General features: G+C 48.3%; 1 protein-coding gene and 1 long non-coding RNA gene across 5 annotated transcripts; one reads left to right on the top strand and one right to left on the bottom strand.

The window, feature by feature from the left end:
• The first annotated feature begins 17,829 nt into the window (after window positions 1-17,829).
• LOC119461676 (sal-like protein 3) lies at window positions 17,830-135,843 on the top strand. 4 transcript variants are annotated; one of them, XM_037723046.2, is made up of 10 exons: window positions 17,830-18,329; window positions 106,825-107,159; window positions 108,005-109,907; window positions 115,701-115,850; window positions 116,368-116,415; window positions 118,901-119,404; window positions 123,039-123,226; window positions 123,887-125,042; window positions 126,844-127,212; window positions 128,320-135,843. In XM_037723046.2, exons 2-10 carry the CDS (start codon window positions 106,900-106,902, stop codon window positions 128,491-128,493), a joined length of 4,752 nt encoding a protein of 1,583 aa, XP_037578974.1. In that variant the 5' UTR covers window positions 17,830-18,329; window positions 106,825-106,899; the 3' UTR covers window positions 128,494-135,843. The 4 variants fall into 4 exon arrangements, with proteins under 4 accessions (XP_037578974.1, XP_049527831.1, XP_037578973.1 ...); XM_049671874.1 differs by lacking the exon at window positions 17,830-18,329 and adding an exon at window positions 92,138-92,734 and having other exon boundaries at window positions 123,039-123,220; XM_037723045.2 differs by lacking the exon at window positions 17,830-18,329 and adding an exon at window positions 92,139-92,734.
• Window positions 100,993-101,809, bottom strand: LOC125947355 (uncharacterized). The gene is made up of 2 exons (XR_007468223.1): window positions 101,694-101,809; window positions 100,993-101,657 (listed from the first exon to the last, which is right to left on the bottom strand). It is a non-coding gene; the product is annotated as an uncharacterized LOC125947355 (long non-coding RNA).
• Window positions 135,844-138,168: the final 2,325 nt, after the last annotated feature.

Below are 138,168 nucleotides of genomic sequence, written 5' to 3'. Positions count from 1 at the left end.
CCCAATCATGTGCGGCTCACGGTTCAAATTGACCAATCGTGTGCGGCTCGATGGAACGGAACGCCTCCGTTCCATTTTGGAACGCGTACAAGATCGCGCCCCTGGTTTCCTGCGTCTTCCGTTCGTTACACGCCTGATCAAGCTTCCATGCTTTATCTTTCCCATCTTCACACTTGGGACGACAACCGAAGCAGGCGATCAAGCGCGATCTGACTTGTGATATCGCTGAGCGAGTGGCAAGGGTGAGTGGAGGCAAGCTAGACGGACCCATGATGGCGACCACCTTCCAGCGCTTCGCCCGATTTAAAGTTCACAAAAAGAAAAATAACTTGGGATGTCCGGCAACCGCTATAGGAGCGCGCATGTTCCTTGAAACCGAAACTAGCTTTACTTTCCGGGGCCTGCATTGGCACCTATTCTGTAACTCTAATGTTCCACCGGTTATCAAATCTAGCGGGGACGAAATAAGACGCAGCACAGAAGCAACTTCGCCTGCCAGAGGTCTAGGCTCAGTGTCCTTACATTGCGATAGCATTTATGTGCACACTTCAAGGGCATTTTTGCCGTCGCCGTGGTCGGGGACGTCGCTGTGAGGTTCCGCATAAAGTCCAAACACGGTAACATCGTCGCCGCGCGCCCTGCGCAGTATGAGCGAGGGCAAGCTTGCGAGGGTCAGCCGACGATTGCGGCTCAAACTCGCGCTGCGCAAGGGCGGGAAGCGGGAAGGAAGCGCGCTTCTTCTGTCGCCCGCGAGGCACGAGGGGAGGCGACAGAGGCGGGGTGTGGGGGGGGGGGGGGGGGGGCGTTATTTTGGCGGCGGCCGCACGGGTGCCGTATCTTGAAAGCGATCTGCGACGGGGAAAAAGTGCAACTAGTGCCGGGAGCTTCGTATGCGCTGTGCTTTCGACGTTTAGTTCGCGTCGAAGCCCGAGACGGCACGAAGGTCACTTCGCTGGCTGCATCTGCCACGCCTCCTCACTCTAACGTTTTGACAGCGAGTTTCCGCGGTCATCGAACGAGAGGTGTTCATGTTTACCTGTGCACGCGTTACACCGTGCATGTTAATGTAGTTAGTAAGCGAATGTTTACAAGTTTATATGGCTGATAAAACTACTATCCTTCGTTCGTATAGTTGTTTACTAATTTGCTATCGCAATCGTTGCTTCGCATTTCGTGCGAAACTGCGACATTTCTTGTGTATGTGTGCGCGTGCGTGCGTGTGTTACTGATTCCCCCGCCCTGACCGTCCCCTTCTCCCCACCGCATCAGCCCTCCCCTCGCCGTCAGTCGCTCACTGCTTCTTCCACTGTGTTGCACATTCAGGAGTGCATATCAAATTTGTTCCCGCCGTTCAGCGAAAATGCCAACAAAAAAAGAACAAAAAGGCACAGTCACAGCGTAAGCTGGAGGAGCGGCTCATGAGTAGCTCCAATTTCGGCACCACGCCCAACAGGGTCTTCAAGGCAAAATCTCTTCGCCTCGTTTTCACGAGAACCATCTGAGCTGTCCGTCCGGCGTCGACGGCGAGCTGTGGCTTGTACTGCTCTCTGCACAGCAGAGCCCAATGATGCCTGGCTGCAGCCGCGCACGTATAGCTCTACGATTCACTTCTTCAGCAGTGGTTCGTACCTTGCGAGGAGGGGCCATAACGCGTACCGAAGAGGTATCCAGAATACGTGGCGCACATCTCACATCACTTGACCTATGGCACGGTACGCTGTTGTTGTTGGTTTTGTTGATGATGATGGTTTATTGGCATCTTCAAAACGGGGTGGTGACAAATAGTAACATAGCTTTAGTTAACCATGTCTAGTTACATGTAGCATGCAACTGCTATATGCAACTGTTACATGTCGGGACACGTGGTGGAATATTACCTAACAGCAAAACAAACTTTGTACTTATCCAAGCTACGCGGCACGCATGTTACATGGCGTGTCAAATGACACGATACAATAGTAATGATGATGATTATGATATAATGGCATTTCCATTGAAACGGGACGGTGACAAACAGTCACCTAGTCCGCTTGAATTAATCAGGTATGCCATGCATGTTTTTCATTACATCAATATTTATACATCACCATAATCTTCTTTTTCTTCTACAAGACTTATCCATCTACCTTATAACGCTACCTATGCAACTGCTACATGGCGTGCCACTAGGTGCAATAATTTTGCCCCTGCAATGCAAATGGTGCACGTATAGACGCTACGTGGCGCGCATCTCACATCGCAAGACAAGTGGTAGCATACGATGCTAATGATGATGATCATGATGATTTATAGAGAACTACCCTGCTTGATTTATTCAGGTACACAATATATATATATATTTTCTAGCATTCATGTATACAACTCCTTGAAATTCTTTTTCTTCCTCAAACCTACTGCCTTGATGTTAGCTGTGCATCTGCTACATGGCTTTCTACTTGGTGTAACAATATGCAACCATCTATGTATAGTGTTTTTTCGAAGTTGTTGCCATATGTATAATATGTGTTGTACTTCTGCCTTGTAAGCAGCGAGCTAGCACCTGATGTTTGCCGTGACCCACCCACAAGCGAATTGCGCTTATGCGAGCACGAAATGTGTAATAAGTTGTGAGCTGCTGAAATAAAGGTGTATGTATGTATGTGTATGTATGTACGTAACCGCAATGCAAGATGTGCACGTATCGACGCTACGCGGCGCTCATGTCACATCTCGTGTATTGGTGAAAAAAAAGCAGGGAAAACATCGATACGACCGGATCTCTTACAGTCATAGGTAGCGGCACAATGCAGACGTTGTAGGAAGAAAAAAAAAGATTAAGGAGATGGTATACAGAAATGCTAGATAAAAACATGTATAGCATACCAGATTAAATCAAGCAGGCAAGGTGACAATTTGTAAAAGGCCCGTTTCACAGGGGATGCAATTAAATCATTATCGTCATCACCGTGTCTCCTCGCGCGCTAGGACGCCTTTATATGGCATTTTTCCGCTGCCTGATAGCAAGCGCTTGCGTGGCTCAGTGGTAGAATATCACACTTCCGGGCAGCGGGCGCGGGTTCAATCCCGGTGGGAACTCTCATTTCCGGCGATAGCGGTTACGGACACCGGACACCGGCGGCGGACACCATCGCGAACCGAAACGGCTATGGCAATGAGCCCATAACAGCTTCCACTGTAAAACATGTGTCACTTTGGTATTTAGACCTTACACGAAAACTGCGTGTAGAGGCGACACGTGCGGAAGTGGTGAGTGGCCGACATTACAAACAAAAGCAATTCGCTTGTACTAACGTACCTCACTCATGCCAAACAATACCATACATAATATATGACGAAAACATCTGATTTCCGAGCGTTTCCCCAATCCCGGGCCTTATTTACTGCACTTTATGAGCACAAATACACGTTTTCGACACAACTTGGCCTCAACCCACGCGATAGTATACACCACGTACACATATGTGGCCACAACACAGGTTACCAGCCAGACCATGCTAGACGCTCGCAGAATGCCTGTACTCCAACTAAGCACAAAAATGTGCGTAGTGTTTTAGTATTTCAGAAAACGGAATTTTCGAGTTACAAGTTCCCGGTTTTAGAGCTCCTCGGCGTTATCTCTTGCGGATTCTGCCAGCACAAGCAACACACCCTCGTGTTATCACTCTTGGCAATCGCTCGTCGTGTTTTCGACAAGCGTGTGTAACTAAAGAAGGTATATGTTGTTGGGGGGCCATAAAAAGCGTCACAAACTTGGTCCCGTAAGATTCAGTCAGCGCGAAACTAACTGCGTCACAATGTTGGGTGCGGCCAGCGTGCCTTAAAAGCAAGGAGGAAGGAAAAAGGAGGGAACATCACGGAACGGGATTGAAGCCAAACGTGTCGGCCCAACACGTGATAGTCACGTCTAACGCGCGGTAAATTTTAGGGCTCCCGCTCTGCATGCAGCGAAGAGGCAGGGCCCCCGAACATGTGCGCATTGATTAAAAACCACCCTGCACAAGACATACCGGCAAATCTCAATTCTTGCGCCGTTATCTCGACCGAATAGGTCACGTGTTCGGCCGACACTGTGCATAAAGCTAGCTTTACGGAGCGTTCGCTTCGCTAGGTTCACTACGTGACGTAATGCTCTCTCCTAACGTTTTTTAACGCGATATCGTTTAGGTCCCCGTGTCGCAGAAAATCCGGCGTCGGCAACCGGCGTGTGATCTCGGGTGGCGGAGAAAATCCTCCAACCACATCGACCGCGCAGGTCCTCCACGTGGCGCAAGGTTTTGGTGAACAAAAAATTGAATTTCTCACAGTGAAATCCGTCAGAAAAATGTTAAAGTATAACTTTACCATTCGGCGTCGGATTCGCCGTCGGATTGTTTACCAATCGGCGTCGGATTGTAATTTGAATGTACGAGAACGCCTAATTCTGCTACGAGGGAACTCAAACATTTCTACCAGACCTGCGCGCTTCGGGGCAATAAATTAGCAAAAAATTTATAAAATAATAAAAAAGGTGGTAGGGCCTTCACATTTGAATATAAGACCACTTATAGGCTCCCTTCAATGGTCAGGCAGCGCAGCGATCGGCTCAGCCGTCAGCGCCGCCGTGTCAGTTCCGCGAAACACCGAGGCGGCCACTTCTACGAAGGCATGCTTCTGCGGCGCTCATTTGACACAAGTCGGACGTTCTAAACTGTGCTTTTTAAGGCAATTGAAAACATTGAGGCCCATTTTCGACCACCGACACTCGAGAAAGGACGTCAACTTTACGACAACAACCATGTATTTCGTGTCAAAAGAGTAAACAGGACGGACATCGCAGCAAAGTTCTTGTCACGACAAATAAAGCACGTTTACGACGTTGCACTCAAAGTAAGTGAACAAATAAATAATTTATTCCGCTTAAGGGGGCAAATACGGCCGTAGACGTTTTTCAACTTTCATTTGTATCCTCAGTATACTTCGAGCGTGCTTTGCTTATCACATTTGTCGAGGTTTTGGCGAGTTGGAAGGTAACTTGAATGATTCTTTATGGCGCTTTTTTCTCCGTTGACAAAGTGCCTCGAGCATATTCTGGTGTTGTCATTCGGGCTCCAGTGTGAGGTCATCATCGCTGAAACATAACATAGAGCAATCAGCTCACACTAAGCAACACCTGAACAAATGTGTGCTAGCGTGCGCGAGAGAAGTGCTATTTTGCGAATACTCGGTGTGCGGCGGTGCACTCCAGCCTTAGTTCTGTTGTTCTAAACGCGAGAAAACGTCGGCATGAATGAGCCCGGTTTCAGCAGTCGCGTCTTGATCGACGCGCAGAAAGGAGCTGCACGTTGGCTTATTAATGCACAAGAACTACACTGCGTACAAAGGTCCAACGCGGAGCGCTTACGAAGATAGATTTGACACATAACAACCACTGCGCATTTGTTTTGGAGCGAGAATAGCTCAACAATTATCCAAACCAATTTACAACAGCGGGAATCAGATCACGCGTGTTTATTCAGTTGTCGCTTTATTGTGCGTTTTCATGGATGCTGCCTTGTGTTTTTTTTTTAATTTTGCGTTTGCGTCATAGGTCAGCAGAAATTCGCAAGAGCGACTCTTACTTGACGGCCCGAATCACGACGATCCACCTTCAGCCACCGGGTTTCTCCCCACAGCCTTGAAGGGAAGCGGCACAATTTGATGCCGACATCCCCTTCGCGGTTGTGAAAATTCCTAAAGCAGCAGCATATGCGCATGTTATTTTTGTTCACACTTCTCACGGAGGAGCTGCCGAGTGGTCGCGGTGAATCCATTGAAAAATCTGAAAAGGAAGCTTTCAGGTGCGCCTGAGCGCAGTACGTACCAAGGTGAAAGGGCGGTGAGGGCCTACTCGCGGGTGCTCACCGCCGCTGCTAGGTGGCGCGACATGTACAGCCAAACTGCATTGCAGGGTGCCTATATTGCCCCTGGAAAACCGTATTTCCAGGAATGCATTTCAGTTTGAACGTGAAACCGACTTTAAGGGGATCGGTGTAAGCTTGGTTTTTGTAAGCTGGCTTTCCCACGTTCAGTGTTGCAGTGAATGAAGCCTACTTGCCGCATGCGAACGATGCGATGCGAACGGGTCGCGATAATACTATCGGCGGGGGGGGGAGGCCATGTAATGCGTAGGGTAGATAACCGGTGGACCATTAGAGTTACAGAATTGGTGCCAAGAGAAGGGAAGTGCAGTCGAGGACGATAGAAAACTACGTGGGCTGATGAAGTTAGGAAATTTGCAGTCGCAAGTTCGAATCAGCTAGCGCAAGAAAGGGGTAATTGGAGATCGCAGGGGAGGCTTTCGTCCTGCAGTGGACACAAATATAGACTGATGATGATGAATCCTCCTTATACACCCTAATCCTCCTTAATACACCTTAATCCACCTTCATCGACCTTAATCACCCCCGTCGTTGCTTAGTGGCTATGGTGTTGGGCTGCTAAGCACGGGGTCGCGGGATCGAATCCCGGCCACGGCGGCCGCCCGTGTACATTCAGGTGCACGTAAAGAAACCAGGTAGTCCAAATTATTCCGGAGCCCCCTACTACGGTAGGCCTCATAATCAGATCGTGGTTTTAGCACGTAAAACCTTATAATTTAATTTTTAATCGACCTTAATCCACGCTAATCTATTTTAATCTTCCTGCATCTAGCTTAATCGACCTCTATCCACCTTAATCAACCCTAATCGACCTCAATCCACACTACCCTACCTTCATCCCCTCAATCCACCATAATACACCCTAATCTACCTTAATACACCTTAATCGACCTTAACCCACCTTAATTCATTTCAATCCACTCTAACCCAATCACTAATTAATCATTAAATAACTTTTCTAATCGTCACCTGATATTTTCTGTACCTCACAATGCTACCTTGAAACCATGGAGGAAAGAAAGTGTACGAGAGGCCCCGGCCAGCACAGACGTGTTGGAGAAAGTGTGGCGGAAGTGACGTGCTGTTTTTCGCAAAGGAGCAATGGGACCCCAAACGTCAACGTTGCCATAGCAATCGCGCTTATGAAGCTCTCGCTGCGGCCAGGCGCGTAGCCAGGGGGGGGGGGGGGGCTGATGGGGCTTCAGCCCCCCCCCGAAATTTTTTCGTGCGGGCATGCACCACCAACTAAAACTACCACCGACGCCGGCAATCATTTTGGATTTTGTCTACAATGTCTTTTTCACGCTCGAAAAGACATTTCGGCACGAACATTGCGAACTCGGGCTGGATTTCGTGACAACGCCCTTGCACCTGGAGTCACGTAACGCAAGGAGCCCCATCCGAGCACAAACTTTCATCGGCTTTTCGATAGCGAGCGGGCGCGTTGCGGCATCTCGCAGCGGCCGCGGAATATACGGAGCGCATGGATTTCAATTACGAAACTTTATGGGTATAAAGTTCTCATAAACTTTTGACGCGAAAGGTGCGCTGACATTTCCAAAGGCATGCTTTAAAAGATTTTCAATTCTAGAACTTTATGGGGTTAATGTTCTTATAAACTTGGGCCAACATGCGCGCACCAAAACGCTCGTGTCCAAGCCGTTTCATAAATGCAAGCGCGCGCTCGCAATCTCCCACACACACGAAAATACTAAATATCACCGTGACTGTCAGCTAGCAGCTGATAATTTTCTCCAAACATTTTCAGGAAGCGTGCCCAATGGCATTGATCAGCTGGACTAGGGCAGGCAAAGTAAAATATGAGAAAACAGAAGAAAGTAAACGGATTATTGAGATTTTTTTTTTTTTTTTTTGCGGGCGACAAGGTCTGGCTCTCCGTGGCCACAGGGACAGGGGCCCTATGGATATAAGCAATGCCCCTGCTGAAAATACAGGCATTTTCAGAGTGCTTCTTCGCATGCGAGCTGATTGTGGAGATACATATCTGAAGAACCATTTGGAAAGTTGGCCCAGTAATGCCTCGTATTTAGGCCCAGACGCACAAAACCAAATTATAGAAATTTGTGGTGACATTATCAAAGAAAGCCTATATTCAAAAGCAGGCTGCTTCTCCACACTTCCTGAAGAAACGACGGACATCGCTGGAATCGAACAGCCTACTTTTTCTGCAAGGTACCTAAACAAGTATGCCAACGACATCAAGGGATTGTTTTAGGTTTTAGCACCGGAATAGATGCCCATCTTTCATTGCGACAGCAGGTTCTATGTAAATGTGTAAATACTGCTGCAGCTTCTAGTCACCCTTCCAGTGACCACTGCCAGCGCAGAGGGAATATTTTTTTAACAAGAGTTTACTAAAAAACTACTTGCGCTCTACAATGTCTGTGGAACGCATGGTTAGGCTGGCGCTTCTATACAGCCACAGAGACGTCGGCATCAACGTGTCCGAAGTCATTGACCGCTTCGCTCAACTTTCCCGCCGAGAGAAGTTTGTCCTTTAGATAGCGACGCAGCAAATATCAATGCAAGTAAAAAGCACTGTTGCTTCAGGTCCATAAGTTCTTAATTATTAAAACGTATGACCGTTCATTAGCTTTTAAAACTGCAGAAATTTTCGCCGTTTATTCTAGCAGTTAGCATCATGATCACAATTATCACGCGAATACAAAAATTACGAGTATACCAATAACCAATTTTGACCGACCTGGCTTGTTGAAAGCCCGGCCCACGCGGCGTTCGCCAAAAATACACTCGGATATTGGGTAGTTCAACTTGCCGCATCATCTGTGGCCTTCGCTTGTCCTTTTATTTCATTTTCAGCTACCTGCTTTTATTTCTTTTTTGAAACGAAGGAATACCCTCCTTTAATTTTGGGTGCAGAGTAATTGTTGGCGTTGTGCAGGCAGTTAAATTAAACATTTTCGTACTGATTTATGCATTATTCCTCTATTATTCTACCCACATGGCGCTGTCGCGACCGCTGCATGGCCCAAGTACATTTCACGATTTCTGCGATCATAGTTATGTTCTTGCCTAGATCATCTGCCTTTCTGTGCGCAAAGTTTACTATCTGTGACTGAGCAACATGTTTATTTGTCTTATTTGACGCATTATATACACTGACGTTTGCTTAAATACGTAGATTTATTGGCGACTCATACGTATTTTTAAATATCTTTCTGCGAGGTTTTGTGTATACAAGCAGTGAACTTTGTTTCCAGCGACTCTTTTTTTGCCCTTTAGCGAGTTGCATCTTCGCATTTGTATATTCTATTCTAGCTTCGCAATTTCGAATATATAATTTGCAGAACTCCCACTTCTTATTTGTACTCACTGCTGCGAGTATTATCTCGGTGTAATTACAATACACGACGAGTTACAGCTGCTCCTGCGCAATCGATTGCAACGAGGGATAGCGTCATTGAGGTTTCCTCCTGGCCGTTGCATATGTAGAAAAATGTAAACAAGGTTATTGAATGACAAAGATTCATCAAAATGTTTGTCCTCAACTTAATCATTTCATGGCCTTTACGTTTTTCATATAAGCTGCATGCACTGCTTTGCTGGTTTCGAACTGATATTAGAGACTTTTAGTATTGCGGAAAATGGTTGCGTTAGCGTTAGCGTGTTACGCACGCTAAATCTTTGCGGAACGCTGTTCGATAGAGTTTTAGTATAGCGTAAGGCAACGATGCGCCGCTAAGCGCAAAACCATCTAGCTGCGAGTAGCTCGACTCCAAACTGAGCAGCTCGACAACCAAACTAGCCGTGTGGATCCAAGCCAAGCCTTGAAACGAGCCTGCATGTCAAGCACTCGGGCCGAGGGTGCCACCATGTTTGCAACGCTAGAAACTTAGCGAGCGTTTAGCGTCTCCGCTATATTTGAAAAATAGCGGACGCACGCTACCCGCAAAACTGAAATAGCGTTCTGAGCATGCGCAGTCTGACCTCGCTATTTTATTGCGTTTAGCGTGGTGCGATTTCCGCAATACTAAAACTCTAAAGTTCATGTGATGTTTTCCTTACTTATTAATTAGACAAAAAACGCGGAAGCATTGATATAAGTTATTTCTGCCACAATTTTTGGGGCATATGAATTTATTCTTTTATGACAACATACATATTTTAATGGACAGTGCATAGCGTTCAATAATTCGTTTGCAGCATCTAATATACATTGGAATTGGCAATGCAGTTATTATTCATGCATTCGATCCCTCTACAAATTTTATAAGGAGGAAGCCGCGCTGCAACCTGAGCCCCCCCCCCGAACAAAATTTCTGGCTACGCCACTGGCTGCGGCCTATGAAATGTGAGATAAGATTTTTCCGCCTGTGTCTTTTCGCAGCACATTTTGTTCGCTAGACAAGCTGACAAGCCGACATTGTAGTGTGGTGTGAAACTTTAAAGTTTTGTTTTGGATCTGTGTGTATGAGTATCAGCCAGCAACAGAAACAGTCAAGCAATGACAGCGCGGGTCCTTGTCTTCTCAACGTACCACGGAAAAACAGAGGAGCGCATCTGCTTCACTAAAACCGTCACAGACGTTTTGTAGGCTTTGTTCTGACGCACATCAGCAGCGCACACTTCCGACGGCTCGTGGCAATGCAAGTTCAAAGCTCGGCCTATCTGCTCCGGCGAGCTTATTGGAGGCGCAAAGTGAGATGGCACACCAACATAGCTGCACTGCCGGCTTCAAAAACGTGACGTCAGGGCCTCTCCTATTTTGGTTATTTCCTCCATGCTTGAAGCAAAGTTCTAAGGCTTTCACCTTAAAACTTATTTTACTCGTTGATGACCAGCGGTTGATGACCAGCGAAACTGTGCATGTGGTGATTGACCGTTGCTCCGGTGAAACGTTCCAAGTTTGCGGGATCGGGATCCCATGGACGGTTCGCATTTCTTTTCGCCTCGCGGTCCTCGCGGGCAGCAGGAGACACACTATACGATTCGGCGTCCGATCCGATGTGCGGCGCCGCATGCTCCGGCATGCGGCATACGACGGTTCGGGGCACGCGGCACGAGAATCCGAACGAGGGAGCGGCGCCTAAGCTCCGCCCAGATCTTGCGCCCCAGCTTGTACGCTCGGAAGACTTCGTATCCTCATCGAGAAATACAAAATAAACAACTTTGCGCAATGTGGCTTCGCTTTACGCGAACACTGTGACTAAAATTACGTCTTTGCGAGCGACAAAACACTTCGCAGCGGTGTGTTCTCCACTGACGGCTCCGCCGACATACGGTGGCCACCGTAGCCGACAGCTAGCGATAGTGCCGGTAGGCCTAGCTCGGCGGACGCCACGGCCGGTGGCTCTTGCGATCCAGTCCGAGCTCGTTGAAGTGCGCTTATTTTTGCCAACGCGATTAACACTGTACACGTAGGTTACCCGTAATTAAATACACTTGGATTACTCGACGCCGTCGATGCGAAAGGCAAGCGTGCAAGCTGAGCGAGTAGCCTAGCTCAGACAGTCGATGTGTGCTGTTTACGTGCGAAATGCTGTCGCATCGCGGCTCCCGGCCGATCTCGCAAGTAGCTGAGTGCAAGTACTAGGCGCTGCTTTGCAGAACAGGCACAGGTTCGAGATAATTTTACCGAACTGCTAACTGTTTCGTGTCAGAAACGAATTGTAGCAATGCTGTTGCAGCCGGTATGGAAAAAAAAAAAAAAAAAAAAGAGGCGACGAGAAACCGGCCCGCCGGTACCGCCTCTCTGGAGGGAGCGCCAGTGAACGTCATATGCCAGGCACGCTGTCATTGGCTGCGGCCAAACGACGGTGCGGTTGTCGGACGCGTCGGACGGTGAAAATCTGTCCAGTTTGTCGCACGCCGGGCATCCGATCCGGCGCTTCGGCACGGCAAAACGCCTCTGTTCCGGCTGCCGTTCCTGCGCGTCAGACGCCGGATCGGACCGTGTCCGATTCGGTCCGATTCGGTGTCCGATTGTTCTTGGTGGCCGCCGTCGCGTTCACGCCGTCGTTCTTGGTAGGCACGCTGTTCTTTTTCAGACCGTACAGCACGCGGCCTACCCATTTCACAGTCAGAACAAAACTGAGGAAAGGAGCCTACGTAGAGCATGACGTCAGGAGACAGAAGACACTCAGATCGGTAGGCACTAGTTTGAATACGCGGGATGGCGTACACGTGTATTGTGCGAACGTAGACATGGCCGACGCGGGTCAAAGTGTAGTATCTGTTCTCATCGGCTTAATATCTGATACAGGCCCAGTGAACAATTAACGTACCATGGATGTCCATAGAACATCATGTTTGAGACATTGCAGGCATCCTATTGATATCTATATTTCTCCAAACAACATTACAAATACGTACCATGGATAATCTAAGTCCCATACAGATCACGTTGCTGTAACGTTGAAAGGATGTCGCAGCTGGACATAAGTAACCTCTAATAGATGTTCTTTTTGGGGATGCAGGAGGTCCATAGAACATCTGATGGATCTTTCCTGCTGACGCTATAATATAATGAGCTGTATACCTGCAAGTGCCACAGTAGATGTTAAGTTATGGGGTTTTACGTGCCAAAACCAGTTCTGATTATGAGGCACGCCGTAGTGGGGGACTCCGGAAATTTGGACCACCTGGGGTTCTTTAACGTGCACCTAAATCTAAGTACACGGGTGTTTTCGCATTTCGTCCCCATCGAAATGCGGCCGCCGTGGCCGGGATTCGATCCCGCAACCTCGTGCTCAGCAGCCCAACACCATAGCCACTGAGCAACCACGGCGGGTGCCACAGTAGATGTACTATTGAATACAAATGAAATGCGAACAGCAGAGTGTGTGGCCAAAACGTAACTAAAAGCACAGTGTGTGGCGTCTGCCAGCAATGATTGTACACATGCTTGTGGTTTCGATGCGGAATGCGGGGCTGCTTGTCCTAGTGCGTATTACGTCACCTGTATTTTGTTTGAAGCTTGTATTCTCCCCCCGCCATTGCAGTGCCATTCCTATCTGTGATTACTTTTAAGGTGGCTAGCACTGTTGTTGCGCATCCAATGCAATACATTTTTCGGGTTATTCAAATTACGATTAGACACTGGAGCAGACACTGGTAACAAAAGCAAAGCAACGCACGTTACCAAGCTGGGTGCATGCCAGCTATATCACACTACAGATGTAGCGATGATGCTAGCCACCATAACAGTGTACTGCCAGGTGGGTATGGCACTGCCGCGGAGAGATGAGAAAACAACTTTCGGACAAAATACGGGTGACGTTTATCGCAATAGGCCGAGCAGCGCTACACTCTTCCTCAAGAACTACATCCCCACGCACGTGCACAAAGACTGGCCGACGACATGCACTGTATACCTTTAGTCGGCCACACGCTCCACTGTTCGCATTTAATTTATCCTCGATGGTAGATCTGTTGAGGCACACTAATGGCACAGTTACCCTCATTGTCGGCATGTAGCTGGTGGCTTTGCTTGAAATGTTTTGTTAACGTGTAAACGTGGGAATGTAAAAATATAAATTGCAACACTTGTGAAATCCTTAGATGGCTCAATGGTCGAAAAATCCGATTTGCAGCGTTACAGCACCAAAATTTAGTGGCACCAAAATTGGGGATTGAACCCTCGACCTTTGGTGGTAGTCGGACCCACGAAATTTGGTGTTAAGGCAAAGTTAATTAGGTTACAATTAATTAAGGCACTCAAACCCTCGACCTTTGGTGGCAGTAGAGCCCGCAACCATTTGTGTTAATTATGACGAAGTTAATTAAGGCACAGGTAATTAAGGCACTCGAGCCCACAACTTTGATAGGAGAAAACAATAGGAAGTAACAACGCATTCGAATGAGAATGACAAATAATTTAATTAATGCTTCGTGAGTGCGCAGGCTTCTGCCTTCATCCCTTTCAGTGTTCGCTGAAGTGACTGTCAACTTTTATATATAGTTCTAGCGCTCATCAAAATGCGAAAACTGTGCTAACAAAATCGTACATCTGCATTTTGATCATTATGCATCATTACAAATCCTGCAATGGAGAAATGAAAAATAGTGAGTTGAGTAAGCACTAGGTAAAGCACACCAGTGAAACTCACAATGTCATACCAATGTTACTTTTTATTTATACAACTCATAAAGTTTTATTACAAAAATGATCAGCCCCCCGCCAGGCACACACGTATGAAAATATTCATTACAAGTTCTAGCTGTATACAAACAAGTTAAACGTGGATCTAAAAAATAAAATAAAAACAGATTCTTGAAAATAAACTTCACTAAAACAAAAGTAACGAGAAAAGGGTGTGAACACTCAGAAAATGACTAGTAGGCACAGTGCCACAATTATAATTAAAAAGAATAAAACTGATTCGTAGGAGGTAATATCACATATTAATTAATGACCAAAAGTGGATGGCCTGCTTGCCAGCACCTGCTTCTGGGGCCACCGGATTCACGATAGAAAGCCAGTACTTTCTAGCTATATTTAAAAATACCTGGTAAAAAAAAATTCCACGCAAGCAGATTTCCGAGATGGAATGTTCATCTTGATAGGCAACTTGGGGACGTATTCTGAAACGTTCCACTTCGGCGATATTTCGCTTTTTCGCCTTCAGGCGCGCGCTGATTGGCTGTTTTAGCAAAATTGGATGAGCTGATTGGCTGGTTGAGCTCGACGTCATTCAGTTTTGCTCAACCAGCCAATTAGCGCGCATCTGAAGGTGAAAAGCGAAATATCGCCGAAGTGAAATGTTTCAGAATACGTCCCTTGCTCAGACAGCTTCTCACACCACGAAAGTGCCAATAACATAATGCTGCCAGAGACTTAAATATAGGCATTGCAAATGAGAAATATATCTCACGGTTGAAGAGGAGCACCGGAAACCAAGTGATACAAACATGTGCGAAAATGAACCATCAAAATGTTGCCCTCGGAACATTTCTATAAGCGCTCCACCAGGCGAACAAACGTACCACAAATAGCAGTCAGAAGCACAGCTCTAAATTTAAGTACGCAACTGTATACAGTTCTGCCTAGTATATACGTACTTGGGCCATGGTCAACCATACAAAAGTCCAAAAGACACACTAATAAAGCACATGCTGCTCGCGCGCGGTAGATTGCCGCCATGGAGGAAGAAAAAAAAAAAAAGCGCACTTGGGGGCGTCGAGGCGCGTGACCTGAAGGCGCGTGTTGCTGAATTGATATCAGTGGCGATGCGAAGTCAAAGCTATTGCAAGTTCAAGCTTCGTTTTTTCTTTATAAACTGTCATAATACATCAGCAAGTTAAATGCTACGTATTTTCAACAGTGTACTAATAGATATAACTGAAAAATAAAGCATCTTTGTATGAGAAAAAAAAATGACGTAAGCGAGACCGGAAGCACAGAGAAAAAATGCCGAAAGTATTGTCTTTCGCGCGTGGTATCCAGCAGCAACATTACTAGACCTCCAGCAGTGCGTGCAGAGGTCGTGCTAAATTGCAAAATAAATGCGCTCATAACTGAAATTGTGGGCTTTAATACTACAGTTGAATCTTTTGAGAATAAACAGATGAATATTTCGCAATTCAGGTACACATTTTCCCTCTCGTAGGATCTCGAACATACACAGTGATGATGATGTCAAAAAACAAAGTAAATGCCCCGCTGCAGGGCTGTAACAGGCAGCAGCGCTATTTTTGCTCTCCTAGCTTCCCATTGTTAGGCATTAGAGGCAACTTGCTTGTATTTCTGCGCGTAGCGCGTGCATCTACTCGCAACGCACAATGTACGCTCAATATGCGAAAGCTTTGAGTGTGCAAGAGATGTCCAAATCACAAATACATTCGATGTCTTTTGGATGACGCTTGACTGCCACGTACTAGTCGAACATACTATATAGATGTAAACTAGACGTCGTTAAATGTCTTGGATATTTGGTCTTTTGTGGTAGGTCCAAAGGATATTTGTGGTTTGCTGGCGGTTATATTTGGACCCAAGATATTAAACTTATATTTGCAAGTTGGAGGAGTGCTTGAAGCCTGCTTCACCTCCGCCGCGTCTTGGAATTCTTGGTCTACGAACGCTGGAAACTAGTCATATACAGCTTCGTTGTAAAAAATTATGCAGAAACTCCACTGGAGTTGTCTAGGTATGCGTAATGAAGATGACGTAATGTGTGTGCCGTTTTTCTGGGCATGACGGCGGGGTCGTACAATTAATGCTCTCGCATTAAAAATCCCCCGAAGACTCGACTGTCCACTTTCGATGATGAACGTGCGCCCTCCATACGCTCACCCGTTCCTCTCGAGCGCTCGCTTAGGCTCGTTCCGGTAGACGATCACAAGGCCGTGATCTCGCAACTGGCTTGCGTGCTCCATCTTGCGGGGTTTATTGAGACACACAGTACGCACACAGAAGCGACAAGTGACGCGCGCGCTCAGGTGGCCCTGTTACGGACGCAGAACAATTACTTGTGACGTCAGGACCCATACGTAGACGTTATGCACGCTTCCCCAACTGACAGACGGAATCGCAGCTGCCGCGACGAGCACAAGCGGAATAGACACAGCTGTTCGTCTAAGACGCAAGATAGAACCGAGGGAGAGAGTAGTATAGAGGTTGAGGAAAAGAGAAAAGATGCATGTTTCTGCAGCCCGTCTCAGCATCGAGGGAGAAAGCGTCTACCGGTTCAGTTAGCAAGAGAAAGCATTAAGAGAGGGGAAAACAAAACGCGAAGGCGTGATACGCAGTCACGCGCGTCTCTCAACGGCGGGGCGAGGTTCTTCAGAGAAATGCACTTCCTCCTTACAGCTGCCCTTCTAACGCTGCGTGCGCCGCTCGGAGTAGTGTTATGCATATATTTTGCAACTGGCACACACAAGCGATTGCTTTTCTTGACCGCCACGAGACTTTTGACGCGCGTCCGCGTCCCGTGACGCCCGCTGTTACGTCAGCTCTCGAGTCTCGGGCTTTCCTCGAGTTCAGCGAAGCGCGGCGACGTTTATTTGTTTGTATTTTCGAGGGACGGCGCCCTCCATTCTTCCTCGCTCACACCCGGAAATAAAAAAGAAAAATCCCGGCGGCCACGAGCATCACAAACACCCAAATGACGGGGCCCCCGCCCGCGCGCGTATTACAGGTCGGTTGTTTGCGAGCGCGTTCGATCGACGACCCACTCGGTCTCGCACGCCGGCGCAGCTCGGCGCGGCCAGCAATGCCGGAACGTCGTCCCCCGGCCTTTGCACGGCGGCCAGCCAAGCGCTGCTGCGCCACCGCAACCCCGATTCTTCCGGGAGCCGCTACGCGGCTGCTGCGCGCGCCCACGGCGGCGCCGCCGAGTCAACCCCGCTCTCCTTTTGCGCGTGTTTTTATTTTTCCTCTTCGGCTCGTGCCAGCCACGCAATGCACCCCTGGCTGCTCGGTGCAGACAAGGACAAGCGCATACAAGCGCTCGACTACACTCTAGCTCAACGAAAGCGAGAGAGAAGCGGCGGCGCGGATCACCTGACGTCACCTGTCGGGGAAGAGGGAAGCACGGTTTCTGACCACCAGGTCCTCAACATGGTTCAACCGGTTCGATGAGGCTTCCGAGCCGTGCACGTCGTTGACGCGCTGTTTACAACGACTATTTAGGCCCCGCTTCGCGGCGGCGTCGGGCAGCATCGCGGTACCTTTGACGCGTAATAAAAACGGGAGAAATGATGCCAGTTTCTAGGTGCAGGTGTCGCGAGAATCGCGCATTATATTCAAATTGGCCGTAACGGGCACACGAAGGCAGGAGGAGAGTTTCTCAACCGGCGGGATTACGAAACTGCGGTAACGCGCTCACCTGACTGCCGATGCCAGGCCTACCTGGCGGTGCACCTGCGAGGCCGTTTCAAGGTGAGCGCGCGCCAATGGGCCCGAAGGCGTCGGCGCGTCTACGCAACGGGAGACCAGATGGCGCCACGGCCGTGCGCCGTTCGCTGCTCGTTGGCCTCGCCGGACGGCGCAGACGAGTTCCTGGCGAACCGTTCGCGACTGTAAACATGGACATGGCGCCGGGCGGGCGTCGTCGTCGTATTATTTCCAGCGGCCCCCCTTCCCTCGTACGCCGTCGCTGACGGGCTTTCCTATGACGTCAGCGCTCAAGGTTGTTTGTAAATCTGTGGCATTCTGTGCTGCTGCTGCGACGAAACGACGCGGTGGCTGTGGTAGTGCGTGCGTGGTGTGTTTGTGCGCTACGACCAAGAGGGCTATCCCTGGCGCGAGTTCGTGAATGGTGTCGGTGGCCGTGCGTGAGGCGACGATGAGTGCGAGCGCGGCGAGGCCGCCGCCGAAGCCCGGATACGACGCCGCGTCCGGCACGACCACAGCAGCGCGACGACGACGAGCCTGGGCTGCGTGCGCGCCGCGGGCCCGACAGCCGTGCCACGTCGAGGAGCAAGCCTTCTTCCCACGACTCGCAGCAGCAGGCAAGTCGAAGGTTCAGCTACACGCGAAAGCGCGCCCGCCTGGCTCGTGATCGCGCTCGGCCTTGCGATCCAGAACTCGCGATCGCTGCCCGATGTGGGAGAACGGCGGGTTTCTCCCCGAATTCGGCCGCACAGCGAAGGAACGGGGTGCTGGTGGGCCGGGCGAGGCGTGAGTCACGGGGCTCCGCCGTTGGGAAATACCTTATTTACCATGCATGCCATTGGAGGGGTGGGCGAGAAGGTGGTTGTGTGTGTGTGTGCTTGCGAGAGTGAGAGCGGTTTGATGTGGGAAAGGAGAGGGAGAGCGTGCCCGGGGACGCCGCCGTCTTCTCGTCTGCCGAGGGGGCAGCTGGCCAAGCTTGCACGGCCTCGCCTGTGTGCCCCGAAGCGGTTTGCGGCAGCGTGCCTAGCTCTGCCGACGGGCTCTCTGGCACCGGCGAGTGTAGGGTTGCTTTTCGCTTCTGGTTTTGTTTCGTCCTCTCCCTCCGCCGGGCCGCAGCCTTCGAGCACCCACTAGCCAGTCAGTGGCGGGGAGGCAACCCTATCGCTTCGCCTATCGCGCACAAAACATCCCGGCGACGTCGGTTGAGGCGGCGGCCGACGCCGAGCGATGTCGCGTCGCGGGCGTTTTTGTTATTTCTTTTCCTTCCCTCCCTCGTTCCATCGTTCCTGCGTGTCACCTCGTTCGTCCTGCCTCCGTACTATTACGCACGGGCGAGCGAGGGAGGGTGCGTTTCGGTTTGCGTGTCCGGCCGGCGGCGGCGGTAGACTCGGGGAAACTCCGGCGCGCCAGCCAGCCAGCGGCGGCTGCGTCGCTTCGCCTCCGACGTCAGCGCTGGTCGTTGCCCGAGGCGACGGCGCAGCCTTCGTTCGACCTAGGGTCAGTGTGCCTCCGGCCGAGATCTGACGGAATGGGCGCGCGAGAGGCCGACGGGTCTCGTTAAATCAGGCCGTAAAACTGCTGCACCGGCGTATCCGCCGGATTCCAATTGCAGCTGTCGCGCTAGCCGTGTTTGCAGCATGCATGGCGTCGACGAGTGTCGTATTCGTTGCTCTCCCGGCGGTGGCAGTTGAGAAGTGGTTATGGTGCTCGGGCCTAAACTGACCCGTTTAGGCCCGAGCTTGTTTGGAATCGAGGTCTCGTTCAGCCTGTTTCTAGTGTCGCAAGAACCTCTCGAATGTATACAGCACGCGTTAGCTAGGCCGAAGTTGGCAGCAGTAAAGTGATTGCTGATTGGTGTATTGAACAAAAAAAAAAAAAAATAGGAAAGAGATAACTGGAGCAACGTTTTGGCAACTATTGGTGTCGTTAGTGTTTTCGTGTAGCATGAAGTTCCGCGTAATGAGCAGGCAGGTTCGTTCTGCTAACCGACACACTTGATTACGTCTGCGCGCAATGAAATAAGTATATTCGACATCGATCATTGCTCAGCACGGTCCTAGATTGTGTCTCTGCTTGTACACATTGACATGTGCTGTGTCGAGTGATTGAGATGTCTACTTGCACACTTGTAGCGCTTAGAAATGCCAGGGAGGCATGCTCTACACGACGAAACTCGCGCAGAAGCTATACGACGACGAACCGAACGAACGAACGTTTTCCACGCCGAGTTGCGACCGTTGACTACCAACCAACCCACGAAAACGGGCGAAAGAGGCGAAGAAATCTGTTTGTTCACTTTCAAAGATGCCGACAGTCGGCAAACCGAAATCGGCTGACTGTCGTCGTACTGCAAACGCGCCTTTGCATAGCCGCTATATAGATGGTGATGTGTGCGCGACCAAACGAGAGATTCGAACCCTTGGTAATACGGCGGCCATACAAGCTCCTGCGGAAAGCCGGAGTGTCTCTCGATAAACATGCGTGGTGGGGCGCAACTAAGACGTCGCGTGTCAAGCAGTTTTCTGGGTTTTTTTTTTTTTTTCTTTTTTTTTTTTAACGAAAACACGACCCTCGAGCCAGGACGGGACTCCTCCGCTGGGCTTCTGCGTTCGGACAAGGTCTTGTGCGCTTGGCGCGTGCTCTAATTATAGGCGCGCTAACGCAATGGCCGTCGCCGCGTTTTGCTATCTGACACCACTCGGAGTGAAGCACCGTCGTTGAAGGACCGCGATGAGGCCCGCGGCAAGAGGAACCTTCATTAGCTCGGGCCCCAACTCCGATGTCGCCTATTCAAATGCATGCAAAACGCAGAAACGTTTTTCTGAGATAACCACTGGGCCGATTTTAATGAAATTTTTTGCATTTGAGAGAGAAAGTTAAACTCTGGTGACTTTTGGAAGCGGAATTTCGATTTAGGACCTACAGTTTCTTTTAATGGAATTTTCAATAATTGGTACGTTTGAAAAAAAAAATAGAAGCACGAAGTTTACAAATTCGTAGCTCTGCACCTATATAAAAGATATCGCAGTTCTGTAAACTGCATCCATTAGGGCATCCAAAGCGGACAAATTTGGTATCTCACTTTACATCTTACGTGAATTCGTTACATTGTTTACAAGCGTTTTGCAAAGGTTCTACTCTAAAATTAGTGGTCTGCTTGAGGGCCATGTACAATATAACAATTTTGTCCGCTTTAGATGTACTATTAGATGCAGTTCACAGAATTGTGATATAATTTCTCATTGCCGATTTACAGAATTGTAAACTTCAGTTTCGTTTTCCGTAAATTTGCGATTTTTGTCAATTTTTATTGAAAAGTTGACAAATCTGAGTGTAACAGTGATATCACTTCTTGCGGGGGCCGTCTTCAAGAGCTGTCCGAGCAGCGTTATCGGCGTGCTCGTCACCCAGAATGCCGCAGTGACCTGGCAGCCATTGAAACGCGATGCGACGCCCTTTCTGGAGAAGTCAAGGTATGAATGAGCTCTCTGAGCTCGAAGACCAGTTGTTCGTGTGGCCCGTGCAGCAGGGCTGAGGATAAAAACGGCATCGCCGCTTTCGAATCGATGAATACAGACTATCTTCTAGGGTATTTTTCTTGGCTGACCAGGCGAAGTGCAGCATGAAGGGTTGCAATTCCTGCAGCCTTCGGGATCGTCGGGTGGCACGTACCAAATGTGGGGACCCTCGCTGGGAAAACGATGACTCCTGCAGTACCCTCGAGAGTGGCCGACACATCAGTGTATAAATGTGGACGTGATCGATGTATCTTTCATTGCCAAAGGAGCAGAGATAGCTGTTTTAAGGGGTACTGACGTGGTATTTTCCACTATTTATTTCTTGCGCTAAATGAAACTCCTGGCCCTCTAAAGCCTAGAAGAAATAGTGACAAGCCTCGAGCGCCGTTAATAATGTTAGAGCTTTTCTACGGCTAGTTTCGGTTTCGTTTCCAGGTGGATACTGTGTGTACTACGATACCATAGAGTTAGTTTATGATACAGTATGTGGGCCCTCGCAGCGAGTAGCAGCATACGAGGCTACCGAGCGAGCCGGAGCAAGTGTCACCAACGTCCTGCTCCCACATGACCGCATATTATGTCGTGACGTCACAATATGCCATCACGACATTTTGAGAATAGCCGACAACATCATGTCAGTAGCCCTTTAGGAGCAGGAGATTGCAGCTCGATTTTTTTTTCTTTTTTTTTCTGATTCCTGGTACGGTGAGGTTCACTCCGGGTCGAAACAAATGCCGATGAGCTGGAAGTCGATGGCTTACTTGCCGGAGTGAATCTTGTTGGAAGACTGGTGCCATGAGCAGAGATCGTAGCACATAACGACTTGTGCGGCCTTTCTGGTAGTTATGGAGGCGAGATGGTGGGAACAGACTCGGGCAAGGTGCCTAATGTGCACTCTCAGCACTTCCACCGCATTGTGTGCTTGTATTGGGTGGTCACGTCCGATTGCGATAGTTGCCACTGTTGAAGCGCATCTTGGCAAACCGAGACAGACCCTGAGAGCCCGAGCTTGATTAGTCCGTATAGTGCGCCAACATTTCTCCTGCAAGTGTCAGCCAGTACGGGTAAGCTGTACCTCAAAAAAGAAAAAAAGTGGCTCATTGGTTTGTCGTGGTATCGTAATAGGAACTACTATTTTATTTCTTGAAGCTAATGGTCCTGCATGTAGCGTTCAGGAGTCCGCGAGGCACATCTAAGTTCATAGCTGTAACTGGACCTTGAAACATTACCTAGCACTCACCACTGTTTCGTATGGTGCAACTATGGTGCAAACCCCTTGTATACGGATGTGGGCGCAATCCGGAAGAGGTCGGAACGTTTTACCCGTCATCGATATCATGTGTCGTGGCCGGTTGGCTAACGGATAGGTCGCATTTCGCTAGGAGCAACGCCGGAACGCCCCATGATCGTCTTTTCGTAGAAAGAACGTCGTTTGTCCAGAAAATGTGTGTAGGAGGAGGACTGGGGGGAAGGATAAATGGAGGTGATTACGCTCTCAGACGCCGCTCGCAGCTGATTGCGACACAGCGGGCTCCGGTTGTGGCTGCAGAGATAAGACCACGTGCGTGGCACTTGACACGTTTGCTCCGAGCGATGTGCTATCGGGGCGGCCTTTCTCTCTCATTTATAATTTATTCTCTTATCGCTGCTGCAGTCGAGTGGCGCAGTGCAAAGTGGGCGGACAGGCCGACCTGCAGGTCGCGGATTAGCTTTTTCATATGTTGCAACAACTTCTTACCTGCTGTATCTGTGAAGCAGAGTATACTTCTTTCTTCTTTCTGGGGTTTTACGAGCCAAAGCCAGTTCTGATTATGAGGAACGCCGTAGTGGAGGGCTCCGGATTAACTTTGACCACCTGGGGTTCTTTAACGTGCACTACAACGCAAGTACACGGGCGTTTTTGCATTTCGCCTCCATCGAAATGCGGCCGCCGCGGCCGGGATTCGATCCCGCGATCTGGTGCTCAGCAGCGCAACGCCTTAGCTGACTGAGCCACCGCGGCGTATAACTATAATCATATACGGGAGTTACAGCTTTGACCCCTCGTAAGCTATAATCCGCAAAACACGGCAAGAAGAGTGTATAGGCATCGTATAGTCGGATTATCATAGACCTCACAGAAGGCTGTAGACCATTATGGCTGGTGATTGCGCTCTCGTATTGAGTCGCTAATTGAAGTGTGAAATTTGTGCGCACTTTTTATCCAGCGGATTGACGGCACTAGGCAACACCATCTAGATAGCACAGGCCTACGCTCTCCGATCTATGAGGTCATGCTACCCGGCCCGAAATTTCAATTGCCAAGGCTGGCGCGACGAGAGCGGTGACGTCAAAATCACTGTTGCTTACATTTTCTATGGCAGTCGGCCCAAGTCACGTCATGATCGGAGTGCGTAGGCCTTGTGCAATCTAGGTGGTGTTGGAATAGGTATCCCACTTAAAAACAATGCAGATCAAAACTCGCTTTTTATAATCTACGTTAGGCGTTGAATTGACACGCTATGAAGAGAGACGGCATGCGAGCGATTTTATTTTCAACTCTACTCGCAACAGTACTGCTTACATTTTTCTTTTGTGTGCGTGTGTGTGTTTGTTTTCTCGTTTGGCTTCGCAGTTAACACTATAATGTAGCTTTTTGTGTTCTGCGCCGCGTTTTGCAGCGCATGCAAATACGGGCCTGCCTCACGAGACATTTGTTCTTGGCTTTGAGAGTACACTTCGGTCCTATGCGTGTTACAACTGCAAATGCGACTCTCCCACAATGCATGGGAGTCTGTGTATGCATGCTTAGCTTTATCCACGCTCTGTGTATGACAAAGCGCCCACGCTGCGGATTACACCATATATAACAATGCTAAACCATCGGTAAACTTACTGTCGGCAGAATTGATTGTATTGTCACGGGGTAGTGACGGTCAATGACACAGTAGCCAAACTGTGAATCCGTGAAACTAACGTTTTATTGGGCGAACTTGTTTTGCAATACTGTGTCATTGACCGTCAATACCACGTGGCATTTGGTGGAGGTGCTGGGTAGCGAACTGTGAATGACGAAACTAAGTTTTTTTTTTTTTTTATTTGGCGAACCTGGGCCCACAAAAGCAAGTTACAGTCGAAGCACGATGATAGCGGCGAACACAGTCGGCAATCGTCGAAATCTGATCTGCGGGAGAAGCGCGCGTCGGCTTTTATAGATGCGTCAAAGAAGGTTCCACAGTAATCCCTCGTGCCCGTGTGTCTTGCAGAAAGCACTACACAATTCGCGTCGCTCAGACAATCATATTGCATAAGCGTCGGTGACAACGGACAACGGATAGAAGCATCGATAACGTTCCGATACGTGCAGGCGCGTCCTTCGCCGAGCGATAACGTTTAACATTTGTTAGCCGGTGAAAAGCGGTCACCGGCGAAAGATAAACAAGTACACGTCTCAATATGTTTAAACTTTCGATGTTGTAAAAGAGACTTCCGATAGTATTACTATCGATAGCGCTATCGATCGTATTGCGATATTTCCCTATGAAATTATCGATCGTGTACAAAAAAAAAACGATGCTATTGCGACAGTTCGCTTTTGACAGTGCGACCGATAGTTTTGTCATTCTTAATCCTTGGCTAGTGATGTACCACGCACACTTAACGATAGCTGACTATCGATAACACTCAGTTTATGCGATTGGAAACAAGGAAAAAGTTGCTGATTTTATCTTGCAGTCTTTGCGTGCCGTATATAGGTAGGTCGCGTGATCTTACATCGCCGATAATGCGCTACCGATAGTTCGATAATAGCTAGACATATCGGTATGGCGATAGTACTATCGACACTTTTGCAACACTATAATATACCATCTGCGAGATCGGCCCAGTTTTTGACTACACCGTCTCCGCGATCTGCCGAGAGTCTACCATTACTTTGTCATCGGGATCCGGCTAGATTATTATACTTATGTCATACTACAGGCCCTATAGAAGTCCATGCAGGAAGAGCAACAAATATACGAATATATATATAAATGCTATGTTTACAAATGTCACCAAATACTATCATCAAATAACTAGCGAATAAAGCTTATATCCAAAATAATGTGAAAGAATGAATAAAAATAAAACATGGCACACGTCATTATATAGAACTTCAAGCCGCATTCAGAGGTTGGAAAACAGGCAATGCACATCATACCATGGGAACCATATACTTGATCTCGCGAGCAACAGCCATTTCACGAAGGCTGTAACAAAGGAAGTTTTGAAGACAAGCAAAACCGGTTAAAAATGTGTATAAAAGGTGAAAATGCGCTTTAAAAAAGATAGTCCGGACAAAAGAAAGGACACTCGGCGAGAAACCATCCGAGTATAGACATGCCAAAAACCCGCGTGAAGTAGTGAAAGAAAAGTTCGATTTAAAAGTGATTGCTAAAAAAAAAAAAAAAAAAAAAAAAAAAAAAAAGCTGAAGCGAAATGCCGCTCAGTGGCGCAAGCGTCATTCTCGGCACCCGAGAATTCACGTTGCAAAGAGAGAAAGGATGCCTGGATACGGAACGGTCAATGAGCAGCAGTGCAATATAATGCTGTTCACATTTTCACCTACAGCAGCAGTTTTAAAGTTAGGAAGTGGAGTTGCCGACCTTTCCTATATATATTACGCCGTTATTGAAGGGTCGTGTCCTCATCGTGAAGAAAAAAAAAAGAAAAAAAAAAACAGCTTGGAGGACGCTTAAGCTTCGCCTTTAAGAGTGAAACGCGATAGCATCCAAAGATCCTTGACTGCTTTTCGCGCTTCCCGGCAATTGCAGCTTACGTAACCGTAACGTTTAGCAGGAAACGCTAGCGGTGAACGCTATGCATGAAGGCGCGCTTCTGGTATGAACGCGGCCTCGTGCGTAGGCCGATCTTCTGTTATTGTTTTGCACTTTTAATATTTAATTCTGAGAAGATTTAACATAAAACGCATGCGCGGTTGGTGTTTTGTTTCATGACACTTGTTTGTGGGCTGTCATTCTCAAAATTCTCAGGAATAACTTTGTCAGAGAGAAAGAGCGAGAGAGGAAAGGCAGGGAGGTTAACCAGAAGAGCGTTTCCGGTTTGCTACCCTACACTTTTCTCTCTCTCTCTCTGTCTCTCTCTTTGCACTATTTCCAACCCCTATATAACTTTGTCAAGATTGTAAGACAAGCTATGAGCAACTTCAGTGATAAAATAGTGTGGTAATATATAACCCGCATATACCGCATGTCATATAGCATGGCACGGCATATATATATATATACGCGGATTTTCGCTCACGGGACGCCGACGCCGGATTTTCTGCGACACGGTGCCCTTAACGCTCTCGCGTTAAAACAAGAAAGCAAAAAAAAAAAAAAAAATTGGAGAACCCATGTGCATGTTGAGATCTATATGAATCGAAGCTCTAGTAAGATATTCCATTAAATGCTGCGCAATTCACGCTGATGCTTAACACGTTATATCCTAATGTGTCACGTGTTTGTGTGTAATGTGTGCTACTCTAGTGTGTTAATTAATACTGTAGTCCCTGTGAACGCCTCCGCGTCGCGTCATCCTCCAAGGTCGTGTGCACACCTATATAGCCAAACGACTGGTTTTCGTATGCGGGCATCTTTCGCGCATTTCTATTTCCCTTCGCTAAACCGATGCCCCAGTGCGTTCCCGCCCTCGGTAGATAATAGAGGAACCTCGGGATTTTTTGTTTGTGTGTTCACTTTTGCAGCCTTAGAAAACAGCAGGCGGCAAAAATGCCGTCGATCGTTGGACCGCAGCAGTGCGCCGAAATGAAAAAAAAGGGCAAAAAAAAGAAAAAAATATAAGAATAATAAAAAAAAAGGGGGGGGGGGGGAGGAAGAAAAAGCTAAAGAAAAGAAAAAAGAATGATGTAAATGTTACTCCCTCGGTTTCACGACAGCTGCGAATGCAGTGTTGATGAGTATATATATATACTGTGCGGCTTAACTTATATATATATATATATATATGCACTGTGCGCGGCTTCACTTTGCGAGCGCGTCTACTGGGAATCTTCGTGAAAAAAGGTCAGCGCTTTGCATCCATTTCTCCTGTTTAGCGCTTAGTCCCCGAAGAAATACCGCAAGCAGACTCGTGTACTGGGATCGAGGTGCAGGTTAAAGACCCCGTGTTGTAGAAATTCATCCGCATTCAATACACTGCCGAGTCCAGTTTTTTTTTTTTTTTTTTTTGACGTTAATCCCCGCCATATTAAAATTTGAAAGCGAAACAAAAACGTCGCTTTATGCATTGAGGTTGGAACGCCAATGCATTTCTCCGCAAAGTTGGGCAATTAATATCTAGAAACTGGTGTGATCCGGAGAATTCGTTCCGAGTGCATCTGCATTGCGATCGCCACGGCTTGAATTGTAAATTTCAATATGGGCCATAATTAAGGTAATTAGTAAAAACACTTTATTAGTGAAGTTTTGTTAATTAGTAGATTATGCATTTCACTTTTTTTGTGCAAGTAACGTCCGCCTCTTCGAGCAGACCAGCTCACGAACTAGAATTGTGCGTATCTTCCACAGGCAACCTTTAAAAATATTTGAAAGTGTTCGCTGAAACACCCGGCATAATACTTTATTGGGTCTGGGCCACTGATGCATAGTCCATCTGCTTAATGTCCCATTAATATGTATAGCGGTTCCGTTAATAGGCATCGAAGCGCATTTCGAAGAGCAAAGTTGATGCTCGTCGCTTCAGCGCCGTTGTGTATATAGAGAGAAATCAGCTGCGCGTTTCCTCTCGTACTGAACAGCTGGAATTTCACTGCTGGCGTCGCGGGGCGTCGTCTGCACTGCACGCAACTGCGCTGGTTTCACAACGACACACAGTGGCCGTCTGCTGCCGATCGAGTCTGAAGTGCGCAAGCGCGCGACGGACGCGTGGCTTTGCGCGCGCCTGTTGCATCAGCGGCACACACGACTCTCGCGGCGGCGCGACGCACTTTCTCTGACGTCATCGTTTCGCGCAGGCTTTTTTTTTTTTTTTTTTTATATCTGTCACTCGCCGGGCAGCCGAGGAGTCTCTCCCCCTATGGAGCGGTTGAAAAGAGCACGTATAAGAAGAGTGATTAAAAAAAAAAACAGATCCCACGCCCTGTGGGAATCGATGTTATGCGAAGCACTGTGCGGGGAGCCTACCAAGTTAACGAAACGACCATGAGAGCACCAAGACGTAGGTGGCTCTTTCATGACACGCATGTCATGACATTCAAGTCCTCAGGAGTCCCTTTAGCTACACCTAAGGGACCTTAAGGCGACAGCCTTAGTCCTGCTCATGACTATGACTTCGACCTTTAGCCTTTTCCTTCACTTAGTACCACATCCGAACCGATTCCATTGGTTTTTGAGTGTTTATCTTTTTTTCGCTGAGTCATTCTCATTTTTGCTGAGTCACGGTCATGACTAGGACTTCGACCACAATCCTTTAGTGTTTCCTTGACCTCGTACCCACATCAGAACCCATTTCAGTGGTTTTTGTGTTAATCTTTTTTCGCTGAGTCATTGTAGTCATGCTCATGACTATGCCTTCTACCATCATCCTTTAGTGTTTGCTTCCCTTAATACCCACGTCCGAACCCATTTCAGTGCTTTTGAGTGTTAAATAGTTTTTCGCTGGGTCACTGTCATTTTAGGCGGCTGTTTTATGACCTACGTGACACGCATGTCATGACATTCATGTCATGACCTATCATTTATGTTCGCTATACACCGTTGTTATACTATGCCAATTTTGGTACCTACCAAGTTAACGAAACGACCGTGAGAGCACCAAGACGTAGACAGCTGTTTCATGGCCTACATGACACACATGTCATGATATTCATGCCATGACCTGTCATTTATGTTCGTCATACACTCTTGTCATACTATGCCAATTTTGGTAAATACCAAGTTAACGAAACGACCGTGAGAGCTCCAACACGTAGTCGGCTAGATAGATAGATAGATAGATAGATAGATAGATAGATAGATAGATAGATAGATAGATAGATAGATAGATAGATAGATAGATAGATAGATAGATAGATAGATAGATAGATAGATACTATCAAAGTAGCAAACGATCGCTCATTTAAAAGAATGCTTTGACACTTTCGAATTGTCATTGTTTTGGGCTCTATAAAGGTCCGGACATTTTGAACTCCTGAAAAAAAAAAAAGAAAGAAATGCTGCAGGCAAGCGTCGGAGTGCTCTGAATAAATTATTGTAATAATATATACTTGCCTCTACGAACCAGTTTGCGTGCTCAGGAGGCGGTTGCGCCATGACGTCATGATTCATTAACATGCGCCGTTGCCGCGATCGCGGCCAATGACGCAGCCAGAAGTAGAGAGTAGACTCCCTAGCCAGAAGAAACGTGCGCGGCACTCTCGTTTACTTTTTTTTTTTAATTTCGATAACAATTATATGGACACTCGAGGCGCGTTCGCGCTACGGGCTCCACCGTGACCGCGTCCTGTTTCTGTCGGGAGCTCACGTGATCTGCCGTGGGTGCCAGGGCGCGAGTATGTGCACAGGCAAGCCGATGAGGCTGCATGGTGGCTTCACGCGCGCCCACTGCTGGGGATCACATGATCTGAGAGGCGGCACATGTTGAAACGGTGAAGCGAGCGATAGCACGGAACCTTCGATCGCTTTGGTACAAACACGCAGCTTTGTGACCGCGACATCTCTCTTCATGTGTGTCTTTCGAAGCCCGTGACATCACGTTTCTTTGGTTAGCAAGCGAATGTTTACTGCGATTCATATTACCTGTAAAACTACGAGCCTTACTTCCTGCAATAGTCCACCACTTAGCTATCGCTGCTCAGTCATCATCCGCCTTCCGGGCGGAGCTACTCGTCCTTTTTAAGCATGAAATGCCTTTAGCTCCCGTTGTCGGCGACACGAGATCATCCGGGCAACCATGCAGTCAAAAGTTGAGAAAATGCGGTCTCTGGCCCGCACCCCTTTGTACAGGACCGCATTACGTACGCTAGTTATTTCCCAAACAAGTTACAAAAAATATTGCTTCCGTTTTCTTCCTAATGTTTGTTCACAATGTCACTCACGCTGTAACTTCTAGTACGCTCAAGTTTTATTTTTCATTTCCAATAGCGACCTTCAAAAAAAAAAAAAAAAAACAGATTGAGGGCAGCATACCTCTTTTGGCGCTGAGACAGGGTTGCCTGTGCTCTTTTGAACGCCAGCTGGTCCGTGAGTCGTAAGGGGTCCGCGACAAGAACAATAATTAGCGACAGACGCTGAGTGCGCTGCACTGTTGGAAGTAGAAAAGCGGTTGAAGGCGGCGGCACCACAGGCAGCAAAAGGCGCCAAATGGTAGTCATTTCATGCTTACTTCTACATATAGTCTAATTACGGGAGAGCCAGCATTTCCTTTTATTGCGATAGCAATTAAATCGACACTCAAGGCGCATTTCTGCCGTCGCAGTTGCCGTGAGGTTCCGTATAAAGTCCGAGGGCGATGAAATCGTCGCCGCGCGCCGCATGCTGTCTGTATGTGCGAGTGAAAGCGTGCGAGGGTGAGCCGGCGATCGCGGCTCAGTCTTGCACCCGCCGGGGCCGCAGGGCTCCGCAAGGCTCCGGAGGGGGGGGGGGGGGGGGGGGTGTTATGGAGCTCGGCAGTTTGTGCGGGGTGTTGTATACGCCATGCAGACTCCGAGAACGGTGGCGTCCGTGCTTGTATTTCTGAGGCTATACAGCAGGCAGTACTAGCTGTATAGTGGCCCACGGCGACATTGTGCGCATGGGAAAGAACAAATCGTTCATGAGAAGATGGCGGCGGTGTCCACTGTAAGCCCGCGTGCTGCTATAAATGCGGTAAATGAGTTCAAAGCCGGACGGAACCGGTGAAGTCTGCCGACGATTGCTCTGTACATCACTCGCGATATTTCGGCCGTGTTCCAATACTCGCCCTAGATTGCTAAGCGTAGACAGCGGCAATCGTAACTCTCGTTCCGATTCTGACCAAGCCAGCCAAAAGACAGGTTGGCAAAGACAGCATCGAAGCCGAGAACCGCGGTTGTCGCGCAGACGATACAGTTCCTGAACAAACATGCGGAGTAATTCGCTTATGCGAAATTGTTATACCAGCCGTTCGGTAAGCATGTCTCGCTTTAGGCAGCCTACGCATTCGCTCTCTCTAGTTAGACGAGGTAATTTATTATTTGACCACTCTCACCATGTTTCGATTCCTTCAAAACGATGCGCGGTGCTGTGGCATTGCCCTTATAGCTCACTTTCAACGAGCACTCTATGTGCATCTCGGATGTGCTGTTCGATGTTTGTTTGTTTTATTGATGTCATTGTCAGCGTCCACCAGTATTAATTCATTCATTCATTCATTCATTCATTCATTCATTCATTCATTCATTCATTCATTCATTCATTCATATACTTCAAGGTTCCCAGAGCGATATTACATGAGGGGTGGGCGAAAAAAGGGCAACGGTTCTCAGTTAACGTGTTAAGTAATCACTCTCTATGGCAGTTTTAAACCGGGTGCAATCTGTTAACATGGGGATGTGGGCGGGAAGGTAATTCCAGTCTTGTGCGGTATGTAGAAAAAAAAAAAAAGACTTCTGGAAGGTCTTTGTACGGGTCCATGTAGAGGTAATTGTAGTTTCCTTTGTTTCTCACCTACAACTTTTTAAGTTCACTTGTTAACGGCGTTACATGTATGAAATAATGTAAAGAAGACTTTTGTTGCCGAACAGACCACACGGAAGTTATCATTTGACTTTTTCTTCTTCTTTTTTTTTCTAAATCCTCAATACTCGGTATTTGATTGGATATTCGGAGGTCGTTCTTTCTCGAACATTCGTAATTAGATTCGAAAACTGTTGCTATACTCGAACACCCCAACAGCAATAAGCGATCCTTGCCGTCTATACCGATGCGAACTGGCGAATATATGCATACATATATACAAGCACTGTGTGTATAGTGCATGTGACAGGCGGTGTGACAGATGGTGTGCGAGGTTGCGAAACATCTGTAGCATGCACGGTGCGCCTGCGGAATGTACGTCCTGTTATGAAAATCGCTCGTCGAAAATGCGGTCGCTAATTGGCGAAAACGACGCGACGCGCGTTTCGGTTGGCGTTGCGACATGCTGCTTTTTCAGTACGTCGAGTTGAGACTATTTGTACGGCGCAAAATGTCGCATCGACGGTCGTATCGGTATGTACGCGCCATTGCCGGAAAAGAATGCGAGCAAGAGTCGCTGCAGTTGTTACCAGGGGTGACCGTGGCTTTCGCCTGTGTTCGGCGTTTTCTGTACAGGTGCGGACGGCGACTGTCTCTATACGCATTGCGAGTCATTTGTAACTGCATGTTTGTGTGAGGGGGGGGGGGGGGGGATCGAAGCTTAAGTGGGAGTAACGCTTTCACTTGCGGCGATGAAGGTCGCCGTGCGACGGCGTGGTCGACATACCAAATGTATGTGCAACGCAACGTCTGTCACAGCCCAGAATTTGATTTGAAATCTAATGGTTAATGACATAAAAATAGAAGTTACCTTGCCTACATCTCATCCAAATATAAAACAGCTTTTTGTAGAAAATAATAAGTTCTTTTTAAGCAGACATTTATAATTTTTGTGTCGCATGTATACCGGCTGCGCGTCGGATCGAGTTCAGTATATATGGCTGCGGCGGGCAACGCTGACGCAGCTTTCACGAGCTTCGGAAAGTTTCGTCAGTGAGAACAGCCAGCCGCGTAACGCAGGAGCTGCTGCGTTCGAGCGCGGCCGTGAGCCTTCCAAACGGTGCGATGTCTTGGATGGATATCCACACTTGTGGGACTGGCATACACCTGTGAAGGATTTTTTTTTTTTTTGTCTTTGCTTATCTGAGAAACCATGAGCGAGGTTCCCCCAGTTTATAAAACGTGATGCCACGCATTCTGCGTCTTTTTTTTTTTTCAGATCACGCGCTAGACATTTTTGATAACGTCCGCCACCACATGCATGCCGTATTAACGCGATAGCGTTTAGGGCCCCCGTTTCGCTGAAAATCCGGCGTCGGCAACCGGTGTGCGATCGCGGGTGGCGGAGCAAATCATCCAACCATATCGACCGCGCGTGCCCTCCATGTGAACGTGTTGCAAGGTTTTGGGGAACAAAAATTGAATTTCTCACAGTGAATTCCGTCGGCAAAATGGAAAAGCGTCGTATTGTAATTTGAATGTACGAGAAAACATAATTCTGCTACGAGGATACTCAAACACAAACCCCTTTTCCAACATTTCTACCAGACCTGCGCGCGTCGGGGCAATAGCAAACAATTAATAAAGCAATAAAAAAGGTGCTAGGGCCTTCACATTTTAATGTAAGACCACTTATATTGCCCCTGAAAAAACGTCTTTCCAGCAAAGCATTTCAGTTTAAAAGTGAAGCCGACATCGGTGTAAGCTTGGTCTTTGGAAGCTGGCTTTCCCACGTGCAGTGTTGCAGTGAATGAAGCCTACTTGCCGTATGCAAACGATGCGATGTGAACGGGTCCTGATAACGCTATCGCGTTCTACTCTTAAAGGCGAAGCTTAAGCGTCACCAATTTTTGTTTAGTGGAGCGCCGTAGTACACTAAGCAATTCGTGCGTGCGTGTGTGTGTGTGTGTGTGTGTGTGTGTGTGTGTGTGTGTGTGTGTGTGTGTGTGTGTGTGTGTGTGTGTGTGTGTGTGTGTGTGTGTGTGTGTGTGTGTGTGTGTGTGTGTGTGTGTGTGTGTGTGTGAACCGTGCGTTATACGTAAACCTCATATGTTGAGACATCTTTTTTGCCCGCATTTTCATTTTTCGCTCGCCAGCTCTTGCGGCGTGTTTTTTGTCGCACGTAGTGTGAACGTACTACATCCTTTGGGCTCTCGGAATACGTCGTCGACCAGGTAATCCGCAGACGGTACAAGTTTGCGAACAAACTCACTCAATATGCAGAGCGGAGCGAACTGTGCACGGCCCAGGTAGCTCTCTAATGCACAAGAGAGAGACGTTTATTAAATAAATAAAAAAAAGTATATGTACATATATTACAGGCAATCCCAGTTGTTTTTCCTGCGAGGTGCCTAGGTTATGTGAATTGTTTCGCTCCTTATTAGGTAGAGCAGCAAGCTGTCATATATAGCTTTGCGTTGTGCAGGGGTCTCTCTTGGAAGGATCCAGTCGTTTAGTGTGACGACTGAGCTCTGTAGCCTGCTGGGCTACAGAGCTCTAATGCACAAGAAATAGACACATTTAGTAGAGTGTTATTCACTATCCGCTCCGCTCAGGCGCTCGTAACAGTCTGCACACAGCTGCTAATCGGGAGCGTTAATGCGCGTGCGCAGCCACGCTCGTGCTGGCAACGGAAAGCGAAACGCAGGCCTCGCTCCGCTGCCGAGTCAACGGAGCGGAGGAGCATTTACGCTCGGAGCGGCGGCTGCGTTTATTTGAGCGAATACTTTTCTTCTGCTTTCGCCCGTTTTAAAGTGATAGCGTTAAGGGCCCCGTGTCGCAGAAAATCTGGTGTCGGCGTCGTAGCCGGCGTTGGCGTCCCGTGTGCGAAAATTGCCGTATATGTTTTATACGGCACTAAATTCCTTCTTCTGTCACCAGAGTTGCTCGTATACCTTGTCTTACATTCTGTCTAAAATTGTTCCTCGGGATTCTCGAGAATGACAGCCCACAAACGAATGTCAGGAAAAAAAATACAGAAAAACAACGACAGCGCATGTCTTTTATGTTAAATCTTCTCAGCCTGAAATATTAATAGTGCGAAACTATATAACAGAAACTTGAAAATGCTGCAATGTTTTTGGCGCGGCTGTGTACGACCTCTGGGATCGGCCCACGCAAGAGGCGGCGTTTTTACCAGAAAGCTCGCCTTCATACATAGCGTTCGCCGCCAGCGTTTCCCGGCAAACATTACGGTTACATAAGCTGCAGGTGGCGGGAAGCGTGAGAAGTAATCGGGGATCATTGAATGCTGTCGCGTTCCACTCTTAAAGGCGAAGCTCAAGCGTCCTCCAAAGCTGTTTTTGTTCTTACAGCCAAGCGTACCGTGCGAAGCGCTTATCGAAAATGTGAAGTGAAGGCTGTTAATTCTCTGCAGCGCCTGAGAGCGTGAAATGCAAGCGGCGCGTACGACGTGTTTGCAACGGTCAGCTAAAGCTGTCTAATGTTTCATCGTACGCGCGTGAGCAAGCGCAAACGGGCCAGGGATTGCGTGATGGAGCCGATTTTCTCCTGTTCCTGTAAATCTAACTGGAAATTGAGGACTGCAGTCTAAACTTGGCATTGCGAACTCTCCAGTGTGCTCGTCAGTTTTACTTTATGCACGGTAATTACCAAGCAATTCAGTTCTTTCGGTGACGTACGCTGCGGTCCGTATGATTTTGCTCGCGGGCGTACGTCGTACTGAGTGCTAACGAGGTGCCTTCCTTAATTAAAGGGGCCCTGGCACACTTTTCCGAGTTGTCGCAGAATGGCCTGGCAGTTAAAGCACGCCGTTCCGCAAATCTCATGCCGCAAAAATGTTTCGAATCCATCCACTATATAAGTGGAGTTATCGCGCCGATACCCGGCTTTCTCTTTTCGTCTCCGGTGGCGCGTTGGAAGCTCCGCAGCGAAGAAGCCGAGAGGGCAAAGCCCCGGCCAAATGTCGCGGCGGTGAAAGCGCTCGTCGCGGTTCCCCACTGCGGCGGCGCATTTTTCGTTCCTTTAACTCAACATTAGCAATTATGTATTACCGAGAATGCTTTCGCGGTCGCGAAATCAGCCGGTAGCGTCGGTCGACCAGCTGCTTTCGATGACGACACTGCGGATGCGAGAGCAAGCGTCTGCTTTTGACACGGAGATTGTAAATGCCCTGTTTCATGTAGTGCAACAATATTTGGATCACGCGTTCACAGGAGCCTCGTTAACAGCTAAACAACGTTTTGTTTTTCGGTTTTTTTTTTTATTACTGCGTTCTAAACGCGTTTCAGGGCCCCATTTAACAGTGGAGGGCCCTGTGTTCTCGGGGCGAACAGCGCCAATGCGCGCTTGCCTGCATACGTTATAGTTCTTTGTCAGCCAACAATTGCTACTCGGCGATGCGCAAGTCGCGCCCAGTCCTGTCTCATCGTTTGCTCGGCAAGGCGACGGTTATTTCGCATCGAGTGTCGGTCGGATAAATATTCTGCTATATATGAGTGATTATCGACGCCTGGTGTCATTCATATAGAAGGGCATTCGAGACACGAAAGGTCATAAATCGAGGCGGCGTTTAAGAAATGTTGCTTGGACGTGTGCACAACCAGCGGTGTTCGTTAAGCGTTTGCAGCTAGCCGGGCCATGATGGGCCATATATATATATATGGCCCTTATGGTGTTTGTCCCTCATGGCCCTCATAGTGTATATATGGCCCTCATGGTGCCCTTGGTGTTATTGTTTGTTGGCTTCTTATGATATGCTTATATATATATATGAGAGAGACCTTGTTGACATTTCAGGAGTACCAAACAACTTACTGGCGGCTTTTTTTTTCTTTTTGATGCATACACATATTGATGAATCGTCACTGATCTGAATCTTGCGCTGAACATTCCGCAGTAGTATTTCTTTAGTTATTGAGCGTTGGCGAGTTATCGGCTGCCGAGAGACGGCCGTAGGCAACAGATCGAACCTGAATGACTAGTTTCCCTGTGGAGTTCGAGAAAAATATTTTGCAGTCGCTCCGTATTCTCCATCGCCTATGCGTATATAGTTAAGCAATCGAAGCGCTAAAGAAATCGTCGCCGATCGCTATATATATACACATAGAGTTTGACACTCTAAAACCTAGAGGGAAATGTGGCGCTGCTGCGCCGTGGTATGCAAGGGAATGCCGGTGTATTGTGGATTCGGATTGGCATCGTTCTTCGAGAGCCCGAACGCCTTGAAGACGCGCCTGGCTAGCACCGTTCTGTCTATCACAATGATTCATTTCCTGCTAAAACAGCACGTAAAAAACTGCTTTAGCTTTATTATTACACAAAAACATGTTTTGCTTAATTTCTAGAGACATACTATTGAATGCACAATTCTATGAAACGTAAAAAGTATCAGCTGGCCGCTAAAGTTGGAGGGCAGACAAGATTCTTGCTCGCTTTGGAACAACTGGTCGTCTGTTCTTGCTTTTCTTCGCTTGATGCTGCATTGTAGGTGAGTAAACTTTATTGAGAGATGTAATATGGGTGAATGAAAGCCTTTTATGTGGATTTTATTTTAAGAACGCGTTATTTGTGTTGCCATATCCACGTTTTAGACGAAGCCTCGTACAACACCAGCCAACACAAGCCTCGCAGACACATATCCCGTCATTCCCATGAGGGCACGGCAGCCCTTTAAGAAACTCGCGTAGACGGTGGCGCCAGTTTACCCTCTAGGTGTTATAGTGAGAAACTCTCTCTCTCTCTCTCTCTCTCTATATATATATATATATATATATATATATATACTACATTACATGTAGTCTCGATCCCGGAACTGCTGGCGACGCCGCAGCTTGCGCCGTTGCCAGAGCGTGTAAAAAAGGACGTCCTTGTCGTAAGGGGGGAGGGGCGACCGACGGCGTCGCTCTGCACGTCGCTCCAAGCAAGTGGCAAGCGCATCGTCTATGTGTGTGTGTGTGTGTACGCTATATGCTGACTGCGCATGTGTAACGGCGCACGCACTCCCGAGGAAGACGTCATGCGGCGAAGCTTGGCTTGACAGAGTCCGACCTCTCTCTCTTTTGTTCTTCGGCTTCTCTACGCTTTCTTTCCTTTCTTTCTTTTGTGCGGCTTCGGCGCAACAGGTGGGCGAAATGCAAAGCAGCGACGCTGCAGGAAGCGAAGACAGCTGCGACGTCACCGCCCGCGGTTCTGCACAATCGAGAACGCGCGCACATGCGCGCGACAGGGTCTTATACGCCTTGAAAGACTCGTCTCAGTTATGGCGCTTTTATTTCTTTTTTCCAGGGAGTTCGTAGGTCATTTTACTTTGTTCTTCCTTTGTCCTTCACGCTGACTGTTCCAGGAACTCACTTGCTCGCAGCTCGTCTATTGCCTTTTTGTTTTTGGTTTGCTTTTCTTCATCTTTAAAACGTGAAGCTATCGATATACGAAAGAGAGATAGAGATATATATATAAATAGAAAAAAAAAAAGGCGCGCATGTCACGCATGTTTTCGGATGCGCTGGCATTGTGCGTCGTTTCCTTAATTCCTAGTATCCGTGTTTGTGCCTCTCTTGCTGCGTTTAGTTCAGTGCACCTCTGACCGCTGTTCGACCTTGCGCTGCAGCCTACTCTGAATGTTTTCTGCACTCGAGGACAGCATTATGTGGCAACAAAGGGAAATATATACGCGGCGAACAAAGCGCGAACGTACGCGTGGCAGCGATCCTGAAGATATTCCCGCAGTCTCGTTCGTGTTTGTTCAAAGGAGCCCTGAAGCATGTAGGCTCCCTACCCTGAACCACTCTCTGTCGAAGTCGAGTAATGCATTTGATGCTAAAATAGACTATTTCAGAAATGTTTTGCGTAAAAAAAAAGTACTTCGATGCGCACAGCATAAGCGGAATTATTGACAATCAAACATCTCGTAAGCGGTGCTTCCGCTCCTTCTTCGATGACTTGCACTGCGAAGGCTACCGCGACACGGGGGGCGGGCTCACAACGATCTTCCTACTGAACGTCACCGTGGCGCGCAGTTCAAATTTTTTTATTAATTATGTGGACACTCCAAGCGGATTTTTGCCGTCGCCGTCGCCGTGAGGTTTCGTATGAAGTCCACCGGCGATGAAATCGTCGCCGCGCGCGGTATGCTGTATGTGCCCGTGAAAGCGCGCGAGGGACGCGCGCTTTCACGGGGAGTGAACGCACGATACATCGCACGCTGTAGTGTTGTAACATAGCGAGAGCTGCGCTAAATTTAGCAAGCTTTTGGTCACCTTTACGGCAACGTTGCCTTGTTAAAATCTTAGCGACTTCCTGTGTGATTTTATTTAGTGATTTCATTAGCTAGCAAATTGCCCTGGTGAAACACCTCAAGGGACTTGATCTGAGCTGAATGCCTCGCCCCCGTTTTATCCTAAGGAGGATGGATATGTGTGTACTTTTAGAGACGTACCTTAGAGGCTATTGGTAAACCTTTTGGGTGCATCAAATCAGCTTTTCTGTGTACTAAACACAGTGTTGAGATCTGATACCATATGTGATAAGCGGGCGTTGTTATCCCTCTTCACATTCTCACCGTTGGCAAGTCGCCACCGCTGGTGGTAGCGTAAAGCTATAGTTTAAGACGTGAATAAGGCGTCTAGGAACAATTAAACCGTAAGCAAGGAATATTTTCAAGTAATTCTCATCATGAAAGCAGGAAAATATGAAATTCTTAGTAAGGGATCGCCGTCATCGTTGCTTAGATACTTTCTGCTAAAGATGGACTGCTTTAGGCCGCTATCTGGCAACTTTGTCAACAAAACAGTTGCCAACGCTGGCACGCTGCTGCGTAACGGTGAGGGTGATGAACGGACAGAGGAAACCAAGTTTCGAGCTCATAACTGCTGTCGCGGTGGAAGAGGGAGGCGCGGGTAGGCGAGCCTAACGCGTGCCAATTATATTCTAGCCCGTATTCAATAGGGCACGATGTAATGATAACGTATTGCTCGGAGAAAGCAACCGGTATAGTCAGTCGGGATAATTAATAAGCGGGGGGGGAGCTCGGTCGGCGACGGGGAATTAGACACGCTCGGGCGAGATTCAGAAACGAGGAATTAGGTCTACAGCCTATACCTGGCTCAGTTGAATGCTAATTGGAGATCTGCGGGAGAGCCTTTCTCTAAGTGTACCTAATTAGGCTGCTGCTGATGATGTTGAGTGGCCCTTATCTTTTATTTTATTTATGATTTTTTTTTCTGAGGGGGGTATTTGTGTGTGCACGCGTTTATCATTTATCACTGGGCGCGCGTTGGCTAGCAGAACTTACTGCCGTGGCGGTGGGTGTGTAGCATCCATCAAAAGCGCAGGTGTTACCTAGTGCTTGAAATATAAGAACAGGCAACTGGCCAATAAACGGTCGTGTACATAAGGAGTTGAGACCCTCCTTGTGTACTCATTTACTGTTGTTACTCCACTTATGGGCACAGTGTATGACTTCGGGCGAGTTCATTCGTTGTTTTTTTACATTGATTTTGAAATCAATCGAACGATAAATGGCTGAAATCTGTCTGGCTATGTGACGAATACATCGGAGTTTATGTCGATGTGATGCCGTAGTCGCGATTGGCGACCGACGACCTCTTCAAGGCCACCGGGAAGGACGCGAATTTCAACGAAGGCATGCAGTAATGCTGCAGAGCCTGTAAGTGTGCCGCCCCTGCTTCCTACTTGTTCGGTATTAATAAAGCCGTCCGCTACAGAGGCCTCCTAGAGCATAAAGAGAGAGACGGACACAGATATTCCTTTCTTTGTGTGTGTGTGTGTGTGTGTGTGTGTGTGTGTGTGTGTGTGTGTGTGTGTGTGTGTGTGTGTGTGTGTGTGTGTGTGTGTGTGTGCTCTTTCTGATCTAAGTACCGTGCACCAATTGACTAGCCCGACAGCAAACTCTCCCGATAATCCCCGAGTCGGTAACAATAGCGAACCTGCGTTATAGTATCGCTTTCTACACAGTATCGCTGTACTGACGCGGCGTGCGTTTATGTAGCCACGTGCGTCGCGTGCCGAGTTACACTACCGCGTTTACATACGCTGGCGTCACAGAGTCAAGTGCGGCAGAAAAAAAAGTAAAGAAAATAAAAGCGATGCGGCGTAGCCTTTGTAGTGGCCGGAAAGCGGGGATCGAGTTTATATAAGCGGGCGAGCGAGCCTGTACGTCTGAGAGACGGGGTTCGCGAACCGTCGAGTGACCGCACTGGGCGGAAAGCGGCGGAGGACGAACGCCGCATGCGCGGTGGAGTGCGCCGTGACCTTGACCACTTTCTGGAATGACGGCGCTGTCGATCCTGCTTGTGCAAGGGGCAACATGGCGCGCACCGAAGGCACGGACATACTCAACGCGCGCGGTAACATTTAATTGCGTAAGTGCACGTTCTGGAATTTTGAGGGGACACGTAAGATCAAGGGAATATCAAGTTCAGTTCTCTCTCTCTCTCTCTCTCTCTCTCTCTCCTTTTTCCCTCGCGTTCCAACGACCTGAGGGTGTCAAAGCAAACAGTTGCCAAGCTTAAGGAGCTTTCACACACAGTACGTAATGACCGCTTTGGCAAATAATACGAATGTCCGAGGCAAGAAAGATGTAAAGACTATTCTAACATATTTACTAATACATGTTTATACCGAGAAAAAAAGATTATTGCAAGGAACATTGGTAATTTAATATTACGCACTATACCAACAACTGAACACATAAACTACGACACATATTTTCTACACAGAGACATCTAAAGGCTTAATAAATAGAAACACGTGAAGAAGTGAACTGTATATTTAAATTACCCTACTACTATACGCAAAAGAAGAAAAGTAAGAACGCCACTCTTACTGTGAAAGAAGGCGTTATAAGATAGAAAACACGCAAGGACGAAATACGGGTGGATATAAACGCCACCTTGAGGTTACCGCCCACCATGTCGCCCTGACGTCATCCATTTCGACGGCATATCTGCTCTGGGTCGTGGTTGATTCTTTATCGGCAAAGATGAAGTACACATATATTTCATTCTAAAGGAGCCAAAGGCTCGGCCTTGTAAAGTTTAAGGAATTTTCCCCGGCGCAGATAAGGTTCGAATACCAGAACATATTCCGCCGCCGCGGCCTCCATGCCCGAACTCCATACTGTTTTTTTTTTTTTTTTTCGTCATGACTGTGTCCGCCGTCGCGGCCTTGGGGTTTGCGGAGAAGTTTCTTCAGAAAGCGTGCGTTGCTTAGAATTCCTTGTCTGGCCCGGCATTCTCAGAGCATTTCTCAAGTGCGTAAAATTTTCTCACGAGGGTTTATTTATTTATTTATTTATTTATTTATTTATTTATTTATTTATTTATTTATTTATTTATTTATTCATACCGACCGCACCAAATATTGGTCGCACGTGCCACTTGTGGCATTAAAAACCCTGCATCGATCATTGATTTATACCCCAAGCGTCCCATCGAAGGACATCACGTGAGAGACGGGGACGTGGAAGGTCGCAATTGATGTCGACAACGTTACAAGGATGATTTACCACACTCGATGACACATCTGAAGCCCACCGGATCGCTGGTCAATGCCGTCTGTGTCGGGAGGTCATTTCAGTCTAGGGCGGTTCAGATAAATCAATGCACGAACGTAGGAGTGCAGCCTCGTGGCTGGTCGCGGTGTTCGGATGGCCTCTGCGATGTACACAGAGGGTGCTAGTTGAATCAACTGACTGTCACGTGATAGAAAAGAAAGGGGGGAAATGTAATAGAGAAATATAGTATCTCTGATATCTGTAAACTGTAATTTGATCTTTCAGCCCAAACAAGTGCAATTGTATCTCCTCTCGGAATTAGAAGGACCAGTGCCGCGTAACACTTGCAATTAAATTCCTTTCTACCGCATGTTGAATTAAGGCCAAAATCATAGCACGACGAATTAATGGCGCCGGCCAGTCCGTATATCCTCCTCAGACGCGAAAACAGCTTAGGGGCGTAAACGCTTTTCAAGTCGGTTATTCTTAGCTATTAGCATGTTACGAGCGTGAAAAAAAAAAAAAAAAAAAGATTGATTGTAGATGCATGCAAGCGTTATGTGCCGGAAGCATCTCTACGTGTAGTGCGTACAGAAAGTAACCGTCTGTTCATTTTACTTGTCGTAATCACCCAAACACAGATAATATGAAGGCATAACGTCACGTGGCAGGTTGGCATGTTGATAATGCATCCTGGATTTTCATGTCCTGAGTTGTCTCCGGATTTTTTTTTTTTTTTTCAATCCTTCGTATTCAATTTGTTGTCTCTGTTGCGGCCACTTCTTTTGGTGACTCCGGGTTGTGTACATGTACCCACAATCACGCTGTACTTCGATGCTATCTCTCTTTTCTCCACCCCGTGTCCTCGCTTTTGAGGCACAGGTGTTTGTCGTCGTAATGGGGAGGCCGCGTTTACGGAAGTATGAGCCATTCATTGTCTTACGTAACGGACAGAGTTAATTTTGAAGCAATTTAATTTCGAAGAATCGCAAGCGGAAATGGGGGGCGGGCGAATGCTACTAACCACGCCGCCGAGCAAACTCGAGGCATCGAACGCGAGCGATAAACGGCGCACTGCGGGCATACCGTCAGTGACGTCATTCTCTCCATCGCGGCCGAACGTGTGCGTAACCTCATAATAGAGAAACGCTTTAACGAATGAACCCCGCGGGATTAACCCAGTGATAAACACCGGGGCAGCACGTTTCAGCTTTGCCGGTTAACAACCTTCACGGAGTGGAAGGGCCGACGAGTTTTTTTCCCCCAGTACTTAAGGCGTTCGTCAAACGCCCGAGTAAAATGTGACGAAAAGTTCGTTTCTCGTTGTGTCCGTGTTTGCACTCCTGGCTTTCAGTAGCATTAAGAAAAGTGGGGATCGAGCGCCACCTCGCGGTGGTCGCGCTAGACACGTACACGCATACCCCGTGCCCTTTCGAGCGGCGGCGGCGTGGGGGCGCCGTTACGGTATGCGCGAGCCGTAACCGAGATCGGGCGAGCCAGACGGCCGAAGGCTGCATTGGGGCAGCGGCGGCGGCGACAACACGGCCGAGCGAAGGGCGACTTGTTTTTCGCGCCGGCGGGGCTCTCGCGCGAGGCCAGGGCTTCCCATCGTAGCCAAGGCGTTCCGTTTCCTCCTCGCCTCGCAAACAGCGCCCAGGGTCGCGCGCGCACCGCGGGGCGATGCTTATCGCTTAAGCGGCCACATCGAACGGCGACGAAGCCGTCGGCACAATGGCGGCCGCTTCCGCTCCCGCGCCTTCTCATATATTCCTGTGTATAACCTGCGAATATATAACCTTGGCGTTGCCATGTTTTGAGGCAACAACAACAACCTTGGCGTTTGGTGGAAGCTTTGCGTCCGAGCGGTTGTTGCCCGATGTGCTGCTTCTTAAAGGGACACTAAAGGCAAATACTGAGCCGACGTGGACTGTTAAAATGCCATTCCAGCAACCTCGCCGCGTTTGTTTGGTGCCAAGAAAGAAGGCTTAGCTTACGTTAAAATTGCGTCTGAAATTGCGTCCTTTAGCCTATGTAACGTTGCAGCATCGCAGAGATTGTGTGCCTGTCAAGTTTTTTAGAGTTTTTAGAATGTTTGCTAAAGCTAGGCTATATAAATATTCGCTTGGACGCTCATGAAGTCGGCGCTCGTCTGTGTTTCTTCGTGTTCCTCGTCTTTCGTCTCGCTTTTCTTCGCGCGTGTCAAAGTTTGCTTCAAGATCATGAACCAACTAACTCGCACAAAAGTCCTGCTGCGTCTGAAGAATACCTTTAGTGCAATTCAAATCGCCCGCCCCCGAACGGGGAGCGGTGACGCTGCATATGTCATCAGACTTATCACCGCTCTTTACTGACGTCGGCGAGTAAAATGGCGCCCGACAGGCGGCGCTCCAGTCTCTTTGCGCAAAACATAAACGCGCGGCCTATGGACCAAAACGAGCCAAGAGTTGGATTCACCGCTCCAGCTGCTTTCAGCGGTCACGTGGCGTGGACCGTTCGGGCATCCCGCGACAACACATGGACGTGCGATTCTCCGCTACTTGCAGATTGTGTAAGTTTCGCGAGCCAGCATAACCAGCGCAGCGATGACGAAACTACAGAAACGCGAAAGCGCGGACTGCGCTAAGACGAAACCTTTCGACCGCCCGCGTCGTTTTCTCAAGGGTAGCGTCATTCAGCTCACTTCCATAAAAAAATCAAATACAACTGGACAAGTAGTATTTTCTTCCGTCGTGTAATGCAATACAATTATCCTTTTATTGCCAGAGGTTGAGTACTAGTGACACAATTATAATGAGGAGCACCTACGTCATCAGGCTAGTAGTTGAATGTCCCGGATGGGTCGCAAGTCGTGTCCGGCATTTACCTGAATTTCTCGATAACTGAAACTTTTCTCGCAATAATATTGACATCTTAGACCTTCTCGAGCACTAATCTATCACTTCAGCTTGACTTAATTGCCAGAGGTTGAGTACTAGTGACACAATTATAATGAGGAGTGCCTACGTCATCAGGCTAGTAGTTGAATGTCCCGGATGAGTCGCAAGTCGTGTCCGGCATTTACCCGAATTTCATGGCCGGCTTCAAGTTAAGATGCATTTTTGAATAGGGGGAAGTGTTCCTGTATTTTTTTCACCTCATATGGAGAGTGTAATGTTGAGTATGAGACGGACTGACGGCGACGCGATAACGACGTCGTCGGCGTAACAGAAACGAAGGACAGACTCAGTAAACATAGTTTCGACCTTTTAGCTGTTGCTGCCAGGAAAATCCACATAGAAATAAAATTAAAAATCTGTGGAAGTCGATCGACGGCTTCATTCCTTGACGCATCCCTATCCCATTTGTACAGCTCGTACGTTAATAAAAACTGTTGAATTATTCCATTTTGACTCGTTCGCGCATCACTTCATACCGCTAGCTCGTACAGCATCGCAACCGGATGCGCTGATTGCGCCCCCAAGCGGTCTTGCAATGAACCCTTACCTGCAAGCAGGAGGCGAGATTATAAGGAGCATGGGCAATTCCTTTTGGGCGTTGTTCTGACCTTCGCTCTTTCGAATGGAAGTATTTGCGGGAAAACGAGTGCGAATGTCACAATGCGGCCAACACTGCGAAAGCACCGTATATCGAAATATGAAAAGCGGTACACGAGCAACGCCCTTCGTGGCTTCGTACGCGCTAACAGCAGCATTTGCGTATTTGATTTATTATTAATATTATCTTCTTTTTCCGCGCGAACTCGGACTCCCGCCTGTATGCACCACCCTCGATATTGCGAGCTTTAATGGGCGGAACTGATTAATTTGCGAGCGTGAGTCGAGCGCCTCGACCTCACTAGGGCAGATAGTAATCACGAAGGAACAGAACATGGGAGATAATGGAGCTTGCTTAATTGTCCATAAACATATTTCAGTTTACAAAATGCCGTCACACCGCAAAAACTAACGTGCACAGCTGCTCTGGTGGCGCCATCTGTGACGCTGACTTCAACTAGAGCACTCGGAACTATGATTGCGATGGCCATGTTCTACCCATCTGCTGGTAATCCAAACGTGGTGCTACGAAGATAATGTGGGTGATGCGTGATTTCAGTTTTATTGCGGTACGAATGATATGGGCGCTCCAAGCGCATTTCTGCCGTCGCCGTGATGTTCCGCATAAAGTACAAACACGATAACGTCGTCGCCGCGCGCCGTATGTTGCATGTGCGAGTGAAAGCTTGCGAGGGTCAGCCGGCGATGGGCTCAATCTCGCGCGCGCGAAGGAGAAAGGCGGGGCGGAAGCGCGCCGTCTTCTGTCGCGCGCGAGGCAAGGGGGGGAGGGGGAGGCGAGGGAGTGGGTTTCTACCCCGGCGGCTGCTGCTTACGGCGCGGCCGCGCGAGCGCCGTATCTTGAAATCGATATGCGACGTGGACAAAGTGCGCACCCGCACGGCCCTCATCTTCACAGCGATCTGCTATGTGGACAAAGTACGCCCAGTTCCGGTAGCTTCGTATGTGCTGTGGTTTCGACGTTTAGTTCGCGTTGAAGCGAGAGACAGCACGAAAGTCAGTTCGCTCGCTGCTGCTGCCGCGCATCCTGACTGCAGTGTTTTGACAGCGAGTTTCCGCGGTCGTCTAGCAATATCTGTTCAAGTTTACATGTGCGCACGTCACACCATGCTTGTTAATTTAGTTACTATAAGCGAATGTTTGCAAGTTTATACGGCCGATAAAATTAATATCCTTACTTCGTATATAGCTGTCTACTAATTTGCTATCGCAATCAATGCTTCGCCTTTCGGGCAAAACTGCGACTTTTCTTTTTAGCCTTCTGCGAAAAGAATTACGCAACACAGAAATGTTCCTAAGGCACTGTATTTGAAGATAACGCCAAAAGATGTTGCTATCAGTGGTTCATCTGTCGTCTACGTTCCCGGTTTTCCGGTATTCCGTAAGCTGTTTACGAACAGAGAAAATGTTAGTGGTAACATAGAATCCTGTCGGACACCAAGTGAGCTAAAAGCGATGGAGTATTCGTTCCAGAATCAATTTTCGATTGATTGGCAGGGAGATACAAACTTCCCCCGTTTTCAAAAGAAAGTTGTCGCGCAGGCCGCGGCGTCCATATGTCATGGTTAACGTCACAAATTTCAAAGTATTATCTCGTGTTCGGGCCGTCGTTACTGCCGCAGAACTGTTCTGTAAACTTGCCAAGTTGGGCGTCTCTTTTTCATTTTGCAATAACATGCTGTCCAGCTTCGTCACTAAACGATCAACCCGCGGCGAGCAGATGCTGTCAAAGCAATGACGTCACGAGGGCTCTGGTGCGGGCAGTCTGAGGAGGCGTCTCCGTTAGCCAGATGTTCTTGCGTCATCTCTGCCTAGCTATAGCCTCACGGTACAAAGTGACCTTTCTTTTTTTTTCTTTTTGTTTACTATTCCAGAAGCGTAAATTACCAATCAAAGGTTAACTGACAACTTCTCTTTAGGTCTCCTATATATTAGAAGGGACGTGATGACTACACTATACTTTTAATAAAAACGCTTATCTTACGCTGCGGTACGCATCTGCTAATTGTATGCTGACATAAAAGCTGGCAACCACTGCAGTGCCGAGGAACCAGTATGTCACACTCCGTCATGCTCAGCCATTTAGATGACCGGCGTCTGTCGATCGGAAGAAACAATTATTCACCATCGACGCGATCTACTTACGTACTTCAGAAGGCCGTGCAAGCGTTACTGAGCTTCTGAGCCTTTATTATCCTCAGCCTATATATAGGAACACCGTTCCTGATTAGTTTTTTTATCTATCTTTTTCTATACCCTCTTTCCGACACACATGTGCCCCACCTCAGTACCTGCAGGGTTAGCAGACCGGGAACTCTAATTTGGTTAACCTCCATGCCTTTCCCTTCTTTCTGTGCCCCGGGACAACTCGTATCGTTTGCTGTGGCCTATGCTCGGCTTGTTTGAAGTCCCTATCGACCAGTTTTGCGAGTTGTTTATAGGGCGTATTTGGTCATATATGAAGCAGGCTCGGTTGGAGTGCTTGACATTATAACAGCGAAGGCGAATTGAATGCCGCAGTTGCTTGGCCGCGGGCAGCATTTTACATGGTCGGTCAGCTGAAGAGTCTGGAATTCCTGTTGCTGGGTGAAAGTACGCAGTTTTCCTAACGTTTATCTTGTTACGGCTTCGGTGCACTTCAGCGGACGAAAGTCTAGCTGAACAAACAAAATACCTGGCAACGTTAAATTTGTCGCCCGGTCAATAGTTCCGTACCATTGCCGTGACAACTTCGTTGATTATGTATCTTTTTTTTTTTAATTTTGGGGTTTCACGGGCCAAACTTAGAATATGAATATGGTGCACGCCGTAGTGAGTGACCCCCGATTATTTTTGGCCACCTGAGGTTCTTTAACGTGCACCCAATGGATGGTACACGGGTGTTCTTGCACTTTGCTCCCATCGTATTGCGTGCGCCGTGGCCGGGATTCGATCCCGCGACCTCGGGCTTAGCAGTGCATCGCCGAAGCGACTATATACGCCACCACGGCGGGTCGATGATGATTAGCCAACACCACCTATACAAATGTTGGATTTGAAATGGTACGGAGAAACTGCAATGCATTTCCGCGTTTATTCTTCTGCTCTGTGACGTTGATTAATTTTATTTGTGGGGGCAAAATTGTTTCTTGTTATTCAGAGAGATAGCCGTACGATTACGCGTAATATTCTACGACCGTGTATACTTCCATATTATTGCTCGCTTGTCTAAATTTGGCAAGGTGCGCCGTTCGGAGCCCGTATTTGGGAGGTAGCGTTCCATTTATTTTATTAGTATCGCTTTTTTCCATCCTTATCGATCCGAGCCGGTGCATGATCTCGTCGATAGCGGCTGCGCGGCGGCGTCCGAGGTGCGGAAAAAGGGGGGAGCGAAATGGGTCGTCGCAAAACGCGGCCGCAGGTTTGTTTCCCTCTGGTCAACGGTGCATTCCGAAGCGCGTTGCGTGTACACAAACCGGCGACCGGAACGATCTGTCCCTTTTTTTTTTTTTTAAATCTTTTTTCGCTTGGGTTGGTACGCGCCGTAACTCCAGTATGAAATGAAATAGGTCGTATCTTTCGTTGCTACATATACATATACGCCTCGGAGAAACTTGCCTGTTGCAGAGATGCCGGTTGGAGAAACCGTTACCGAATTGCAGAAAGGTGTGCATTTGGTCTGGTTGGTTCACGATTACGAGCAGAAAACAGCGCTAAACGAGGAAGGCGATGAGAAGGACACGCTGTGGCCTTTGCCCTTCGCTTCGTCTTCCTCGTTCTCTTCGTCCCCGGTCGTAGCGCTTTTTTTCTGCTCGTTACCGAATGATTATCCCTATCTATCTATCTATCTATCTATCTATCTATCTATCTATCTATCTATCTATCTATCTATCTATCTATCTATCTATCTATCTATCTATCTATCTATCTATCTATCTATCTATCTATCTATCTCTAATCTTGTTGTTATTCCGTGGTTTGCCTACAGAAGTTTACAGCGCCATGTACGACACAATCCGCCTCGTCGCAAAAGAAAATTGGGCACCTCCGAGGTTGGCCTCGACGCCCCGCCCCTGTGCGAGGCGCTTATTTCGGCGCTAACGGTCTCGCATGGCTGCTCTGCTTCTGAGCAGTGGACTCTTCGCGCTTCTAGAAACTGCGCGGGACAGTGACCGACCCTTACAAACCCCCTCCTCCTCCGCGGCTTTCCCGTCACCGCCTTCTCGCCTTCCCAGGATTTTGAGTTGGGTGGTGGAGGACATGGACCTTTCTCAAATGTCGCGTTGCGGTTTGTGAAAATTAGTGTTATTCATTTTCTTCTTTCGTCCTTTCTTTCTGTCTTTTCCATTCCCGTTTTAACTTCGCCTGTTCTTCCATTGTTTTTTTTTTTCTTGGCGAAGGACGCCTTTACCTTTTTTTTTTTTTTTTTTTCTGCGTATGCGGTCACTCCCGTCTTCTTTTCTCGACTTTTTCTTGGCCCCTCGTTATTCGCCAGAGGACGCTCGTTCTGAGCCTCCTACCGCTTTCTCCATTGCTTTCTTTCTTTCTTTTTTTCTCTCTCTCTAAGTTTTCTGGCTGCGTAGACGTCTATATTTACCCCGTTTCTTTTGTGGCCCGGGCTGTCGCACCTTCGTACGTCTTGCAATGGAAGAGCGGCAAAATAATGAGCCGCTTGTCCACCGCGTTTTCAGTGGAAGGAGGAATAACAAGAAAAATGCTGCCGTTGTTTGTGTAGTTTTATGGGTGGTCAGGATGAATTTAAATATATATATATACTTTGCACGGACGACATATGCAGTAGTGTGGTCAGTTTCGGGCGGGATTTGCCTGTGCCCCTTGCCGTTGTCGCGTCATGGTGATGGCGGCCAGCCGTGGGCTCTGCGCAGCACATATGCAGCGTGACCTCTGAGATCTCAGAGCCACCGTGAGCCGATGATAATCTTGGAGGCCACGCATGTACCCGAAAGTTTCCACTGATGCCCCCAGAGCCATTGCGGTCGTTCAGCTATAACATGTGAAATGTTGCGTAGATTTGCCTAATGTTCGCTGATTGTGGCTTCAAATATTGTTGCGGTGCTACATACTACGCTTTCTTTATATAAATTTCCGAGTAACCGTGCTTTCTCTCTTTAATTTCTTAAATGAATGAAGGCTGCAAGTCGCCGCTTGTAAGTACTCATTTCGAATTCTTGCCTTCATGGCGCAGTATTTCGTTCAATATTGTCAGTTTGAAAAGCCGCAAAATAGTTTGAAACCAGATAGGCGCTGTTTTAGCAGATCAATAGGTCGTGTCCGAATCCACGCCCTGCAGCGACGGTTTCCTGCGAGTAAGAAGAACAGACCTCGAAGGCTGTGCCTCTTGCGAGCTGCACAAGCCGGAATGTTATTGCGGAGCCGGATACGCGTCATGGCTGCCATGTTTTAGACACCACCAATCGCGCTGTACCATTGTTCCCATTGCTGGCTGACACTTGTAGCTCCCGGTAAACACTATTGCGCCAGAGGTCATTCTATAATGATTTTCTGTAGGAAACTCTATGACATACGCCGTGTTTGTACAATACAGTTGTCGCACGGAAATTTGACAACCAGATCGACGGCGAATGCTTCAGCGTTCGTGACCCAAGTTGGGAGTTAAACAAACGGAGAGAGGGACATACAGCAAGCTGGGTGAATATCCGGAGCAGTGCTAATCACATTGAAACCCGTAATCATACGCTAACAATAGCAAACATGTATTTCACGTGTTTCTTTCTTGCGTCTCCTCTAGATTACGAAGGCTCCCCTGGAAGTATCAGTGACCGTCTTCTTGTTGCGCAAGCGTAATTTTATTTACTAACGAAGGTTAACCCGAAATTGCTCTTTGGTATCTTTTCAAAGCGAAACTCATCGCGGCTTTGTAACTTGACCTTATAGCGACCAGGAAACAAAGTGGATCGTGCAGTAAATGTTGCTCTGACATACATCGATTTCAAGAAACGCCCTGAGTCGCCCTTTTAATATATATATATATATATATATATATTTCATCCGGAAGGCGCTGACGTACGTTCCCGATGTGAAAGGCATGTAAGACGTTGACACTGTGACGCTGGCAATGCCCTGCGCTCCTTTCACTCAGGCTACTCTCGTTATATTATTATTATTTTAAAACGAATCATGTCCGTCAATGCGCATTGGTACGCAGCCAGAGTTCTTCGACATTAGTTGCTCTCGTGTTAAACACAACGCAGTGTCGCGTGGAAACGCTGGTGATGTGCTTGTTGTGTAGTTGTGCATTGAAGCGTTGCTCGTGCGCACCTAAGTGCAGTGAAGTCAGAACGAAAATGAGCGAGCGCGACGTTTAAAGCAAGAGTACACTGGCACCTACAAACACACTAGTAGGGGAATCTGTTAAAGCAGTATACATACTGCGGCTGGCGTTAAATGTGCACTCACTGCGGCGTGTGAAAGATAGTGGAATATTTCCGCATGTTGGGCTCTCCTCGCGCACGCACGCACGCACGCACACACAAAATTATCATTGTTAATGACGCCAGTATACCAGGTTAACAGAAGTTAACGATGTGGTATTTATTATATTCAAGCCTGTCTGTTTGATGTCATTGACACTTTCGTTTAAGGCAACGAGGCGACGTGAAATAAAGAACGCAAATAAAAAAAAAAACTAAAATTTCTGCAGCTGCAGTGTGTACGTCGCGGTCGTGTTTGTAAACACCGAAATGCGTCATTGTGTGCGCACGCCTTTTGCATTGTTTGTTTCACAATCTACTCGTCTTATACGGTATCGGCGAGCGAGAGTAAATCAATAAAAAGGAGAGCTGGAGATGGGGGGGAGAGAAGCGATGTCATTCCGTCTCCGTGCTTTGACGATCTCCTGCGTCAATACTCTGAGACAGTTTGCCGAGACTACGTAGAAAGCGGCAAGCAAACATACTATTGGTAGCATTGCCCGCGCGGTAACTTTAACGGGACCATAAAGAGAATTTGAGCCGTATTGGTAAGTTACCGTTCTTCAATACCAGGCGATGCCCGTCACGTGACCGATGCCTGTTACCGTGCGGAGGTGTATATGGTATATACGCCAGTGTTATATGGCAAGGGCGCGAACACGAAAGACGTGTGTGGCGCCTTGAAGTACGGCGCGGGCTCCGGCCTAGTTAATATAATTATCTTTCAAGGTGCACTGCATCGTTATTGTAAAGGAATCGAAGATAGAACTTGGCGAGTTTCAAGAACTTTCACTGCGGAACAACGACCTAAATGTGACAAAATACGTTGACCGACGTGCGGGCGCTGAAGTTTTTGCACGAAAAGAAGAAAAAAAAATATGACGAAACTTCGAGCTTTGTCGAAGGTCAAAACGGTATTTTGCATGACGCCTGAGATTATCATTGCTTTTCTTGGCTTTAGACAGTTTGGGCAAGTTTTTCCGCAAGAGAGAGAGAGAGAGAGGAAAAAAGGAGAACGCAAGTCGTAATTGTAATCTCAGAAGTATACTTCGTTTCGCTATACAACAACACTATTACGAAACCAGTGAAACTTGGGGAAAACTGAAGCGATGTCAGCGGAACTGCCCACTATTCAGTCCTTACAATTGTACAAGAAATAACGTTCGACACCGAAATAAGTGTGTTGCGATGCGTCGCTTTTGCTAGAATCTTTGTAACTCCTGTCTCTAGGAAGGGTTTTAATATACAGTCGAACCCGGATATACCGAACCCACATATAACGAATTATTGTCTATAACGAACAGCAGTTAAGATCCCCTTAAAATTTTCGTATAAGATTTTTATTTTATATATCGAATTACCTTTGATCTGTGTACGCAGACAGGTAGGTTGTCTCTGTATTACCGCGAATCCGGGAAACACCTGCTCCGCTGCGCGTCATGTTTGTAAACAAGGAAGCTTCGTGCCGACAGAGGTGGTGATTACCTCTGCCACAGCAATGCCGGGGGGAGGGGGGTTACGCAACGCGTCGCACCGCCGTAGAAAGTGGGCGCCGTTCCCCCCCCCCCCCCCCCCCCCCCGAGGGAGGGGACTCCCTCTCGCGCACTCCTCTCCCCCCACACCGCATGTAGCCTAGCGGATTCCACCACCTCCACCCCCGGTGCGCTGTCTATGTCGCCGTGTGCGCGCGCTGTTCACAAAAGAGGTCAGGCCCGCGCAGCGGCGGTGATGGCGGTACCTTCACCCTTTCGCTCTCTCTCCGAACCGTCGCGGCTCGCAGGAATGCGGTCGCCGGTCGGCTCGCTCGGCCGACAGGTTGCCGCGCCGACACCTTTCTTTTGCCAGTCGTACGACGTGCGGGAAATCGACAGGTTTATCCCGTTCAATCGCGGTGTCGCACACAGTGCGTTATATGTGCGACATACATTGTGCCAGTTTTGTTCGGCGAAAGAGTTAACAATTTGGGGCAAATGTTGTTACGGCGCAACCAAGAGTGGCGCCAGTCGGAAGAAGACGATTTGACGGGTGGAGGTGGAATCGCTCTCGACAGCCATCTTGTTGATGTATCGTTGTCTGTCTCGTAAATATTGGAAATACACCTTTATGTGTGACTCCCGCATCGTAACAATATTATTGTTCTTCTTCTTCTTTCTGGGGTTTTACGTGCCAAAACCAGCTCTGATTATGAGGCACGCTGTAGTGGAGGGCTCCGGATTAATTTTGACCACCTGGGGTTCTTTAACGTGCACTACAACGCAACAATAATAGAGAGCGTTAGATTAGGGGGCCCCAACGCTTGCGTCCCCCTAATCGAAAACTCTCTATTATTGCTGCGAGCAGCAACGGGGATTAGCGAAGCGGTACGAGGGAGTGTCGACATAGTTCTTTGCTCTTTTTTTCTACTTTAGCTGTTTCTTGATAAACACGAAGCTTTGTCTATACCCGACGTCGCGTGCCCACCCGCGCCCTCTATAATTAACCGAGATATAGTTTGTCAATTTTTTTAGCTTTGAAATAAAGAGACAGATAGTTCTGGTATGTTCTAGGCATCAAAGCAAAGATAGTGCGGCGGAAGCTTGAAGCCAAACGAACGTTCCGGCCATACCACACGGCACTGGTGGGTGCTGACGATCGCCAACACGTCGGCCTCCATCACCTCCTGCGCGGTATTGATCGAGACACCTGCACGTGGGAAAACTATAACAGGCTATATATAACTATAACTATATAAACAGGCTGTAAGCTAGGAACGCTGACGTAAATGCGTGTCCAGTCAGAGGAAATGTTATTGAAAGTGCTGTTTACGCACGCGAGCATTGTCAAGCCGTACCGGAACCACCTGAACGTGTTGGCATTTTCGAGGATTTGATATAGCGCCCAATAATTATGCTGATCTGCAAGGAGCGCACCAGTGGTTGCAGGCATGATTCCATGCGTTGCACTTGTCGGATCTCGAAATAATAATAATAATAATAATAATAATAATAATAATAATAATAATAATAATAATAATAATAATAATAATAATAATGTGTGCAGCGCGGTGCGTTCTTCAGTCGGCTCCACCGGTCGCTTTGTCTACGCGTTACACGCATCGATACGCGTCTAGTGTACTATATACATTCGTGTTGTGTGAAATATGCCTGATGGCGCTTACCTGTTTTCCTTAATTTATTTTCCCATCCCAAAATGACATATCCATATACAATCATACCATTTTGTGTATCTTCGTTTTTATCCTTGAAAGCCCGGAACAAGTAACTCATTGTGTAAAAAAACAAACAAGAAAAACAGCGCCACGATGGTAAATCGAGGCCGAGATATTGAGACACCGAAGGAAGCGCTCAACTAGCAAAAAAAACCGTTGCTAGTTGAGGCGCGAGCAGACGAAGCGCAAGCAGGACCAGAAAGATAGGAACAAAATTATCTTTGCAAGCTATGTGCCTACCGGCGATATCAAGGTGTGCCAAAATACCACGTGGTCTTGGCCGGAACTAGTTATCCAAGTAGTCGTCGGAGCTTCAGTTTAGAATCAAGGCGCGCAGTATATACAAATCGACGGATATCTGCATTATGGGCGTTATACAGGCGACCTCTCGTCCTTACAAAATCGAGGTATAGTGCGTTCCAAGTGATATCGTGTTGAATACCAGGTGTTTTCTTTTAACGGTATATAGACGACCCCTGCGTACATGTGTCTACGTGAAACTACAAATCGTTACAGCCTCGCCGCTTTGCTGTATACCGGCGACACCGCCGCCGCCGACCTCAGGTCCGGGGACAAACCCAAAGTGCGGCGCGCGCCGGTTTCGCCCTCTCCACCGACCATTATAGGGCGATGATGGTCGTCGAGCCTTTCTGTGTGCAATGCTCGGGTAGCACCCGCAGCAGGTTTATTGGGCGTTGGGGGGGGAGGGAATGCTGCAGGGTGGGAGAGAAGGAGAGTTCGCGGAAGACGCGCTTCCGTGGCCCATCTTTCGCTCTTGGCGCCACACGCGCGGCTGGCTCTCTTCCCTACAGCTCTTCCGCGCAGCCGCCGTGTCCGGAGAGAGGAGGAGGAGTGTCGCCTAGCGTGTGACGTCATTGGGAGCGCGGGCGCCGCATCATCCCACGACTGTAAACAAGCTTCCCGTCGCGTGCGATAGACTCGACCCGCGCACGCACGTCGGTGGTCGCGTCACAGCGCTGCGTCTCCAGCCGTCGGGTGTCAACAGGTTCAGCGAAGCCTGTCGTCTGCGCCAGCCGCCCTCCTCTGCATAGTTTCTATTTGGTGATCGCCTGTGCTTCCGATCGGATCTTTCGTTGAGCGACGAATCACATGTATACGGTCAGATATTAAAAAGGCGACGCCGACTGCCCCAAACGACGGAGAGGCGTCCATTTTTTTTTATTAACCAGTTTCTTCGTCTTTCTGTTTTCATAGCCAGTGTAAAATATTTTTCGTTATTTCCTTCTTTCTGTGCATTCTAGCCTTTACAGCTTTCACTTATTAGCTGCTACCATGTCGGGACCAGCCAAGGGACAGATTTACTGAACTTCTCGTTAGTATATAAGTGATATTTGTCACTGATCGGCCGGATACGCCAATAATACTACTTCTTACGTACATATGATCTTACGAACATTTGCAGCGTACGTAACAAATTTTGTAGTTCCAAGCCCGGGATTCAAGTAATTTCTCTAAGCAAGGACAAACGCAGGGGAGCGCAGACGTCCGGCCTTGTCGTCTGGTCGGCTGATATAAGCTGACCGCGCTTTGACGGTCAAGCACGATGTCCGTCAAGCACTTTGTCAAGCGCATTACACTTAGCGAAGTGATATATGCTGCTGGTGTATAATATGCCAGGAATGGGGTCGTTCAATTACCTCTGCGCCGACTCGTGCAAAACCTATAAGCGTGTCTTCAGAAAAACTAATTCATTGCCTTGCACTCTTTATACTTGTAAACTTTTTCACAACGAGCCTTTCCTTAAGGCACAACCGCATGCATGCGATATTCAAGCGACAAGCGACGCGACAGGCACACCCTGTCGCGCTGTCGTGTCGCGGCGTGGAGCAACCACATGAACGCGACATCGCGAAAAAGAGTAGCGACGGATTTACATTACGCGCGCAAGATAACATTTATTCGCACAACAAAGAAATGTCAATTTTATCAAAAGGTTAATCAATGTTTTATCTAGACCTAGCTAAAATATGCTATCATCCCCAATGAAAATCCGTCCCATGCATCCCCAGTGGCACTCCGCGGCCCATGCCGCCAGCGTAAGGTGCCGTGGCGCCATCTGTTGAGTAAAACTTAATACACTTTCTCGGCTCTCGGTGGCGTCTCAGGCCTAACAGCGTCAAAACAAAACAACCGATCTCAATAATAACGACAAGAGAGCGCCAATACTTAGTCTTCAGCTAGCGGTGAGGTGCAGCGATGACTGATTGTACTATTAATTTTTTGCTGTCACAGCAGAGAGCAAGTTGCAAGAGCGAATTCAGATCGAAGCGGGCAGAAGACTGATTGCTACCATGTTGTTGTGCAATCGCTGTCCCCAGCGGATGTCGTCGCGCTGACTTCCGGGCGACATGCGATATTTTCTGGCTGGCCAGAAACCGGCGACACGACCAGCGACAGCGACGGATAGCCCTCCGCAACGGCAAAACCTGCCGCTCGTCGCCGTCGCTTGTCGCTGTCGCTCGAAAATCGCGTGCATGCGGTTGCGCCTTTACGGTACGTTATCCATATTGCTACACGCGTCTGGTATTTGATTGTTTGAACGAGGCGCGCGGGCGCCATCACTAGAGAAAAAAAGAGGAAGAACGAGCTGGGGGCTCGCGCTGTGAATCTAACCGCTCAGCGCTGCAACCACTGTTGTAAATACAACCTGTAAATAGTTGGTAGTCTTACTGACTGGTCCTTCGCGTAACATTCTGGTGGAGGTGGAACGTTCCCCATCCTCGCCACGGAGCTCCGAAGCGGCCGCACCGTCGTCTCCTCAGCCATGGCTTCCGATGAAACCACCCCGTCGCCACCTACACCTGCGGCGCCAACCACAACGTACGTTACGGTTCCTATAGTCTCCGTGACCCTGGGACATTCTTCGCCCAAAATGGCGTTGGCGTCGACGACTGGCTCAACATGCATGAGCGTGTTAGCCGAAGCCACCACTGGGACCCTACCATCATGCTTGCCAATGTGATCTTTTATTTGGACGGGACACCGCGTGTCTGGTTTCGCACCCATGAGGTTGAGCTATCCAGATGGGACATTTTCAGAGAGAGGCTTCGCGACCTATTTGGCAACCCGTCAGGTCGCCAACAGGCTGCGCGAAAAGAGCTTGCTAACCGTGTCCAATCGTCGACAGAATCGTATGTCTCCTACTTACAGGAAGTGCTCGTGCTTTGCCGCAAAGTCGACGAGCACATGTCCGAGGTTGACAAGGTGGGCCATATCCTAAAGGGCATCGCGGACGAGGCCTTCAATTTGCTCGTCTATAACGGCGTTACTACTGTCGACGCCATCGTCAAATAATGCCGCCGCTTCGAGGTAGCCAAAAGCCGCCGCGTCGTCCCACAGTTTTCCCGGCTCCCAAACACCCTGCCACGTCCTCTTGCTCCGCTCTTCCTGCCACACGACCATTTCAAGAGAACGTCACGCGTATCGTTCGCCATGAGATTGAAGCGGCGAGTCCGGCCCCCCTTCATCCCCTACCCATCGACGGTATCTTTGACCAAGCGGCCCCCACTATTTCCGTTATACAAGCAGTTGTGCGGCAAGAAATTGCTAACCTTGGCATCCATACCGCCTGCTTTGTCTCCCGACCTGATTCGGCACCCGTTCCCACGTCCACAACCTGTAATGACCAGTATTTCGCTGCCAGACCACGCAATCCTGCTGAATGGCGGACCCCAGACGACAAACCGATCTGCTTCCGCTGCCACCGAGTTGGTCATGTCTCCCGCCACTGCCGCACCACCTGGATACCGCCGTACTGGAGCTCATTCCCTGCTCCTCGCCCATACGCCGACGCTCGCCGTTACTCACCTCGCCGTCCGTACCCTACTGCTGATGCCCCTGACAGCCGCTCCTCCGGGCGATCGCCGTCGCCTCAACGCCGTCGCTCCCCGTCACCCCAACCTCGCCGCTTTTCCTCGCCAAACCGCCGTACGGAAAACTAGGCCATGCAGCTCTTGGAGGTAGTTCTGCATCACGTTCGTCCTGTCCAAATCCTCCGTTGACGCTCCTCACGAGCACGAACCTAATTGAAGTAGACGTAGATGGTGCCCCGTTGACGGCATTAATTGATACTGGAGCCCAAGTGTCCATAATGAGCGCTAACCTATGTCGTCGTCTCAAAAAGTTCTAACGCCTGCCGTCACTCGAGCCGTACGCGTCGCCAATGGCGCCACTGTTACGGTCAGTGGTATGTGCAATGCTCGCGTAGGAATTGCTGGCCACCAAGTTCCAGTCCTGTCCACCGTGCTGACCAGTTGCCCTCATGACCTAATCTTCGGGCTCGACTTTCTGACGATGCATTCTGCCCTCATCGACTGTTCCACCGGTACGCTGTGCCTCGAGCTTCCTCTTTCAGACGTTCGCCCCGAACAACCGTACACCCTCTGCACTACAGCGTTTGTTCGTTTACCTCCAAAAGCCCTAACCTTCGTCGAATTGGCCTCAACGGCAACCGTGCCTGATGGCGACTATGTCGTCGCACCTATTCGTGATGTCCTTCTGGCACGCGACATCTCTGTGCCACACTCCGTCGTTACCCTTGCCGCTAATCGGACGTGTCTCGCCGTTATTAATTTTGGCTTGACGAAGCAAGTGTTACCAGAAGGCATAGCGGTGGCCGCGCTCCGGTCAGTGACAGACGACCACGTCACTGCTTTTGCAGCCGACGCGTCTCCAGATGCTCCTGATTACCCGCAGGATGCCTTGAACCTCGACGACCCATTACGTCCCATGGTCGCTCCGGTCCTCGCACCTGACCAAGCAGCCGCCCTATATCGCCTTTTGCTTTCCTACCGCGACATATTTGACACTGACAATCGACCACTTGGTCAGACGTCCCTTGTTCAGCATCGGATAAACACTGGTGATGCTGTTCCCATTCACCGCCGACCGTATCGCGTGTCCACGGCAGAGCGGCAAGTTATTCAGCTGGAAGTAACCAAGATGCTCGCCAAAGGCATTGTTGAGCCCTCGTCGAGTCCTTGGGCGTCGCCGGTCGTGCTCGTCAAAAAGAAAGATGGCACGTGGCGTTTCTGCGTTGATTACCGCCACCTAAACTGAATCACTAAAAAGGACGTTTACCCTTTGCCACGAATCGACGACGCTCTTGATTGTCTTCACGGTGCCAAATATTTTTCGTCCATTGACCTTCGATCTCGTTATTGGGAGATTTCCGTCGATGAGCAAGACCAAGAAAAGGCCGCTTTCGTCACTCCAGATGGCCTCTACCAATTTAAGGTTATGCCGTTCGGTTTATGCAATGCCCCTGCCACGTTCGAACGGATGATGGACTCTCTGCTTCAAGGTTTCAAATGGTCAACTTACCTTTGTTACCTCGACGACGTTCTTGTGTTTTCTCCTACATTTGAGACGCACCTTGAGCGCGTCGCAGCTATCCTTGACGTCTTCCGCAAGGCTGGGCTCCAATTAAATTAATCGAAGTGCCACTTCGGGCGCCGACAGATCACAGTGCTAGGCCATCTCGTCGATGCTTCCGGAGTACAACCCGACCCGGAGAAGGTTCGAGCAGTAACGGCTTTTCCTGTACCTCAGTCTGTCAAAGACGTCCGCAGTTTTGTGGGGCTCTGTTCTTATTTCAGACGGTTCGTGAAAGATTTCGCAGCAATCGCTCGACCACTCACTGAACTTCTGAAGAAAGACGTGCCTTTTACGTGGGGTTCCCCTCAGGCTGCCGCATTTTCACGCCCATCGCGATTCTCACCAATCCACCGATCTTGGCTCACTTTGACCCGTCCTCACCTACAGAGGTCCGAACCGATGCCAGTGGTTATGGGATCGGCGCCGTCTTAGCGCAACGCCAACACGGACACGACCGCGTTATAGCCTACGCTAGCCGGCTCCTGACAACTGCAGAGCGCAACTATTCGATTACCGAGCGCGAATGTCTTGCTCTCGTCTGGGCTGTTTCAAAGTTCCGCCCATATTTATATGGCAAGTGCATTCATGGGTAACGTGAGAGGGACAGCCGATTTTCTTATCGAAACAACGATTACTCTTGACTTGTAGATTGGAATCTGACTTGTCAGTGTATAACAAACTGTTTTCCCATTGATCATTTAGTGTCATCGAGCTCTTTTATGCGAGGCGTGTGCGTTTAGCCCCTGTGACGTTCTCAAAATTTGTGTTTTCCTTATTATATTGTTCGAGCCGGTTCAGTAGCATTCTGCCCTGCTGCAAAATCTCGACCCAGTGCTCCGGACCACTGATGTCCCCACATTAATATTCCTTATTCATATCGTTTAATGTTCGACCGTGTAATTCGTCAAATGTATCTCAGAACTACGTATCGTTTACCCCGATCGGCGCGCGGTCGGTGTGACCGCGTCAGCGGCGTAAGATAGGAACGGATAGGAAAGGGATCGGGGTGTGCTGGGTCGGGATGCGGAGCGTTGATAAGGCTGCCTCGTATCTCTGCCCATCTTGCTTGGTTGAAAACCGAGTGAGTCGAGGGTCGTTGATAAAAGAATTCGCCGTGGTTTGAACGCGGTTAAACAAAGTTTGTCGAGCGATGGCAGGGTTTTGCTTGCTTTGGGAAAGGACACAGACGCGGCTCGGCGCCGTCAGCAACTACCGCATCTACAAGTGCACCACAAGACAATACAGACGCTGCTCGGCGCGGTAGCTGCAGCTAAAGCCCTAGATTTAAAGCAAAAAAAAATATCTAGGGACTTTAGCAGCAGCGAGCGAATTGACCATGATGCTGCGTCTCGCTTCAGCGCGAATGAAGCGTCGAAAGCACAGCGCATACGAAGCTACTAGCGTTCGGCGCACTTTGTCCACATCGCAGATCGCTTTGAAGATTAGGCCCGCGCGACCGCGCACTTTGTCCACGTCGCAGGTCGCTTTCAAGATATGGGCGCCCACGCGGCGTACAGCTGCCGGTAGTGTAAGAAGTCCCAGTTTGACCTTGGTTGTGAGCTTGATGATCAGATTTACGGAATCGGGCGTTTTCTGGGTTTATACCTGAAGTAGTGGAGCTATCGCGCTAAAACATCAAAAGGTTCAATGTCAGGTCACATTCACGCTCAACCAACGCTCTGGTGCCGCGCCTTTGCAGCACCTTTGTGCTCTCGCTGCTGACGTCACGTGACGATGCTCTCCGCAAGTGACGTGTTGAACAGTAGGCTGCTCGTGATTCGTCTTCTGAATTCAGCCAGTTGTCTTTACTGAGCAAGGCGTGTGCGAGACTCGTTTCTGTGTCAGCCGCACGGGGGCGTTGCGCTCGGCGCAAGTGTTCTGACGCTCTATTTTTCTGCACTCTGTTTTGAGTTATCTCGCAATCAGTGCATTCGCTGTTACGGATTGTTGTTGATTTTTTTTTTTACTTTGCCATATTTGCTTCAGCCGTCACTGCGCCGCGGCTTTACGCGTCGAGTGACGTCTTAAATTGCGTCTCCAGCGCAACGTCGCCGTGTGTCTGAGCGTACTTGGTAAGCCTCGAATCGGTGCGCGTTATACGGTGGTTGCGTCTACTGCGTCCATCATTATTACCACAGTCTGAACGTCCCCTGCAGTCAGAAAAGACGACGCGAAGAATTTATACCTTAAGTACAGAAATTCTTGCATTTTGCTTCACATTATGCTGCCATCAGGTTAGAAATCGTAAATATTTAAAACAGACAAGTCACGCGACGTCGTTTTAACGACGAAAACGCTCGTTCACTATACTGACGGCTACACTTCACTCGTAAATCTCACGGCGTGCCGCAGCTGTCAAGACTCAAGACAAGGCATTGTTGTAGGTGGGAACGCTACTGATTGCTTTTCATTCCTAATTGAGACGCGTTCTCTTTTCCATGACTGCCGCATAGACGCCGTCTGCAAACGTATGACCTTATGCGCTTCTAATGAACTATAGAACACCAGCATTGCGGTATTCACTGAACTATATAGAAGATACAACGTAGCATATCTGAACGGAAAACAAGTTCACTATAGACAACCAGCAGACGTGGTCTGGATTGACGACGTCACGGCAATTATGTTCGGGAACTTCCCGGCAACCTCGCCACTCCTCTATTCGTGCGTCCGCCTTTTCTGATTTACCAGGCCTCTTCTCACGGTATAGGAGAGGATTCCCCCCCCCCCCCCCCCCCCCCCGAAATTGTAGTAGGGTATAATTTACTGTGATTTTTCTCGAAATAAATTTCAATTGTGAGTCAGCGCCAGTGTCGTGTTCTTCTTTGCCTGAGTCCTTGTCCGTCTTGCGCTGTTATTTTCCTAAACATGGATTCGCACAAACTCGCCCGAGTTTGTAATTCACTATAGGACAGCACGAATAATTTCTCTCTTTAGCGTCCTTATCAACAAAGTTTTTTTGTTTTGTTTTTTTCGCGTTCGTATCTTACACCAGTCGGTAAAAAAAAGAACCTATTTGGAAAGCCGTTATCTCCCTGAGCTGTCTTCGGTTTTTGCTCTGTTACGCATGACGATTCTTTATATACAGACAACTGTACAAGCACCCAAATGTGTGGAAAAGCCGCTGAGCACCCGTGCGCGCATTCCTATACGGTCTGACGGGGTTGTGCTCGGAGCGCTTGTCTGCATATGTGCATGCGCGGGCAGCGTATCTGCTCACTCCAATCGATGCGCCTAGAACGATATACGCGTGCTATCGCGGCGATACGTCTGTTTCCCCGCCGTGGCTTATCGCACCTTTATCTTTGCATGCCGATTGCACGTGTTTCGCGCGCCGCGGTGCATTTTTCCTTGGCAGCCGCAGTTCGGTCACGTGCTTCGGTGGAGGACGTGCGCAATGTACCGGGCAGTAGTCGGCAATATATAATCGGGTCCTTACTTGCAGTCATTCACCGATATATACTTTCTTGTCCCGACACCGCACTCACGATCATGTCCACTCACTGATGTTCACGCACACGCACACAGCGCGCGCGTTCATACTCATTCACCGACTGTCACGCTCAAAAACTCCATTCTCGCTCAACATCGGCACTCACGTACAATCACACTTCTCGGGCCGGCACTCACAGTCACGGCTGAGGAGTGGAAATGAATAAAAGCCAGTGTACTACCATCCGCATAAGTCGAAACTGGAAATAACTGATCACAACGCTGGCAGGCCGGTGTAATTACGTGAAAGTGCGCTGTGCAAATCGCTCTGTGCATGTAGTTAGTCCCATGTGTGTACGTTTTCGGGTCTTAATTATAAACCGCTGCTGCAAATGCAGGTCAACTTGGAAGCGGTAGTAGTTACACAATTGTTCGCGTTTTAATCTATGCCGATAGTATGCATTAGTGAGTATGTCGATCTGGCTTGCACCTCTGCTAGCTACTGCACTTGTATTGGCTGCATTTGTATAAACGGATTTTTTTTTTGCTTAGCTAATTACTAATTTCCCGCGATATAGTATGCGTTATAAATGCAGCAATTCGCAATTATTGTGAATCTACGCGGGAACTTGACGATAACAGCGCTTTATTTCCTCCTATATAAAATGCTATAGTATGAAACTGAGGGCATAGACCACGACTTCCAAGATCAGCGCCGATTTGGGAGGCCGTGAACTGTTTGTGCCAGCGATGCTTTTGCCTCGGCGTGGTCGTCAGATTGGGACACCATGTAGAGATATACGTAGATACAAAGTGGAACGCATTTCCGAGATACATCCGGTTGCGGTGTCAGGCGCGCATCTGCACCTCGCGCGGCGCGAATACTATGCACGTGCAATGTTTGCAATCCGGGACGGCTTGCGCGTTCTGTCTGCATGATGTGCAGTTGCGTCATCAGTCGGCGCGGACACGGGGAGCGTAATATCGGGAGCGATTATACACGAGATATCGCGCGACGCCAAATACTCCGAACAGATAACGCGGTCGGTGATCAGTTGCTATACAGGGTGTCCCAGCTATCACGCAGCACGACTTTAAAAAAAAAAGAGGAACGGCGTTACGCGAAGCAAACCTAGTGCGTATTGTTTCCAGTACAGTGGAGTAGCCGCCAGTAATTTTTTCGTCACTGAGATTTAATTAGGTAATTGTAATTAATTATCTACTGGAGAAGTATACTGTCCCTAATTATCAAAGTGTCAATGAGAAAGTTGTAGAACAACATGAAAAACTCCCTATACAGCTTTCTGTTGCTCACTACATGCTACATAAAAGTGTTTTTCCGAGAATGAAAGAAGCCCGCGAATATACGCAAAGTGTCTCGAGCTGCCAGTCGCGCGGCAAAATATGCGTGTATTCGCGGGCTTCTTTCATTCTCGGTAAAACACTTTTATGTAGCACGTATTGAGCAACAGAAAGCTGTATCGGGAGTTTTTCATGTTGCTGTACATCTTTCTCATTGACACTTTGATAATTAGGACAGTACTTCTCGAGTTAGATAATTAATTACAATTACCTAATTAAATCTCAGTAACGAAAAAATTACTGGCGGCTACTCCACTGTACTGGAAACAATACGCACTAGGTTGGCTTCGCGTAACGCCGTTCCTCTTTTTTTTAAATCGTGCTGAGTGATAGCTGGGACACCCTGTAGTGGTTATTGTTGCAGCGTCAGTCCGTCTCCGCGGTGTTTGTTGATGCCTCGCGGCGCAAAAGCGTGGATTCGTGAAGCTTGGCCGTTATCTAAGGCGAACATTTACTAGAAATTATTAAGGCAAAGACCTTTTATGGCTCATTAGTAAGTCGACCTAAATTGAGCGAAAACGCGTCGGCGACACGAAAGGTAAAAAAAAAAAAGGCTACGAACCCTCGACCTTTGGTGGGAGTCGAACCCATTCGTGTGATTTAAGGCGGATTTAATTCAGGTACAGGTAATTAAGATGGAGTTAATTAAGGCACTCGAAGTACCCACGACCGTTGCTGTTAATGAAGGGAAAGTTAATTCAGGTACAGGTAATTAAGATGGAGTTAATTAAGGCACTCGAAGTACCCACGACCGTTGCTGTTAATGAAGGCAAAGTTAATTAAGGCATATATAATTAAGAAGAGGTAATTAAGGCACTCGAACCCATAACATTGGGTAATTCCAAAGGTTGGATCCTCGACCTTTAGAATTAAGAGGGAAGACTAAGCGAATTAAGAGGATGAGTAAGCGAATTTAGAGGGATGACAAAGCGACGTAGACTAAGCGAATTAAGGGGGGTGTGTACGGATGCGCATCGGCGCTTGGGCTTTCGCCTTCAAGTCGTCTTAGGGAGAACATAAGAGACCCTGTGAATGGTTTTATTAACGGAAATCGAACTTCATTCATTCATTCAATCAAAACTCGCCTCGACACTCGCTCTGCGCCATCTTTTACACGAATCCGACGAGCGGTCTTCGGCACGAGTCGACTCGACGCGCCTTCGATCGTATTTCGGAGCAGGCTGTGCCGTAGCAGGCGAAGACGTCGCTGTGTTGCGTCGCTATGAGAAGCCGTTCTCGAGCAGCGGATACCTGCGTCCACTGCGAGAGTCGGCCGTTGTCGCAGCGAAGTGCTTTTACAGAGCCGGAGTAGCAGTAGGAATGGCCGAACTCCGGTGGCTCCTTCTCGTGCGTCGCACACGGATCCGCCTGCGGAGCCTCAAAAAAGCGCGCCCATGTGGTAAAATGCCCGTCGGCAGCGCGAGAATGCTTCCAGAGCGTCGCAAAATGCCAGGAGTGTAGCGCTCGCCACGTCCTCGACCTTGTTTGCCTGCAGTGCGTGCTCACCGAAAGACGAGAACTCCTGGCGGCGAGAGAGAGAGAGCGCGTGCGAAAGGGTAAAAAGAGAAAGAGAGAAATAAATAAACTGGCTGGGGTGAGCGTTGGAGAAGCGGTATGCGGTGAGGAAGGGCCGAGTCGACTCGGCCGAGGCACGGGCTTCCCCGGGTGTGCTTCAGTCGCTCGAAGAAAAACGGCTTGCGTGGGCGCATGGGAGGAAGTGGGGGGAGAGAAGCGTTTACGCCCGCATACACAAGCACTCGATAGCAGGCACAGCGCGTTCGAAGGAACAGTTGTGTGCACTGTGGCGCGTGGAGTTGTTCTTTACGCGCGCGGCTCTCCTTGTAGCGATGGAGATGCACACAAATGGCACACACCGACGCGTCGCTCGAGCGTGGCACTCGTTTTACGAGCCGCCTTTAACGCGACAGCGTTGTAAGGGCCCCGTGTCGCAGAAAATCTGGCGTCGGCGTAAGCGCCGGCGTCCGTGGCAGAGAAAATCATGCCGAACCACCTCGCAGGCCCTCCACGTAGCGCGGAGGCGTTATGAGCAAAAATTGAATTTCTCGAAGTAAAATCCGTCGTAAAAACCGTAAAGTACGACTTAACTACAACCTACAGACATGATGGCGTCGGAATGTAATTTGAATGTGCGAGAAAACATTACGTCGGTTTTTTGGAAGCGTGGCGCTCGTCCCCTTGGTTTCTGCGTACACTTGTGTCCCTCCTCTGTGTGGGCGTGTTTGCGAACGAGCTCAGTATAAGCGAGAGAAACGGGAAAGTTCCATGACACTCGAGAGATATACCTCGAACTATACTACCTCCTAACTTATGAAAAAAAAAAAAAAAAAAAAAAACATCGAAACTTATAAAAAAAAAACAGTTCCGAAAGTCGGGGTTCATTCTTTATAATTTGGGGTTGGAGTTTTAACTCGGTGTTGCCTCATCCCCTAACTTGATGAATCTCCGCGGAATATCCAGTTTAAGCGAACACCGCCAGGAACGCGAGAGGCGAACGCAGACGTGGGATCAAATACGAAAGGTTGCGTTCGACGCGTGTCCGGAGGGATTAACCCCCCCCCTCCCCTCCTCCCGGAAATTGCGCAACGCCCTCCCTCCCTCCCGCGCTGGTCGCCTCTCAATTCAGCTGCGCGGAACTGTCTCTCGGAGAGTGACGATGCGAGCCGTTGCGCCACGTCGCCTCCTCCTCCTCAACCGAGTTATATTCTCCGCAGACAAGGACTGCGCGCAGTCCGGTGTTGAGAAACTTTTTCGCCGCTTTCGCTCCACTCGCTAGCCTCCCTCTGGCCTCCCCCTCTATCTACTCCGCAATACTCCCATTCCATCCGTTTTGCGCGCGGCCTTCGGGTGTGGCGGTCGCCTGCGTAAGTCGGGAAGGACTGCTTGCGAAGAACAGGGCTTGCAGGCTTGGTGCGGCGCCATCCGCTGCTGGTGTACGCAATCGGAGTCGTGGCCCTTGGAGGCCGGTCTGCGGTCGTGGTGAACAGTGCAGGGAAAGCGACGAGTGAGGGGCGCGAAGAAGACGCGCAGTGAATGCTATAGTTTAGCAATACCGTTTACTGCAGTCCACGAGTCAGACTATGAATAATGCGATATTTATTATTATTTTTGGGCACTTCTTTTCTTATTGTTGTATTTGCAGTTGAGTGCCCCGTGTTTCGCTGCGAGCTGTTAAATAGCTGAAATGTTTCTTTCTTTTTTTTTTTTTTGTTCACTTCTCAAATCGTCTCCCCTACCTTCATTTACACAATTTAATGTTGGCGAGAAGCCGGCCACGTATCGTGCTTGTTGCTAACATTTCCAATCCATAATCAATCAATCAGACGAGAAGGCCTGTCGCTGTGCTTTAAAAAAAACTATTATTTTTCAGGTGGGTGTAGGTTCTTATACCGACAAACACAACGAAGCAACGAAGACAGCCCCTATTATCGCCCGTTGGCGGTGTTTTCTGAAACCGTCAGCTCTTCGCACCGTGGGTACAGAAGGACAGCTCAAACATCCCCCCCCCCCCTTTTTTTTTTTTTCTGACACGTGCTATTTCGGCAACCTCGTTGATTCCGTCTGGTAATCGCCGATTCGTTTCAATAATGTATCTCACATATGTCTAAGGCGGGTTTGCAGACCTGTCTGCCGGCGTAATAAACGTTTGTTGAACATACAGACGCCCCGTGTGCCTCGCTCTGTTTAGAATCGTTGCGCTTATGATTTCGAGGTCGCGGGTTCTAAGATCCCGGCAACGGCGGCCGCATATCGATGTGAGGGCGAAGTGAAAAAAACGCTCGCGTACTTGGTAGATTTAGCTGCACGTTCAAGAACTCCCAAGTGGTCAAAATTAAGGTAGATTCTTCAGTATGCGACGTGCCTCATTATCAGATCGCGGTTTTGGCACGCAAGACTCTCGAATTTAACTTTTTTTTTTTTTTTTTTTTTTTTTTTTTTTTTTTTTTTTTTTTACGACGAATTGCCGCGCCTGCCAATTTCCTAACGCCACCAGTACAACTCATTCTCACACCGTTGCGTTTGCTTCGTCCTTGGAAATTGTTATGTCGCTGCGATGGATCGCCGGTTGCGAAGCGCATACTCTGATCGTGTTGTGAAACGGGAGAGTTCAGACTAATTTAGTAGCACACTAGAAGAAGCGCTGCTCAACTCGCGAGATTTCAGAATGCCTGTAAGGGCGGACCTCGGGAATATCCCATCAAGTTATGACCCCTCGATTCCTGACGTGAAATGGATAAATAGCTTTTTTCTGCTGCCGCTGCCGCTTCTTTAACGAGCTGAAAATACTTCGCGTGAGAGCGAAATAGGTGTCTGCCGTCGCCACCTTGAGTCAGTAAAGTTTTATATTCTTCGCATTCTGTAGGCACATTCCTGTGATAGCGGGGATCGTCACGCTTGAACACCTGAGCCGCGTCTGCAGTTATTCGATGGTCGTGGGAAAAAAAGAAAAAAAAAACAAGCAAGAAAAGAAAAAGCACATATATAAAATAAATAGAAATAGCATTTCATGAGAACATCGAAAAACAATAAAGAAGAAACTCAACTTGGCGGGTGTTGCTTTTTTTTTTTTTTTTGCATGCGCAAAAACGCACCTGCATTCATGAAATTACCTTCGAAATCTGCGACGTTACGCGATGACGTCATCGACATAGCGTTGAGTTCGTCAACAGTGTAATAATACTCGATGGGGGATTTACGGAGATGTACAGTAAGTACCACGTGCTGGTATTTGACAGAATCGCCGTATATCTCGGGAATTCGCGCAGCTTGTTTCGTAGAAGGGCAAGGTCGAAGGTTCGTTTCTCTGGTAGCAAGGGCTGCCGTCCATCGGCGGGAGCGAAGTGCTAAAGGCTCGCGCACCGAAACTTCTTTGCAGAAAGGCTCCACGTTGTCGAAATTTATGTGCAGCTCTCCACAACGACGCCGCTCATAGATGGTGATGTATGTATATAGTAGGTTTTGGACCCTGCCGGCGTCATTGTGCAGTCGTTATGGCGATCTGCTGCTCAGTACAAAATAGCAAGTTCGATGCACATTGGGACCGCGCATTCCGATGAAGGCGGAATGCAAGAACGCTCGATCGCGTATGTACCAAGCTTTTGGGTGCGCGTTCAAAAAAACGGCAATGCTGCTCACTTTAAACTACTCCGGAGCTAGCTACCCACTAAGGTGTCCTCATAGGTGGAGAAAGAAAGATAGAGAGGTTAGCGAGTGTAATACCGCCTGGCTAACCTGTGCTGGGTGAAGGGCTAAATGGAATAGAATAGTCCCTGTGGATAAGAATGAGCTAGACTCACGTGTGTTCTCTCTCTTTCGCTCTCCGTATCCACGTGTAGGGTAGCAAACTCGGACAAGGTCTAGTTATAAACTGCCTGCCTTCCCTCACTCTCTGGGGCATCGAGCCCTCGCACAGATGATTCGGATTGCTTTTTTTATGTTACGTAACGCTCACCGAATCCCGCCGTACGTGGTCGCTTTCTCCCTCTCTCGGCATTCCGGCCCACCCGGAATGCGGTCGGATTCGACCTCGTGACCTTGTGCCTGCGCAGACCAATCGTGCCGCAGTGATCGCAGGGCCAAGTTTCTGAGCGGGCTGTAAACGCTGCAGCTGAAAACCGAGGCAGTGAGTTTTTCGGCAGCGGTAGCTCGTCATTCGAGGGCCCGCTTGGGCTGTGTTTGTTTAGACGTGCTCGGGCTCGTTGGAACACTGCCACAGAGCAGTGCACGCATTGCCTTCGCCACCACCGCTGTCTCTATTCTTCTTCTTCTTTTTTTTTTTTGTTCTTTTTTACGCTGATTTTCATTAGCACGAAAAAAAAAAAGATAAGGCTTGGCGGCTGGGAAGGGTATTTCTTTCAGACATGAAAGAGATGTCATCCAGGAGTTTCCCAGCAAGAAAAGGCCACCGCCCGATTTCTTTTCCTTTTTTCTTCCCTTTTTTTTTTTTTTTTTTGGGGGGGGGGGGGGGATATCACTGCACTCTGTAGGATAAGGTTTACAGTGTTAGACGCTTGGAAGCTTCTTTGGGCCGTTACGCGTTCACTTCGGGACAGGCACTTGTACTGCGTAACTTGGTAACTTGCGTAACTTGGGGCGCTACAACGCAAAATGATTCCAAACTGTTTTGATTCCAATCTCCTGACGTCAAATTTACGTAACCACTAACGCAAGCATCGGGCGGTGACCCGCAGCGTTGTCTGAACAACCTAATCAAACACTCTCCTCGTTTATAGGCAGGTCACCTTTGTTCGCTTTCAAAACCAATAACATTGCCTGCACTGAGAGCTCTTTGTTATCTAATTGGCTGACAAGAGGCGAGGAGCACGCACTAGTGGAAAGGCTTTCGATGGGGCCGAGCCAGCACAGTGATAATAGATAACCGCATGAAGAGGGTGGTGCCGACTTCTCCGATTGGCCCGCTTCGCCTTACTTAGCTTGCGGTGGCTGGTCGAAAATCGCGGCGGCGTGCAACGGAAGGATAAGAATGCCGGTAAAACGCATCCTCAGCAAGGAAGAGTTGGCAGAGCGATGTCCTATACCTGCCGAAAGGGCTCGCTAACGTTTACTGCCACACAAAAAGGTTTACCATGCGCAAATAAATACATGCTCACCGGCAGGTGCGAGTAGCGAGGGCCTGAGCGATCGGCGGGCAGTTATCTTCTATTCCTTTCGGAACGGGGCAGTCTGTGGCTATTCAGAAAAATTTTCAGTTTTGTTCGGCATATTAATGCATTTTTTTCCGCGTACACGTCACTTTGAAGTGGCGAGTTTTCGCGGTTTTGTGAGGTCGCGTGACAGACAGGCGAAGTGGGCGTAGCCAGAAAACATTGGACCAATCAATAGCAGAGGGCTAATGGTGAAAAGGTGTCGAATCAGGAATGATTATTTCTCTTTTGTGCGGTTTAATCATGCATAATCACTGTGTACCCGTACGTTAAATCAGATGGGGAGCTATCGCGGTTTTCGTGACGTCGCGTGACAGACAGGCGAAGTTGGGAGTGGCCCGAAAATGTTTGGACCAATCGTGGAGGCTGATTGCAGAAATTGGAATCAAAACAGTTTGGAATAATTTTACGTTATAGCGCCCTTGGTCACTTAATTGTAATCGTTACTGCGAAGTTACGTGCGCGATCATAGAATCACTTCGCCGTACACGTTAGCGTTTATCTCCTAATAAGTTTTCTTTATTTACTTTTCAAAGTTAGTAGTACTGTACTTCGACACTTTCTGAAATAGAAAAAATCAGTATTCAGTAAATTTGTCTGTTACTCAGTAACATAGTTGCTGTCTGTCTGTATTTATTATATATATATTTTTTCCTGTTGATTTGCATCCATGTCTTTATCCGGATTACAGCTATTCGCGAATTGCGTGCAGTGTGGTAACTGCGCGAAGCGGGTTCCCGAACGAAGTGGGCACGCGCCACATCGTTAATTGCGTACAACTGCATTCCTTCGCTCGTTTTTACTCGTCGCGGCGTGCTTCGATCTTGCACGAGTGAAGCAAATATTCTCGACTGTTCCGGCTTTCTCCGAGTTTCTTGTCGAACACTCGCGGATCGAGTGTCTCTCGCGGGCACGGGTATACTTGGTCGCTCCGAGCGTGGCGTCGACACGCCACAAACGGCCCGTAAAACAGCGCGCGCCCTTAAAACGCGCCTCCCGCATCGTACGCGGTGCACGTAACAACCGATCGGAGCGCGATGAGAGAGAGGCACCTGCTGCAGCAGGCCGCGATGAACGAGGAATTCGCCGCCGCCGCCGCCGATCACGGGACCGCGCGTGTGACGCACACGCCGCGGAGTGTCGGGAACAGTTGGGCGCAGAGTTGAAGAGGGAGCGAAAAAGATAAACACGAAGTGCAAAAAGCAGCGCGTGGCTTTCGCGCTTTCTTTCTTATCTTTTCGAACAGCACAAGCGCCGTCGGATATACAGCTGCTGCTGTGGCTGTTGGCACGGGGCAGTGGGTGCTTTCCCGCACGGCCTACGATGAGTAAGCGTCACGAGTTTTTTTGTCGGTCTCGTTGGGGTCGCGCGGACTGCTTGTCGCGGCTGCTGCAACCGCCTCGCATGTCGTTCTCTCGCGCGTTTTTTTTTTTTTTTTTTTTTTTTTTCATGCGCTCCTTTTTTTTTCTTTTTTTTTTCTCTCTCTCTCTTTTGACAGCGCGATCGCGTCGTCTCTGCTTTTATGCTTTTATTCTTTCGTTTCTTTCGGCAAACATGGCGGGAGGGCTCTGTTCTGCCGTGCCTCGTTGCGAGAGGTGTGCGCTTCGCGCACGGCGAAGTGTGCGTCAGCGACGTAACGGTGCGCGCGCGACTTGGAACGCGCGCAATTTCTCTCGCCACTGCAGAGTCGCGAGGATATGGACCGCGGACGCCTCGCGTACTCGGGACTAGATAGCGGTGCCAAGCCTTGCACGTCGTTTGGCGGTGACGGAGAGAACCTTTTATCTCACGGCACCGTGTGCGCTGTTGCCAACGTCTAGATCCGGAGCGGATCAGCTGGAATGGCACACCGTGAGGATCCGTATAGTTTGTTGGAGGGCAACGGAAATTTTTATTGCTTGTGTATCTGTGACGGGCTTTATGTGTGACAATCCATCCGCTGTGATCGACACGGACGAACGATGGAGGGGGGGGGGGGGGGGTTGTCTTAGGCTGCAGCCAATGTTTCGACGGGCGCGCTTGGTCGGGGCAACAACCTGGTCAGCAAGTCCCCCTGTCGAAACATTAGCTTCCAGACTGACACGCCGCTTGTTCGACCACTGTATGGATCACTTCACATCTCTTATATTCCATTGTACCTCTGGACTGTTTGCATCCGCTGTAGGGATGTCCCGTCTATCTTGGGTTTAAGTGAAGCTTGGAGACGGTCAACATTTCCGCGTCGAATATGGTCCTTAAAAGGGACTCTAAACCGAAACAATAAATCGGTTTAGGCTGATAACGTAGTATTTAAAAACACTACCGCCGGTAATTTGGCGATTATACGTCGATTATTAAAAGAGAAAATGAAGGGCAAAGTTTCGCTTTTTTTTTTAATTTCGCGCCAGGACCGCACGCCGATGTGTCAGTGTGACGTCACTGATTTCAAAGTAAACTTTTCGCAGTTTGGTGGCGTTGGCTCACTTAAAGTTCCCGAAACTTGCCACATGCAGTCTTTGGCTCCTTTATAACACAATGCAGTCGATCTTTACCGCTATATAATTACTTAGGCTCTAGTAGACGCCGTCAAAATCCTTGACCTCATGGCGGGCTGGTGCGGGAACTTCAAGACGGCGCCGTCACCTGTCTTTAGTTTTTATCTCTTTTTTGGCCTACCAAGGGCCTACCAAGGGTGTTTGTGCCATTGTAGAAGGGTTACTTACTAATGCAGAGGAAATCATTTTTTCTCTTTAGTGTTCCTTTAACATCCACGTCGAACCTCTTCTGCTGAGTTCGTACGCAGCCACAGGCCGTTGTGCAGCGCACCGGACTCCCTTCGCAATGCTAAAGTTCGAGTACTTTGTATTCTTTGCAGCAGTCCGAAGCAGCACCAACAGAGGAGCCACTAATGGCGCTACAATGTCGGACCGTGACGGCTAAAGTTTTGAGCTTAAAAAGAGGGGCGAGAGAGCACGAAAAAGGATCACGAGCCGACAGTTATATTAAATTGTGGAGTTTAACGTCTTTAATAAAGTTTAACAGAAATTGGCATTCGGACGAGATTTGATGTTGCTTCGTCTTGAAAGTCGCGGCAAAATTGACTCGCAACACAGCGGCAAAATTGACTCGCAAAAGAAGGAAATAATTAAGCAACGAGATAGGCGCTGCACATGTTGCTTGTTTCGTTGTTGCCCGTGTCATGTTAAAGCGAATAGCTTTCTTCGGCTCTTTCGGCTGTTTTCCTGCTAGGTCGGATGTAGGACGGCGGTCGGAATTGGACGAGCCAAAGGCGCAGACGAAGGGCGCCGCGTACTCTTGGGCGAAGAAGGGCGAGGGGGAGGAGGGATGCAGATCATTGTGTGCGAGCTCTCGCGCTACCGAGTGTCGGGGGAGGGGCGGGAAGAAGGGGGGGGGGGGGCGCACTGTCAACTTGTCAGCTCGATTGCTTCATTCGGGCTGTGCGCGCTTACACATCGATGGTTTGTGCATATTTTTTTTTTTTTTTTTTTTGCGCTGTTTCAAGATGTAACGTACCGAAGTTCAATGAGGGACACCGTAGTGGGCGGAAACTCCGGGTTAGTTTCCGGTTAAGGGTCGAATGAGTGTCCACCTTCCGGAAGCGTCGGGGTTCAACGACGGTGGTAGCTGATTAACTGGTCAGCAGTCGATCGAGATAAGCGAGAGTCAATTAAGAGTATTTGTGAAGAAAAAAAAAGCAGGGAAGAAATTGATTGATAGAACCGGTGTCATTGCAAGCGTAGTTAAAGTACAGTCTAGTGATACAGTCTTTAAATACGGAAGCTAAGATCAAGATCAGATAAGCAGAAGGCTACATGGGCGATATGTATAGTTTGACATGATTGAATCAAGCAGACTATGTGACTATTTGTCTCCACCCTGTTTCAAAGGGGATGTCAATAAACACCACCATCATCAATTCGGTATTATGCAAACGCCCTTGCGTATACCGGTATACCAGACACGCTAAAACTCTATTTATTCGTCGGACCCTCTTGAGGTCGCATATATATGACGTCCCGCCATCTGAATCGCGCTGTACAGGGGTCGTATTCTGCGATGATCGCCTCGGCTATACTATCGCCCTCGCGTGACGTAGTACCCAACCGGCCAATCAGCTCATCCGATTTTGCTCAAACAGCCAATGAGCGCGCGCGTGCGCGTGACGGCGATACTATCGCGCCGAATGTGATTGTCGCAGAATACGTGACCACAGAGAGATTTCACGCGGCGGACGTGGCACGGAAATTTCGCAGTTGCTGCTTTTATCCGGCTGGTATACGCAGAACGGTAGCAGCTCGGGCTGGTGGTAAACGGGGTTTTAAAAATTCCTTGTGCAAGCGCTACACAGGTGCCGGTTCCGCGTGCAGCCGCAGATAGGCAGACGGAAGTTTGTGGCTGGCTGTTATACATCTGAGACATGCTTTTGTGACGGTTGCCTGGTAATTGCATTATATATGCTGTGTCGCGTTCGTACGAGATCAGCTCCGACTCTCTCGCTTGGATGCGTGCAGGGTAAGGGAATCTGCACCGCCAACTGTGTGCGTATGGGGTGTCTATACGTTAGACACCACAGTCTTCAAGAAAGTTTGCACCCTTTTTGGCTTATCTTATCTCACAAATGTTTGCGATACAAATTTCTGTTGTGTCCTTTAAATAGGAGCAAGAACTTGAGTTGAGCTATTCGTGTAATGCGTTGAGCAGATAACCGGCGTTTAGTTAGAGTAACACTGTGGATTCTACGAAAAGGGATCCGCCGTCGATGCCGGGGTATAGAACACGGTGATGTGATGAGACCGCGAAATTGGCGGACACAGGAGGAGTCGGCGGATGCTTGGAGATGCCTTCTTCACCCTGTGTGGTTCCTTGTATAGCGTCTCTTTTAGGCAGCACATAAGCGATACGCCCTTTATAAATTAAATTCTTGGGCTTTATACGTGCCAACACCACGATACGATCATTATGAGTCACGCCGTATAGCGGCGGACTCCAGATTAATTTTGACCCCCTAACTATCCACTGGTGTACTGTAATATTGGAAAGTGAACTGTGTGTCGACAACCTCGGGGGGGTACCCGGCTTCCGGCACGGGGCGAGAAAAAAAAAAAAATATATATATATATATATATATATATATATATATATATATATATATATATATATATATATGTTGTGCATAAGGAAATCACGCTGGCCCCGGTAGTATAATGAAGAGAGGACGACGTACGTTGTGTTAGCACAGTATATTTTGAAACGTTTCGGCTGGTGGACCAGCCTTCGTCAAAGCAACCGGTATAGCAAAGCAACTGGTTGCTTTGACGAAGGCTGGTCCACCAGCCGAAACGTTTCAAAATATACTGTGCTAAAACAACGTACGTCGTCCTCTCTTTTCTTCATATATATATATATATATATATATATATATAAGGCCGAAATAAAAATTTGGAGGACGCTTAAGCTTCGCCTTTAAGAGTGCAACGCGATACCATTCAAAAATCGCTGAATGCTTGTCAGGCTTCCCGGCAACTGCAGCCTTCTTTTTTCTCCACCTTCGCCTCTGCGCGCCGCTACCGTTTTACGCTGCCGAGGAGGCGAGCGCCATCTGGATGGGGTTTCCGCAAGTAACATATACCCGGGCGCGCCGCTGTTGTTATGGCATAAATGCTGTAAAAGGGGTTTGTGTTTGAGTTTCCTCTTAACAGAATTATGTTTTCTCGTACATTCAAATTACAATCCGACGCTATCATGTCTGTAGGATGTAGTTAAGTCGTATACTCTTCGATTTTTCTGACGGATTTTACTATGAGAAATTCAATTTTGTTCACTAACGCCTCTATACGCCACGTACGCCGGCGCTTTACGCCAACACCTACGCCTGATTTTGTGCGACACGGGGCCCTTAACGCGTTAAAACAGGCAACGGCGCGACTGCGGAGTGTTGTAAATACAGGTTTTAAAGGCTCGTTGGCATCCGTCGAAGGAGGAACAGGAAACAGGCAAATAAAAAGCCGCAGGGCCTTTGTGGCGCCGTTTGCTGAACTATATACGCTGTCACCAGTCGTGGTCGTTATTCTGCGTGCGCGTCAATCATGCAGCCATATGACGCATCCCGCCGTCATTTAGAGGCCTATGACGTGTCCGTGCGTTGTCCCTTATATGCATACCTCTCGTCGACGTATATGCACTGGCTGCAGTAACTGAGCAATTGCTCAAATGGCGTTTAGGAATCACACCTTCACCCGACTTTTAACGGGACAATAAAGCCAAGTATTAAGTTAAGCTAAATGGATAGATTGATGCTCGAGAAGGTCTAAGGCGCCGATATTATTGCGAGAAAAGTTTTAGTTATCGAGAAATTGAGGTAAATGCCGGACACGACTTGCGACTCATCCGGGACATTCAACTATACTAGCCTGATGACGTAGGCACTCCTCGTTATAATTGTGTTCACTAGTACTCAATTACCTCTCCTAATTAAAGGATTATTGCATTGCATTATACGACGGAAGAAAATGCTGCTTGTCTAGTTTCATTTGTATTTTTTTTAGAAGACAACTGCATGACGCTACTCTTGACAACGACGCGGGCGGTTGCAAGGTTTCGTTTTCTCCACTCTGCGCAGCCCGGGCTTTCGCGTTTCAGTAGTTTCGTTATCGCTGCGCTGGTTTTGGTGGCTCGCGAAACTTAGACAATCTGCAAGTAGCAGAGAATCACACGCCCATGTGTTGTCGCGGGATGCCCGAACGGTCCACGCCACTTGACCGCTGAAAGCAGCTGCAGCGGCGAATCCAACGATCTGTCTTGGCTCGGTTTCGTCCATGGCCGCGCGTTTGCGTTTTGCGCGAAAAGACCGCAGCGCCGCTTGTCGGGCGTCGTTTTACTCACCGATGGCAGTAAAGGGCGGTGATGGCGTATGCGACGTCACCGCTCCCGCGCTCGGGGGCGGGCGATTTGAATTGCGCTCAAGTTATGGGGCACTCTTCAGACGTGGTTTTCTCTGAAACTAAGTATTTTCTTGGAACGGAAACAAGCGCTTTGAGGTTTATGGAATGGTATTTTAACAATCCAAACTGACTTAATATCTGCCTTTAGTGTCCCTTTAAGGGCCCTATATGTATACGCTGCCTCTGTGAGTCCCACACTTGAATTCCTAAAACTCAGCTGTGAAAAAATAATAAATGAAAACAATAAGCAAGTATAAAGAGAAAAGGTGGCTGAGAATTTCTTTTCTTCTGGGTTCTTCCCGGTTCGGAACGCTTTTGTCGAAGTTACATAATGCATGTGTTTAGATTGCGGTGCATATATGGTTTGAACTTAACAAATTCGCAGGCGCAAATTGGAATCAGTTAGCGCAAGACAGTGGTAATTGGAGATCGCAGGGAGAGGCCTTCGTCCTGCAGTGGACATAAATATAAGCTGATGATGATGCTGATGATATGGTTGGAATGGTGTGCTGAAGTCATGCAAGAATTTAGTTGCACTTGACGTTATAACCGTCGAGGCTGTCAAAGGAACACCATATGTCGCCTCGCTAAAACGGCTTCTCGTCACAAGTGGTGGCTGCCGTGCGAGGTGAACAAGGTAGCCGTGTACTTGGGATCACCTGACACGTCCATTATATGCTTTGTTGTTTGCATGGGGGGCTCACTGACGATTGACACATACCTGACGTTATCTGTCCGTACGTAGGCGATAAAGTTTTACGCATTGCCCAAAGAACCTCATTCACCAAAATGCAATGCGTGTGCGAGCGAGCGAGCCCGCGCACTGATCAGAGGATGCAGTCGATAATGCAATCAGATAATCGATGCATGCAAGCATGATTCCGACTCGCAATGAAACCTCCTGAACCTGAATGATGACCATGCTTTCCCGACTAGGGCAATTATAGGCTTATACCTCGTTTCCGCGTAGGCCTTAGCTGTCATCGCTTCCCGACCTTTATTTCTTTTTCTGTTATATTCTAGCAAAACCGGTCTGTGGGACAACCTACGTGGCTGTTTCTATAGATTCTGTACATCGAGCGACCTTTAACGCGCGGGCGCTTTCTCCCCCAATGCACGCGCGCCGTGCACCGCTTGTCTGTATCATTACGCAGCTTGGCGTTCGTTTAAGCACGGCGAAAATGAAACGAACTGCCCGGATTCATTCCATTTCGTTCAACTTCCGCTGCTCGCCGCGACCTATGGGAGACCGGTACGCACGTCTCCGGCCTTGCGCACACATTACGAATTCGCGAGAGGCCCGTGTGTTTCCACACGTACGTATGTGTATATATATAATATATATTGCGCGCTTGCGCTCTACGATGCGCACGGCCTTATTCGCGGTAGTGATATAGACGATATGGCCGAATTGCAGGAGCGTGCCTTGAACGTCCTTGCGCGCGCCGCTCTGTGCCTCGTATCCAGAGCACAATTTACGTGTGAAACCCAGCGTTGCTACATGTCGGCGAAGCGAACTTGCAGGACTCATTATGTAATCTATATATACGAGAAGCGGCTAACCAAATATTCGGGGCATGGCGACAAACTAACGATCACGTGCGCTTAACTATAGGTCGCCGAACACGGGTTGAACGTGCGCTTAGCTAGGTCGCCGAACACTGGTCGAGATAGGGCACTGGTAGAGGGGCTTTCGTTTTTGCAGGTATATACCTCGACCCGCGTTCGGGTGCTGTGTAAGACAAAGTTGACCACAAACCGCGTTAAACGAATGCGACGCGCTACGTCGTGTTTCCTTTAGCGTATATCATCGTACTGGCACGGCCGCTGGATAAAAAAAAAATTATCCAGCGGCCGGTGGTACTGGGATGCTCCAGCATTTACAACGCATCCAGCCCTCGTGCGACGGCGTCCGAAACGTGCTCGCGCCATGTTTTGAAGCGAAAGCTTCATTACGCTACCTCGGGCAGCCGTCGGCGACTCAACAGTTTTCACCTTGAGAGCTAGAGGTCAAACGACAAGAGAGCATTAAAGCGCGTTTATAGTTCGACGTTATCGGCACGCGGGCGAGCGTCATCAGACGCTGGGCGCGTCGGAGCCCATTGGCCGCGCGTCCGGTTACGTTGACGGCGCCAGTACGTCGAACCATCGGTCCAAAAATTTGCCGCGTATCTGCGTGCTTCGCTGCAAATGTCGTCCAAAGACGATAGTCTTCTGCCGGCCGTACTACATGAGTGCTGGTCTGATCCGCGGCCACCCGTGATGCTGTTCTCGTACCATTTCCGTCCTGGCATGAAGGTTTGTTTGAACAGATTTCATTTTACTGCATTATTTCATCAAGCGGCCATTTATGTTTTGCCCTGCCTCAGACAGCGCTTCCTTTATGTTGAATCGGCCGCATCTGGCTGGCATTGATAAAATTGAGGAGGCGCTGCGTGAAACATGGACGCCATCTGGCAATACATCGGGAAACATGAGCTTGTGCAGAGGGTTTCCTTCCTCCATGGCAGAGGGCGCTCGTCGGCGCGCAGTCGGGGAACGTCGTTCGTCGGCGCGCATAGCATGGCATTTTCAGCGCAGCTTAAGAAACTAGGGTCTTTAGAGTTACGTATCTATGTATTTTCTATTAAAGGAACACACCTCCTAATACTTACCTAGTGATGTTGCGCCTCAGATATGCGTAATATTTACTTTGTGATCGATAACGTTCACAAGTATGAACAGCCGTACCAGTTTAAGTAGTGTGGGCGGTAAGCAAGTGGTCCAACTTTGGCCGGGTGACTGAATCGGGTGACAGACAAACACAGACAGACAGACCAAATTTTCAGCGTTTAAGTTCCCCAAGAAAGACTATCGTCTTTAATATAACCGCTGTTGTTCTCGCCAACGTGACGCAACGTGTGCGCGTTCACGCTACGTCGGACTATATTTAGGCCTTTACGGAGCCCTGAAAGGAGACATTGCCGCCGTTGCCCGAGTTGGGCCCGGCTGCGAGGTGCAACCAAGTCTCACTACTTTACTGATCACCGCAGTGTCTTCATAGGCATAAAAATGACGAATAAACACTGTATTTATTGCAAGCATGTCTGTATATCATCGCATTCATAAAATCTGCTACAACCGCCTATAGATGGAAATTGAAACGCTTTAACTGGACGAGGGTGTCAATGTGGGCTTGTAGGTCTGTCATCATGGAATGGTAATTTGGAAGCGCACAAAAGCACGGACACGAGAAGACCGGACAGAACAGACCAACAAGCCCACATTGCCACCCTCGTCGATTTTCATTTCTACTATACAACGGGCTCTTTCCAATATGTTCCTCGGGATAATTAGCGCTTGTCTTCATGTTCGTTTCTTATCGTGTCCGTGTTTTTATGCGCTTCCAAATTACCATTCCATGCTTTAGCTGGAGTTCACCAGAATATAGTCTTCGCGCACCGCGATTCACGCCAGCAACGTATACGCTACCATCTGCGCGCATGCGCGTCTGGCACCTGCATGGAGGCAGCGCGTCTCGGTGTGGCGGATGCAGCGGCAGCAGCGGCAGCGACGAAAAACCAGTTCTGCACGGCGTCGAACCACGCTGTATGCAGAGCTATCTGTGGTCTCAGCAGTGTCGAATTGAGGTCGAAATAAATTGTGCTCTCTCTCTCTCTCTCTCTCTGAAATTCGCCACAAAGAATGTGCAGCCAAATTAAATAGACCTATATAGGTTCTATAGAAAACAACGTCAGTTCATACGCGCGTGGTATAATGCCCTCCTGCAACACTGATCTGCTATATACAAGTGCGTTTACAACATGGCCGCGGATTCGTCACCTCCTTAAGAGACGATAGTGGCGCCGTGTACGATGTCTGCATGCATGGTGCGATCTCTGGCACCCTGCTTACCTGCCTGATAAGGGCCGCGCGCCGAGAGTGGTTCTGCGGGACATGCGCGTCACGTCGTGTCGCTGCAGCCTGAGAGATGCGCATGCTGTATACGCTGCCAGGAACTCTCGCCCATATGTGCAACGAGGTGCCGAGCCCCTTTCGCAAGCATGTATGCATGCTGGACTAGGCTATGGTGCGCGAGAAGGGCGTCGTTCAGGTTCAGCTTTTACGGCAGCGAGCTACGTGCGCGAGGACTCCACATGTCCGCTGCATCTAATTCAGTGTTCACTGCGCGCCATGCGACTCGGGTGTCTAAAAATAATACCGCAGCTTGCATTTGGTGTAGTTACATTTAGCGACGACGGTTGCGACCCGAAGGACGTTTCAGGCGAGTGGTTTATCGTTTTCAGTGTAGTGTTTTTGGCTTGTCCGTATGTATACGTGTTTACTCTTCACGGCAATACGGGATTACGCTCAGCTTGACGGCAGTGACAAACGCAGGTGGCGACATCTCGGGGCGCTGTGTCCAACAGCAACGCGTGGGACGACTTTGTGTTGCATTTGCAATGTGTTGAACTGCGATTTTGTGTGTTGTCAGCTGTGTGTCGCTGCTGACGCGTTACGCCTAAAGTACGCCAGCATATAAGTAGAATATGGCAGATTACTCATTGCAATAATAGCTGTGTCAATTCTGGTTAAACGCTGTGCCACAAGATGGCGCCGCCAACACGGCTGAACGAGTCTCAGTATGTTTCAATACTGCTCACCCGTTACAAAGGGTACGGCTCCAAGTTCAGTTCAGTTCACGTTTATATCCCCGTTAGCGGGGGTATAACTGTAAACCGTGAACTGTAATTAGCTAAAGCTATCTAACGATGCGCTCATGACCCTGTCGTCTGCGTCGGTCCCGAAATATCGCCGCTCTATATGTGCGGCGACTCCGGAGCCGTTGCGAATGTATATAGGGGAGCTTTTCTGTTGACAATTCATTCATTGTGATGTCGTGCTCGTTGTAGACTGCACATGCGTGGCGCGACTGTCTCTCTTTTTCCTCTTGTGCGCAAGCCCGTGCTATCACCCTGTCTGTGTCCCCCCTTGCCCTTTTTTCACACCGCCGACCGCACGCCAGCGTGAGAGTTCACACTCATTTTTTAAGGCGAATTTGCCTGAGATCTATGTTTCTAGTACGAGTTGTGAGATACAGAAAGTCACGTGACCCACGGAAAGCCAGAAGCGAACCAAAGCATGCCCAGCCATGTATAAGAGATGATCAATGATTAGCAAAGTTAATTAACGAGTGATTATAGTGATTGGATTAAGGTATATTATGATGGATTAAGGTCGATTAAGGTGTATTAATGGGGATTAGGGTGGATTAAGGTCGATGAAGGTGTTTTAAAGATGATTAAGGTGGATTAAGGTGTATTAAAGTCGGTTAAGGTGGATTATGGTAGATTAAGGAGGATTAGGGTGGAGTAAAGTCGATTAAGGTGGATGAAAGAGGATTAAGGTGGATTAAGGAGGATTAAAGTGAATTACAGTCGGCTTTACAAGGCTTTCGCCTTCGCGTCTCATAGGCGATAGCTAAGTACACTTGGGAATTTGTTTGTCTTCTTTGGGGGACGGCCGACCTGTATGCGAAAACTTAGAACCTGCTCGGTGCCTGCTAGCGCCGACAGAATAATCAACTTACAATCGTGAATTAGGTGTATGAAAGTATGATAGCGAGGTGGTCGACGTCTGATGATGCCGTGGGGAGCATTTGTTACGACGTCATGCGGGTTTCACATCGTAATCCAATGCTCACCGGTTGCAGTCCTTGTGGAGACGTATAAGGGCGGCTGAACCAGACTCTCCACTGAGTCGTCTTTCATTTCAGTCGTATGGGACTCTTGGGAGCGCAGTTTAAAAGCCTATAAAGAACCGTATATACTGTTTCATATCCTAAAAAAAAAGCAATACAAGCTTCGCCTGCGAAACCCCACTGTATACCGACTACTGTGCCCACGCACTCTAAAACGTAGTTCCCGAGAAACGCCGATATTGAAAGAAGTTCGCCGCCGCCTTGACGTCACGGAAATGAGCGAGCCTCATTGGCTGGACGCATCTATACAAATCCGCTGTGCGTTCGGCAGCGGTGTATTTGAAACTGTGTCATCGCGTTGTCAGCGAATACAAACGTGTCTTTTGACGCCACATTCAGGCCAACGCTTTGAAGTTGTTGGAGCTATTTCTAGGTGGTGCTGCTTCAGCGATCTGCTATACTGCCGCATTAAGCAACTGCATGATCTTGTATGCGTGCTGCGAAAGATGACCAGCGTTGAACTCTGCACATGTTCGCGCCCCGAAACGCCTGCGCCACTCTTACGACAGCCGGCTGCGTCGTATTATTTTTGTTTGTTTAATACAAACTGCGGACACGAGGTCCATGTGAAATAAGCAAAAGAAAACAATGAACAAAACACGTGAACACAAGTACAAAAGTGCTAATACAATTATCTGGAAGCCAAGCGATTCCAGTCATCCATGGTGCGCGAACAAAAAAAAATATTTAAACATGTTAGTTCGGGCAATCGGGCAAAATAGGGGTTAAGGCATTTTGATGGCGAGCTGTTCTCGTTATTAGTGGACATGGAGGGGTCGAGTGCTATAGTTTGTTATTGAGTAAGTGGGAAATAAACTCCCGCCGTAATATTTTTCCTGCGCAGTTCAATTGACGAAACGTCATTAGGTCGTGTTATTTCCGTACGTAGGAGATTCGAAGGTCGAAAAAATTCGTTGCACACAAACCGGATATAGCCTGCCTCTGGATTCGTTCACGGCTGTTTACGCTGCACCGAGTGTATAGGGGTCCCAGGCAGTAAAAGGCATACTCGAGCTTCGGTCGAATTCAGCAATAATAAGTTATAGGAGTTTGACCGTCGGTTAAACTTTTTTTTTTCAAGTTTGCATTTAAGAAAACGCAGTTTACCAAATGTGTGTTTCGAGTGCGGCTCTTGGCCTTTCCACCCTCACACTATATAGGCGTCTAAAGCCTCGACGGGCGCTGTGACATTGGTCGTGTGTTTGGAGTTTGAGCACGTTGGGAGAGAGAGAGAGAGAGAGAGCGACGGCGTTAATCTTATCGTCCGCGGTCGGGACGCCATCGCGCTTCTTTTTTTGGCTGTGACAAAATCGTGTAAGCAGTAGCGGCCACACCAGCTCCACGCACGCGCCGTGTGCATCAGAGCTGTTGCGACGTCTCTTCCCGAGAACTCGTGGTCAGTGCACTCTGCCGTCTCTTGACTGCCCCTTCGCTATTACGCTACGGTTTATCTGCGCGTCGTTTTATCGGGCTGTTCGCGCGACTCAATAGGGCCGCGGGTTATCGCCACAGGCTAGGCAAACAGCACGAGTGGCAGCACGTGCTTTGCGCAGCGTTTCTAGCGCGTGCGCGGCCGTGAAGGCTGCACTTATTCTGGAAGTGCGACGCGAAGCCGCCGTTTAGGACGTTTTACGGTTTGTTCCTACAAAAAAGAAAAGAATAAAAACCCAAATATTGAGGTTTTACGTGCCAAAACCACGATCTGATTATGAGGCACGCCGTAGTGGGGGACTCCGGAATAACTTTGGACCACCTGAGGTTCTTTTAACTTTCGCCCCCGTCGAAATGCGGCCGCCGTGGCCGGGACTCGATCCCGCCACCTTCTGCTTAGCAGCCTGTTCCTGTACCACGTTCGACTCGGACCGCAAAGATGCGGAGTCCGCACTCTGCTGCGCCTCATATCGTAACAGGCAACGCTACGAAGTCTAGAGATATTTTTTCTCGCTGCTAGCATTCGCGACCGAAAATAGTGCGTACATGTTTGACAAAAAACATAGGCATGCGCCTTATCTAACTCAATGTGACACTATAAGGGCGCTATAACGTAAAATGATTCCAAACTGCTTTGATTCCAAACTCTTGATGTCAAATTTACGTAACCACTAACGCAAGCATCGGGCGGTGACCCGCAGCGTTGTCTGAACTACCCAATCAAACACTCTCCTCGTTTATAAGAGGTCACCTTTGTTCGCTTTCAAAACCAATAACATTGTCTACACTCAGCGTTTTTTTTTTTTTTTTTTTTATCTAATTGGCTGACAAGAGGCGAGGAGCACGCTCTAGTGGAGAGCGTTTCGATGGGGCCCAGCCAGCACAGTGAAAATAGATAACCGCATGAAGAGGGTGGTGCCGGCTTCTCCGATTGGTCCGCTTCGCCTTACTTATATAGCTTGCGGTGGCTGGTCGAAAATCGCGGCGGCGTGCAACGGAAGGATAAGAATGCCGTTAAGACGGATCCTCAGCAAGGAAGAGTTGGCAGAGCGATGTCGTACGCATGCCGAAAAGGCTCGATAACGTTTTACTGCCACGCAAAAAGGTTTATCATGCACAAATAAATACATGCTCACCGGCAGCTGCGAGTAGCGAGGGCGTGAGCGATCGGCGGGTAGCCATCTTTTGTTCATTTCGGAACGGGGCAGTCTGTGGCTATTCAGAAACATTTTCAGTTTTGTTCGGCATATTAATGCATTTTTTTTCGCATACACGTCACTTTGACGTGGTGAGTTTTCGCGGTTTTGTGAGGTCGCGTGACAGACAGGCGAAGTTGGCGTAGCCAGAAAACATTGGACCAATAGCAGAGGGCTAATGGTGAAAAGGCGTCGAATCAGGAATGATTAGTTTTCTTTTGTGCGGTTTAATCATGCATAATCAGTGTGTACCCGTACGTTATATCAGATGGGGAGCTATCGCGGTTTTCGTGACGTCGCGTGACAGACAGGCGAAGTTGGGAGTGCTGTTTAAGGCGCAGAGTAGACGTATAGTTATTACATATGGAATGCGTCGCAGATCCTGAAGGTATATATACTTATACCACGAGCGGAGTGACACATTTCTGCCACCAGCGGCCGCAGCGCACCGCCCTGCGCTCGCGACCCAAATATAGTGCGTCGCAAACCGGAAGCACCATGCACAAAGGTGCGCAATTAATACGGGATTCGACGTAACTTTAGGTACGCGTGCTTGCAGTTGTATTATGGGAAGTGTCAATTTCCGTAGAAAGCGTCGCAGATCAGAGGCAAGTTGCGCGGAGTGATACTGATATATGACCGCACTACTTATGCAGCTTTCGCGGCGATCGCCTGATTAGTATGCAACGGAGTATGTAGATCGGAGCCAAGAAAAAGCGTGCCCGAGCCGAACGTTCAGCCGCCTCTCCAGAGCAGCTGGAGGCCGGAAGCGGAAACACGTCTGCACATCTGTATAGTAAACAAAGATGGCGTCGCGCTCTAAAGCGCCCAGCCTAGTGTTCCAGTATAAAACAGCGGACCCTTGAGCTATAGGGGACGTCTAGGTCTATAGGGGACGTCGCGCACGTAGAAGCTCGGGTTACGGGAGCGCGCCACGCGTTAACGCTTTTTTTTTCCCCCCCCCCCCCCCTTTTTTGGAGCGCTAAGTTCTCCGTAGCCTGCGCAAGCCTTTGGCTGCCGCTATCAAAAACTCTCTATTGGGCGAAATGCTTGTTTAGTTCTGCATTAATATGCTTCTTTTTTTCTTCTTTTTTGACGCGCCAGTTAATCTGCCCCGACGTTATGCAAGTCGCTGACGCAGTTTGACAGTCGGGCAAAACACAATTAGGAAACAGCGGCCAGGCAGTGTATATACGATGAGAGAATCAGAAACGAATTGTGCCTTTCCGACGCACGCTGTTGTTTACGCGAAGAACTGTGCTCGACCGCGTGCCGATACCACGCATATGTTTTTTTTTTTTTTTTTTCCAAGCAGGCCCGTGTGTGTACCGTGCTGACGTGTATAGCGCGTGACGGTGGCGCCGTAGACGCCCGCTGCGTCACCGTCGCGCGGATTGAGAACGCTTTGCGAACAAAGGGACTGTCTGTGTCTAGACGGTGCTATTCACTGGCTCTTTGTTTCCATCGACGCAGATGATCCTCGCGCGTGTGCGTCGCTAGCGACGTCACGCGGAGCCGGTGATATGTGTTACTCGTTATGGCGTTAATTACGTTATTGGACCAGTACACTCTTTTGTCGACGATGAAGAGAAAAGAAACCATGTGTTTCTTTTCTTTTTTTTTTTTTTTTGCAGTATCTCCGCTGAAGTAATTTGCGAGCATTTTTATGCAGACGGAAAGTGCGGCATTGTCAATTAGTATTATTAAATTCCGCGAAGAAACAACCCAAATATATATATATATATATATATATATATATATATATATATATATATATATATATATATGATGTTGTTACGGGCAGAATTAGGGCTCCGAAGACGAAAAGAGAAGCCGAAGGAAGAGGAGGACGTTCTGAATTGCTGTCGGATTCAGTGATGAATGCCGTCGAACCCGGATCTATCGAATCTGAACGGCATCACAATATATATATATATATATATATATATATATAGGCACATAGATATGTAAAATAAAAATGTTATACAAAAATTTTCAAGCGGATTTTCCTGCAGTTCGTTGTACAGAATAATTCGTTATATGTGCGTTTGATATACCCGGGTTCGGCTTCATATAGTGTTGTATGGCCCATGGTCTGATATCCGCGGACAAGCCAGCGTCTTACGGCTCCATGCTCCTCGCTGTCTCGGCGCGCTGGCTGAGTGACGTAAGCATGAACCTCGCCTCTAGGGCTTAGCGCTCGCTGCAGCCGTCCATAGTTTCGGTTTCGCGCGCTCTGACGGCTGAAATTCGTCGTGCCACAGTCGCGCGGGTAATCGCGTTTTTCCAGACCCACAAGTTGAAATGGCCTGTACGGATGAGCTCGTTTCAATTTCCAAATTACGATGAGCCCGCTGAAAGTACAATTAAAAAGTTACTAAATTGATTTTTTGTTCATTGGCGACTAAATAACGCGTATCACCCGTCACCCCATGGTTGGCGCCACTGACGGATGCCGTCTCCGAAGGAACCGTCCCTTTCTTTCAGAAGAGCTTTTTTTTTTAAATATTAATAAAGGTATTCGTAGAAACATCCTCTATATTACTACTGCTTTTACGTGCGCCATTCAGTGTACTAAGACCAAGACGTTGTTCCTGGACACTGCGAAAAAATTATTATTATTATTATTATTATTATTATTATTATTATTATTATTATTATTATTATTATTATTATTATTATTATTATCGTTGTTGTCGTTCGCTGCCGACGTAATCGTCGCTGGCCATCTGTTTCTTTTCAAACTCCTTCACGGTATCCTCACCTGCCCCGAACTCCTCAGTTGTATAAAGTTTCGTATTCCGCCCAACATCACCAGAAAACATAGAGCTTTTCATGTTCTTGCCTGTCATCGCCAACACTCAACCGTCCCCCGAATACCGAGTTTTTATCACGCGTTTTTCATCACCTTGATGTTTTTTTTTTTTTTTTCATAACTCGGAGTCATTGTTCTTTTCCGAGCTTCGCGTTGTTGTGTCGCACATATTGTTGAACCGCCCTTCTCCTCCTTTTTCATTTGTATTCACCTTGCGTCTTGTTGTACGTACACTCCTCCTTTCCAGATTGCTTTTTTTTTAAATTCATTTTCTTTGCACTTATATTCCGTATCTTTTTTTTTCTGTTTGTAATGTATGCGTGCGGCAGCACGTAGACCTCGTGGTTGTTCCTGGGTACACCAAATAAATGATTGATTATTATTATTGTAATACTGTATACACAAGCGGTGGACGACAGTGCACTCCCACCACCGCGCGATAAAATCTGGTACAGCGCAATAAGAACGCTGCGTATATCAAGCCGCGTACGGAACACTAAAGCGTTGTCACGTGTTTCTAGTCAAGGGGGACATTGTCAGTCTATAATTATAGTCCTTCTACGTACAGATACATTCTACAGCGCATACGCTGCATGTAGACACAAAGAAGGAACAGTACACGCGCACACACAGCGCCGACTGACAACTAAAAAAATGTATTCGCGCTATACGCGGGAGATAAATGCATGTGCCGTGAAGTCTTTAAAGGAAAAAAAAAAGAATTAAAATGGAATGCCCAGAACTATAATTGTTAAAGGAAGAATAATCTAGAAGTCGCATCGATGTTAACATGACGGTGCTGGACTATGAGAACAGGTGGAAGGAGGCTGTCCAAAAGACAAGATTAACCGAGGCCCTGCCAGCAAACTTGCGATGCCAATCTATCGAGCAGCACAATAGGTATAAAACAAAATCTGCGTATAGAAAGATCGTGCGTCGCCTATACTCGGCCAAGCCTATACAGCAAGCATTGTCTCCCGAGACAATTTTGGTGTCGACTGTAATAGGTTTCCTTGCGCGAAACTTTATAGCGCGCTTGCGAAGTGCTCGTTAACCGCCGTTTGGCGAGGCAACATACAGGGAGCTTCCGCGTAAACTAACGTGGCGTTATCTGTAGGAACTGTAAGCACGAGCCCTCCTCCGGTTTTCAATGAGGGAGAATGGGAGGGAGGGGCGAGGGGAAGGAAGACGCGAGTCGGTCGTCGTCTTGCTCATCGGCGAAGCCGCGGCCGTGCGTAGTCGGGACTGGAAATATTTCCAGCGAGCCAGCGCGCACCCTCTTCTTTTTTTTTTTTTTATATATTTTTGATCGGCATGTCTGTTGCGCAACACGGGACGACCTTTCCACGTGCGGCCGACGCTTGCGTGTTCCGGTGGAGGCGAGAAGGGATGAGGAAGGCGCGAGGACCCAGAGGGGTAGATAGAAAGAAAGAAAAAAAAAAGAGAGAGAAATAAGGAGAACGGCTGAGGGAGGGAGTGAGTTGCGACACGGCAGCGGCAGCTCTCTGACGTGAGCTGGATCGGTCGGTATCGCTCCCGCTGTAGCCAGGCGGGCAGGCGGAAGAGAGGAGAACGTGCGTATACAGACCGCGAGCGACGCAGCGCTTACGTACGCGCCGTTTGCGGCGCGCGCAGTCTGTGGCGTCTTTTCTGCGAGCGAAACTGCGTGATCGCATTTTATTTTCGCTTTCTCTCTCTCTCTTCGCTCCCTCGCGAGCACAACAGCTGTTCGCCCGCCAAAGGCGATCGGTCAGTCGAGCGTTTGGACTCCGTGCGCGCGAGCTGTTCTGCTTCCTCGGTGAAAGAAAAAGTTATGCCTCTGGTTCGCGAACGCCGCCGTTCGAGAACGTCGCGGTGGTAAAAAAAAAAAAAAAAATGCGAGCGGACGCTGCGGCGTTCCTCTCCCCGCGTGGTTCTCAGCCGCGCGATATGTCCTTTCGCGAGTGCGAGGTGGCGAGCGGACCTTGGAGGTCGTCTGGCGACAAACCCGTTCAGCTGGTGGATAACGGCGATCAGCGTCATGATGGGGGCAGCGGCGGCCCCCGTGTGGATGACTAATGGAGGAGGCTGTGGTGGCTACTACCACTGCAGGCAGTGCCAGCTGGGAGTGAGTATGCGCGCACTTTCCCGAGGAACGAGGCCCATATGGCTACCCGCGGCGTCGTCGTCGTGTGTAGCGGTGGTTGAACGCTGGCCCTTCGCGAACGCTTGCTGGAACGCGCTAGCAGATGGCAACAGTGCCTGTTGCGTTCCGAAGGTCCAGTGAGCGCGTTTTTCTTGTCTATGCATTGTATGAAATGTGTTGGTCTGTATACACCTTTCGGTGACGAGATTTCGGCTGGTATATCCATGTCGTGAACGCTTGATTGTTGCGAACGTTTGTTGGAACGCACGTTCCATCACCTTGTTTTGTCTGTTTGCTTTTGTGCGTTTGCAGCTGCTCCAAAGTCCATCCAACGGGTGTGTTTATTCAGTCTAAGCGATCTCGGTGGTCAGTGCGCGTCACATAGTCTGTGTGCGTCTATACCGTATGGCGAACGCTGGCTTGTGGTCGAAAAGCTGATGACTTGCGCGGACGTTCAGTGGAGTTTTGTACAAGTGTGCAAAGTACAAAAAAAAGTTAGCGTATTCTGTGGCGTAAATATTTGCATGGTCCCCTACATCGTGCCATGGAACTCCGTTGAAGAGGGTGCTTTTTTTAGACAAATTTTTTATTAAAGTGCTATGACCGTGAGACACACGTCGTCTTTGCATACGAGCTCTACGGCGAGACGGAAATACTCTGCCGCTGCTTAAGTTACTCTGAAAAGTACAATTAACATAAATTTGTTAATTTACTTTTTTTATTAGCTTGAGTGCAGTTATAAATATGAAAAACTTGTAGGGCGTCACCATTTATTGCGTAGCCATTTTCTACAAATTTATAAAATCGCACGTAATTTGAGATGTTCATAATCGAAATTGAAGGCCAAATCCAGGCAATATCGAGACAGAGTGCTTCCCGCTGTGCGTCAGACGGAAATTTTGAATGATAGCATGCCGGGGGGGGGGGGGGGGGGGGAGCAAAGCCTGCCCTGGCCGAGACGTTCGCTTTCCAACTTCCTCGCGCATGTCGTCACGGGGCGTTTTGTTTTGTTGTGATATGATAGCGGGGCCTCCTTATGTCGGCCCTCCCGCGGCGCTCGGTTTCGATATTGGCGTGGATTTACCTTTGCAATTCGGTGATAAATATCTCGAATTATAGCTACGATTTTCTAGATCTTAAAAAAGTAAGGGCCCATTAAAATGTGACTGCCTTCAAATCCGCCATTTGAACAACATGCCCCTAAATCACTAATGAAAAACTTAATAATTTTAAAAAATAATCTTCTGAAGCTCACGTTATTAGCGGCAAATTATATGTCCGCCTCGCCTAGGCGCTCGTCTGCTATAACGCCGCGTTCGCGGCTCTTGCAGCCTTTTAATAAAAAAATACCTGTATTATTGTTTTGAAAAATAAGCATGTACCCTGTTATAGTGAACGACCAACTGTTCGTAGCGAACGTTCGGTGGCAAGCGTTGAAGGGCCAGCTTTCATCGGGTGTTCGCAACCGTCCTCATTACTCGTGCTTCAACTCCGCGATTTGTGAAGAGTGAGTTTGACGTGTTCGCCTTTGCTGTGCTGACGCGCGATCGATCTTGCGCCACGTGTCGGCGGCGTCATTGTGCGTCTTCGACCCTGTCAATGTTTTCTGCGTCGAGCATTCAAATGTGTGTTACCACATCCTGGTGGGCTAGAGAGAGCAAGCATGTTTTTCCTCATAGACGTGGCCCTTTCGGTAAACAAGACAAATTATATGTGCTGGTGGAGAAAGGGCTATCATTTGGAGTAGAGAAAAGTGGCTTAACCGGGGAAGTAGATATATAGATATAATAATGGTGATGGTGATAATAATAATAATAATAATAATAATAATAATAATAATAATAATAATAATAATAATAATACATTTTACCCCTTTGTACCGGGGAGGGGGGGGGGTGTCACCGTCCACGTAGAGAAATTTATGTTGATCTCAATCATACCCTCACTGATAGATCTATGATGTGCCGCTCTTCTCCACGGATCAGCAAGCCCGCTTTCGCGTATCTTTGACTTTTCCCTATCAATCTCCCCGTGACCGATTCCAATACCTCTGGGATCTCTGTGCTATAGCCTCGGCCGAAGGGAATAGCACCCTCGTCAACATATGTTCCATCGTTACCTTGGCTTGCATGCACCAGCGATGTATTTCTTATCGTACCATACACCATCGTTACTGTGTGCCGTTCACTCCTCAAGCCAGCCAGCCCTTTGTTCAAAAAGCAAATAGCTCTTCGCGTTCGTCTCGGAATCGCCTACTTCATTTTTCAAGGTAACTGGGCATCCTTTATAAGCTTCTTCTGGAACCAGCAGCGCTGCACAGTGACAACACGGAGAACTAAGTATAGCGAACGTAACATATTGCAGCCCGTTGCCAGGCAATTCGAACCCGCAACCTATTTTAAATGGCAAGCACAAGTAAGTGCGCCTACGTGTCGTGAAACTCGGGACAACATGTGTCTTCTTTAATTTTACGATCTTAAAGACGGCGTATAACGGCAATCCATCACGAATAACAGCGCGACGAAACAGGGACACGATTGTAATTTAAAAGCCGCACAATGCGTCACCGCTAGCCTCACGTTTAAACATTTTTTTTTTTCGCTTCTCATTACAAAGATCGTGTTTTGAAAGTGTGCGTATGCGTTGTCTTTTTCTCCATCGTGCCCCCGTGAACTTGTCGGACGTTGTAATTCCTGAAGGTCGCATGACGTACGCGTTTCTTCTTCTTTTTTTTTTTTTTCTTATTGATCCCTAGTCAGGGGTGATGCCTCGTTCTACGGTGACGTCGTTTCAGAAGTCAGTATTTCCATACATCTCTCCAAAGCGTCACCGTGTCTATCATTTGTTAAACGTATCCCTTTTACCTTCTTCTGTTCTTTGTCTATTTTCTTTTGTGGCTGATATTCCACCGGCAACGTCGGCTAGGCTCAAAGCTCGCTGGCTGTCCTTATCACGTCCCACTCTGACAGTGTCGCCAGGTTTGCCCGAGTGCAACCTCATCGCGTGCAAACCGGTGCTTTGTCGCGTGCCTCTCTGCTGACTCAACCCCGTGCGATTGGTGGTTACAAAAATGAGACAGTGCAGCACTCGACCTGTTGTCAGACGTCTGGGCTGGACGATACAAAGTGTTACAACACACATACAGAAAAATAAAGAGAGAGAGAGAGAGAGAGAACAGCGGAATGCGTGCGGCGAGGTGGGACCATTGGAATCGGGGAGTAAAGCCATAAGACAGAAAAAAAAAAAAAGACGCGACGGTGCAAACTGTAGTGAACTAGAGTATATTCTAGTTCAAACGCAAACATTGGGTGTTGTCAGCCCCTTTTGTATCGTGCCTAGCGAGGGCTAGAACCACAGACACCGAGTTAACGTACCGTGCGATGCAATGTTAGAACCGAGGGCCTTGTTAAACCCCGAGTATCCCGCAAAAATTAACGGAGAGAACTGTGGCGCTATAGTGTCTATACGAGAGCTGCATGGGCGACGATTTAGCCAGCAAGGGAACGGTTCGTATAGAGTGCATGAATTTGTCTACAAGCCTCGTCCTTCTGGCTCCTAACGGCTTTCCGACTTCGCAAATGGATTATTTGCCTAGTAACCACAGTAACCACATGGAACCGTCATTTTTGGGACGGTATTGCAGCACGGTCTTCGCTGAATCCCGAAAAAAAAAATAAAAATACGCGCAGATGCCGGCAGTATATACTATACGGAAATGTGTAGTACAAATGGTTGCTTCTCGTTTAGCCGAATCTTTGCACCGGACCTACGCTGTGTGTGACCTGTACTGTTTGTGTGTCCTGCTTAATTCTTTGAGATTTGTCGTCTTGCTCATTCTTTCCTCTTCCCTCCCCATCTTCCTTTTCTTCGTTTGCGAATGAGGAGACAGAAGTTGTGCCCCTTCCGGTGGCGGTTGCTATAGCCTGCTGCTCGCTTTCCCTTTCCTGCCAAATGTATAGATGTTTTCAAATCAAATGAATAATAATAATAATAATAATAATAATAATAATAATAATAATAATAATAATAATAATAATAATAATAATAATGTAATGAAGCACACGCGCCTCGTGTTTTCTTCCCTTCGCGATCAATCCCTTCTTTCCGAGTGCAAGATCATTCACCGGAAGTCGACCGTGTACCACCCACAAACGAACGGTTCCACGGAGCGCTTGAACCGAACACTCGGCGACATATTGAGGATGTACGTCTCGTCCGACCAAACCTATTAGGACACCGTACTCCGCGTTCGTTACGTTCGCCTGTAACACCGCGACGCAAGCGACCACCGGTTTTTCACCTTTTTTTTTTTTTTTTTTTCCTGTACGGACGTGAGCCATCGCGTCCACTGGATACTATCCTGCCCTACCGACCTGACGTCTCCGAGTGCACTGCAATTTCAGAAGTCGCCGCCAGCTGGCTGGTTCCAGTGGCGCGAGCATCACGTGGCAACCCTCTCTGAACGGCTACTTTCTGCAGCTGCCGGCAGGCGGCGACACCAGTTTATGCTTGCGCCGTCGCGGCAGCAGCTTGCGTCCCCATAAACGAAATTAACTTTGCAATTAATTGCGCCAAGTGTTACACTGAATGACGTATAGGCTCCAAAACGCAATTTTTCTTGCGAAGTTTGAACAAGAACAATGCGGCGGTAAGCGCAAAATCTTTTTTTCCTAACATTTTAAGCGAAATACGCATGTTCACGTATGCTTATGATTAACTCCATAATTATCTGCAGCGCATTCGCTCCCATCCTCGAAAAGCGATTGATTTCAGAAAGTGGTTGATCGAGAATACCGCCTATTCATATACACACGAGGCACAGAAAAGCTCCCATTTGACAATTGGACGGATAATTTAATGTAAATGCGTTGGCACTAAGAAATGACAAAAAGTGAAAGCAGGAATTATGTTGATTTATGCCGTGCGCGCTGTTTCTAACACTAAAGCAGCTTGGGAAAATACAAGAATAAATTTAAATGGCTGGCTCGCTATTCGCCACTCTGCAACGTATATCGCAATTCTGTTGAATGCTCCCGGTTGACCGCTTAAAGCGGGTATATTTGATGTGCTAAAAGCATTCGCGCTATACAAACACCGATATGTCGTGAATTAGAATATAATGTAACCGGCTTGACACAACGGGCATTGAACTGCAGTTTAAACGCTCCTTTCTTTCTTTCATTTTTTCTTTCTTTCTTGTGTTTCCGTCTTTCTCTCGTTCTTTTTAAGCGTTTTCAATTCTGTCGAGCCGCGACGTCAAGCACGTGGAACTGTCTTCAGGCAAATATGAAAACAAACAAATTTTACGTGCGCGCAATGACGAATCAGAAGCAGATCGAATTATAGAAAAAGAAGGAAAAAATAGTAAACCTATGCTATATCCATGTACGTCACGGGGTTTTAACACCGCCAAATTTCCGTGTCAACTGTATAGTGATATGTGTTAATACAGAGTTTTAGCTTGTCCTTATAATCGCATCACCATTTACAGAATACCGGGCTACCGGTGACGTAGACGCGAGCAGTCGCGTTGGTGGCGTCGCCTTGCGGCGCAGAGTTTAACCAGAGGCGAAGCAAAGCTATTATTAAAGTGGCCAAATGCGTTCCATCGAGCTGCTGATGTAAATCGTCGGCAGCGACGTAATCGTTAGCACTGCGCTGTTTTCTAAATTTCCCTCGACTGAAATTTTAAGCCACGCATAACACACGAGCGTTTATGGTTGGACAAAGCGTCCCGAGATGTCGGTATACCTGCGTTGCTACTGCCGTTCGTCTCCTGTATAACCCGCGGTATTCCGTGAATCGTCGTACACTATGTGGACAAGCTAAAGTTGTCTGATCGATCTGGCTAATCCGGCCTAAATCCAGCGCAAGAAGTCACGTTATATGTTTGTACAGGCCGATGAACCACCGCAGAAAGCACTCTTTATTGCGATCCGGACACTCGATGCATGCGCATTCGCGGCCGTCGTGCTTTAACGGCATCCGGCGCAATGCACGGCCCGCGCATGCGTGGAGAAGGCCTGCGGTGACGCCAGAGACACGCAGTGCGTTTGGCTGCAAAAACGAAGAAGCCTTGCGTAGGCACCCTCACGCTTATGATGCGAAGCCATGCAGTGCAGCGTTCTGCCTCGCTCCGCTGCAGTGAACGCGTCGTGCGCAACAAGCGCTGTAGTTCCTGCCCTGGAGCTGCGTGCATACACCAACCACACCCTGGTGCCTTCAGTGGTCTATATAGCGAAAGGGACAGTGAACTATCGGCTACGAACGCTGACGCTTTTTACGGCTTCATTTAGATTTCGGGCCCCATTGGGGCGCGACGACTGCAGCGCCGCTGGCGGGCCCCGCTCCTCATCGCGCCTGCGTTGCGAGGCGCCTGGCAACTGCCGGGGTGCTGTTTCTCCTGCAAAGGAGGCATTGCTCCTGCGCAACAGCACTTGCTTCGCGTATTGGTGAACACCCTCCGAATAGCTTTAGCGAAACGCTACACCTTGCTGTCGCTTTGACTGCTTCGCCCTTTCGGGCGAGACTACCAATTTTATCAATGGCAGCGTAAGGATCAATTACACCCCTGTCCAACATTACACGAATGCGACAGTATCGTGTCGCATTCTTTTATAGCGCACAACGATGCGACAGCGTTTGGCGCGTCCGCCCTCGTCTGATATACAAGCCGAAACCTGGGCCCAAATTAACAAAAGCTTCTTACGCGGGAATTTTTTTGTATAAGGAAGAATTTTAGCCAATCCGGATGCCAGACATATCATTAGTGAAAGCGGCCAGCCAGTGGCAAAGCGAACTTACGAAAGAAAAGCTTTGTGAATCTGGCACCTGTTTCACCCGATTTGCGTTCCACCGGGGGTGAGTTAAAAGCTCACGCTCCCTCAGTGCGACACGCCAGTGTTTAATACCCCTGACACACGGGCACTCTAAAGTCCTTTAGGTAAGGGGACATCTACCGGAAACGCGTTCAAGCGCATGCAGTGGCACACGACAAAGGAGTATCTGCCTCCCGGCAAAGTTCTTTTGCGGGAAAGCTCGGGCATCTACTTTCCGAGCGGAAAGGTGTACTCTCGCATACAGCGTGCAACACTCATCAATAGAAGAAAACCTGTTACACAACTACGGTGCCCCGTAAATATTTGTTTTACCTCAGAAATGTTTTAATCTTTAGCGGTAATGCGATTTGTCGATCTAGCCATACTCTCGTACGCTCGCACCACGTCGCTAGCGCCGCCATGTTGAATTCCGAATATGCGCATTATCATCAAAAATGAAAAAAAAAATAGAAATGTTTTTAGGTTCTACAATCACTACATGAGCGCAGCTTTTTGTAAATGTTTTCTCTCTTGCTGCTTTAACAAACAACGCTTTTTTTTTCCGCGTTCATCTGAGGAACCACCTAAAGAAGTTAGTGCGATGCCGTGTGTCATCGGCGCAACTCCTTTCTGCAAAGTGTCCTTCGGAGTAACAAAAGGGGTTTCCTGCAAAGGACTTTTGCCCGTGTGTCAGGGGTATAAGGTACACCGCGCGAAACCACGTAAACCTTATACCGCCTCGACCTACCCTCCCCTGTCGCGTCAATGCGATTCGCCTGCCTATTGCCGCCGTTTATATGACTGCGGTGCGCTGGGAAAGCGATGCCATGCGCCACCTGTCGCATTCATGTCATCATCATCATCATCAGCCTATATTTATGTCCACTGCAGGACCAAGGCCTCTCCCTGCGATCTCCAATTACCCCTGTCTTGCGCTAGCTGATTCCAACTTGCGCCTGCAAATTTCCTAACTTCGTCACCCCACCTAGTTTTCTGCCGTCCTCGACTGCGCTTCCCTTCTCTTGGTATCCATTCTGTAACTCTAATGGTCCACCGGTTATCCATCCTACGCATTACATGGCCAGCCCAGCTCCATTTTTTCCTCCTAATGTCAATTAGAATACCGGCTATCCCCAGTTTGCTTTGTGATCCACACCGCTCTCTTCCTGTGTAGAAGCCGCTATATATCGAAGTTGTACAATGCATGCTCCGGCGAGTTACGTTGGCCCATTTCCGTGACGTCATAGCGGACACGAGTATCCGCGTTTCTCGGGAATTGTGTCTTGGAGCGGGGAGTCGCAGAGGTCAAGTGCGGTGCAGTTCTATGAGCGGTGCTTTCGCAGAATTCTTGGAAAACTTACATGGCGTCGTCCTCAGTTCTGCACATGGCCAGTTCACCGTGTTGTCTTTGTTTCTTTTGCCTTTGTTATTATTATTTTCCCCCCGTTTGTCCTTGCTCGCACGCGCACACCTGTTCAACCGCGCGAGCGTTTCGTCGCGGCAGCTGTGTAAATTTCGCAACCCTGTAAAAACAAAATGGTGCCGATACCAACGTTTCGACCGACCAGATTAGTTGTATTGGTTTATGGACTGCGCGCGCAATCGCCTGCCATTAGTCGCAGTGTGTGCCACACGCTGAAGCGCAGTTCCGTTCCGGAAACTGCGCACTTCCGGAACAAACGACGTCATCCTGACGTCACGAGCTTGGCGCGGAAATTTCAAGCGGCACGCGGGATGCAACAACGCGGTCGCCGTGACTTAGAGGGCGGCCGGGATCGTGTAGTAAGACATAATTGTATACACTACTTAATTACCACTTTTCTGGCGGCACAGATGTTATTACCGGTTTGTTACGTCACGCAGGCCTACCGACATTATGAAGCGTGCATAAACCACTAACACATCACTAAAAAGAAAATTTGAGGACTATCTGACTTTTGAACCGAACTACTGCAAGAAGTGCGGTCACTGAGTGACACACGAACAGTGGAAGTATAGTAACAAATAGGTTTGCGAGTATATGGCTTTGAAATGTGTATATATTTGCGTATGTTGCCTGAAGCAATGCCAGACCAGGCCATAGCCTCCTCGATCGAGGAGGCTATGACCATGGCTAACGGCACGATCAAGACTGTGACACATTCGTGGGTTTGCTAACGTCACCGACCGTTTCAGTCGTCACGGGATATGAGCGCTCCTGCTTGTTCGCTTAACATGTTCATTTTGCTCCTCAGATACGATCATTCTTTTTGTATAATAACCATATGGGCGTAAGGGAGGCGGGTTGGGTTTTAAGGATTATGAATTTTTTTAGAGATTGTGAACTATACGTTGCTCATGCGTACATACAGAAGCGAGTTTTCGAATAATGTTTCGTGAATGTCCGTACCAGGTTTTAGAGTTTAGCCATAAGCGCGGCTCCGCCCGCCTGAGTAACCCTGGTAGCCTACTGTCGGTTCTCTTGTATAGTCCAGGACAGGTCCACTTTTTTTTTTTTTTTTTTTTAGAGTGTACTCTAAAAAAAGTTTACACCCTTTGGGGCGTATCTTGACCCCAAGCGATAATCGGCATCTGTCTTGTCCGCATTTCCTTTCTTTAACGCTGCGAGCCCGGTACTTCCTAGTCACGAAAGGCTTGCGCGTCATCAGCGTGACTTGAAGGTTGACACAGCATTCTCGGCAGGAAAGTACCAAGCGCTGAGTTTTCAAGAAAGGGAAACGGGCAAGCAAGGCAGATGACGATTATTGTTTATTTGGGGACAACATACAACCTAAAGGGTGTAAACGTTTTTATAGTGAAGATAATCGGTTTGAAAACAGTACAAAGGGAAGTTCATGAATGAATTAACAGGTGACCGTAACTTGGAAAACCGTGTACACTTATAGGTAAAACAAACAATTGTTCCGTCCGCACACCGTCACTGAGCTTCATAAGTTGGGATCATTCAACAGAGAGAAAAAAAAAAGGGGGGGGGGGGGGGGGGGGGGCGGATGGAAGCAAGTACGAGAAGCTGCAGCTCCAGAAAATTCACTTCCTTGAGATCACCCGGAGCGCAAGTTGCCTTAGCGTGGGTAATTAAAGCTCATTTAAACGTTTTGTTTTTTGTTTTTTTGACAGGAAAACAACGCACGCGCTACACTATACAGAAACTGGCCATGAGAATGTTCACAATAACTGTTGTAAGATATAAGCTGCAACCATTGGCTACATCGACAGGTCTAACAGCGCACCAAGCAGAGGTGCGCTTTATACGCTATTATAGTAATGCGCTATAATGCGGATATCTTGGGTTATATATATATATATATATATATATATATATATATATATATATATATATATATATATATATATTACGTAGCTTCGTGCTCTCTTCCAGCGTGTCATATTGCCGTTTGCTACGTTGTCGCAGCCCCAGAGACAGCAGTTTATAGTGAGCGTATGTATGTTGGGCGTGTGAGCGTATGTTAGTATGTTTTTTCTTGGTCACACACACACACAAACAGACGCACACACAGGACAGGACAGGGAATTAAGTCGAGAGAAACAGCTTTTGACTGGTGTTTGTCTCTGCTGTTCATAATGCGCGTCCTTTCTCTCTTTTTTTGCGCTATTTTTAATCGACTTGTTTTCGTGCTCGCTTCGTCGCCGATGTCGTCCGACCTGTGCGCCGGCGCCGCGGGCGTGCGTGTTTGTGCGCGCGCTTTTTTCTCGTCTGTGTGTGTGTTCGTGTGTAGCCTGTTGTCGCTGGCGCGACGCGCGCGTCTCTCGGACGCCGCGCGCGCGCAGCTGTTGGCGAGCGCAGCGCGACGACACGTATGCACAGCGCAGATGCTTGTCGCCCCCCTTTAGTTTTGTCTCTACACTATATACACAAGGGTTCTCTCTCTCCCCTCCGTCGCTGCTTTCGCTAAGCACCGCAGCGTCTACAGTGTCACACAGTTGAACTGGCGCTGAGCCGTGCTCCCTCAAGGGCTGCAGAAGATAGCGCCAACCTTTCCCTTTCCTCAAGAACCACTTACTACTACTACACAGTTGAAGGCCCCCTTGTGTCAGAGAACGGCGAGCAACGGGAAAGGGCAGGTCCCGCCTTGTGCAGTGTTATAATTCGGCAGTGTTGTCGATATCCGATGACAGGTGACCCGTTAGTATGGCGACTCGTGAATACCTGGCATGTGTGATTTTTTTTTTTTTTTTTTTGTGAACGTTTGTTTCCTGTGAGCGGAAATGTCCGCTGCAATCGTTGTGGGGGACTGTCCCGAGACGCCGATGCATCGTCGGCCAGCCAGCAGGTGGCAGCCGTAGCCTTCACTTTTCTCCTCAATTCGAATTTCCCCACTGTGTGTCGTTGGCCTTGAAGTTGACGAGACCTGTGAAGCTCGGGAGCATACTGTTCAATGTACTGCGAACAAAGCCACGGCCTTTCAAACCGAAGGTTTCCGGGATAATTCTGTTTGTCATGGTACGTTCTGCGATGCCCTCGCGCCTTGACATTTGTTTGTCTGCGCGATATATAAAGCCGCTAATGAGTTTGAAGACTGTTTTCCGACAGTGCATGGCTTAGCGAGTGATTCTTTCCCGGGGCCCAGCTGCCTCCTGCACACACTTGACCGCGGGCAGGAGGCAGCTGGGCAGGTGTTGTCTATACGCCCCCGGTTTCCGGGCCCTCCGAGCGACGTGTGGATGGGGATGTCCTGGCCGAGCATCCGTTGATCCGTCGAGGAGCGTGGGATACTTTGTAACGTATGCGTGTCGGCCGATCAAAACTACCGGTATAAAATAGGTGCGAGCCCGCTCTCCGGCGTGACGTATATCGGTGCCTGTAAAATACTGAGGCGATATACATATACTTAAAGAGAAGGGTCTTAAGAAGCTATATAGTGAGAGAGTAAAAAGAGAGCGTCCGTAAGGTTGGCTTCACTGCGGTCGCACGTCTTCCGCCTTCCGCTCTCTCCCGTCCGATGGGCTGCTCCCGCGAGGCGTCGGCTGCATTGTTCCGCGGACGAAGCTCATTGTACGCATATAGCATGGGGTGTCCCGTGTGCGTGTGCATATACAGTTACGGCGAGTGCGTATTGTTTCGTGCATCGATCACTTCCTCCTTGCCGCGGCCTCATTCGAAGAAACTGTCGCGCAGAATTGTAGCCGGATCCAATGCGGTCGCGTGCAGAAACGTAAACCTGAAGTTTCTGCTGTCTCCGAAGACAGGTGAAACCATAGGAAACCGTTACACGATATGTATATTCGAGTAAACGGAGTATAGGGCCGATCGGAGCTCCCGCAGGGCGGTATTTCTCGTTTTGCGCTTCCGGATCAAAGTCGCTATGCTGACCGCCGATTTCCTGGTCTTTGGCAGAATTTTTGTCCCGGTTCTCGCCCGCTACGTCGAAAACCGATCCTGTTCGCAGGTCGGGACTCGCGCGGTATATATGAGCTGAAGAAATTGCGCTGCGTTCGTTTTCTTTTTATCATTTCTGTTGGCCCGATTTAGGTGGCTCCGACTTCACATGCAGGCTGCCCTCTCCACCCTGTAAAGCCTTTGACAACCTCGGACTGTTCCAGAAGTGTTCGGCAACAATGTATAGTCGCACGTGAGGCGAACCGCAGAGCCAAATCGTCGCACGGTGCCAGCGGGACAAGATGCTAACCGCCCGTCGAAAATTAAGGAGAGTTTTAAGAAGTTTGCGGAATGAGGGTTGTTGATTTCTCTTGATATGATGCAAGGTTTTGTGAACGATCGCATTCTCCGTGTAAGGCTGTATCTTTCTGATGTTAGGGGTATTTGTTTTTCCCTCATCTCGACAGCCTGCTTCAATAATGTGCATGCGGATGACTTTTTTCGGGCGCGAGCGCACGGAGGTGTGTTGCCTTGCCCAGGCATGACTCGGCGTATGCTATCTTATAAACGGTGGCCGTCCCGTGTATACATTGCGTGCGTAAAACTTTTGCCTCTTTCGTCGTGTTTATTCGCTGTCGCGCATTGGTATCATTTTTACTCATGCGGGCCGTTCTCCCCTCTTTATTATTATTTTTTTTTTCAACGCCGTATATAGCAGGCGCTGTCCTGTTAGGAGCGCCACACGGGCATCGTTCGCGTCAGGAAGGCACCGGGCATATTGCGGTTAGATGTCCTGAAGAATGGTGACCGTCGTCATTGTCATGCCAACAGAAGTGCACTTCCATGACACGAGAAACTTCACTACGGTGCGTTGAATTGGTCTAGTTGGTTAGGCGTTCCATATTCGGAAAAGGATGCACCGACGATTACGATACTCCCTAATGCGAAATTTGAGCGCAGCTGTACACGTGTTTTCATTTCGCGATATATAGGCTGACGCGGACAATCTATCCCGTGCAGCACGTTGCAAACGGAGCCAAGTGTGGCGCGATTACCTCGCTAATCGGCAGGTGACGCGTGGCCGCGATTCACAGCAGCCGCCGCAGACAGACCTCCGCTTATGCAGCGCTTTGTTTTCAGATATGGTTTCATTGGACGCGCTCGCCGCATGCCATTGGTGAACAAACGATGGCGCGCTACGCTGGCGCCATCACGTAGCGGTCGTCGCCGCAAAGCCCGTCTTTCGCGGCACTACGCTTTTCTCACGCTTTCGCCATACCCTCCTCCGCTTTCCGCCTCATGGTTCCCCTGCACCTTCCTCCTCCGGGTTCCTCCTCGCGCTCTCTTCGCTATCGCCGTCTTTCATCTCCCGCTGCTCTTCGCGTTCGCTTTCATCCTTTGCTGCGCTCCTCACTCGGTTACTAGGGACAACGCCGACGCTCTCCACAGGAACGGGTGCGTGAGAGAGCTGCGCTCTAAAATGCGCAGTAGATACGGCCGACTGAGCAGGCGACAAGGACGTTCGCGTCGTCTGCTCAATCGGCCGTCTCTTCATTGGCATTTCGTGCTGCCGCGTTCCGGAGGAGGCGAAATGCAATAACCCGCTTATGTATATACCGCGCACAATTTGGTGCACCCATTGAAGTACCCCAGGTGGTAAAAAATTCACCCGGAGCCCTCCGCAATACACGGCGTCTCTCGCGGTCTGCGGAGTGTGTGGATGTCAAAACACCACAATTTAAATTGTCTTTCGCGCTGTATTCGAGCGTGATATATTTAAGCGTCCGAAACTGACCTACGTCTCCTTGCTGTTCATTGCCTGTGTGTATTCGTATCGAATTGTAGTAAATAATGACAATTACTGTTTCGTGCTGTGTGCTTCTAATAATCTTCCGCTCTCATGTGCATCCACGCAGGCGGTGAATCGTCGTTCCCCGGTGGTGATCGCTGCCCCCCTGACCCGTGAGGAGGGGCTGGCAGGCGGCCGCGCCATGAACGGCCCCGAAGGGGGCGGCGGACCCGCCGCCCCCGTCGCCGGGGGGTTGCCGGGCACCTCGCCGCCGTGGGCGCCCCCTCGACACGCGGTGCCCAAACGCAAGATGGCCGTGGCGCACGGCCCGCTGGTGCCGCGCAATGCGTCTCCGGGCCAAGAGCTGAGGCCGTGCGCCGAGATGCTGCAGCAGGGCGGCCTGCTGGTCGCCGGAACCGTGGACCTGGCCTCGTCCGCCAGGGATCCCGCGGTCACGTCCAGGTGAGATCGCGTCAACTGCGCACGAGCAGTAGGCAACGCCGCGGAGGACAATAGATGCACCCGCGGTAACTGAGTGGACGTCCGTTAGAGGACGGCACACGCTGAAGATATCAGTCTCTAAATAGGGCAAAAATCAAGGCGTATTCATAGAAGGCTTGTGTTGTCTTGACGCGGCGGGTGTAAGTCGCGGTGCTCTGTGGATTGACCAAGCGAATTATTTCCCGCGGGTTGGAATCAAACCGCGATGGTGGAGTCTCAGATGATGCTGAGGCTCAGAGGTCACGTGTTGGGCCAGTACTGCGAGGGAAAAAATGTCGCAGTTTCGGCTGAAAGGCGAAGCATAGATTTAATAGCAAATTATTAGACAGCTGTACGAAGTTAGTAGCTTCATGGGTCGTATAAATTGCAGTAAACGTTCGCTTGCTAACTAAATTAACAAGCATAGTGTCGAGCCGTGCTTCGTGAATTATGTTGGGCAAGCAGCCCAACATCATTCACGAAGCACGGCTCGCGCGTCTAACCTCGTGTTCTCCGGGGTGTGGCACAAAAAGAGCTCGAGCGCAACAGCAGCGTTCCCGCCATAGAGTGTACTATTTTCTAGTATGATCACCTAGTTTAGAGTCCAGTCATTCTAACCTAGTTATCCTCTCGGTTCTCCGCACGTAATGCGTCTTTTGAAATAGAAAGCAAAACTACGCAGTTTACGAAATTGCGGCTGGTCCTGCGTTCGGGAAGCAACGGAGATCGCCAGATGAAACATTTCTCGAGCATTGACTTGCTGCAAAATATAGTCTTGTATCGCAAAGCTTGTGTCGGTGACGCCGGATATTCACGCTTGCTTCCAGAGACCTACTACTCCCAGGTGGCGCGTGTCGAGTGTCGTCGCCACGCGACTTCCACCGGCCGTCCAGGGAGCACCGGTCTTCGAGGGATTCTCGAGAGCTCCCGCTCAGGATAGACGTGGGCGCTCCTGGAGCCTCTAGAGACTATAATCTGTCATCGTCCCCCGGTGACTTCTGCTTTCCCCCGAGAGACGTTACCAGAGACGTCGCCAGCTCGTCGCCCTCGACGAGGCTGTCCCGGAGTGGCGACTCGGCGCGTCCCAAGGACTCGACGTCATTGTCCGGCGCCAGTAGCAACAGCATCATGAGTGCCTGTTCCTCGACTTCGGTAACCCCCGTAGTGACTCCGGTGACTCCGCCCGCTGCAGTGACCGGTTGCAGCGGTGACGTGAACATGCCCAGCACGGTCTACGGTTCCAGCCCGGGCCGCAAGCTGGAGGACACGCTTGCCGGCCTGAGGCTGGCGCCGCCGCGCGAGAGCGTGCTGGTTCGCGGTCCGGGACTGTCGTCCGCGACGACGAGGCCGCAGGTGACCAGTCCGCAGATCCTCGAGCAGCACATCAGCAAGATCATCTCCGAGAACGCCGCCATCGTAGAGACGCTCGACCCGTTATGGACCAAGCGGTACATGCGCCACAACAGTTCGAGCAGCAGCAGTTCTTCGACGACCAGCGGCGTCTGTAGCGGCGAATCGTCGCGAAGCGGAAGTTTAGGCAGCAGCACCACCAGTAGTGCGCGAAAGTGGAGTCTCGACCCTTCGGCGACGGCGCTGCGAGGTCGCTTGAACCCGCGGAGGGTCTCCGAGAGCGCCCTGGTGCGCGCGTCCGTCGCGTCGCCTTCCTCCTCGTCGGCGGTCGTCCCCGCGTCTCCCCCGATCGCTTCCGTGACGTCCACCGTCGCCGGCTCCGCGTCGTCGCCCCCGGACGCTCCTGACGGCAGCATCATCCGCGACCTGCTGCTGCGGCACCGGGGCGAAGGTGTCGACGCCGCCGCGGGTGCCGCCTGCCCCAAGTGCGGCATCTGGTTCCGGAGCGCGGCCACCCTGGAGGTGCACCTGGAGCACTACTGCAAGGCGCCCAACCCACCGCCCAAGAAGCGCAAGATATCGGAACCCGTGCTCTCGTCTCACCACGCGGCGGCCGCGTCGCGCTTCCCGTTTCCCCCGGTGTCGACCCGGGCCGCCGACGACATGATGACCGGCCGGGTCGCCGCCTGCAGTTCCGTCGGCGGTGGAAGTTGTAGAAGCAACAGTGTGGCGTCGTTCCTGCCGGGTCCGTCGACCTTCGACGGTAAGGCGCCACCGCTGCCGGGACCACCCGCAGCCTCCGCGCCGGCGCTTCCACCGCTTCCGCCCCTGGTGGCGTCCACTCCGCCCTCGATGTCACCCCCGGTCCTGACGGCTGCGCCCGTGGTGACCAGCACGGCGACCCCTTCGCCGGCCCTTCTGGCTCCACCCCTGAGGGCAAACAGGCCCACGTCGCTAGCCCTGGGCAGTGGTGCGTCAACGCTGGTCGGCTCCACGCTGGTCAGCCCCGAGACGCCCCGGCCCAAGAAGACATGTCAGCAACTGTACATCAACGGTCATGCGTACACCTACCTGGGACTCAAGTGCTCCACGCGCTCGACCTACTGCTGCATCTACCGGCCGCAGCCCATGTACGTGGCGCAGGAGGCGGCGCCCCCGGGACTGTCCATGTACTCGGATTGGCGCGTGGTACCCGTTGCCGACCCAGTGCCTGGCGTGACGCACGTGCGCCTCTTGACGCACTACGACTCCCGCCAGTGGCTCCACACGGGCGCTGGCCGCACCACCATGAGTCCCTGTGGGGCAGCGGCGCCCCTGGTGACCCACTCCAGTTACTGGCTCTACCGCAGCCGCGCACCTCCTAAGGAGCCGCCTAGGGAGGTGAGTAGTCCAGCAAACTTGATGCCTCAACATCTTGCAGGACAAAGGCCTTTAAAGGAGAACTAAAATTTGGGCTAGTTGGTACAGTTTCATTGTGCCATAGGCACGAAGCAGAACACAGAAGAGACAGGAATGGACATTGGCTGTTGCCCATCCCCTTCTTTTGTGTATTCTGTTTAGAGCCCATGACAGCACAAAGATGTCATCGTGGCCTTTACCTCCTAAGACCTTTACCTCCTAGAGCTCTTTTTGCACTTGCCACTGCCCCACACAATCGGTACCCTTGCCTCCTGATGTCCCTCATTTACCCATCGTTAACGTAACCCATCTTACTAGTATAACCTAACCTTATCATCAATCAGCGTTGTTCTCTAGGTCAGCCTATATTTATGGATCCTCTGTCACAGATGTGCGAGTGTTAGGTGTTGTGATGAGTATCCGGCATCTGGTACAGAATGGTGACCGTGGTGACGCACTTGGTGCAAAACAGGTGGTTGGAGATGTTTACTGCTCTGCAGGGGGCGTAATTACCAGCTTATCATGATGTTTATATGGAAACCCTGTGATTGGGTGCTCTTTGTAGTTTGTTGTCCAGGTGATAGGACATGCCCTTACAAGGCAGAGTTATGGTGCCTGTTGATCCTAGTCCAGGCGAACATTGGCTCACCAGACGTCTGATTTGTTTATTTCCATTTGATTTGTTTAAAGCACATTTCAGACCAGTTGTGTTTTGTTTTATAGTGAAGCAGAACACACTGAACTTTCAGAAGTGGGGCACTTAAAAAGTCTTTCAAGAGAAATAGTTGGTTAAATTGGATTGGTAGACTGTGCAGTTGGGAGAGAGTAAGATGGGCAATGATACCATCTTGAAACTAGATTCACATGATCGCATCGGTTTAGACAGCACCTGCCAATGTTTGCTGAATTTCTATTGTTAAACAAGGATTAAAATGAATTCAGCAAGAAACAAAGGCTCTTCCTAGCAATGTCTTGAAACTTCCTTCATACGAAAACGGCTCAAGCAAACAAAAAATGTCTTGAAATCTGCAGTGCTACTCCAATGTACCGGTGTTGTGGTTTGAACTCAAAATTTAAGATTTGACCTTTTTTATCTTGCCCCAGCTATTTATTATCTAATAACCAGCTATTTTCCTGTAATAAGTGCATATGCAGATTTGAAAAAAAAAAAGCTTATCAATCTAAGCTGCTTTAGAGTGGCTTTTCAGTGCTTTAAATGAGATACTATGGTAGAGAAATTGGTTTAGCATGCGTGATGTGCGGGGTGTTAAGGTTGCGTGAAAGGGACAAATTATCGTACACCTCAGATTAGCATGAAGCTGCAAAGGAACCCCAGAAAGCTTTGCAATTTAAGAAAAGTTCTTCCTGGTCCAGGAATTGAACCCAAGGCAGGGACGGGAGGCAGACTTGATAAATCCAAGTGTAGGGACACAGAATGTGGCAAATCAGCTCTGCAGCAATTTGCAAGGTGGCGGAAGTTTCGTGAAAGCAAAAAAATTGTCATCCACCCGAGATTAGAGTTGCCTTGCTGTAATAGTCTTTCGGTACAATGCTGTCATTTATTTGACGAAAACAACAAACGACAGCCACACGTGGCTAATGATTATGACAGGGTTTGACCTGCTGTCCTCGTTGCAGGATGACAGCTTTTACAATATGTCGGCGTAAGAGCGTTCATATAAACGCTTTGCTTGCTATCAAGAAAAATGACCATTTTATGAAAAGGTCACAGGTGCTGCGCATTTTCCAGAACATGTTTGTCTGGCTAGGCTGTTGTCGAGAGCACCGAAGGCCTGCAGCAGCTTGGGCACATTGATCATAGCGCTGCTGCACGTATGAGACAACCAAGTAGAAATGATTTCTCGCACACCCGTCAAAACATGCAGCTAATTGGTTGATAACATGGTGCCCGTGTACTCTCTTGCGTTTGCCATTGACGACCAAGTAGAAATGATTTCTCGCACACCCGTCAAAACATGCAGCTAATTGGTTGATAACATGGTGCCCGTGTACTCTCTTGCGTTTGCCATTGACGCAGTTCTCAAAACTTCAGGAACCTGTGTACTTCGCAAGATTTGGGCTTGCTGCTTGCACTTTGTCACCCAAAAATTAATTTTCTGGTTGTCATGATTTTTTTTTTTTTGGGGGGGGGGGGGATGAGGGGGCAATTCAATGCAGCAGCAGGATAATTTGATGCGAATTCTCTCCTTCATGAGTCCTTTTGCACTGCCAAACTTTGAGGCCACCACAGTAGCTTTTGAGAATAATAACTCTAGCCAAAACGAAAATAAGAGCCCTAACGCTATCAGCACCATTGTTTAATGCAAGCAGCATTGGAATGAGTGATTGTCAATATTTTATTTGTTGTTTTTCTTTAACTGTTATAAAAAAATTTGGTCATCTCCGAAAGCTGAAATGAAAATGTAACCTAAAAGTATATTTGATCCAGAGCATATTAATGCCCGCAGTAGTGGCACATTGGTTATATGGATCTAAATGGGATTAAGGTAATAAACTTTGCCCCAAAGGCAGAAGTATCTACTGATACAAATGGCAGTGATGTTAACATTGACCGCCATTGTAGATGCGTCTATTGATTTCAGTAATTACCTTGCCACCATGGCAGACAGAAGTGTCTGTTAGTGGCAGACGTGTGTTGATCTAGGTAGGCTTAAGGCAATTAACCAGAACCCCATAGCAAAAGTTAGCAACCAGAACCACATAGACAACCTAAATGAATGAAAAAGTAATCCATGTCATTTTTAATATATAAAGTAGTCTATATCATTGCAGCAAAGAAACAGACTCCTCTCGAGAAACGGTGACAAATTCTCACTTCTTCATTATCATCGCTAAGGCCATGGTGGGCCTGTATGGCGGCAAGGCTCTTCACTGCTATCACCATGCTCTTATAGAGATTAGAGCCAGGAGCTATGTTTATCTTGGCTGTTATCAGCTCAAAGGGTGATTCAGCTTGCAACCTCTGGATGCTGCTGGGCTTTGGAGGCTTCCTACATGGAATTGTCTGAGCTCCTGAAGGATGCGTTGTGAAGACCAAAGTTCTGCACATGGGTGCCAAGTTTGTTTTTCTTTCCTTTTTTTTTTTGTAGTTTTGCAGATCACTCAGATTGAGACTGGAACGGCGCTGCAGCATTTTTTGTTGTTTAGACATAAGTGACAGAGGTTTTGGCTCTCAGGTGGTAGGTGGATGCCTTAGTATTGAGAAGCTGTGTGACAAGAATGTGATTCACATGCACGACCATTTGTTGAACAATGAACTGCAGCATCACATTTCACAAATGAGAATGCTTTCTTTGGCTCTTTGGTTCTTATTTGTGCCAAATGTTAAACTTAGAAGTTTTGTGTGACAATAATTCTTTATGCAGAAAAAGGGGTGGCGCGAATGCCTATTAGGGTAGTAGGGTAAATAGGAAGGAAAGGGCAAGATAACAGGTGGCGGTCAGTCCCTGCTTTACTTGAGACGTCCCAGAGGGAAGGCGGTGTTGTGCGGGCTTGACAGTCATAGTTAGGTGCTGTCCAGTCTTTGAAGGTCCTAACATGCAGCTTGAGATATTTCTGCCGAATGTTTTTGTAGCCGGGGCGCTCCCGCAACATATGCTTAGTCACCAATCCAGCGCCCGTGTGCATGTTGGGCAGGTGACCGTTGTTGCAGGGGCAGCAGCATCATAGTCCTGCGAGTTCTTCGCTTTGTTGACTTTCACACTGGAGTTGTCCGGTTCCTCGCTATTGCAGTTTAAGGCGTTGTGATGCTATGAATGATAGCAATTGGCAGTCGGAACCATTGTGTGCCAAAGCTTTGTGTCTCGACGTTGATGCTGAGCTTTAAAATTAATGTTGCAAATAAGCGGTTATTCTGCACATGCTCAACTTTGAAAGTTCTTTCACTTGCATGGACTGTGATGCAGTGGACTCACTTCAGAAGTGTGTTCACTGTGTTCTTGTACCGTTGTAACTTGCCCGGCTTTCAGTTGTTATGGTGCTTGGGAACAGAACAAAACTTCAACTTCCTGTGTACAGTAAGAGGGTGGATTTTTTACTATAACGCTAAGTTTCTTGAATCACTCTTTCAGACTTTGACGCTCAAAGAGATTTTTCATCCAGTCTTGTTTGGGTTTATCTTACAAGTCATTAGCCTTTGTCAGGTCCAATGAGACAGTTTGCGAGCATTGTTTGCCTCAGAGATAGCCACATCATGGATCAACCAACACAGTCTAATGTTGGGTGTTGCATCTTTGTCTCCTATTTTTTTTCTTCACATTTTTCTTATCACAATGGCGAATGGCTTCTTGAGTGCAGGCAGATGGTATCTTCGAAGCTCTTAGGTAGGTCTGTTGCGGCAGTAAATGCAGTGTACCATCGTCACTACTGTTTTGGTTGAAAACACATGAAAGGGCAGGCTAGCCTTCCGCTGGCAGGAAAAGTGGGCAGTATGCTAAACATAAATATGAGAACAATGGAAAAAAGAGTCGCATAAAGAAAAAATACAGCAGGCAAAAAAACAATGAACATGTTACGTGTACTACAGTGCTCTGGATGGACTAAAAACAATAGCAGCACAAGGTCATTGTTTGTTGCGGGAGTCTGTGCACTGCATTTGTGAAAGGTAATGGTAAAAAAAGTAACGCAGCATTTTGACAACCCATCTTCTTCAAATGTCAGTCCACGTCTCTGCCACGCATTCACTTTTTCCAAAGCCCATTTTGAAGAAAACTAAATTTCGTAAATTGTCACTGAATTGGGACCTCCCTGTGCCACTGTTAACAGCGGAAGCTATTTCCTTTCGTGGCTCCCAGCTGCGCCTACCGTCTTGGAATTTGGATGTAAGGGGTGGCCAAAGACGCGTCAAGACGCTATGGAGCCCAGACAGGAACTACATTAATTTCTCTTTTTGTCTGTGCAAGCATGTGAGCTCATCTTCGTCTTTCTTCTCTTTGATTATGTCTTAAAAGATGCAAAGAAAGTGTCGTCTGTTCTTGCTAGTGAAAGCACTGTTGTACTTAGCCGGGGAAGACCAGCCCTTGAGTAGTACTCGCAAACTTTACTTCCAAGGCCAAAATTTTTAAAAATTAAAAACTCTTTAAATTATGAATGCATGATGTTTGGTATCATGAAGTTTATACCATTGCTAAAAGGCTTAAATTTGCCGGAATATCTAACAGCATGGATGAGCATCTTTGCAAGTTTGTCGATGAGAGTGATGACGACAGTAACAATCGAGAGTGGGAGACATGAAAAATGAAGTGTAACTAGATCAGTCGTTCTGAGGCTTGAATAAGTGGGCCTGGTGATTATCCATCACTGACAGACCGAGACTGTCTGAGACGCTGCATATGCAACACTCATTGGCTCAAAGCGCCACCTTTGGCAGTCCCAGACTGTCAGAGACTGATAATTGATGAGGCTCAATGTGTATGTAGTGTCTAGCCAGTGTTTGAATTATTGTGTGCATCATTCGCGACATCGTACATGGTTTTAGCTGGTAGCCGTGCACACGCAACTCATGGAAGATGTGCACCCTGAAAAGATTCTGAAAAAAAAAATAATAAAGTGCACGTCTTACACGAGTAAATATAGTAATAGTAGTAGCAGTGAGCCATAAAAATTAGTCATTTGCAGAAGCCAAGTGAGGGAGAGCTACGGCTGCTAGCAGCAGCCCTGAGATTTCACTTCTGCAGCCCCATAAAAATGTTGTTTCCACTTAGAATCCCTACCTTTCACTGAAATCGTCACCACCGTTGTTTGCATTGTGCGCAGGCCACAGCGATGGAGTCTGAAACAAGTGCTACATCTCCACAAGCCAGTGTTGACATGGACGAGCCCATGCCCTCAGAGGCTACGGCGCCAGAGGAACCAATGATGGAGTCTGTTCCAGATGCCAGTGTGGCCACTGCAGAGCCTCCTCAGGTGAGCAGCTTTGTACTGGAGACTGTGCTTGAACAATGCTGGACTGAAGACTGTATGGAAACTGTACAGCGAATTAGAATATCGGCTACCCTTGTTTGTTTTATCGTACAGACCGCAGTCTTCCTGTCTCTCAACATTATGCCTAACATTTTTCCTTCCATCGCTGGCTGTGCGATCCTCAACTTCTTTTCAAGCTTTTTTTGTTAACGTCCAAGTTTCTGCCTCATATGTTAGCACTGGTAGAATGCAGTGATTGCACACTTTCTTTACAAGGATAGCAGTAAGCTGCGATCATCATCAGGCCTGCCATATGCGCCTATGTGCATCCTAACAATGTTGATCCCGAAGAGGGACAATGGCTTCTGCTGTCGGTATGGATGTGTGTGATGGATGAGATCCATTAAGGCGGCATTTGTGCAAGTGAACTTTGTTCGCTTTAAATTTGAACTTTGTAATTTTGCTCTTTATGGCTTGTTTTGTCCGACTTCATGCAAATATGCATAATTGTTGCCTGCAGGTGGTGCAGCCAGTTGTGCCTTCAATACCAATACCAGCCATGCCTCAGGTAATGATAATAACTAATGCTTTTGTTGTATAATAAACTTGCAGCTGTATGTACGGGTTAGGCAAATTTAAATAAATAAGAAACCGCAGTTTGTTGTAGACCCTTTTCACCGCGATCCCAGATGCAGCCAGTTGTGCCTTCAATACCAATACCAGCCATGCCTCAGGTAATGATAATAACTAATGCTTTTGTTGTATAATAAACTTGCAGCTGTATGTACGGGTTAGGCAAATTTAAATGAATAAGAAACCGCAGTTTGTTGTAGACCCTTTTCACCGCGATCCCAGAGGCGCCGCCATGTTTGATCACGTGGTAACACGTCCATTGGTTGCCTCAGCTGCCTTTGTTGCATCCGTGTTTACAATGAATATGCATGACGCCTGGTTCACCTCAGCAAACTTGTTTTGGGGGATAACGTAAACGGTAACTGGGTGGACGGCACGAAGCTTTGGCCGCAGCTTTAGAGGACACGTAAGCGCTTTCTGAGCTAATTACTCCTTGTCTAAACGTTGCGAGCAGTGTATACAGTGTACAGTGTACAGTGTACAAGAAGCTGGGCTAGAAATGTATTCCAAGCTGGCCAAACATTTCACTTCTGAATTAGATCAGGATTATAGTGTCCTTTGCTTTTCATTCTTTTTTTGCCAATCATTTTGAAGCAGCGGCTTGTCATGTTTCTGACTCAATAAAGTTTCTCGATGTAGTTACTGTCTCATTGTTTACTTTCTGCCTAATCGTTCAAGGTTGTGATCAGTTGTGGTAGATTTGTTCTTGGCGCACAATTAGGGCTTGGAACGTAGATATTCTGTACTTTGTGATAGCTTGTAGTAAAGATGCATTATCGCTAGTCAGTTGCTTACTCTTTGGACTGTGATGCATTATCGCTAGTCAGTTGCTTACTCTTTGGACTGTCACAAAACATTCAGCTTCGAACATTCATGTGCTGTTGGTGTTGTCACCCACGCTTCAGTGCATTCATTCTATTCACTTGATACATGGGTGATAGAGTGGGAGTAAGATTAAGTATGTGTGGGGGTAGATGTGTGTAGATAACCTGCGAGGAACTTACTATGCCAGGAAACAGCACTACTCCTTTGTCACTGTGTAACAAGCAGTATTCACTCTTGCCGACGTTACGAGGTTGAAGTCCTTTCTCTGGAGATTAGTGATACAACATTGGCAGATGAGTGGTTTTTTTTATTCTCGATGAAAGCTGTACATCGGGAAAGACTGGCAACACAGGCAGTGCTTGTGTAGCAGTGGTCCATGAACTTAGCCACACAGATTCATTCCATTCTTCTATATGCTATTCACTATTCTTGCCAACAAAGTAATGAAGGAGGCTAATTGGTTCAATTTGATTTCTTTTAAGAACGCACTGATTTGAACACACTACATGAAGAAACAAGACAGAAATACAAGTTGAGCGCTTTGTCCTGTGAACTTGTGTTTCCGTCTTTTTTCGTGCAGTGCTTTTAAACAAGCACATTCTTAAATCAACTACTGCACGAGTCATGCCTCTTCCGTTCCACATTTTGCAGCATGAATAAAGCACAGCTCATTAGCGCTCACCCAGTTGCATTTCTGACAGCTGATCACACAGTAGCAGGGCAGAAGCGGTAATGCTTTCGCGCACGCCCTCGTCTGAGGCAACGCGTGGCACGCCGCCGGTAGTGCAATCTCGTTTCTCTGGAGCAAACTGCTCCACGAAAAGGTTCTATAGCCAACAATTAGCGTGCTTACTTTCATGTGGCATTAGCATTAGCATATATCCATATATGAATGTAGTTGAGAACTGCACATATAAACACTCCAAATTGGTATTTAATTGTCATTCTTCTGACTTCTGTACTGTTTACGTGCAGTTCTAGCAAGGTGGTCTGCATGCATACTGTCTTCACAGACTGTTTATGCTAAAGCTTTGGAGTTGTACTTTCTAACCTAATGCAGTCTGCAGAAATGAAACAATTTTACGGACACTAGCATTGTACATTCACACTTTAGCACTGCTGTTCCAACGTTTAGAGAGAGGCTGATAAAGAAAGCATTCAGTTGGATACTATTAATAAAAATATAGGAATACTTTTACTACTAGTCCATTGTTCTCAAGATGGTAGTGCCCATCTACAAAACAATGCATATGGTTTAGCAACTTGTACCCAGTGTGGCAATAAATGGGCAGATGTGTAGTACCGCTGTGTTGAAAATTAGTGCTGAAATGCTGGGCAATTAGTACAGTGGCACATTAAGAAGATGCAGTGCGAGGAAGGCAAGGACTTGAGAATAGGTAGTGTCCAAAACATGGCGGTCATGATACGTTTCTGCCTCCTACAATTGCTTCTGGTGGCTGCAGTACATGAAAGCATAACCTTCGATATCATCTGTTTGAGGGAGGCGTTGCTGGGGGTGTGTGATTTGGACGCCACTTATTTGCAACATGCTCCATTTTATGACGCATGCCCTTTCTTTCTTTCTTGTTCACTAGGTGGCACCACTGTTGCCGCCAACATTACCCCCACCACCAGTGCCTCCTGCCGCACCAGTGCCAATGGCAACATCGTCTGAGGGTCCAGGCAGTCCGATGCAGACGGATCCAGTGGCAGTGTCAAAGGAAGACACCGTGGCTACTGCAGCCGACGGAAATGGAAGCAGCGGCAGCCCGAAGCGAGTCCGCATCTTCGAAGGGGGCTTCAAGTCCAACGAGGCGTACACTTATGTGCGCGGTCGCGGGCGTGGCAAGTACGTCTGCGAGGAGTGCGGCATCCGGTGCAAGAAGCCGTCGATGCTCAAGAAGCACATCCGGACGCACACGGACCTGCGGCCTTTCTCCTGCCACCACTGCTGCTTTGCCTTTAAGACCAAGGGCAATCTGACCAAGCACATGAAATCCAAGGCACACCACAAGAAGTGCACCGAGCTGGGCATTCTCCCGGTACCCACCACGGTGGATGACTCGACCCAGGTGGATCCGGACACGCTCGCCCGACAGGTGCGTTAGCACTCTTTCCCATGGAATGCCTTTCTAGATTTGTTAATTGTGGTGAGCTCCTCTTGCTGCTTCAGCCACCGATGTACCGTCAATGCTGAAGTTGCGGCCAACTGCTCACTTACCGTGCTCCTTGGCGTACGCAACAACCTTAAGCTTACATGCAGCATTGTACGACATCAATTCCTCTCCATTGTGGACTCCTGGCAGCTGACAGATGAGCCAAAGGGGCTGGCTAAGCTGGCTGCAAGAACTAACTGCACAAAAGAAAGATGGCGCTGGTGACTTGTGCACTGCCACATATGAACATGGAGGAGCCAGTTGTGGCAATGATGACTACCATCATTTCCGTGCTCACGTTGGTTTCGACGGGAATTCAGGGCGCAGGCTCCTTTCCCAAGCGTATCACCCCTGAAGGAAGCCGAACGCCAGGCCGGGGTACGCTTGTGCCCTTTTGAACCAGTGGGTGCCCGGCGGTGGTGGGAATCGAACCCACAGCCTCCCGCAGCCGAGGCGGGCGTTCTACCACTAGGCCACGGCTCCCCGGATGCCAGAGTTCGAAGTGCAGCTCTCACCATCTAGTAATGGCGTGTGAAAGTATGCTGCGCATAAAAATTCGCTGATGTGCGTGTGCCATCAGTGCACTGAAGACGATTGTTTCTCGGTTGGGAATTTTTTTCTCACATTTTGGGCTGCCAGGTTGGGGGTGCCCATTCTTGAGTGAAGCCCTTACTCGAGGTTATAAGGTAATAAACATCCCCAAGCCCAGTAATGTGCAAATAATGTACAGTGATGTTACCGCATATGTACTGGCCATTTTCTATGATAACTAACAGTTAATAGCTATGTGCTTCATGTCGCACATCTGCATGTTCCTTCTTGATAGCCTAGCAAGTAATATTTTAGCTCGCAAGGTCTAGTTGTAGTTGACCACTGTGCCTACCTTGAAGCTTTCCTTAGCCATATCTGTTTAAACTTGTGCTCGCACCACGGAGTAAGCTAGACAGGAGCGCCAACTCCGTTCATCCAGAAGGGACAGATCCTAAAACGCCGGTTGCCGGTGCACAGCACGTTCGCCTGACGACGCTATGCGTGAGAGAAAAATATGGAAGGGGGGCTTCTCCAGTCAATCGATGAAATGGGTGCGTAGCTGTGCCAAGCTCGGGTCTCTTGACCGTTGCTATAGCAATGGCGCCAGGCCGTGCTTGGCCATGCTCCCGCATGTCCTTGCATATTGGTTGTGTCATCTGCTCGGCGCATGCCTCGACACCAGTAGACCTCATACGTTTGCTGTCCGTGGAGAGGTGTTAGCAGACAAAACATATCTTTATTTAATTTTCATTCATTTACTCAAATTATACCTTACAGGCCCCATGCCGTGCCTTTATAAAGAGAGGTTACGTGGAGTTCAAAAACACAGAAATGAACAAAATACAAAGACCTATGCTAGAAAAAAGAAACTAGAAAATTGGGGAGGGGCGGATACAGTGTCTGCTTGTGTGGTCTTGAGCTATGTCAGAAGAGAGTGAAAGCAAGCTTTTAGGGCAAGGGTGTGCCTTTTATTACAGTTTTATTGCGATAGCAATTATATGGACACTCAAAAGCAGATTTCTGCCGTCGGCGTCAGCGTCGCCGTCGCCGTCGCCGTGAGGTTCCGTATGACGTCAATCGAGATGAAATCGTCGCCGCGCGCCGCCAAACGCTGTATGTGCGAGTGAAAGGGCGCGAGGGACGCGCTCTTTCACGGCGAGTGAATGCACGGCGGAGAACAAACGCGCGTTCTGCGCCGTGCTTCCTTAAGGGCTGCAGAAGTAGGCGTCTCTTTCCTCCTTTACAATCATCATATATGTAGAGCAAACGCGCCTTCTTTCGACGCGCGAGAGGCCGTGGGGGAGGGGGAGGGAAGGGAGACGACGTTTAGCTGCGGCACCAAATGCCTATTTATATCAGAGGCTCCGGCAACAGTCACCAACGCCGCAGGCATTTTGAGCGAACGCGGGAAAAACGCCGACGGCGTCGACAACAGTTCTGCGCGTTGCCGGTGCTGCTGCATGTCCAAATTTATACAGCTGATAAAGCTAATATCATTACTCCGTATAGCTCTCTACAAATTTGCTATCGCAATTGATGCTTCGCCTTTCAGGTGAAACTGCGACAACTTTTTGTTTGAGCATCGTTCAAGTAGTATGTTGCATCGCTTGCTTCTTTTCTCACAACAATTTTTTGTGTCGCCCCATTCTCTTAGTACATTGTGGCGGTTGCATGAAAGTGGAATCTTGAGTCTTTCTGGATGCAGAAATTGCTCCGGCAAAAGCAAATCTTAACTTGCGCTCAAGGAGTTGTGCTGTCATTTTGTGCCGTGGAGCTGCTTGCGCTGCTTTCTTCAGCGAAATCATTGTTGCAAGGCACATTCAGACCATGCTCTTTGCTGAACAGATCCCTGTAGACTCCAGGCTGCGAATTGTGGGAATCATTATCTTTTTGAAGGCAAGGCTGAGAATTACCATTACGGCACGTGCCTGAATAAGGGAACAAACCTACAGTGTGTGCAGTTGTAGACAAATTGTTGCCCTTCTGCCTTTCCGCATCGATGTCTTGTGGTTGCTTTTGGCATTCAGCATCAGTGAATCGTGCCTTGCTTCCCTCGAAAATAGTCTAATCTGCTTCCTTTCGAAGTCGATCAAAGGACTTTATTTTTGTCTAGTAGTCTCTATGTCTAGTCTATGTCTATGTCTATGTCTAGTAGTCTCTATGTTCGCTGCAGTTCTTATCAAAAATCAGGTGCTAATCAAAATGTCGCACACGTGTTTTGTCTTTTGCTTTAGGCAGTCGCATACTTCCAGGAATTTTCTGTCACCACTGTTGCAGCAGCTGCGGATCAGATGGTGCTGCGAAGTAGAGCAATCTTCCATCCTTTGCCATGTCTGGATTTATAGCGGGGCAAAAACACTTCATCATTTACTATTCTGCCGTTTCGCCTTTTCAAGCACGAGTATCAACACACACCATGTTCCATCGGGCATGATTAAACGTACTGCACACATGGTAAATAAAGCGCTGAACACTAAAAGTACATAGCACATAACCTGCACTTCCGCGCAGACGTTTGGACATGAAAAACGTGTACTTCTGCTCTGCCTTTTCGTACAAACTTATTTTTCGTCGGCTTTGCCTAGGGACACTCTTTGCACACGTGCTGAAAAAACAGGCGCATATGTTCATTTGCGATTTTTTTATTTGTGCGCATACAATTTTGTGTTTGATCGCTGTTGAATCGAGATTGCCGAGGGTCCGTATTTTTAGCAGATGACAAGCTCAACACATGCTGCCCCGCCAGCTCTGCGTTGCCATTCTCCACCACTATAGCGCATGTGCATACGGAAGCAACCTGTGGAATGGTTTCCACGCATCTCAGCACATGGCACCACACAAGCAGAGTAGTTGGCTGGGCTCGGAAGGAAAGGAGAAAACATGTGTGAACGCTTGAAAGTGGAGCAGAAGGAGAAAGCACAGAAGTGAACTAGACGCCCAGCATCCGCGTTTCACCATTAGTCCCGAGCGTGTGCGTTGCGCGGCAGTGGAGTCGGCGCTCCTGTTTATCTTACTCCATGGCTCATACACATGTCCTTAATTACAGGAGCAGCAGCAACGCGAACGGCCTGCTTCAGAGGACGACGAAGAGGAGGAAGAGGAGGAGGAGGAAGAGGAAGAAGACGATGAGGAGGAGGAGGAAGAAGATGAGGAGGAGGAGGATGACGAAGGCACACCCATTGGCTTGTTGGCAGTGGCGGCACCATCAGCAGCACCTCTACCGCCTCTGTCCAGGTGAGTTAGACCTTTATACAAAGCTCTCCCGGCCTTGTGTGTTGTATCTGAGGGGCCGCAGTCTTGGTTGATCACTTTTGGAATGCGTATTTGTACTATCACTTTCAACGTGCATTCATCATCATCATTTGTTATTTCCTTAAAAGCCCCTGCTTGGGGGGTATTATACAAGGGAGGGAGAGGGGGGGGGGGGGAGTACATATACAAAATACACTAAAATTGGTCAGTGATCAAAATAAAAAGTGGGGAAAAACTGGTGAGAAGTCCTTCAATGCACAAAAAGCAGTTAAAAAACAACAGGATACACATGGTTAAACAGGCATCACTAAGACATACTCAAAAAAGCATATTACACAGCACACACAAGGCGGAGCGAAAAACAATCGAAGAACACTTGGTACAGAGAAGCAAAATTGAACAACAAGGCATGATTGAAACAAACAAAAAGACATTCATTGGACAAGCCAACAGACAGCATTTCCCATCACTCCAATGGGAGCATTGCTCTGGACGTTATGTCACACAAAATTCGAAGTTTCTCTCTCTCGAAGTATCCTCGAAGAAATAGTCACTTGTAACTTTTCCTCTTTCCTTGTGCTGCATTGATGCAATTACTGCTTGTGCCCTTCTTTTTTTTTTTAATTCGATAATCTTTTGCAGTGGCCCTCCTCCGCTGAGCATTGCCTGCAACATCCCAGTGATCACTCTGACCGGCCCACCCAACAGCGCCTCACCACTGGCGCCTCCACCGATCGCATCCATGGTGGCCACTTGCCAAGTCTCCGAAGAGCAGGAAGCCGCGCGTAGCCTTCTGCACCTATCGGCTCACGTTCCGGATGCCGCCGCATGGCCCGGTGACGGAGGACCGGTGATGGCTCCCACGTCAAGAACGTCTCCAATCTCCATTGCGGCCAGCACCGGCCTGATGGTTGCACCAGCCACATTTGTTGGTGGAACTGGCTCCCCCAGCAACCCCGGAACCTCCTCCGAGCTCACCGTTCCAGAAGCTGGCTCTTGGCCGCAAGGCGGCCTTCCGTGGCTAAGCAGCCCCCCCGCAGGCCACAGGCCTCGCTCTTTCTCCATGGAGATGCACGAAAGAGCTGCTGGTATTGCCGAGGCGGAACCGACCCGGCGCTACTCCATGTCGTCGCTTGGCCGGCACCCTGACGAGGGTCCCATGGACCTCAGCACGGCCAGGCAGCGACGCCTGGAGATTCTTCCAGGCGGCTACGTCTCGGGCCACAACGTGCGCTCTTATGCCCGAGAGGGCGGGCTCCTGGGCACGTGCCTCGAACTGGGGGGCCCCGGATCTGCCGGCATCCCGCCCCATCCCCACGGGGTACCAGTGGTATCCCCGAGCAGCGAGTCCATTGGAACTGCTGTGAGTGGCGGCGAGGAAGGCCGCTGCGGGATCTGCCACAAGAGCTTCACAAAAGCCAGCCAGCTGCGGATGCACGTCAACATCCACTACTTTGAGCGGCCATTCCGGTGTGAGGCATGCGCTGTCTCATTCCGAACTCGGGGGCACCTGCAGAAGCACCGGCGGTCGGTGGGCCACTACAACCGGCTCAACATGAACCTGGCGTTTGGTGCCCCATCAGCTGACAACCCGCGGCCGTTCAAGTGTGCGGACTGCCAGATTGCATTCCGCATCCACGGCCATCTGGCCAAGCACCTGCGTTCCAAGATGCACATCCTCAAACTCGAGTGCCTGGGAAAGCTGCCCTTTGGCATGTACGCTGAGATGGAGCGCTCAGGCGTCAACCTCAACGAGATTGACACCTCTGACTGCGACAACTCACTCGAAAGTTTGCAGGTGAGTGAGTTCAGCAGGGTGGCTGTTTGGGCTAGTTGGTGATCCATTATAACTAGAAGGCAAAATGAGGATGTAGATAGGACAAGTGCTGGACCTCCAATTGTGCCAAATTTATACAAAGGAGCTCTCTAAAATAATCAACTAGTGGTGACAGAAAGAAGAGTAAACAAATTGAGTACCAAAACAATAGCCAAAAGACAGGTGAACAAAGCTGTAAAAGCAAGACACAAAGAAGGAGCACTTGTCCTTGTTCTATCTATGTACTTGTTTTGCCTTTGCACTGTAAACTCGCAATGAGTGAGCTTGGTTAGCTCATAATTGAGTATTAAAGAGACACTAAAGGAAAATATGAAGTTAGCTTATCTGTCTGGAAGTCTATCATTGTTTTCTGGGCGCCAATATACGACTTTGTTGGATAGAAAACTGTCACTGAACGTCCTGCTGCTGCTCCTCAATTCCAATCCCTCGCGTCAAAACTAAGGCTATGATGTAATCTCCACATCACCACCTCAGCCGCCATCTACAAGTCGGCCAGTCCTCTCTCAGCTCGCGTCGGCGGCGTCTCTCGAATGGCCCACCCGCCTCTCACCTCGGTTCTGTTTTCTGGCTAGTGGGTGGCTGACGCCACCTGGTGCCCTGACATCACACCATGCGCCACGCACAAGAGGTACCATACTCCAAGACAAGTGGCATCACTCTTCATTTTCATCATTTTCTCGCTTACAAAAGCTCCCTTCTCACTATGAGTGACGAATTCGTTATTACAGAAGCTTAATCTGTCAGACTAGCTCGACTTCATGTTTTTATTTAGTGTCCCTTTAAGCCACTGTGCAAATTTGCAAATACAACAGCGAAGAAACTTAGACAGAAAGCCTCCAGCCAGCATTGGACTGTCTGTTAATGTTTCTACTCTGTGTTTCTATGCACCAACTTGACTCTTTGCAGACCATCAACGAAGTGGACTCATCCATACTATCTGTACCGATCCCTTCACGGACAGGCTTAGCTTGGCTGCATGAAAAATGAGGTCGGGTGTTTAATTCCAAACCGTTGTGTCTGCATTCGGATGAAAGTTGAATGCAAAACTGTGTGCTTAGATTTCTGTGCACACTGAAGAACCCCAGGTGGGGACAATTAATTTGAAACCCATCATCTTATGTGTTGCTTTGGGACAACAAACAGCATAATTTGATTTTGATTTTAGTTGTTCCTAACCTAAAGCAAACTGAATTCATTCATGGTTACTGAAGCTCTCACACTAGCTGAGATGGCTAAAGGGTTGATACGGCAGTAGAATTTCAGCTTGTCCATATTGCAGTTTACGGAATACTGTGTCACCAGAGACATCTGGATGAGCGGCCGCTTTGGCGGTGCTTTCTTGTGGCGCAGAGTTTAACCAGATAAGACACAGAGCTATTATTGCAGTGACCAACCATATTCTACATTGCTGCTGGTGCGAAAAGCCGGCAGCGACAGCATTGTTAACATGGGAGTTTTATTTCGTTTTTTCAGTCGACAAGAACACCCTTGTAACGAAAATACATCTAACACATTGTGGTTGGACATAGTGCAGCAAGATGTCACTACCAGCGTTGCTACTACCATTAACAGAGCCAGTAACCTAGTATTTTGTACATGGTGATACATTTATGGACAAGCTGAAACTCTCTAATGTATGATGAAAGTTGGTCCCAAATTTTTTGAGCTTGGAATGCATTTTTTGAGAAAGGAGTTTAGAATAATTAGAGGAAGACAGTAAAAAATATCCCTTTGGTAAAACTGTATACACCTGTGCATGCAGGTCATGGCACAAAAGCTGTACCAGCACGGCGAACCAACCGTGGGGTCGCCTGTGGCGTCACCTGTGGGTGTGGCGGACAGTGTGAGCCCGCTCAGGAGTGGGGGCAGCCCGCCACCTGTCATAGAGGCCCCGCCTCCTCCTGCGTGGGAGGGTGGGGCACTGCGGCCCTGCCACTTGTGCGGCCGCCTCCTCAAGAGCGCCAAATCGCTCCAGGTGCACCTACACTGCGACCACCAAGCGGGCGCGGGGATCCAGCAACCGGATGACGAGGTGGGGGCTGTCGCCCAAGTCCACTCCCCCCCTCTCGCCACGCCCTGGCTCTGCTCCATCTGTCAGAAGGCATTCCCATCGCAGGCACTACTCCAGCAGGTTGGTAATGCATTGAAAGGGGACTAGTTGTCCACGGATCAGTGCAGTTCATTAGGGAGGTTGAGAGATAGCGCACTCAAGCGCCTTTGCATACCCATAGCCTCACGCCCTGCTTGAGTTCTCTTGTACTCCTATTGCATTCTTTTGTATAACTCCTATCTTTTGTATGCCTGGCGATTTGCTGGTTTGCGTTCCGTAACTTTTGGTGCGCAAAGCCTAAAACTCTCCATTTCCTTCTGAGGCTCTTCCCCCTACTTTGTGTGTATATTTGCTGCCTGGCCAGGTAAACTGTGCCCATCCCAGAGGCAGTGTTAATCGAAGGTAGTGACGGGCTGATCGTGATACCAGTGCATTATCTGACCTCGCAAGTGTTTTAATGTGGTTTTCAATGCAGGCTGTCTCGCACACCTTGTCGCTTTAACCAGTAGAGCTAACACCTAGCAGCATATCTGTGCAGAAATCGGGTGGCACTCGGTCCACTTCAATGCACGAAGTACTTCTTCACATGTAGTGCACCTAAATGCAGTGCGAAAAAGCTAACTGTTCACAGATCACGGCAGAAGGAAATATGATGTTCTCATTTGTGGTTGTTTGAAAAATATTGTTAACCGGCTCACTCAACGTTGATGTTGGCTTTACCAATGCCAAAAGCTATTTTAATGACTCAGATGTGGAGCAGTAAATAGAATGGGCAAACCGTTAACTCCTTAGGGGACTTTTGACTACCTCGGCTCATGGTTACAGGCAGCAGGACCTGTCCTGTGTGGTGCCTTCTTGGTCCTCCTCATTTGCGCTACCCGTAACCATAAATTAACACCAACTCACCAAATTTTCCATGCCTTTGACCTCAGCTCGTCATGAGGGATTGTCACTTTTTGGCTTATGACAAGGCCTTTTGACATGCTGGATGTTGGTAGATATTCTATCATTGTTGCTTTTATTGAATTAAATTTGCCACACTACGTATTTGCAGACATATTCTTGTGTTCTAACCATGTTATTAAGGTGTATAATGTCAAGAAAATGCACTTTTATGTGGGCTTTTTTTTTTAAAGAAATATTGACCCTTAAGAGGTTAAATGCGTATTTTTTCTTTTTTTTTCACAGCACTTTCTGTCACACACACAGCCAAGGCCTTACGTGTGTGATCAGTGTGACGCCGGCTTCACTTCAGCTCTGCTCCTGACCAATCACGTTGCAAACAGCCACCCTGCTGCAGCGGACAACATACTCCCACCTAGGGTGCCTCTCGTTCAGAGCCCTGTCCTGTCCACCGTCTGAGCACCGCCTTGTGTTAGTGCGGACATTGGCCGTTGCTCAGCTGAAGTGGCAAAAGAAATGATTGCACAGGACAACGGCGGGCGACGCAACCACGACGGGCTTCGTTTCTTGGCGACACCCTTCGCATTGCCTTGTGCGCCTTCGAGCACGAACTGTGGCAGTGGCTGTAAAGAAGCACCATTACCATTTCCCGCCATGTCTGACCACCACACTGTCCCACTATATATATGTTCCTCCAAGGATCCCAACTCGTCTTGCGACAATTCTTCAGTGCATAACGTCGTGCCATTATAGACAGTGCGCTTAGTGACAGTCACTGGTGTGGTTGCTTGCCCCCCCCCCCCGTCCTTTTTTTTTCTTGCGAGTCAGCTTCCTTGGCAATGTGCTGTCCCAACCGCTAACACTGCATCCATGCTCATATGCATCGTTGCACATCTCGCATGCCGCTCGTTATATCTGGGCCCTTGATGGCCTGCTCATCCCGTTAGGGCTCCGCAACATTGCTTGACAACAGTGTCGAGGTGTCTCGGGCTAGTGTTGCGTGCCTGTGAGCGTTGTCCTGTCCCATCGAACAGCTCTGGCATAATGTTCTTGGCCGAGCGTAATGCTCGGTCAAGTACCAACAAGTCGCCAGCGCTTGTTATGGGAGGCCGAGAGATGTGGTGGTTTGTTGTGTGTTCAATCTGCCGTTAACAGTGGACAATTTGATCTTTTGAGAGCAAGTGCCTGCGCTTCCTCTAAGTGCGGAGAGTCCTGGTGCGACGATGGGCCGAAGTGTGACTGTGCTATTAATAGGGTACAAGCGTTTTTTCGTCGGACCGAGTCGAGTGCCCACTTGCAAGTTATCGCTTCAAGCGATGGCAGACCTGTCCTTTGCACTTTTCATGCCCCAATGCTGCAAGTTGCGTGCGTCATCTTTCTTGTTTTCCTCCACACCACTTCTGAGGGAAGACCTGCCTTCCATTTGTGGCAGCTGCTGGCTCAAAATTTGTTTGCCCTGATTTCTCTTTGCCAAGGGGCAGGTGGCCATTTGAGCTTGGACAAGGTGTAATGTAAAAAGTACTGCCCACTGTTTCTTTCTATATAATTTTTTTTTTCTCGTGGGATATTTGCCCGGTATCTTAATGTGTTGCATCAACACAGAACTGCTGTGGTTCACGACAAACGGTGTTTCCTGGCGTGCCGTTTGGAGGCTTGCTTCCCCACCCGTTGCGCCAGGTGCACCAAGTTTTTTTTTCTCTGGTGTTGCCGCCCCTGTACAGTGTTTTTTTTTTTTGCCCCTCGGTGCGACACGCAGATGCCTTGCACCTGGACTTGCAGTTTACACTAGTCCCTGAATGTGGTGTTCTCCCCAGAGCCATGGTTTAAGTTTTTGAAACCCTCTGGGGGGCTGCTGCCCATTACTGTGTACAGAATGTTGCAGTTTTGTTTGCTTGTTTCTCGTGGGGAGGTGTGTTTATGTTTGATAGCGAGAAGTTTGTCTTTACGCGCCTCCTACATTCTTACCCTTTGCGTCCTAACTTTAGTGGACCACACATGTTTGTTTATTCTTTTTGTAAGTCAACCTGGTTTACCAATTTGTTGCATTTTTCTAGCCATTCTCTGTTCTCAGCTTTCTCTGTTTTCACACGCTTTATTGCAAAAGTTACTGATCTTCCTGGCCTTTTTATCTATGACTGCACCAGCCCTGTTTGTTATCTTGCTTAGGCCTTCTGGGGCAACTGTTGCTATGGCAACTGATGATATGTGTTTGCCATTATATGGTGTCCTGATATATATATATCGCGCATCATTGTAAGTCATGAAGCTCAAGGAGGAATTCAGATGTCGTGCAATGAGATGCCCGCTCAGGCTACTTTTGTTTTTGTGACAGCAAGGTGCTGACAATCTAAGCTTTGATTTAATGTTTGTTTCTTCAACTCGCTGTCATGACCTGTGCGCCTTGATACAAAGCGGCAGATTGTCTGGCTCACTAGTTAGAGGGCGTTGTTCACCTTGCGTACTTCGCGGCACTTCTCCATGTATTAACTGGCTCTCTTCGTCATTACACATGGAAGAAATTCTCTATGTCCCAGTGAAACGCTTATCACGGTCATCTTGGCTCGCGTGCTGTCCAAGGCGGCTTCTTTGACTCGTTGTAAGCACCGCTCCGGTTTGCTTCGTCATGCTGCACATTATTATTTCTTTCTAATTCTGTTTGTAAGCAGTACAACCGTAACCAGATGAGCAACAGATGCCCAGTCACCTTTATTACAATTGCTTCATACGCATGTACTGCGTTTCCCAGGTAGAGTTGGAGAAGCAATTTTTTTTTTTTTCTTCACAGGTCGTCAGGAACGATAAAATGGTGCTGCCACATGCAACAAAAAGAAGCGTGTTCATTGGTGGCGTCATCTCTTCCTCCACCTCTCGGTGGCCTTTTCTGCATCCCTTTGTTTCTTACATTGAAGTTCAGCCTGTTCCTAACATGTAATCAAAATTTGAAAGTTTTGCCACTCTTGTGCTAGACCCGTCTGGATGGGTTTGTGCACGTTGTTTGCTGACAACTGGTTGTGTAACTGAGTGAGCGTCTTGAATGCATACTGCCGGAAAGGCCCAAGTTCACTGCCATATTTGCTGTAACTGGCACGAGTTGCTCGTGTGTGCGTAGGCCAGTGTTGTGTTTGGGCAAGTGTTAAGGTTTTTGCTGTGGCGGTAGTACTTGCACGAGTTGTGTGTGAGGATGCTTGATGTAGATTTGCATTACCATATGTGTACGAGTGCCCAAGTCTCTGAGCGTGTGACTAGAAAGCTGGTTACTTTCGCTAATTTAACACCTAGCATACCTGGCAGCAAAGCAGGAACAATTGTTCATAGGCGAGCAACGTTTTTCTGGACCGAGTTCACTGTCTGTGGAGCCTAAATAAAGCTACTGCTCCGTGAATGCTCAAGCTGAGCATCCAGGATAACTAGAAAATCTAGCCCTCACTTCGCACTGTCATGGAAAGTAATTCTATCCCCAAACTTGACTTCAGCAATGTCCTCAACCCTTTCTATGCAGCAAGGTGTAAATGAAGCTCTCCAAAAAAATTGCTTCGGCTTTCAAGCACTTTCTTTGTCTAGGAAGGTCATTCACTCACACGTATGCCCATGAAAAACATAGTTAAAGTGAGAATAGTGACCTCAGTGACAGAAATTACAATCGGAGTGGTCCCAACATCTCTGGATTGTCAGGTGCACCTTGCATAAGGGACCCCTTAAATCTTGTCCCGAATGGGGACCTTCTCAGGGCATGAAAAAGCATTAAAATTGCTCATCACCGGCTGGCTCGGTGCCTGGCCTTCCTACATTCTTTTCCCATTTGCTGCAGCCATTGTTTGCTAATGTTGTGACCCTGTAGTGTCCAGAGCCACAGGCATGTATTGAAGGTTACCAAATTTTGGTCTTGTGCGAAGTTGGGGTCTTGAGGTCTACGCATCAGGCACATGACGCGCTGCGGTCGCTGTCGAGATGGGCTACCATTTCTTGCATGGTCTCCTATGAATTTCAGCATCACCTTGCAAGGTGGCATCTTGGACTGCCATTTCGCGAGTGAAGAGTTAGCCACTGTTTTCGTAGAGCACGAATTCTCTGTACTGTCAGCTTGCTTCCCTTGGAGGATCCACGCGCATCCAATGCATTTAGAGTGACCAAGGCTGTCTTGCACGGAAAATGCAAGGCAAGCCTCTTGTTTGCAGCCATAAATGCCGCAGCTTATCACCAGCCGTTGCACTTCTCGATGTGTGCGATAAACTTGGGTCAAGCTTGCCATTTGCAAGTGTAAAGCTGCGAGACGTTTATGTAATTTCTTTATTGTCACTTGTAAACCATGACAGTAGCTTTCGTGACATTGCTACAAGCTCTGAAAACGATAGAAAATATTGTTAAGAATGCGCATTCACATTCCGTTTTTTTTTTTTAATCAGGCACTATACTGCTTTTTGCTGAAGGCTAGCCATCCATTTAAAATTTCAACCCTTTTCTGCTCAGAGTTTGTGATTGGTCAGCAGAGCAATGAAGTATGCAGTTACGTTTATGTATGCACGAGTTCTTTGCTTGTAGGGGCATTTTTGCTAGGGTATTCAACCTAAAGGGTACATATTCTTTAGCTGTTTATTTTATTATTATTATTATTTTATTTATTATCTTTTCTTTTTCTGAGAATGCAGTGTAGATGGACTTCAGTCCATGTTTGAAACACGTGCCATACAATAAGTACAATAATCGGGGATCAAATCTCAGATGCCTATGAGAAACATGTCAGTAACTATGTGACAAGCTACTCTATATCCATTTGAGCTACTGCAGTTTCGTTTGCGAACCTTGTAGTAAAAAAATAAAAAAACATATTCCTTCTGTGGGCACACAGAACATTACATTGCAGAAATGATTTTCATCACATGCAGACGTTTTACGTCTCGCGTGGCCGAACAGATGTGTCGCTGCAGTATAAGCAGCTGAAAGATTAGTGCCCTGATCCGCTTCCCTCTTAAACTGGGAATCTGCTTAGTGTTTGGCCTACCCTGGGCACTGACGAGGAATTTTGAGCCATGTCTATAAGCATACCAGATACATCTTTTTCTCTAGAAACAAAGCAGCCGTGACCTGCTTTGCAAGTCGGTCACTGGAGTGTGGCCCAGGTGCAATTTCTGCAGGTCATAGTGTGCACATTATGTGTTGTGGAAGTTTTCAGCAAGGCATCTGTCTGAGCTAACACCCCCTCTCCTGTGTTGCATTGCTCGATGCTTCCATGTTGTTCACTGTTTGTGAACAATTACGAGTCATGTCTCCACATGATCATTCAGATTGGAGCTGTTCAGCAATGCGTGGACCGTCATTGTGGAAATACATTTCATAGCTGAATGTACGGGATCGACACTCTGGATGCATCTAAATACAATCGGTCTGCTGTTTCTTTTTGAGCCAGCAAGCATTATTATCCATGTCTGGCCTAGTTTTCAACAGGTGATACCGATTACTGTTTGAGAAAGCACCAGGTGTCTGTTGGCTGTTGCAGTTTAAACTTGATATCAAGGAAGGAAACTCAGTCTGGTGCACTTGTCACCAGCTGACGGTGGTTGTGCTGCTGTCACCTCTTGAAGTGTGTGAAGCGTGTGTTGAGATTAGTTGGCTGACAGGGAAAGTGAATGTTGCGCGCAGTTTCTGGCTGTTGTTCAGACAGGGTATATAACGGAGATTTTTTTATAGTCCTTCGTGCACAGTTGTTGTAGTGTGCGTGTGTCTCAAAAAGCCAACAGCAGGCATGGTAAGCTGTGAAATGGGTGTACTGCAATAACCTGTCTGGTAACCACCACCGACACTTCTGCTTAGCTTCTCTATGAACAGAGCGCATCAAAATGCCATGTGCCTGCTTTAGAATTGACTTTTGGTCAGGAATATGTGCATGTGGCCTATCGGATGCCTAGGCTGAATTCACGGTGAAGGCAACTGCTGGCTGCATTGTCACACAAGCAGGCAGTTGAACAAAGTGAGCTATGGCCCCTAAGAGATACGAAACATTTTAAGATGTTGTGTTTGCCACATGATGCCACCTGTTATCCAACTTTGTTGTTTACCTCTGCATTTGATTTTTTCAATGTTTCATGCTTTCCGCATCCTGTCAACCACCTTTATGTATGCATGCTGTTGTTTCAAAGCAATCCACACACAGCATGTTGCTGAAAAGCAGCACATTGAAAAATTGACAACAGCCTGTTGTTGTGGTGCGAGAAGTACGTTGCACAAGGTGAAAAAATTTGGAGTGCATGCCATACTACAATGCACATACCGTGACATTTAATGACTGCAGTGTTATTGACAGTAACGACTGAAGCAGTTACATATATGCACGGCTGTGCTCATCAAGGCACAGATTGCTTAGTCTTCGATGTTTGGTCATGGAAGAAGGGGTGAAAGTTATTGGTGCATTTCGTTACTACAATATTCAGAAACCGACGAAAAAGACTGGCTGGACCGAGCATAAATATTGTTGCAACAGTTGTTGATAGGCATTGAAGAAACGTTACTCACACATTTGGGCGCCTTTATTAGAAACTACAACATTATGGTACTTTTCAGCCCAAAATAGCAGGTAGTAAACTCTCTGCCTTGCCAGAAATGGCATGACTTGCAGATTTTTCGGCGATTGAAAGGCTGTGCGCACATTGAAGGCCTCTTGATTGTAATGCAAGCACCATTCCAAAGATCGCACTATATGTGAGTCGTGAAAGTTGAAGCAACAATGGTGGCCAATTGTGAGCAGAACTGTTGTCGGTGGAGCTTTCTTGCCATGGTTTCCCTGACCTTGTCACATCATGCTTTTGTGGCTTGCACAATGTAAGAAATGCATCATGCATAGCTTTTTATGCCGTTTCAATCAAATATAACATGTTTTTACTTTTGTGGTTATAACACACCCTCCTCCACACCCCCTTCCCCCCACCCTCCCTCTCGAGCAAGTTGGTGAGAGAGCAGTTTTTTTTTTATCTCTATTGTCACGAGCTGTTATGACTCTTTTAATTGCTGTTATTTGTTGGTTATTGTTGTTTACTTTTGACATGCTTGAGCGCGTTTGCCTTTGCTGCCACCAGAAGAGATGCTTTTCCAAGCACAGATTGCACTAAGAATGTTTGTACACATTGCATTTGTCACGTCCACACTGACTGAACCGAGTGTCGTGATTTTTCTTTTCTTTTTGTTTATGGGTGTGTGCGTGCTTGGCAAGGTGCCCTATTGAAACCGGTGATGACGTCGGCGAGGTCGTTTTGAAGCCGCGTTTTTGTTTGTCGTGTTTAATATTGACCGTGGTGGCCGTCGTCTAGGTGTGCCTGCCGAGGCGCGACGGTTTCTGCGAAAATGTTCCCAAGTCGGGAACGAAGCTGTTTGGTGTTGTATGTTTGTTCGACCACCCCTCCCACAAGCACAAACAGGTGCTTTTGGGAAAGCACTGTCACGGAGGATGTTGCTGCGTTGCATTGTACAGAAAGAAAAAAAAAGAAAAACTATTGTAAAGAGTTCCAGCACCTCCTGCTCTTCACCCACCCCGAAGCCATGTTTTTTTTTCTCACCCAACACGTTCCGTGCTGAAAGTCTTGTACATAAAGGGCCACCACACATCGTTGATCCTTCCCTCTCGTTTTTCTATCAGTCTGTTACTCGGCCCGAAATGCATTCAGCAGGGAATCCATACGTGTGTCTACATGTCGGTCCGGGGTGTGTGCATGTGTGTAGGGAGCTGGGTCCTTTCTCTTTTTTTTTTTTTTTTGCTGTAATGTTATATAGGCTGTTAGAGTACTAGGACCACCAATAAAGACCTGTTTCTGCCTTTGGAAATCTGGCTGTGTTCTTGTATCACATCTTGTCTGTTCTTTCATGGGCCTGGTAGCGTACACACGTCTCTACAACGATGCGTATCACTGCAAGATGTCTGAGCTAACCATCCGCATGACTGGAAAAACATAATGGTAGCAAGGACCACATGCAGAGGAGAGCAGCGACATCTGTGGCTACAAGAGGTCAATCTTAGTCATCAGTCTTTCTTGTGCCTCCTAGCTTGCCATTAAAAACAATAAACGATTATTTTTGTCATTCAGTGAGTGAGGGCGGCAAATTAAATAGCTGTATGGAGCATTGAGAAGATGCCTGAGTGAAATGTTTCTGATGACTTTTTAATTTAAGGCCATGAGATTAGGTGCCCGATATTAAATAAGCCACCTCTGAGCATGCTTCTGCTGGTCAATTCAGGTAATTTTCCTTGCTTAAAAAAACAGAAAGCTGGCCTATCAGAAATTTATTAATTTGGTAATCTTTCCACGTGACTAACACCTTTCTATTTCACACCTCAAGTCATCACATTTTAATTATTTTATAACAGAGGCTAGCTAAATTTTATCTCGAAGAGCCACGTTTGCCTTGCAGAATGAGGTAACGGTGTGATCAAATAGGAAGCAGCTTATTAGTTGGCCTATGCCACTGACGCCGCAGTGAAGAGGATAACAAAAACTCTTGCTCACCACCATCGGGGATTGAATTTGTGCCGTGGCAGCATTGTGACGCCGAGAGCCAGACACGCTAAGCATCGAGCTACCAGAAATTCATAGGCTCCATACCGTCAGTCGGCCTTAGGCATCCTAACTGATCCCTTCTGCCCTAGCCCCGCTGTTCTCACAGATGTACCCCACCCCTTGTGGTCCTGGACTATGCCCATCATAGTTACTTTCAGATATAGTGCAAATAATTACACATACCCATGAAGAAGACACGACAGCGCTCGTCTGCGTCTGTCGTGTCTTCGTGTGTATGTGTAATTGTTTGCGCTATATCTGAAAGTAACCCTGTTAGACAAACTAGCCCAACAGGCAGTCCTTCTGAAGTATGCCCATCAAGGCGCCACTACCTGTAGCAAATGGGGCTACACCCAAGCCACCCACCTGACTACCATCTGTGGATATATGGCCACCCAGGACTTTAGGCGTGCAAGATGCAGAGTGCTGGTGAATGCGGAGATATATATATATTGGAAGCAATTGTAGGCAGTATGTTAATGACGTAGAGCTGGCACAGTCAAAGACTTGAAAATTCTCCTTTGCTGATGTTGCGCTAGTGTCGGATCAGACGGGCTGGTGAGTAAGAGTCACAGAAACACTTGAAATCAGCAGTGGTCGCTCAGCAAAGTGTTCTTTACTACTACAGATTTCCATCATTTCTGTACAGCAAAGTAGTACAGGGGAGTTCTACAATGGTTTTTGTAAAGTGGCCGGCAGCATCATGTGGTACCATTGTTGGTATCAAGGAGGCATAAATGTATTGTACACAGCAGAGCTGGCGCTGTAGAGCTGGCTCAGTTTGCTATACCAAAGTATCTTGAAATAAACTTGAGTGTATCCGAATGGTTTGTGATGCACTCAAGTTTACTTCAAGGGACTTGGGTATAGCAAAGTGTTTGCATAGCCTTGAGTAGATTTCAGGTGCACAAGACATCAAGTAACAATGAAGGAGTACACTTATTATGTATGTATGTATGTATGTATCTACAGTGGACCCTTGTTGATACGATTATGCGTAATACATTTTTCGGGATGGTATGTTTTTCTTTTCCTGATAATACGATTTAGTTGGATAAATACGTTGGATGATATGCTTTATTTCCCGGTTCCCGTGAAGATCGTATCAACGAGATTCCACAGTATATATATAAACACTCGCAGGGTTAGTTCTAGTAAAACATAAATACCCCAGAAAGTGGATGGGAAAACGGCGCCGCGGTAGCTCAATGGTAAGAGCATTGCACGCGTAATGCGAAGACGTGGGTTTGTGCCCCACCTGCGGACAGTTGTTTTTTTCATCCGTTTTCATTTCCATTAATTTATCATTTCTTTAATTCGATTAGTAAGTACAAGTAATTTCCCCTATGTTGTCCTTGGTGTCTATGTTTGTTGGCTTCTTAAGGTATGTTTAATAAAAATCAGGCCGCCGCTCGGTTCCCTTTCTTCTCGTTCATATATATTGTTACGGGGATAACGGAGAGGCGCTGAAGATGGTTGTCAAATGTTGGCGAAAAAACAATGACATCGTCAAGGTAGCACAAGCAGGTTGAGCATTTCAAGCCACGAAGAAGCGAATCTATCATGTGCTCGAATGTGGCTGGCGCATTGCAAA

This window comes from Dermacentor silvarum, chromosome 8 (assembly GCF_013339745.2).
Source record: "Dermacentor silvarum isolate Dsil-2018 chromosome 8, BIME_Dsil_1.4, whole genome shotgun sequence".
Classification (NCBI taxonomy): Eukaryota; Metazoa; Arthropoda; class Arachnida; order Ixodida; family Ixodidae; genus Dermacentor; species Dermacentor silvarum.
The sequence above is the reverse complement of the archived record's forward strand: the minus strand, read 5'-3'. Positions and strand labels throughout refer to the sequence as shown.

Excerpts from the sequence above, each read along its gene's own strand:
- LOC119461676 (XM_037723045.2), top strand. The coding sequence starts at position 92,648 with ATGATGGGGGCAGCGGCGGCCCCCGTGTGGATGACTAATGGAGGAGGC. Across the intron at positions 109,908-115,700 it reads CTAAGGAGCCGCCTAGGGAG|GCCACAGCGATGGAGTCTGA; the intron begins GTGAGTAGTCCA and ends CATTGTGCGCAG. Across the intron at positions 115,851-116,367 it reads CCACTGCAGAGCCTCCTCAG|GTGGTGCAGCCAGTTGTGCC; the intron begins GTGAGCAGCTTT and ends TGTTGCCTGCAG.